This window comes from Hippoglossus stenolepis, chromosome 5 (genome assembly GCF_022539355.2).
Source record: "Hippoglossus stenolepis isolate QCI-W04-F060 chromosome 5, HSTE1.2, whole genome shotgun sequence".
NCBI lineage: Eukaryota > Metazoa > Chordata > Actinopteri > Pleuronectiformes > Pleuronectidae > Hippoglossus > Hippoglossus stenolepis.
The window spans coordinates 9362035-9467640 of NC_061487.1; the positions used below are offsets into that span (position 1 = coordinate 9362035).

The following is a 105606-nucleotide window of genomic DNA, read 5'->3' on the forward strand; positions in this document are numbered from 1 at the left end:
TTGTATTTCAACTTATTGTCTTGGATGGAGTCTGCTGCGCTTCTCTCTCTGGTTTTAATTTGTGGCTCCACATTACTCAAGCTATCAGTAGTGTTGGCATGGCTCAGGAGCCTGAGCTGTAAAAGGCTTATTAGAGGGGATGTGGAAAGTTCTTGAAGTCCTGCTCGGTGTAAAAGATGGCAACTGAATGAGTTCCGTTTATTTCCTTATTCTTGAACAGATACAGGACTCTTGAAAATAAAAAAAAGATTAAAAAACATAAAATCTAACTTCTCTCATTTATCAGTGACAATTCATGTTCTATTCTTCTTCAGGAAGTTGAGGTGAGGTCAGCATAAGATGCCATCAGTTAATAATAAAGTCTCTGAGCTTGAAAACCACATTTTCATGCTAAATGCTTTAATTCTTCCCATTTGTCTCTCATCTTGCAGGCTCTCATTCTTTGTTATTGCACGAGTGTGTCATTGGCTTAGTTGAAACCTGTCACAGGACCCTTAAAAGCTGCGAATTTACATCCCCGCTGCTCATAAGTCGTTCTACATCCACTGCCATCTTTACAGCCGCTGTCCTAAAGTACTGTTATATATTATCACCGATGCTGAAAAGAAAGAAGACCAAAAAAAAATAGATCCTTTGCCGCCAGTGGGTCAGGCAGAGAGTGGAATTGATCTAAGTGCTGAGAACCTCTCGCAGTGTTTTCTCACTAATTATCCAGGACCAAATCAACAGTGAAGGCATCAATCACTTTAACAGACATGGTCGCTCTTGAGGTGAAAAGCTATTACGCTTTGCACAATAAAAAACGAGCTCATCTCCGGCTGGATTGTTGTAGATCGTAATGCATCATCTTTATACACAAACACAAAACTAACTCCGCTGCCGGATGACAGCAATAACAAGATCTTGGGCCGTGACTGTGACCATGACTGTGATGAGAGAAGCTTTTTTTGTTATTTCTCTTTTTATGTTTAGCCAAATGTGGGTTTTCACGATAGGAATATAACAGACAGTCACACAAATTTATTTTGAAGGCTTCTCCCCCAAAAAGCTCATCCAAAATGTACGTGGACCTCGAGTTTTCATCAGTCTCCATCAGTTTGATTGGCGGCCGCTCTCCCCACCGAGGCTTCTGAGTGAAGTATCATGACGGGTGACAGAGCTCTGAGGCTTTGTTGTTTACACACAGGCAGGGATGAAAAGAGGTGATATGCTATTGACAGCTGCTGAATATTTAATGGTGCTGCCCTTTGTCTCCTGACATTTTAACCTCTTCATCTTTTGAATTATGTTCTACAAAAAGCATTTGAAGAGTAAATGATCTATATTTAAAAAAAAAAGTAACTGCTTTAATAACAGGCACATAATGGATAAGATAGAAGGTGATGAATTAAACATGCACTCTGTTGTAGGTTGTTTAAGTTTGCTTGGGTTTTAGTTAATCCTTTATTAACTGTAAAAATTGAAATATACATCTTGTTGTTAAACCTCACCAGTTAGGAAACAATCATTTTCATCAATAATTATGTGGTGATTTCTTTTGTGAATCATCTCATCTGTAAAATGTCAATATTTAATGTTTCAATCCCATTTCCCCTATTAAGTCTTATATGAAACTGACTTAATTATTAGTCACATTGTTAACCGACAAACTGTTAACTTGTTATGTATGAAAGAAAAGAAAAAGAGAAAGTATCCACTGCAGAGTAATTTCTCTAAATGTCTGATGATTGGCTTAGAAAAGAATCAATAATGAGTGATCAATATTAAATTAAAATACATTTATAGAAAATATTTAATTTCAAATACCATATTTAAATACCGTAACTCTTTTAAGCAGCAAATATTTTCATTAAAATAAGTATTGGGACAGCAACCAATTATTATTTTCATTAGTGATTAAACTATTAATTAGTTTGATGATTTGGAGTCAGAGGCCAATACAAGAAGGCATTCAATTTGCAATAGTAAAGCGCAGGCCCAATAGTCCCTTTAAAATCAATGTAGCTGCACCAGTTTACACACGTATTGCTATCTATTCCCTAAAGGTCTCATCAAGAGCCATGAATTATTCCCTTGGAAATCAGTGAAAAGGTTGAAAAACTCTATCTTGCAATGTTAAAGAAAGTGAATAAAAAAAATCCTGGATTGCCCTTTTGATCTGGATCCTCAACAAAATGAAACGAGTTCTTTTTCTCCCCACACCACAACCCTTCACTAAGTTTCTCAGAAATCTGTGAGGATCTTTTTGTGTAATCTTGCTTTCAAACAAACAAACATACAAACCAACCAACAAACAAACGGACAGGGGTGAAAACATAACGTCCTTGGTGGAGGTAATAATATGAAACAGTAAATATTTGCATTTGAAAAGTTGGTACCAGAGCATGTTTGCCACTTTCCCTTAAATAATCCTCAAATAATTTGTTGATTATAAACACATTAATATAATTTGGGTTCTTTTGATAGATTCATTGGTTAATCACATACAAGCCCCCATCCCAAACAGTATCCCCCGGTTTTAGTTTTCTCTAAAATGACGTGCAGTTGGAATAAACCTTTAGGCACAGATCTCAGCTGGAAGAAGAACAGCGGTGTGCTGCGTACTTTTGTGATTTCACACAACATATGTTAGGAATGAGAAGATGATGGCAGAATACAAAGGTAACACCACAGCTGACCCGAGTCTTGGCAACACATGGACATGCTACTAAAGTTCAGAGTTTGGAAAGAGTGATTCTGAGAGAGCTATTTCAGTGTGATGCCAGGACCCATGACAATGATTAAGACTTACAGCTGATTCACAGAAAACAAAATACAGTGGCGGTGTGTGACTCAAAACCTGTCAGCAACACTTTCCACTTCTCCTGTTGCGCTAGGGCGAAAAAACGAAGCACTGCTCCAGGAGTTTACTTGGAGGTTTTCACTCCTTAGTCCTAGAGAATCTCATAAAATCTGCCCACTGAACAATGATTTCATCTACAAATGCAATTTAAAGTTATATTCTGCAACAATGAAAGCTAATTTGTCCGTGGGTAAATACGCATGTAATCTCACTTTGTAATTCCCTCCAGCCGTTGGTTTTGGTTTGCAATCCAGCTGCTCAACTCAGAGCAGCAAGAATTCAGAGAGGCCTATTAAAAAAAAGCATGTTCACTGGGTTTGTTTGTTTTTCACCGGAGGAAAAAAAAATGATTCTCCTAATAATTTTCAGATGGCTGAGCAGTTTATGATTGAAGCTTGTAATTTCTGATGTTAAGTGACACCCCATTGCTTTCAAGATGGGGTTTACAGCTTTTTAACAAGCAACACTACCTTCGTGGCAATTAAGAGGACACAATCCCCTGAAGGAGGACAGTCAACCATGGGGGGATTGGTTAACCGAGAGCTGATGCTGTGTCGGATATGTTTTTGTGAAAGACTGTCGGCAGCAGCATGATATGATCAAAAGGGAAGGTGGAGGTGTGGCATCCTTTGTGGAGGACATTTTTTGACGCTTACGCTTCAAGAACAATAAACTGTGAGTCCCGGCTTGTTTCATTTAAAATCAATTTTTCCCCAATTTGACCTTTTTTAAATTCAGGCAAAAAACAAACAAAAGCAAACCTGCACCTACATGTCCAAAAGTGACATCTGATGAAAAGTAGAGTCATTAGAAAGCAGCAGGATACACATTTCTATTAGCAGCATCCATCGAGGACATGCAATTACTTGCAGGGATTTGCACACTTCCCCAATGCCTCCTCTGACCTCCACGCAGTGCGCTTAAGCAGGGCCCCTGAGAATAGCTTGACAACAACATTCACTCACTTTATCGCCGTGGGACTACACAGCATCAGCTGCAGGATACTAATTCATAGCATGGGCCATATCTTGCATAAGACCCTAAAATTCATTTTAAAACCACCACCACAAATTAACTCCAACAGAAAGTAACCAGCAAGCTCTAGGGGCTGTTAGAGGATTCATAAGGGAAAAAGATCCCAGGAGAGAGAGAGAGAGAGAGAGAAAAAATATAAAACGATGGACAAGCCTTTTCAAAAAGTCATTTCCTTGCACTTGGACTTTATAATACAAAGCTAAGCCAAAATCTCTCTTTTTTTTTTTTAAAGATTGAAAGTCACATCTGTATCAAATGCCCTGCAGGTTTAATGGTGGACTGTGTAAGCTGATCCTCTACATTTATGGAGCCTACCAAAAAAGGATTCAAAGCAATCTCCCGGAGCTTGGCAAAAAGGAGAAGTCGACAGGAAAAAAAACTGCTATCGTCTGAATCTCTCTGAGGAGGGAGGGAGGGGGCGGTGAACAGAAACAGAGAAGGGAACTGAGGTAGCTCATTTAACTTTTGTCTGTAAGAAGGTGCGGGTCTACAGGTGCGATGGAGGTGATGAATGTCTCCCTGCTCACAACCAGCTGTATTATTAAAGAGCCCAGCTGTGTGGAAGACAGTTCAAGCGTGGAGGTTGTCATGAACACAGCTCCTGTACCTCAGCATCGTCACCGACATGTTCTACTCTTCAGTCCATAGAGCGGCTTCACACCTGGAGGGGAAACTCCCACCTTTGTCCGGCTGCTACAAATTAAAAGAAGAAGAAAAGCACTGATCTACTTACAGTAGGAAAGACGACAGCACACTGACTGTCTGATTTACAGTAACCAGAGACACTATCTTGTGACTAAGTGCCGCCAGCAAACAATCCATGCTGCTTCCCTGCTTTGCATTCATTTTTCATGACCTAATTTCTGAGGACATTTCAAGGCACTCAATATTTCATAAGAATTATAAGGGAAATGTGTAATATTTACTATCTGGCACTGTGGGTGAGCACTCCATTGCTGCAAATCAGCAATTCCAGCAAGAGTTTCATCATAGCTCTTCTCTGTGACAAATAAAATCATATTTAATGGTTTTGTGATGGTTTCATGTTTATTTTTTAATTTACGAGTTTTTGGTTTGCATGAAAAGCAAATGCCAGATGATTTTAAAAACTGTTTCAGGCACTCAGTGTGCGTTTGTGTCTGTGTTATGTTGGTCACAAAGTGAGAACGGCACTGACGATGGCGTGTGGATGAATGTGTGGAAATCGGAGATGACAAGCAATGACTAGTTACAATAATTCCCCCCAGCGCTCACAACGTCCACATGCAAAGACACAAATACACACTCCAAGGACACATTATATTGCTCATGTGCATCCTTTCCCCCCCGGCTGAACATCATGCGGCCCGGTCCTCACACAACGTGCCCGAGGCCTCCGGGTCAGCCCACCTTCCTCTGACTGAAAATGGCCTTTATCAGAGCTCCCACCTCCTGCCGCATGTGACCATGTGTCGTGGAGCATCACCCGCCAAGCAAGACGGCGCGGCACCCGCAGCGCTCCGTGGGATCACCTCTTGTCCGCTTGGTCAGGGGGCGAACGTGCAGCGTCAAGATGACACTGCCATATGGTCAAACCCTCATTTTCTTCTGACATTCTCCATCACCTCGTCTGGTGCTGTCACTCTGCCTATCTGCTGCTGTCACTATGCGGGATTCATGACATTTTGACACTTTATCAGCATAATTGAGGAAGCTGTCAGGTTGGCCCCTGATTCACCTTTCAATGATACGTGTAACCTGATTGAACCACTGCTTCCACTGCTTCACCCGATACTTACCGTACTCAGGGGGGACACTTTCTAGCTGCCAAGTCACATCAGGAACCAGCCGAGCAAAGAAAAAAATATCACAGTTTATTCCCTACAGCACTCAGGCTGTGCTGACACTTTCAAGACCAAGTCGCTACTTAAAAAACATATTTTAAACATGTTTTTATCTCCACCAAGGAGGTAATGTTTTCATTGCTGTTTGTCTGTCTGTTAAAGGTTCAGTGTGAAGAATCTAGTGACCTCTAGTGGTGAAGTTGCATGTTGCAGCTGAATACCCCTCAGCTCACCCTCCCCTTCCAAACATGAAAGAGAACCTGTGGTAGTCTTCAGTTTGTCAAGTTTGGGCTACTGTAAAAAACATGGTCACCTCTGTAGAGAGGACCTGCTCCCGATGTAAATATAAAGTATTTCAATATACCCATTCTAGGGTAAAGAAAACAAGAATTTGAGAACATTAGATGAAACACACGAGTGAAAACATCACTAGGATTATTTTATATTCAATTTCCGCTAATAGATCCCTTTCACCTAATTCTTACACACTGAACCTTTAACAGGATTACACAAAAACTACGAAACCAATCTTATTGAAACTTTCTTCGATTAAAGGGGCAGATCCAGGAAATTGATTTCACTTTCTCTAACATTGAAACGTAGACTTTTGTTTGACGGTTTGGTGAATTTCTCAAGAAATAATGCAGAGATCATGATGAAAAACATCAGGCGTACGTAAAATCTATGAGTTTGTGGAATTTGGTGGGGCTTGATTGAATTTAAGTGGGCCTTGTTATTCCTATTATCAGTTAATCTGACTTTATTATTTTCTTCACTAATGGATTCAATCTTTTGGTTACAACATAACAGAGTGAAAAATGCCCATTAAGTGACATGGTTGTGTGTTTTATCTGACTAAACCCTGAGTTATTTATTTTACCATCATACACTTTTTATTAGAAACACCATACTAATAAGACCCTTTGTTCTTAAAGCATCCGCAGTTCAACAATCATGTCACTGACATCATATTTTCCCCCATTCCGATGTTTCACCAGAACATTAAGTGGCGCTCCTGACCGGTATCTGCGAGATCTGATGTGTTGCACTGCTGCCACGTGATTGGCTAATTGCATGAATTAGCAGGTGCATAACAGTTATTATTATCTATGTGCTCACTGAGTGTGTATGACAAAGGTAAACATCAACTCATGCACATAGAGTTAGCTTTGTCTCTGCAGTGAAACACAACAGTAAAACACCACATCATGCGAAACCACTTTCACGAGTATGACATGCTGCATATATGCACCATGATTAAGTCATTTTTAAATAGTTAATTTGTACAGTTGTGTTGTTAATGCATGCACAGTCTATCTGTCTCTACTGAATAGAGGGAGGACTGCTCGTGTTTTTGCTCATAATTCTGTACAGTTTATATCTGAAATGAAATTGCAGCCCACTCCTTGTGGAATAACCTCTGGACAGGAATAGTGAGATAATGTGTGTGTCTGTGTGCAAGAGAGAAAGAGAAGGATGATACAAAGCATGCAATGCCGGGTGATTTCACTTATAATGGAAGTTGAGTGGAGATAACAGGAAGTGAGGAAAGCGAGTGTTGTTACTGTAAAAGCAGCTGACCCCGTGGCTTCTGTCGGGAAGGAATGCATGCAGAGCAGACAGACAGAGAGATAAACAGGAGCTCATACAGTAGAGAGGATCACCCTCCAGAGCACACACACACACAAGCTGGCTCTCCCTCCCTCTCTCACTCACCCACTTACTCAGTATCGTTTCATCTCTCTCTCTCTCTCTCCCTCTCTCTCTCTCTCTCTCTCTCTCTCTCTCTCTCTCCCTCTCAGTTGCCGTGCTTAGACGGATGGGGATACACTGCCAAGGAGGACTCTGGTGCAAGAAGAGTGTGTTTCTTTCCCTCTCTTCCGCCTGGCTTCCCTCATGAGCCGCTCATTCCAGCCCCCGGTCCCGAGGATGAGGAGGATCTATTTGTGAGGAAGACGCAGCAAAGGAGGAGAGAACAAGGAGCAACAGGGTGGTGAATTTATCCGATCAGGAGTGAGCGAGAAGATTTTTTTCTTCTTCTCCAGGCTCGAGCAAGGTTTGTGAGGAAAAGCACTTATCTCTAAAACAAACACTGTTGTTATTGGTTCACCCTCTGATCTTTACTTTGTTATGTCTGACAATACATTTCCCATTCAAAGCCTTTCATATGCATGTGCTTTACATCCCTAAGTGTATATTAGGGCTTAAATGGAATGTCCTCGTGGAGCAGTCACGCAGTACGTTGGTCGGTGAAGTTTTACTCAACAGTACTGTGTGATTTCTCCAAGGTACAGTATGGTTCTCAGGTGGAGTCTCTTCCTTGGAGAGGTAGCAGAGAGGGAGCCGCAGGAAAAGGACAGCTCGCTCTCATCGCCGCTCCTCAGCCGTCACTTTACACAGGAGGCAATTAAGCAGGATTGGCAGCCGGCGCTGCCGGTAACTTGGAAACAGGCGTGTGGGAGACGCATGGTGGCACATGATGGGATTTAGGGAGAGAGGAGAAGAGGAGAAAGGAGATTCCCTTTGTTCATTCACACAAAAGCCTGCTCCTCTGTGAGCAATCCTCCTCTCACCGTCGGCTCTGTGTGAAAACGGGCCCTGGGGCAGCAGTTGTGATCTTTTTATGATTTTTGCACGACAGTGAACATTGTTCAAATGTGTGTGTGGAGGTGTGTGTGCAGGGAAAGTGTGTTTGCTGGCTGCATGTGTGTTCATGCGCGCACATGGACAGTACCCTCCAGAGTCTCTCTGGCGTAGTGGAGGTAGGGAGTCTCTGAGGTGAGCCCTCATATTTAATTACAACAAGAAGAAGAAATTATTCACACTCAAAGCCAGCCAGACAAAAACATCAGGAAAAATTAATAAAAACCTCATGGCCCGCTTTTCAAATACTGTGAATCCTGGATGAGCACTTGTGTAATTTATGTGATAAACACGCTCCCGGAGGACTCTGCCTTTGTTCAGGTTTTATTTATTTACAGAATGTGACTGAAAAATCCGCTTTGAAAGCAGTAAAGACCCATTCTGCTCATTGTGTGACACAAAGCCTCCTCGCAGTCATTTTTCATCACGGATAAGATATACGTGCCTAGAGACGCTGAGGTCGGCCTCTGGCTCCCGGCAACAGTGGCCTCTGGCCGCAATGTAAACACAGGTGGAGGCATGGAGGGGCAATTAATCTGAACAGGGTGTTGAGTGATGTGTCGTGAGCCTGAGCCTTAACGTCCATTCATTTCAGTGACGGCGAAGTGGGTTGTGTTTACACAGGAACTCCAAAAGTGAAGGTTTTGCTTTTAAAAAGAACCAGTTCACAGGCAGAGTTGTGCAGCAAGCATCCTCCCTTTGTGTTGAGTCTGGACTTGACATGTGTTTTTGTCACATAATGACAGTCACCTCCATCGGAGTGAACAAACATAAAGGTCAGGAGAGTTGGGTTGTGGCCATCAGTCATCAGCAGAGGGCTGTTTCCTGTGTCACCTTGTGTCAGGCACACACACACACACACACACACACACACACACACACACACACACACACACACACACACACACACACACACACACACACACACACACACACACACAGTGCCTCAGAGGGACAATAATGTTGAGTCTATCAATGCCTCACTGACTTTTCTGACTAGGAGGAGTCATTGACATTGAGAGGTTGTTAATGTCTGCTTGCTGCATACTTAACACACACATACAGTGTGCACACTCACCCCCCCAGGTATATGCAAAAATGCACACATGCATGCACAATAGCAGAATGACACACACAGCAAGTCTATGGCACACACTGACACCAGGGGAGGCGGAGCGGCGAGAGGCGTCGTGACCGGTGGCTTGGCAGAGGCCCTCAAGGTGAAAATTTAGAGCGAGCAGCATTTCACATTCAGAACAGATGATCAAACTGGTGCCGAAACTGCAGAGTAGCTGGCGGCACACGATGCAGACGATCCTTTGGCAGGGGACGAGTTTCGGTGCCTGAATCAGTCAGAGGAGCAGAGCTGAAATTAATACAACAGTGGTTATCAGCATCTCACGGATGTTGGCTCTTATCACGCTCCGCACAACGCCAACGAAATCAAAATAAATAGTAACCGCTACACTGAGTAGCATTTTCTGTTCAACTACCATCACAGCAAACCTAATCCAGCCACATATCTAGATGTGTCAGGGTGCCGAGAGAGGAGGTTATTTAGGAGTGAGACCAAACAGAAAGTGTTTTCAGAGACTATCTTTGGTCATGGTGAGACTGAAGTGTGTCTCTGGTTTATCACACCAACACAACAGAGTTTTCGACAGGAAGTTGAACATTTTGTCAGCCTTTATATTTATAAATTCCTTCAATATATAAATAAATAAACCAAAAAAAGAAAGTTAATTGGGTGCCGTTCTACTAAATCTGTATGAGACATATAATACAAAAAGGAAACAAAAAATGTAAGGGTCTTTATCATAATTAACATAATCTACTATTACTTTTAACTCAGTAATAACTCTTATGTAAACGTTTTCATTTGACTCTCACCCACTTAAATCAACAACATATTCAGAATTTGCATAGAAGAATCAAAAGTGCAAACAAGACATTCAAACACTAAGTGAACATTGCAAACACAAGAAAAGCACACAGGTCAGAGGAGAATAAAAGAATGAGAACAACCGTGGTTTAGTGAGTCACCTCTGCTGTAGAGTCAACTGAAGAAAAGTCATATTGTGATTCATTTGACGGATCTTGTGATATAATACAAGATGTTAGTGGGAGCATATGATTATTATCATTTTTTTTCTCCTGACAAACCAGGGATCAGAAATTAAGAAAAACTTGATATCTGGGGGCACCTGGAGTTTTGCAAAACAACTTCTTTACAGCTAGAAAAAGAAGAGGACTTGAAGAAAAGTCATCAACAGTCCGACCAGATTCTAAAATATGTATGTTGCTTGATTTAAATAATTGGTCGGACTTTATGAGAATTTTTTTTAGCACAGATTAATAAACAAAACACACAAAAAAAGGCAAATGACCTAATAATATACAGTGCAGGGGGAGGCAGAAAACCTAATGGGCTTATTTTAAAGTTTCTACCTAAATATTATTCAACTTTTACAAATAAGAAAATACAAAATTAACACGCAGAAAATAATGGGACTATCTATGAAAGTCAGTAATTGAACAGTAACCTCTATTGCGAGTGTGAATGTTACCTCAAACTTACCTCAGACAGCTTTAGAAAACATTCATAGAACAAAATATGTAATAAATAAAATGAATACAGAATAGACAGCGGGTGTGAAAGGCCCTGGTTGAGCGGCTGCGTGCTCTTTGGATTATTATTCTCTCATTGCATCTGAACACAGAGATTGGTTGCAATTCAAAAACCCACAAAAAAGCCTAAAGTGCAGCACAGAGATACTATACGTCAGTTTGCACATCCACAACAAAGGCTCATATTTTTCTTTCTAAACTCACTTATCCCCTCATCAACTGTAACCGCTTCTCTCCCTCCATTGTACATCAGTGCTGTAGCCGTTAGAGGCAGAGAACCAGCACTTTGTCCCATTACCCCGTCAATGCTAAATAGGAGTGGCACACTTTGTCGCGGTAACTCTATGCATCCTGATCCCTTTGGGCATAACAGTAACACTTCTGCTCTCAACTGCCTCACAAGTCAAAACAAAAACATGGCTGCACTTTTCACTCTCCGCCCGCTTGAAGCTGATAAAACCGCCCATTGACTGTTTTCATGATATCTAAATGTCAATGCTTCGAGGTGCATTTATTTTCACCCTCCTCCTCCTCAACACGTGTACTTTCGTGGCTTTGAGCATCGCTGCTGTGGTTTTGTGGGGTGTTTATAAGTGTCGGGGAAACATTTCCTCCTTTAGCACAGCTCCTGAAATGAGAGGAACACGCTGTTTAAATTCAGGCACAGGTTCACCCAGTGGCTGTTTTGAATATTAATGTATTGTTTGCTCTGTGTATGCGTGTGAATCTCTGGTCAACACTAAGGGAAGAAAAACTACATTGATTCATGCTCTTGCGAGGCTTTAGCTGAAAAAGCTAAATCATGCATGAACGATGTTCACATAGGGAAAAATGTGTTCTTTGGGGGAAATATTTACTGGAGTGGCACTCTCATGCAAATTAGTATCTATGTATTTTTTGTATTCCCACACAGAAATAATGAGCTCCATCTATACACTCCTCCTTCCAATGTATTGAATTTCTTGAACACTTCTTAAAAACCTTAACTGGGGGAGAAGGCCTAGAGTCATTTCTCAAGGGACAAAATGCTCAGAGAATCACTTTAATATTGACATTCACATCTGAATGTGTGACCTCACTCTGTGTCATTTCTCATTATTTGGTGTGCCAGCAATCTGACCTTTGACCTCAGCAGCTGAGTCACATTGCTCTTCTTTGACTTGTGTTTAACCTTCAGTGGACTAATTGCCCTGTATCGTCTCGTAGATCGGTGTTGACTGATCAACACAATAATTGGTTTAAAAGTAGAAATATATACAATATTTTCTCAAAGGGACATAAAACTACTATTATTAATGTTTTTTATGGAAACATCTAGATAAACACTAGAATTTGAAATATAGTTCTGACAGTTTGAACCATAGACTTTATATAACAATTCTTTGAAGACTTCTTTGACTTTTCAGTTTAGTCCATGTCCCATCTGTGGAGGAGGCAGGATTTATGACCTATACTGCAGCCATCCACCAGGTGGCGATCAAGACGATTTGGCTTTACTTTTGGGGAGCATTCATGTCGTCCATCTTTTCATACGGTTTAGGGTTGAATGAAATTTGGCTCCACGATATGACTTTATAATCTCTGATGCACATTTCAATGGGGGTCTAACAGGTTAAGATCACTGCCCACTGGACATGGCAGCTTTCAGCTTGAGGTAACTAAAGGATAAGACAGGGTCCGTGTCTTTATAGAGCAGCTGGTGCTGATTCGTCTTGTAAAAGAGCAACAGAACTGGAACAGGGTATAATCAAAGACACACAGCTCTTGATTTCATCTGTGGTATAAGAAACAAATCCTGCTTATTGAAGGTACCACGTTGGATTCCTGATGCCTCAACAGAGTTTCAAAAAAGCACACAGTACTTTAAGTTCTCTGCTGACCTACCATGACAAAGTTGTAAAAATGACTGTATAATGTATACTTTAAAATTGCTTCAGAGTTAAAAAAAAAAAAGACGGAAAGAGGCAGAATGAGAAAGAACAAGCCGTACACCTATCCAAAGACTGAGACTTTTGCAGACAGACTGTTTATAAAGATGGGCAACAGGACTGCTCCCCAAAAGTGAAGTCAAAGAGTCTTAATCGCCCCCTGTTGGCTGGCTGCATTATAGTTCATAAACCCCACCTCCTCCATGTTCGTGGATGGAACACAGTTTAAACAAAGTAGTCAATTTCTCTCAAAAATGGGTTTGTACTTTTAGGAAGTTCTCATCACACTGAAGTATGTTCAAGTGTTAATGTTTCCAGTAAGATTAGTTTCAATTTGTTATTTGATTCATTAAAAAACTGGGTGAAATGTCATGATTGACAGCCAAGACTGACTCACAATTGGTCGAGCATATGTATCTGTGGGATCTTGATACCGCAGCTTCATCCCTGATCGCTGCTACGTCTTTGGTGCAAGATGGCAACATTCGTATGTGGGTTATTTTGGCTCCATCTTTAAATACAGTCTGTAGTCACAGACTAGACTAACAACAATTTTAACAACAAACGTACTAGGTCACACATTTGTCTGACCTCCCTGACCTGAGATGCAGGGGGAGTGGACGAAGGGTTAAAGCACTGGGTGTTCATCTCTGAGCCTGAGACTTAGCAGAGCCTCTGTCACTTTAGCTAAGCCTTGCTATGTAGACAAAAAGCTTTTATCACCAGATAAAAGCAGCATGTTGAGGTATCTGCTTAAATGCATTGGCAATGTCAATGAGAATTGGCAAGTTAAAGGACCGAAGGAGCAGCTGAGAATGCAACATCTGGACGAGCATTTAAGATGCTCACTTTATTCTTTAAATTCATTTATTTAGGTTATAAGGAACATCTCTGTTCGGTCTGTGTTTAAGTTGTGTGTTGGGTAGTTTTGTCCTGGATGGATAATCAATGAAAAAATCTGTCTGAACAGTGGAGTTGATTCTTCATGTTCAGAAACAGTAAATAAAAAAAGAACCTACTCTCAAAGGTCCTCTTACAAGCTTTCTGAGTTTTCAGCCATACTTCATAGTTTTCATTTTATGAATATCAATGAAATATAAAATCCCACTCAAATTTTTAAGCATAGAATTTCATACGAGACTGTGAGATACAGGTACAAAAAAAAAAATAAGTAAGTGGACTGTGGAGTTAGAGGAGATGTTTTCCTCTGCGTTTGTTTGTTATTCAGTTGGATTACTCTACTGAGTGCTGTTCTAGTCAATCTATTTATCGATTAGAAATTCAGCAGATAAATCAAAATCCTGTGGTTTCAGCTTTTGAACTTTTCTGGACTTTCTCAGTTTCTTATGTGAGTAGATAGAATTTAATTGTGCACTGGACTGTTGATCGATAAAATAACTTAAGAGCACATCACCTTGGACTGGAGGAAATTGGGATGGATATTTGTCAGGTTTCTGATTATTTTTTGACCAAGAAGCATCGAAACAAAAACAAAAAGACCGATAAGGAGGACAATTGTTAGTGGCAGCCTTATTATCTTCTTTTCGTTCTTACCTAATTACAATAAATGGACTTGTTCATGGAGGCAGGAGAAGCATGAATGCAGGTGAAAGTTGTCTGCGTCAATAGGAGATCGAGTTCTTGTCTCCTTAAGTCAGCCACCACTGAGCCAGAGGCTTCACACATTCAGAAATTCACATTATAGGGGTTGTGAACTCATGCTCTGTATGTATGTATGAACATTAGTCTATATTGTAGAAACATATATGTGCTCACTGTGCTGAGAGATAATGTGCTATATAAAGCCTCACTATAATCCATGAGTCATTACGGCCTAAATGACTATAATTTTTTATTCACCATGTAATGTAATGGCTTACTGTAATCCCTCTCTCCAATAATAACTAACCATTTAAATAGACACATTAATCACCTCCACATATTATCAGTGAATAACAGCAGGTAACTCTGCCATTGTTAATTTTGATAATAAAAAAAATTCCACAGTCCAAGGATATCAGCTCAATGGGACCTTTTTTTAGTGGAGACTTCAGAGCATTTAGCACAAAGTTAGAATATTAGAGCTCAGGGTTGAACTTACTGGCATTCAGGGAGAATTTGAGTACATAATAGGAAGTTATTATTCACAGTGAATCTGCCAAAAAAAGCGCAAAACCATGGTGAGTTCACTCTCCGTGGGTCAAAACCAGAACAGCCTCATTAAAGAGGTGCAATCCCACTATGACAGCCAGTCAACCAACGCGTCTCGTAATGATCGCTGTAACGCATGCACAAACAGTTCCTTGCATTTTTTTAAGGGCTTTTCTAACAGGCCATATAAATCGGCTGCCATAACACCATTAGCTTTTGGACGTGGTGCAGTGTGAGATTATTTTCCGCCCCCCATCTGAGGTATTCTTGGCAGTGCGGTGTGAAGCAGTGACCTCTGCTCTCCCTGACCCTCTGAGACCTCTTGAAACCTCCTGAGACCTTTTAGGTGTGTGAGAGCTCTGCAGGTCTCCACGGTGTATCGGCCATGGCTATTTCCGGACTAAGCTGCTTGGGGTTTCGTCTGGAGTGTCAAACCTCTCAGGACAGGAGCGTTCAGGGAGGTTATCTGAAGGTTAACGCATCTCACACACTGATTAAAAGTCACTGTGAATGATGAGCTTCTATTGATATTTTTAGGCAGACATGGACAGCTACTTATCAGGATCAGGGTCATTCAGTATGATCCAGTATGTAATGAGTTATATCCTCAGGATGCATACTGTACGTTTGACTGAATATTGATCATAAGTGGGCAGCATTTTCTCCCGATATCTCCGGGTAAGATTTTCTCTGCGTAAGACATGCAGCTTAGGTTAACTGGAAACTTAATTATTCCCTGTAGGTGTGAATGGTTGTTTGCCCTCTGATATGCTGGCAAACTGTCCAGGATGCACTCTGCCTCTCATCAATATTGACTGGGATTGGCTCCAGCCCTGCTCGCAACCCTCAGTGGGATAAGCAGTATCGATAATCATATGAATTATCATAAGATAAAGTTAAGGTAAAGTTTATATTCTTCTTTTGTTTTAATTTTGATTTCAGATCCGTCATCCTTTGTTTAAGGGGTTTTCTGCAGCAGTTTCCTTTGCTTCCTTTTATAGCTGGCAAAAGTTTATTTAAAAGATAAATTATCCTGTGCATAAAGATTATGATCTAACAGAAGAGCTCAACTAATCGAAATTTGTCATTATTTCTTTAGCAATCTCTTGACAGTATGAAAGAATAGAGTGTACAGACAAACAATATAAAGTCCATCATTCCTTTTGTCCCTCATTATAAAAACCTGTTTTGGGGTCACAAGCAGTTTGAGTTCTTGTTACATGTTTCTTTGCAGTGCAGTTTATACAACAAACTTTAACATACATGCTGCACTTCAGATTGTTCAGATGTTTTATTTCTGTCTTGTTTGTTGTTGTTTTGTAAGCATTACATATCATGAGATCACTGGTGGAGAACACACAACATTATATTTTTGCAACATTATATTTTTGCACCGAGGCAACACTGCACCAAGTGTTGCCTCGGTTTCTGTGCAAACCTAGAATATGAATACAGGCCATGGGGGAGACAACAAAGATTACTAACCTGCTGTGATGTGCGATGTGCTGTGAGATGCAGTTTTGTCATGCATCGCTGTCCGATGTCGTGATTTTCTCTTTCTTTATATTTGAAATTCCCACCAGGCTATTTGTCTTCTGTTAGAAGCTATTTAAATCCAGGGTCAGGCCGATGATGACAGCCAACATTTCCAAGAGAAACCAACTAAGCCCAGAGAGGGGTGTTAAAGCATATCCAAACAAACACTTCCTACTTGTGTCTGGGAGACACTGTCATGTCTGTCTGCATCACAGACACCGTGCAGTCCACGGGATTCGCCTCCTAGACCCTGGAGCTAAAGAAGTCCAGCTATTCTGCATGAGTCCCTGTCCCGCTATACCAAAGTGCAGATGTGTTGACAGATGAGGACCTGTGCAGCCTGCAGGCAGCTCAGGCTTTTAGTGCTTTGGGAGCTGCTGTGGAACAATTCCTGGAAGGATTTCTGTGGCCTTGAAAGTGACTTAGCTTTGACAGCTCCTGTATCTCTTTGACATTAAGCAGTCAAATTCATCAAAAAAACACCCAACCCACTGATCCACTGAGTGGTAGAGACGCTGCTCAGGGACAGCAAGCTCCAAAGACAAGCAGGGCAGCCACTCATTCTTACTTTATATTGGTTATTAATCTGTCAACTATATGTTGGTCCATCAATCAATTATTTAATTTATAAAATGACATACAATTGTAACAATCGTCCATTGCAATTTCCCAAATCCTAAAGTATCATCTTCAATTTTCTTGTTTTCTCTGATCAGCAGTCTAATGTAAAGATAAAGATATTACACATCCAGAACAGATTACTAAGGAAACTTGTACTGAGATTTTTCAAACTTAAATTTCAGTCGCAACCTTCATTTAAAAATGAAGAAGAGGTTCTTAGAAAAATGCAAATTAGCACATCTAAACCTATATGGTTCCCAGATTCCTTTTTTTCATTTGACACCCTAATTTGAAGCAGCTATGAACTGTTTATTTGACTTTTATTTATTTATTTGACAAACTATTTTTTTTTATGTGGCTGCAGAAGCAAAACTACACAACACAAAATGTCAGAAACAATAATAGTCTTTGGCAGATTTTTCGTACACCTTGGAATTCATCTTGTCAGCTATGTGTGGTCCGGCACTCAGGTTGGGAACCAGTGATGTACAATCCAGTGACAACTGGACAAACTAAATGAAAAATACAATCAAACCTGATACAATCAAAAGCTCCATAGTTACTAAATGGACCTTGTGGTGATACTGTTTTATCAAATTGGTAAATCAAATTATAATTTAAAATAATACAGAAATACAGAAAAGGGCAGCAAATCTTTACATTTGCCTAAATCAGCTTGAAAACTTGAACTTGATTAATAGATGGTCAAAATAGTCAAATGGTCAACAATTTATTTAATCAACTGATACTTTAATTGCCGGTCACAATAGAGAAAATAAGCAGAAACAGCTGCTTTTATTACTATTTAACAAATGTTTTATCAATACATTCATATCCTCTAGTATGTTGGAACAGGATCATGTATCATTCGTGAGCTGGATTCATTTATACTGCATCACACGATCTTTGCTCCGTAGATCTGCATTATGTTAGAAATCTCATCTCCCAGCTGACTTGGAGGTCTTGACTGTATAATGAATTTGACTTATTAGACTCCAGTAGCTGTCTCATTAGCTGTCTCTCACTCACTGCATGCATATATTTATTGCCAAGAAGTAATTACTAATGAAAGAATTGCACCATTAAATGTCCATTAGGTCAAGAATAGACCTTCTACCAGCTACGATGCATGATACAAACATCTGGGGTGTGTTAGTGCATTATAATAACCTTTACAGTATATTACAGTATATCCTCAGTGTGATAATGGACAAAAGTTCCCTAAAAATAACCTACAAATGGTTTAAAAACATAGATGTGAAATATATTTAAGCCTGTCCATACATTAGGTAGAAGTATTAAGATAATTATATTTTCTTTGTGAGTAGATCATTTAAATCAAAAACTGAAAGGACTATTCAAAATGATTGCAGACCTCTGACGCTGTGTTAAATCCAAATGTTGGCCATGAGTTTGTTAGTCATTTTTTAATTAGTAAACCCATCCATCCATTTTTCTGCTTGCAAGTACAAGTTGTGTTTAATGATATTAGAAATCATTGTTATACATTGTTGTGAAATAACCAATGAACTAATGCACTTATTAAATAAACCTAAGTGAATCTTCCCTGATGGGTTTCACTGATGTCTCACATACTGGGGAAGTTATGATCATAAAACAGATAATACATTTTCTCCTGTGGAATTAAAAATGTCTTAAATTGAACTTGATGTATCCTGCAGAAACCCTGGTGGCACTGTGCTGTAGTACCAGAGCTACATCGACAGTGCATTAGCATAAATTGATAGTCTGGTTGAATCCATGGGGGGTTCCTCTGACACACACCTCTATAATTTTACAGCCTGCTTTTTGGGATAACAAAATTGATGATGAATTACCGGAGCGAGACAAAGCGAAGGAAGAGGCACAATGGTTTCCATCAACCTGACAGCTCTCAGCAGGTAGAAGCACAAGGAGCCTGCTTCCCATCCAGCTTGATTACAGCCCCTCTCTCATCTTCCGCTCGTGTTAAGTTAACAAACCACTACAGGTCCAAAGCAGAAACAGACCACCCATACAGCGAGGCGTCTGCGCCGCACAATAGCTCAGCTCGTCATGCTGCCATATTTGCCAAACTCTCGACAACAAGCTCTATGGCAACCCCGCTGTGTAATTCTCCCTTGTCTTTATTTAGAACCGTGCTCGCTGCATACACCTCAACACACCGTGAGTGCTAATTACTACACGTTACATCCGTCCCCATCTCTGCTGTGGTGTAAAAAATGTCAGGCGATATCAAGCCACTAGACCAAAACATGTTGCTGCTCCTGCCTCTGGGCTCTCTTCAGGTTATTTGATCTGGAGAATGTATTCAGGGGACTGATTATATAAATGAAGGAGGAAACCCCCGCTCAGTCAAATGTACGTTCGACAAATGAACAAATGCACAAATGAACAGGCAGTCATGTAGAAAGAAATAAAACATCAAAAACAGATATTTAGTTTTGATTTCATTGGCGGTTGTGCGATTGAATCATCTATTTGATTTTTTTTTTTTTTACAACGTTCTGATTTTTACCAATAAGATAATTGATCATTTAAGATTTACTCAAAGATATTTAAAATACCTGCAACTTGCCCATTTGTCTTGATAGACCAGACTCTGGTAAACAACTGTTTTTATAAAACCTTTCAGGGCAACAAATAAATATGTGTAATGATCATGGGATTACATTTCCTTCTTCCAGCCTGTCAGTACTAAACACAGCAAATCCAATTTAAATCAGCATCATGCAGCCCTGCATTAAAGAGAGAGCCCTGGGGTTATAGCTGGCACTGAGGGCCCATAATAACAGTGTACATAGAATAAATCTTTTTCACAAGTGTAAGCTGTGGTCAAACCAAAAGAAATAAATCTAGAGGCAAACAGAAAGCAGATTAGCACGCTCACTGCCAATACAATGTCAAATATCTTGATTTGCTGATTGTTTAGTCGGATCGTTTAGAGTTTAAGAATTTGAATCATATCGGGGGAGAAAATGGGTCTGTGTTTGTTTTGTGGCTCGTTCAACGGATTAATGTGCAGGACAATATGTGTGCCCGTGTTTATCAGTGAGATAAGAAGGAGACTAATGAGCGCTGTTGTTGTTGTTCAGAGTCCGTGGCTTTTGTTTTGCTTGGCAGGGCCGATCATTGCATCTGACTATGATGAAAAAAATACTGATTTATGCAAATATGGCAAATATGGGAAGTTATCTATCTACGTATACAGTGACCAAACAGTCGATTGGTAAAATAAGTTAACGCAACACCAGGGGGCGCCATCATGAAGTCAAAAAACATTAACTTAGTGATTTATTTTCTTAAAGGACAAATGACATGATTCACAAGTTATCAGTATATGTATGAACAAATCTCTGGAAGCCAACTTTCAAAGTGAAAGGACTTAATTGAGTCACAACCCTGGACTCTAAAGATGGATGATGTGTCTCCACTTCCTCCCACTATCCAGAAATAAACCCCAAATATCCTGGATAAGAACGAGATCGAGATGATTTGGAGTTATGAAGAGCCGTCATGTCGTCCATGGTGATATTCAGTCTATGGTCACCACTGTCATAGACTGAATATAGTCCGGCTCGGACTAACATCAGACTGAATTTACCACCTAACTGGGTTTGAATCAAGTTAGACATTGTGCCAAATGAACGGTGATGTTCTCACTTTCTGTTGTACGGATTGAAACTCATTTGAACAATGATGTAATCGTTTAAAGGGGAAAAAAGTGAAAATCATAGTCAGTGACAACCGAGTTGAGATTTGTACCTCTAATGCTGTTGCTGGCTGAAATTACATTGGACTTTAATGTAATCTTTGTCATGTGACATCCACAGCTCTACCTGTGACACATGCCGTAAAACACAATGTGACCAACCTCAGCCATCTCTTATTGCCTCGGGCTGCCACTCTGAACTCAGTGACTATTGTGTGGCACACATTTCAGTCCTCCGAGCCAATGAGGATCATTATATCACAGCTCTGAACCCTCCAACATGCGCGCATGTGCTAATGGAGCACAGTAGGGCTTTTGAGTGAAGCTCTAATGTCATCAAAAGTGAATGAAGCCCAATTTATTATGATGACAGTCAAAGGAAGCATCAGTTAGACTCAGGGCTCATTGCAGCAGAATACTGATCAGTATTTGGATGCAATCCCATCAGCAGGCCCAGATACGAGATGCAGTCATTTTGGTGGTGTGCAATCATGGGAGTCTCATCTCTAAACTTTGCTTCACTCCGCATGCTCACGGACTTATGTGTTTTAGTGTGATTGATATTGCACATTAACATGGATTAAGAGCCATTGAGCGTGGCAGTGAGAGTGTGGTTGTGTGCTGTGAGGAAAAGCCAAACCTAATAACGAGGCACAGAGGGTGCATAAACATCCATCAAGATCTGAATCCCCAAGGGGGGTCTGAGGCATAAAGAAAACACAACCATTAAGGGCTAACTGTACGTTACATGGGGACTTTGGCTGAGTTACAGCTCATATTGTTATCGTTTGAAAAATATAAAGATAGTAATGTTGAACTTTGTGATGGCTTTAAGACTGCTGTGATTAATGGTGCAATAGTTTAAACAAATGCGTAAAAAAATATTTTCTGACATACTTCATGATAACAAAAGTTTTTATTTTATATCACCACCTTTTTGCTGAGTCAGTTGTTTAGACTCCAGGCTGTGTTGGCTCCAGTCAATGCTAAAGTTTTAGAAAAGGGCATCGTGTCATTGGCAGAGCTTCGGTCAAAGAACACACAGCAAATGGCAATGAGTCATCGTGAGCTATTACGACTGACCAATACAAACAGTGGAAGGAAAAAAACGCTATGTGGCTAATTGGATAGCATTTAGTGTTTTCCTTCCTTACATTTAGATATGACACAAATTAAATAAAATGTTGAACAAAATTGGGAGTTTTCTTTGAACATTCGGTTGAACATTGTTGCAAACATTTTGGATAATGTAAGTGCACAAGTCAACAAACTATAAAACAGAAGTTGTTTTTCATTCAGTTAATTCAATTTAATTAAGAATTGTTACATATTATATCTTTTTTTTTAATTGTCAATTTGATCTTTTGGAGGAAGTTGAATCATTTAAATGAACCAACAAATTGGTAAGATTGATTATTCAACGGAATAATATTAATACCCTGATGGTAAGCATTTGCTAAATCAAAATCAATACATCAATATCAGGCTAATTAACAATCGCAACATTGACATATCATTATATACAAGTTGATTGAGGTTATCATAATGCCACTAGAGGAGACTCTTATCATGAAGGCAGTCAGAAAGAGACATTTTGTTGGCCGGTCAGATCTTCACCAATCACACGAATAATCTATTTCACCATCATAGGAGAAATAAAAGATAAAACTCAGACCAAAGGCCCCAAAATAGTTTGTCTAAAAACAAAGTTAAGCTGAAGAGAGTTGAAATGTCGAGTTTGTGCAGACCTGAAAGCCTCTCAGATAAAAGCTATATCAGGCCAAAATAAATGAATAATGATTTTTTTTGGAAAGCCCAATAACATGTCATTGACTTTTAAGTTAATAACTGAACAAAAAGCAGGACTTTGACGAGGATGTCCCAGCCCCTCACTGTGTGTGATCTCCTAAATCTTTCACTGCTCTTTCCATCATCAAAGCTCCGACACATTTGTGTCTCCAGCTGTGTCGTGGATAAAAGTGTGCTGTTCGATTCACAGCGGTTGCTTCAGTAATTGGTCACTTCATGTTTCCTTCCTCTCCTGGGCAACAACACTGAGTAACCTGTTAAACAGTCTCTGTGTTCTCTCACCCCGGGAGTGTGTCAATATTTTAGATATTTCCCCTCATAACCTTTACATTCACACCGAGAGAGTGGGAGCGCCGAGCTGTCATGGTCTTTATGTATATTTTAGTTTGATCTAAGATGTAAACAGAAAGGAAGTAGACCATCCATCTGTGTTGCATGCATGCAGCTGGGCAGTATGTTCTATTTTCAGAGCACACACTGTGTGCTGTACTCTGTGTGTGCACGTCTGAGTATTTACAGTACATGTTCTGCTTGGCAACCGTCAGCCTCATTACACAAACCCTTCACACTTACTTCTTCCCCGCAAACAAGTCAGACACAGTGTTGAAGTGAACCTTGCCCTTTTATAGCCTGCACAGCACAGCACCGGGACTAATGTGACAGTGATGCTACTTCGCGTAGAAATGCTGCGCGATGAAGAAATAATGTACATAAAACCCCTGCAAGAAAACAACAGCTGCAGAGGAAGAGGAGTAGGCTCGTGGGGAGATTTGAGAGTATGGGAATCCCTTGTCATTCTGCTCATGCTGTCATCTGACAGTACTACGCAGCTCTCACCAGAAGTAAAAAGAGTGGGAGAAATAAAAAATAAAATGCCACTCTAACAAGTCTCCTGGGACCTCAGCCGCCTGGCTTTCTAAAGAGGGAACAGCTTGTCTGATATAAAATGCTTTGAGAGACTCGCAACAGAAACAGCCCGCTGTGCACCTCGTACATTTTCTTTCCTTTCCCATAGTGACGGTTTTATCTATTGGATTGGTCATGTGCAAACATCAGCCTGCGCGGTTACATAAGAAACATGGCAACAAGTAGGAACTGGAACAAGCACAATAACACTAACTAACGTCGTCACTGACAAGACAACGGGATTCTCTGAGGTGTTTGCACTACTTCAGTTTCTTCCATTACATTTCTGTTTATCCACCAGACCATAATTAAACAGGCACATTCTTTTCAGTAAAGCTTGACTGCATATTTATAACTGTAGCTAGAAGCTGCAGCTCAAACAGGGTGAAGACTCAGGGGTGTTCGGTTAGTGTGAAGAGACAGTCGAGGTCTTCACAAGTCCTCTAGGCACTTCTAGGAAACAGAAGCTCTTTGTATCATTGTGGGTCTCAGGTCAGAATATGTGTAACACTCCAAAGATGACTTTGCTCAGATCACATGATGATTCTTGATTAACCACTAGACAGAAAATAGGGGTTTTATCTGAGGACCAATGTGTTTTGTGAACTGCTGTGTTTGGGTCTGATGGATCATTCTCTTCATTAAATTTCTCCACAGGTCCAGATCCAATCAAGCCCAAAATCTAAAGCTTGTGGAGAACCCTAATCCACAGACCTGCTTCACTAAAGTTTGTGCAACGTTATGAAATGACAGCTATACTTGGTTTCTGTGTGCATCAGCCAGGCATGCAGTATGTCTGTTTTTCTTGGGCGAGGTTAAGTTCTTATTCTTACTCATGGAATATGTCTCACATTGTTTTCTCGATTGTTGAGTCAATCAGAAAAAGTAAAAATGTCAACGACAAACAGCAGTCTGGACAGCAGTCCAACCCTTTTCAAAAACACTTTACCACTATTAAAAACCAAAACAATTTGAGAACCTACAACCATTACATATTTGTTATTATGAAATATAAAATAATTTGCGGTTTTCAACTTGACTTTGCAAGAGCCACCGCAATCTCGATTGAGTTCTAAATATCAGGCAGGAAAAACACTTCCCATAAGTCCGTCTCACAGATGGATTGTCGGAAACGTCTCTTAGTAATTTAATCAGAGGGAGATGATGCAACATTAAGCTGGACGTCATCCACCGCTCTTTTTCATTCACCCTCTCAACCCTTGTTGCTGCTTTATATATGGTTTCTGCTCTGCTGTGGGCTCCTTCATAATTCAGGACTTGAGTTCTGTAATACTTTGCATGCTGCTCCCACACAGAAGATGTTTACGTTTCTTTGCACATACAGCACACGCCTCTAAAGCCCACGATGGCCTAAGATCACAAGTTGAAAATGACTCATGTCATGCATATGAGTAGTGCAGGTTTAATGGTTTTGAGCAGTGAATGCATTATTCAAAGCTGAAATGTGAAGACAAGATCATTTCTACACTATTAACACTCCCTCCAGCTTTAGCAATGTTCCTCTTTGATACGTGGCTGACACTAATTCAATCCAATGCAAATGCTTCACTGACAAAGTTTGCAATACATTAGCATAAACATCCTCTTAAACTTATGCAGGGACAGCGAGCGTTTATGTATAATTTCCTCTGGTCCTATTTGTATAATAAAGCAGACGTGGACATGAACAGCAGTTCTCTGAGTTTCCCTGACAACCCTTACATCGTCTTAGGAGTACTGTAGTCTCTGCCATTACAGTACTGATAGAATAAATCTGCCAAACAACAGAAACAAGCATGGCAAAGCAAAATGTGCCACCGCGCCATTAATCTCACTTAGCATCAGTGGAGGGGCGGCCGCAGCAGAGGCTCAAACTGAAACCAAACAGTGATACTCAGGTGGAAGAGGGAGAATTCATCATGTCCTACAAGGCGTCGTTTACAAGCCAAGTGCTGCGTCTCAGCAGTTCTGCAATTAAAACTCTCCAAACTGTGCTGAAGGAGCAACCTCTGGGTAATTCATTAAATATCTGGTAAACAGCACTTCCTCAGGACCACCATGCATAGAGTGCACTTATTTAAGTTTTTGCTCCCAAGCATAGATACAAAACAAACATCTACTGGCTATTATGTGTTGTTTAAATCCCACAACAAGTGATTCATAAAATAAATAAGTTTGTCTGTTCTTTGCTTTGTCTGCATTGTGTGGAAGTTCTGAAATGATGCTTCAGTGAGCATGTTGTGTTCTTACAGAGAAATGTAGTCAAAAGGGAAAACTTTGCATTATCAGGGCTGCAACCAACCATAACACTTTACTTTATGGGTCTCTAATATTGTACAATGCTTTCTGGAAATACCTGTGTATTATATTATAATATAAATAATTAAAGGTACATTCAATATTTTTTTCCAAAAAGTATGAAACTATACTCCTGCAACAATTATTATTTTTATCAATTAATTTCTGACTCAATTACTGAACAACTGTTTGACTTATTAAATATATACAAATAGTGAAAAAAAACTTAAACAGGTCTCAAGTTTCCGAAGCCCCAGATAACCTTTTCAAACTGCATGTTTAGTTTTACTAAAAGAGAGAAAGATAGATAGATATTCTACTTATTATCACCAACAAAGAAGAAGCAAAGCAGCAAATTGTAATAATGGACAAACTGGAATCAGATGATTTATGGTATATTTGATTAAAACCAATCAACTGGTGATGAAGGAATTGTTTCATCTCATGGAATTATGATTCCTTATTATTGCCACTATCATTAATTATAACATGCACTTATACGATGTGGGCTGCGCTGATTAATACCTGCCGATCCTTATCGATATGTCCATAAAATGTGTGTATATATATATATATATAAATGATGACGTTCAGTTTGAAATTTACCTCTTCAAACCAACTGTTTGGATTTTTTCTTATCACAATAATCAATGTGTATATATACAGTAAGTGCAAACTTTTATCTTATCAAATACAGAGAAACTTTATTCACTACAAAAATTCGACTTTTAGCCCCAGTGTATTCAGACTGACAATTTTAATTAAAACTAATGCCCAAGCCTTTCTGTTATGTAAACCAAAGGGACATCTTTCAGATGCATCGGGGGGGCCCTCGCTGTCAGACAAGCTGCCCGCACAGTGGGGCGGATCTCCCAGAAACGTCCAGAAGTCCAAATTAGAAAACTTAATCTTCTCTCTATCTGCTTGTCTTGTTCCCATCAGGAGTCCTGACTCCCAGAAACAGCAGCCATGTGAGCGGAGCTGTCAGCGAGCAGAGGATGCCCACATCCAGCTAAAACCCAGCAGCTCCCCCCCGTCCCTCTTGCTCCTGCACCCTCCCTCCTTCCCACATGAGGACAAGAAGATGACTATCACCAGCCGGCAGTCCTTCAATGTCCTGACGGTCATTTTCCTCCTGCTGTCCACTGCAGGTCTGTACGGTTGCTTATCAGTGAATCTGCCTGTCTGGACCCTCAAATGTTGTTTTTCTTGGTTATAGGAGCCTCCGGAAGCTCAGACACGAGTCAGGGTGAGCTCATATTAGACATGCTAGGAGCAGTTTCTACATACTCTCAAAATGTGAGTGTCAGTCTTTTACTGAGTGAGTCACCGGTGAACTAATGAACTAAAAACAGGAAACGACCCCAAAAGACACCGTTTTATGGAAAGAAGGAGATCCATGTTGACATCTGATGGCCAGAAGTTAAGTCAGACACACTTAACATCAAGGGACTTCGAGACATTTACTGCCAGGAAGAAATAGTGAACTTGGCAGGAAAAGCTCTGAACCTGAGGGTGATCTCTAAATGAGGCTGTGCGGCGGAGAACTGTGAAGAGAGCACATCACAACCCGAAAGGTACAAACAGAAAGTCCCAGCTAACTCACACACTGTCTCTGAGATATGGTGTTTATATTATGCAGGAGGGTGAAGATGACAGCTCAAGTTTGAAAAGGACAAAATAAAGTACGAGGAGGAGGATGTAGTGTTGGAGGGAGAAAAGAGCAGTTCCAGCAGCGGATTAAACAGTACATTCATAATAACCAGCAGAGTGAAAGTGACGTTAAAGACAACCACATGAAAGAATAACTTAACACCCTGTCCAAGCTTGAAAGGTCCTCCTTCATTCAAGCCAAGCGAACATTGACCTCTTTTCAAATAACAACTCCTGATGAGAGTTATGTAACTGTGGTTCTGTGAATTCTGGGTGACGGCCAGAGAAGAGATGTAATACCTTGGATTTCTACCATCTTTGGTGGTCAGGAACTACAGGCAGAGAGGTCAGCCTGTGGGGGCACAGGGACATGGTGGCCTGGCACATTTCAATGCCACTCTTCAATCACATAGACAGGGGTGTTAATTATTGCAAGTTTACCTGCATGTATAGAATTATTGTAAAGGGGAATTGGGGTTCTGTGAACCATGGATAGAATATATAATGTGGAAATGTCTTATTAATTGTACAATACAAATGTGTATCAGTACAATTGTTCACAAAATAAGGTAATGGTCTGTTAATTAATATGCTATATTACAAAGAAATTAAATATTAAATATTTTAAGGGGCAATAGAAAGAGGAATTATAATTATTTATATATATATATGAAATATGAATTCATCAATAAATGGTTCAAATAACAAAAACAAAATATGATAGTCAATACTTAAAATAATTCAAAATAATGTAATCAAAAATTTAGTTGAAATCTCAGTTCAACAAGAGAAATAACTGGTTATGCCTACGCGCCGGCGAGAGCCAGTGGCCAGAGGCATTATGTTTTCTGGTTGCCCATCTCAAGAATGTTTTGAGGGAAGTTCCCTCAAATTTGGTAGAAATATTCACTTGGACTCAAGGATGAACTTATCAGATTTGTGTGGTCAAAGGTCAAGGTCATGGTGACCTCACAAAGCACATTTTTTACCTTGTGAAGGTGATATCTCTGGAACGCTGTGAAGGAATCCTCTTACATTTGGCACAAACATTCACTTGCAGTCAAGGATTGACTTGTTTGATTTTGGTAGCCAAAGATCAAAGACCAAGGTTACAGTGCATGTTACTGTGAATGTGACATATAAGAACTCTGTAGGAATAAGTCTGTCAGGAATTTCACTACATCTGGCAAAATTCATTTGGACTTATTGATAAATTGATTTCAGTGGTCAAAGGTAAAGGTGGCTTCAAAAAACATGTTTTGTACTCTTGAATGTGATGTCTCAAGACTGCTTGAAGGAATTTCTTCAACTTTTGATCAGTTTTCACTTGGACTCAAAAATAAAGTGATTATGTTTCAGTTGTCAAAGGTAAAGGTTACGGTGACCTTTATATGAATCTGGAAAAAAAGTATCTAGAAATATAGACACAGAAACTGCACTAGTTGGCAGAGGCATACAACCGCAGTGCGGTAATTCTAGTTTTACAAATTCATACAAGTATTCAGATTTTAATCAAGCAATTACATTGCATTACAATTTTGATACTTTTCATTTTATTGGTAGCTATTCTATTTGCATTAGTCATTTAGCGTAATTTTTTTTTATTTGATATTGAATTCAACTGTTTTTATTCATCTTCTTGAAATGCTAAAATTACAAATTTCCCACAGGCCAAAGCGACAGCCTCATTAAATTTAGATATGATATAAAAACAAAGAATAGCAGAAAATCCATAGATTTGAGAAGCTAGAATTGGAGAATCACTTAAGTCACTTAAATTATTGTTAATGTCTGGTTAAATTGATGGTTTTCCGCACTTTTATTTCTTGTTGCTTCATTTGCTCACTCAGTCTGTGTTGATGCCCATATTTAGACATTTTCATTAGAAAAATAAATTTTACAGCTCACCAAAAACCCAACTGAATAAGTTGCTTATGAATGTATATCACATTTTTTATCATCCCTGATAACTGAACACTGAATGAATAACAAATACATCATCACCACTTTTCCTCCATGTCACAGAGCAATGTCCACAAACTTTGATGAATGTATTAATATGATGTGTGCACTGACTGATGTTCTGATGCTATGTGTTGCTGGCTGCACTCTGAGCCGGAGCCATAGCTCTTTTCAGACCACAGGTTGTAAACAAGAGCAAAGCTGTTTACTATATCCTAAATTTCAAGAGGTGTTAATGAAATTAAGCAGGCGGGTGTGTTTATAGCTGTGTTGTTTACAGAAGCAGCTGTTGTTCATTTGCGAAACCGGAGAGTTTCCCGAAACTCTTTTCTTGAACCTTTGGCCTTTAATATGAGTCCATGTTCTTAAGTGTATACCTGCGTTAGGGCATTTTGAAATCCACTTTAGCTTAACAGTGGAAAAGAAAAGGGTTAAAAAATAATCATGGGTGTGTTTTTGGCCTAATATTATCAGAATACCACGTTCCATTCCCTTTAAAAGCCAGGTGTACATGCATTGTAATGGACGAGGGTGCTAAAATGGGGAAAAGTACATTTGCTATTTAAACAGCATGGGTGCTGCATTGGAAAATGTGTCAGTCAGAAACTAGCCAAGGCATTTTTGTTTATTGATGAAAAGGGGAGATAAATCTAGGCGATGCATAGCACTGCATGTAAGAGAGTGCCCGTCAAGTTGATGACTTAGCCAGTTCACTAAGAACAATGCTGACCTCTTCTTTAGCTGTGAGGATTTACAGTTTGAATTCAATAAACTGGTTGCAGAACCATGTGACTGATTCACCAACATGTACGGCAAATGCAAAGCTCAATCGAAGTCTTCTTTTACTAAATAAGCCGTCCTTTACTTCTAATAATACAGCTTCCTTCAGTACGCCTTCATTCTTCCCCTCCTCTGCTAAAGGGATGATGGGTAGCCACACCAAGCTCATTATAACCTGAGGGATCCCTTGCCTTTCAAATGCTGACCTGTCGGAAATTAACGAAACGACGTCTATCATCCACCAACGTGTCTAGATCCTTCCTCCTGACAATTACTGACTGGTTTTCTACATCTCAATCTTTGTCCTCCCCAACACTGCAGCTCTCTCAGCTCATTACCGGGTGTGTGAGCCCTACTCTGACCACAAGGGGCGCTACCACTTTGGCTTTCACTGCCCGCGCCTGTCAGACAATAAGACCTACATGTTCTGCTGCCACCACAACAACACAGCCTTCAAATACTGCTGCAACGAGAGCGAGTTCCAGATGGTCATGCAGATCAACCTCACCACCACCTCAGATGGATACGCACACAAGTAAGTAACACTCTGCTGCCAGTTTAACCCAGTCTGACCCATTTACACTTTCTGTCTGCCCTCTGGTAGGCCCTCTGGTAGTGTATACCTTTGCCAACACAATTTATCCAAATGTGTTGGTTTAATAAGAAGTTGCCGAGGCTCCAGTACATCTACATTAAAATGTATTAGGGCCACTGAAAGGAGAGATTTCGAGAATAAAGTCATAAGATTGCGAGAATAATGTTGTAATTTTAGATCAGCCTGTCATTAAATTATGTTTTTATTTTCCTAGTAATACGACTTTATTCTCAGAATTTTTTGTTAATTCACAACATATTGCAACATTATTTTTGAAATCTCTGATTCAATATGGTCCTAAATAGTCTGTCGTAGAAATTTGATGTATTGTGTAAGAAAAAGAGAACTCTAGCTGAATGGTTAGGAGGCAGACCACATGGGCTCAAATTCCCCGAGCTTGATTTCCCTCCGGATGGACAATCTGCTGCATGTCATTCCCCTGCTCTCATTTCCTGTCCGTCTCCACTGTAACCACAGAGGCATAAAACACTAAAACAATTTCAAAAGTAAAAGAAGGAAGAAAACATAGCGTTGTTGCAGATGATTAAGGGAAAAAAAGTAGCTTGTGCTGAATCGTGAGCAGAGTTTAATGTGATCTGCTATGATAGAACAGTTTCAGATCAGATGAAGTCTGCAGACTCACAAACAGTCCCCCCCCCCTCCACAGTATCACTCTCATTGACACCACTTGCTTCTTGCTCAGAGACTTTCGTTGACATTGATCTACACCTACGAAAGCATTAACAGGAGCAGATGCTGAGAGCAGTTGTTGTGTTGAGAGCAGGACGCCTCCACACGATGGCTCACAAAGGCAGGTGTTAAGTGTTGGCTACTATATGAAGTACCACCACGAGTGTGTCATAGAAATTCACGCAATGAATAAAAGTGCACTTTTACAGTATTATTAATAGTAAACTATAAGGTGGCAAGAAACGTCAATATTTTCATTATGTGCAGGTTTCTCTGAGTGAAGGACACAGAAAAACAAGCCTCTCGATCTGTGGGAGCTCTCAGTGGGAGGCTTGGGTGACAAAACCACAGCTCTTTGTACTAATGTCCTCCCAGCAGGCCTCTGTCTGGGACGGTTCACACTGCCCTGCAGCCGGTCATGATATTTCATTTTCGTGTCAGATGGCCTGTTGGGCCGCTCTTTGATCCGAGCTCAGCGGAAGATGGAGAGCAGGTTTGATGTTTAACACTGGCCAAGTGACTTAAACCGACCATTATTCTGCTCCGCACTCACACTGCACGGTGAAAATTGTTTTATAGTTTGAGATTTATTGCAGTATGTGAAGCAAAACCAAAGGCCTGTATGGGTTTTTTACAGGTCAATGCATTGCATTTATGGCCTTTTATATATTTACAGAGCAGCTAAAATGATGCAGGATCACAATAGATGCAGAATAAAAGTCATCTGAGACCATGTTTTTAAAAAGCAGCTAGATAAACCACAACCCTTTGACATGATAATCAATGGCATGTGCTTTCCTACATTGAGACGGCTGTTTAAATATTGAATAACACAACATCATTTTTAGTTGTGTGGTCAAGATTGTTCCCTCAGAACATCGTGCACATACAGTTTGCTTACCCTGGTTGACCCAACTCGGAAAACCCTGCTGGTTCCTCAATTCAACATAACAGACGAACAAACTAGATAAGTGTCGCCAACACAGACACGACGACAAAAATCTTTGGACATGAAACAAAAGCCACTCAAGTCATTTACTCACTTTATAAATTGCATTGTTGTGGACTCTGATAGACTAATGAACTAATTGTGTGAATCGACTGGTTGTTTTTGTCTTTTACTGATCATGAGGAAATTCTACTGTTTCCTTCCCCCCTTTTTATAGATGTAAATTTTTGGAGTTGTCAAAAAAGATTAGGTCTATGAAAAAAGGCGAATTCAGGTGAATTTGAGTGCAGATAAATATCCCTAGGAAGACATATTTTCAGACTGATGTGAATTCTCTTGATTTATTGAATAGAAGCACAAGAAGAGCATTTCAAAAATGTGCCAAGATCACATAAGAGACAGGATTCCCTCCAGAAGAGTTGATTTTGAAGTGACATCCTGTTTCATCTCTGTCTGTCAGAGTCAAAATATTTCTTGGGAAAATCATCCAGATAGGACTGAATCACCTTCAGTTTATGTGATGTTCCCCCAACTAAATGTTCTCAGCATCATAAACAAAGACTTTGCATTCAGAAATATTTAGTTGCTCTGTTTCTGTTAGAACTCCTGCTGAGTGACCTTGTTTTGTTATGGATGTGGGTTGAGTAAAAGAAAGTACAAATTAAGTCCAGATGGATCATGCAATACATGGAGACAATTTATGAGAGGTGAAAACAAGGAGAACAGATTTTTAGAGGCACAATAAGGAAGCTGAAGTATTTTGTGCTAATTAAAGTCTTTGTCCAACGTTTTTAAAAATAGCGAATGGAGCAGATGGAGGTTTCTCTGTGGTTCTTATCCAGGGAGGATTTTAGTGAACGTCTCGGCCTTGCCACATGAAGAGCAAACATTCACACCTGGCAGCTCTGTCATAGCCACAGCTTAAGGGTATCTGATGGTAGCTTAGAGCATGTGAGGAGTGTTTATCATCATTTTACCAGATTACACTGTGCTAACACCCTCTGTCTGTCTCCTGAAGTAATTATACTGCCCTGGTCGGCGTGTGGATTTACGGCTTCTTCGTCATGGTGCTGCTGGCGCTGGACTTCCTCTACTACTCAGCCATAAACTACGAGCTGTGCCGGGTCTACCTGGAGAAATGGGGTCTGGGCGGCCGCTGGCTGAAGAAAGCCCGGAGTCAGTGGCACAGGTCGATGCCGGAGGAGAGTGAAGCCCAGACTCAAGCCCAGCCCATGGTGCCCAGCCACTACCAGCCCCGACACAGCCTCCGAGAGGAGAGCCACAGCCCGACGCTCCTGCCCTACAACACATCCACCGCATGGTGAGTCACTGTCTGTCACGTGACCACTGACAACCCGCAGTTCAGTTCACATGTCTGCTGTGAAGCTGCATGAACCAGCAGACCAAGATTTGCATCGTAAAACATGTCTGGGTAAATAGTCTTCACAGAAAAGTCCCTATGGAGGAGTTGGTTGTGTATAACTGATCATTAATGAATAATAGACAGGATGCTGCATGAGGCTGTTGATGTTGGTTTGGCCGTGAAATATTTTTTCCTTCCTGAGGTAGTGGTAGGCAGAGTGTCCACAGGCCCGTTACTAAAAGCATACTTCATTGTCGGTCTCGAGCTCTCTGATCTCAACTGGCCCAGTCCCCATTGGTGGTTGCCACAGCAACCGAGGTCGTGGCATAGACCATTAGAGATAGAAGAGAGTCTCCAGTGAAAGATAAAGGTATAATAAGTATAAAGATTTCTTTTAAATTGATATTAATATTAGAACACAAAATGTCCTTCACAAACAAGTAGCTCAGCCAGGGTTTTGTCTACTATGTAAGATTTAGGAGCGTTTTTGCGCAGCCAAAACCGAATGAAAGGAAGAAAACATTACTTAGGGTTCTCTACATCTGCTGTTTGTTTATATGTATTTTTTATTATTTTGGTTTCAAGCCTGTTCAGCACTTTGGTCAATGGTGGTTGTTTTCAACGTGCTATATTAATAAACTTGACTTGACTGGAGAGAGAGGACACCATATATTGGCCCTGATATAAGACAATCCCTGAAAAAATAATATAAATCATATTATTGTCTTTTTTTATAATCAATTGCCGCTGGTACAGGTGAGGTTTTATACTTTAAATACTATCTTAAACTATTATAATCCAGCATAATCTGTGTGTTATAAACTGTATTATTAATCTTAATCTTCAAACTAACATTATCTGTTAAGTAGAATATTTGCTTCTGAGATGTACTGGAGTAGTGGTGGTGGAGTAGAAGAATTGAGTAGCTAAAAATGTAAATACTAAAAGGAAAGTAAAAGCACCTCAAAACTAATAAATTCAGCTGAACTTTTAATGAATTCATGTTTGCACAGGGGAGAGGGGCTGCTGACTGACAGGTCTGTTGTCTCATGTGACACAGATAAAGAACAAGTTAGAGCCTGCTCTGCATGCAGCTCTGCAATAAAAGATGGAAAATGGTCAGTGTTAATATTGTAGCACCACAAGTGAATAATTGTATGAGAATCACTGTCTGAAACAGTGCAGACTTGTTTCTCTTTGTGTCTAATGTTCTTCCTGTTGCTCTTGGTTCTCTGTGTGTTGTTATGGAGAGCTACATGGCAGAGACACAGTGTCTACTAGGATAAATTAGAGTGATTCTAGCACAATTTCCCAAAGCCAAAATGGAGGAAGCTCAGACTTCAGGCTCCCCATTTACTTGTTGCTTATTAAAAGTGCATTGCTCACATATAAGCACTCACACACACACATACACCCCCCCCACACACACATACACCTGACTACAATGATAATGATTAATCTGTTATCAACATAGACTGTTTATAAACATGGACGACATCATTCCTCCCAAAAGTTAATCCAAAGCGGCTCGATCGCCACCTGGGGGCTGGCTGCGGTACAGATCATGAATCCTGCCTCCTCCACATTAGTGGATCGAACATGGACAAAACTAAAAGGTCAGGGAAAACGTCAATAAGTTTGGTTTCAATTAGTTATTTGATGCTATAAAAACGAGATGAAACATCATGATTGCCAGCTGAGACTGACTCATGATTGGTCGAGGGCATGTACCAATGTCCCCCCCTTATGCACAAGATGGGGACGTTCATATCAAGGATATTTAAGCTTCGTAGTGGGAGGAAGTGGAGACACATTGTCCATCTTTATATACCGTCTATGGTTATCAATATCAAGAATTCAATCATTTCAATACATGTTTTTTTTCTCTGAATAAGTAATAAAGACTTTATCAATATTTTACGAACCCTTCCGCCCACTAATGGATATATTTCCTACAGAGCATCTGATATGTATTTGTCTTTCATCTCAAAATAGCTGCACTGTCTCCACATGAGACTCTTTTGTAAGAGAGAAGTCCTCTTGGTTTTAAGTCTGACTGTCTCATTAGGGAGCTGTCATCATTAATGATTACAAAAGAACAGAATAATGTGAAAGCTTCACTGTCCGCCAGGGGCCCCTAACCCATATTTAACCTGAATGATTCCACTCTGAGTCACATAAGAAACCCTTCACCGAGTTTTCTGTGGAAAAACACCATCTGCAGTCCTGTCACTTTATCTGTTTATTACCTTTGAGAGCCGTCACAGGCGTCTCAAGGTGTGTTAGACTTTTGATTTGCAACCCCAGGAGTGAACTATAACACACCACTGGGAACTTTTCTTAGCCGTTGTTCAGACTTTCATGACACAGCCAGACAATCATCACAGCACAGCCTGGACAAACCTACATTTTTGTGCAGTCAATTTTTCATTCGGGGTTCTCTGTCTCAGATGCTGTGCCCCGCTGATGTCTGCTTGGGACTTAGAGACTGGCTAGAGGTAGACATCTCTCTCAGGTCATGATAATTTAATGCGAACAGAGATTTGACAAATGGCTCTGAGAAGCAGTGTGGACAGAGGGAGCCGGAGATAGAGGAGCAGGGGTGCTGGAGAAGGATCCTGGGGCTGCTCTGCTGGTGGAAATGTGGTTAGCTGAGACTGGACACATCCACAGAGCCTCCTCATTAGACACAAAGTCAGTTCACTATGATAGGACTCATCAATCTACACCCTGGCAGAGTTGACCTGTAGCTGGCAGATCTCCAGCTTTAAGCTACAGGATGTCTAAAAAAAAAAGGGTTAGGGTTAGGGTTTAAAACTTCAGCAGGACGCTCAGTGACAAAGTGGGCCTGGAAAATGAGAGCACGCTTATAGCTCTCATGTTTCAGGATGGAGGGCAGTGTGGAGTAATCGCACATGCAACATCTTTTTTAACTTTTTAATAAACAGGACAGCATTTACAAAGAACTAAAAATATTCCTGTGTAATCGTTCACTTCTGGGGGAAAAAAAGTGACAGATGCTGGGAGCTAAAAACAGTCGCAAGCAGTTTCTGGGGCACGATTAGAACAGCCTGAGTGCAGTTTCACACGGGGAGGCACTTCTCACAGTTCGGTTAATGCTTACACCTTTTCTTGTTAAGTGTAAGTCGCCACGTCAGGTGATTGTGTATGTTTACCACAATCTATGTCGCCCACACTGTGCGTCATGAAATGGCCCATGGCTAGTTTGCGGGGGTGCAGTATCCCCAGAGAGGATGCTGGGTAATGGCTCAGAAAACTGCGTCCACTAAGTTGAACATCTGCTGGCCAAATGTAAACAGAGATGGGGTCAAGTTGCTCAGCGTCTAAAAACAAACCAGGACAGGAACACACAGGAACTCAGGAATCCCACATAAACGGCTACGAGTGCGGCAGAGCAATCCTGAAAAGCAAGTCAAAGTATCATCTCTCCACATGTCGAGATGTGTTTCTTCAGAGAGAGGGCAGCTCCGCATTCAGCATGTGGGAAACCTCTTTACCATATTGCTACTTGAGCAGGCTGGTATCTACTGCTGCTGATCTGCTGGGGGGGTTTCAGTGTGGGCAGCTTCGGAAGCAGTTATTACTTTATCTCTGTGAATAACCTTTATTAGTTTCTCCTATTCATGTATTCACCTCAGTTAAAACAAATAAAAGAAGCTCAACTGGTGTCATTTCTTGCCAAGGTCTGCTGAGCCTGATATTAATTGTTTATCTTAGGAAGAGCACTTTTTTATGAGCGGGGAATTGCCCGCAGATGGGAGTTTACTCACAGAGTAATGTGGCTGTCGAAGGCAGCAGCAGCACAGAACAGGCCTTTTTCACGGCTCAGTTTTTGACAGGTAACGGTAGGTAGGAGAGTAAAGGTGTAAATAATGAAATGAATCTCTGTGACGGGTGAGTGGAGCCGGGCCATATAAATAATATCAGGAACACCTGTGCATGTCAAAATGTCTGCAGTGAAAAAGACAGGATTGTTAGAAAGAGACCGTTTTTGAAAGCAGACTTTTACAGAAAGTCAAGAGGTCACAGTTTCTCTCTGTAATAGTACCTGACATGGGCAGTGGCCTTTGTATGCCCTACCTCTCCAGGCAGTGCCACACAGGGCCGCAAACCAGAGTAACTCTGAGCCAGTGAATCCAAATCAGTGGTATTTGTACCGGATGGGGAACTTGGGGCAGTTTAAAGATTGTAAAGTAGCTCAACTGAAGCCCCTTTGACAATGGATGGAGAAAAACACTCAACCACTAGCATCTGCCTTCTTTATTTTCAGTGTGAAAGGGCACAATTCCTGGTATAAACGACTCTGCAGGGGTCTTGGGTATTTATTGGCTTCAACTCCCATCGGCAGCATGATTCCCAGGTGGACACATTAATCTTTGCCCCTTAGCGAACAGAATTCTATGATGTGCCTCATGTAGCAAATTAAGGTGTCGCCTCGATCGGGGTATGCCTGCTGCCATCTTAGCCACGAATTCCATCCGTCTCTGTTCAAGCAGTGATCCAACATCATACTACTGCTGCTGAGTTTGGACAAACTGAAATAAAAGATACATGTATGAAAAAAGAAATACACAACACAAGCTGCGTGCCAATTCAGTGGCTGCATCCTTCGTAGGTTCCATTCGAAGACTGTTTAGGGTGATTAGGCTGTCCCACTGCAGCTAAGAGATAATCCTCTGTACACCAGAAAGTATCATTTCATCTCTGCCTTTTTAGAGTGCTCAGTCTACAGAGGCCAAAGTCATCATAGACCGAGTGGACCAAATCCTACGAAGGACACAGCCCATGAATTTGGACCTTCATGCACTAGTGTCCTCATTTTGGAACATTGAACATGGCACACTAGAGAAAGAAAACAGAAGGGAAAACAGGAATCACCATCTTTTGGTGTTTTGTCACCTTTGACAAAAACAAAACAAATCCATAAATTTTGGTGTATAACTGGAAAAATAGGTATGCAGGTTTGGTAAGTACATCTACATATTTGCATTTAGGAGGAAAACATACAAAACTAGGATTATAAACTGGTGTAAATATCCAATTTAATACCAGCTGCATGAGAGTGCACGAGACACACCTGATCACCACATACTGCAGGAGAGAGCATCAATAACAGTTTGCCAGTGTGCAGATGGAAGGCAGAACCCAGCTAGCTGTTGGCCCTTGTTTTCACTCTTATCTCTAAGCTGACCTAACAGCTGCAGGCTCCAGTTAAATATTTACCATGCAGACATGAGAGTGGTATTGATCTATTCATCTAATTCTCTGCATGAATAAGCAGTGTTAAACTATTCCTTTTTAATCCACCTTAGAATCCATTTAAATTAACACGTACGGAACATGATGGGTTGTGTTAATGAAGGGGCAGCGGAGCTGAACTGACAGGGCTGTGATGGTACACATCTATTGCACCCAGCGCATCTCATCGCCATAGAAAGGAATATAAACAGACATTTTGGCATCACAGATCTTTAAAGGGTCCTTTGTAAAACCCTTTAAATGGCAATAAATGTCCCTGTTCCTCGAAAGTCCTGCTCTGTCTCCACAAAGCACTCAGCAGCATTTACGCCCCAAAGGTCGTCCACTTTTGCTATTAGGACATTAAAAGTTTGGCCGGGATCCCAGTTTGTGCCAGCCCTCTTGGCCCACTTATCCACCTTTTGCAATTAGTAACACTGGGGAGCAGCAGAATCTTCTGAATATCACTTTAAAAAGAGCTGGCAGGGAGGATCCACTACATTATCACTTATTTGTACAATTCCCTGTGTAGCCTGCCCACTCTGACACTCTTAGAACTGCGAGAGAGTTTTGATCTGCTGCCGTCAGTGCAGTCTGGCTTCACTGCACATTTTGAATGAATTAGGTTTGGCTTTAGTGATGAAGACTTTCTGTGTAAAAAAACCTGTATAATCAAGATTTAATAATATCCTGCTCCTTTGCTCACATATTTAGTGGCTAAATTAAAAATGCATTGTCTCGAAGTTGGTTTGAAGCTTTATAGGCAAGTGTTTTAGTTTAAAACATGCTAACCATCTAGGTCCCAGCCCATCCCATCTTGTAATACAATGTACTACCTCAAGAGGTGATAATGAGTCAGTGTATGAGCCATGGTCCCTCTGACCAATCATGACTCAGTCTAATCTGTCAATAATGATGTTACATCCCATTTTTATAGCATCTAATTAAATAATGAAAACTGCACTTGGACATACATCAGTGTGATACGAACTACCTAAAAATGTTATTTGATGTGTACTTTGACTTTACTTTGGTCCAAGTCCCATCCACTAACATAGAGAAGCCAGGGTTTATTACCTATATTGCATCCAGCCACCAGGGGGATGATTGGGCCTTACTTTTGGAGGGCTGTCATGTCATCAGACTGTGCATACACTTTACGGTCAATAGCAATAGCAAATACTTGTATGTAAGACCTCATATGTATGCTGATCATCATCCAGAAGATAATGGTGGGAGAAATAAGATGTTGGACAACATTCAGTGACACTGCTCATAAACCAAAACAGGTCAAATAGTCCCAGTAGTGGTTCACAAATCACTTGGCACCAAATGGCAGCAGCAGCACATCCTGCCGTCCTCCATCCACTCACACAAGGACGGTAAATTACTGGGACAGCTGAGCTTAGCCAGGAATGGAGCGTTCTATGTGAGGTGGCACGAGCCATCGCATTCAAATATGTTGCATTGTGGTTCCACTACATCGCGTCATTCCTGCTGCATAACACAGAAGCTGATCTGAGCTTAACTTTTAATGTGGCAACAGAGGCACAAGCAAATCAAGTCGTGTTCAAACAAACACTCAAGTTCAGACGCAAACCAAGCGAGCGTGAAACGAAGCTTATTGATGTTATGATGATCGCGCCAGCACCACGCCTCGGTCATGTGGTAACCAATCAATCAATCCAAACTTTATTTATATAGCACCTTTCAAGCGAAACAATTGTATTTCAAAGTGCTTTACACGCAATTGACATTGACAAAATGTTTAAAATAAATATAACCAATGCACTTATATATTGTAAAATATTACAAAGTAAATGATAGCAAAACAATAAAATGTTAATAAAACAAGAAAGAAAGATTAAAGAAAAAGAAAGATTTTATAAGATAGAATGCAACGCACATGTTTTCATCCAGTACAACACTGTCTCTAACTCAGGCATTAGTGAATCAGTGTGATAGTGAAAACAGTCTCGTATCACTTGGTAACAGATAAGAGCACTTAAACAGCCCCTGGTCTGTCTGCAGAGGAAATGACTTTACTCTACACAGGAAACTGAAACAGCAATTTAACTTTTTTACTGGGTTACTTTTCTGTCAGAGTTTGATCAAAGCAAAGCTCCGTCGCCTGCATATGCACACCCATCCTTGGCTTTCTGCGGTAATAATAGAATTGTACATTATGATATTATTCCTGGCCTGTCTGTCCACAGAGCACCATGCCAAGAGCTTGTCCAATTAAAGCAACACTCTCCATGTGGTATGAGTTAATTAACATCATAGACTCTACAAAGGCAGCCATGCACAGAGTCCTGCTGCAGGCTAAAGGGGAAGAGCTGGGGAGCAGTTTTGCTCTCTGCGAGTTGTAGAATGACTTGTGGCGTAGCCGCGAACCAAAGAGCTTGCTGCAGTTTTTCATGTTTATTTTCGGGCAGGGGTTGTGATCTTTAATTAGATCTGTTTTCACATGTTAACTCTGCATTTTAGTCCTTTTTCTGGAGTGCAATGAAATACTTTCTAATCTTAAGAGAACAATCATGAATGTCCTGCTGATAAACATTCCTCTGTTCATCCAAGAATGCCAAAAAATAAGCAATAAAGTGAGGAAGTGGAAACTTTTATTTTCCAATTAGCAATGGGGATCTATTATTTTGGGCAACAGAAGTGAGTGCTGCAGATTTGCTTCATAGAGGTGGGGCGAGTTTACATTTTTTACAAGAATCAAACACTATAAATCAGATAGCTGTTTGAAAAGCAAAGCTGTCCCTTTTTATTTGTGTTTTCAGGGCCTGGTTTAAAAGCCAATATATTTTTCTATAAAGAACAATAAAGCTCATGAAGCACAGAGATTATGATCTGAGGCCGTTTCAGCCGTGCAGCTAAAAGCCTCGTGTTGATCCACCAGATTTCTTTCCAAACATGTTCTTTGGCAATTTGGTGGATTTTGATGACGATACTTTCATTCAGGATGCTTGTATGAGATCTTAATATCCATAGATGGGACCAATATTATTTTCTTCTTCATTTGCTCAGTTCTCCTAAGCTTTCAACCACACTGTGTGGATGGAGTATGGTAGTTTTTATGGATGTGGTTTAGTTGTAATCAGAGCCGCAACTAACAATTATTTTCATTATCTACTAATCTGCAGTTCACTATTATGCAATACTGATAAAAGCTTAACAATTTACCAGAATCCGTTTGAATAGTTGGAGTACATTTTTGCTAATTGATGGATCTCTACATCTTTGCAGCTCTTTCATTTGATCTAACTATGGAGTTGAAGTTTTATTATTCCAGTTCTCGATTTATGCAGTTTATTCTCAGCACAATTTCTCGCGGTTGCACCAATGTAGAAAGATCCAGAAACCAGACTAAAACCAGTCTCAGAATCTGCTGCAGAACATTTATGATGTCTTATCCATAAATGACCAGTGACACCTCCCTGGCTTTTCCCTTTTTTAAACTGAGCCTGCGGGACATTGTTACATCTCTCTCTCCTCTTAGTTACCTGTCATGTCCTCCACTACTGCTATGAAATAAAGATGTAGTTTAAAGTTTCTGGATACAAGTAGACACTGTCATAAAAGCATTCTTGTACAACTTTCCCCGGTCACAAATGTTTCTGCTCAATTTCTTTCTCTGTCTGTGTTTTGTTTCTGGCAGAGTGATGCTGCGAGTGGATGAACTGAAGAGTAGCACTATCTTGTTCCCTTACATGGCACAGAGGAGCTGCCCCCCCAGACGTCACCCTCTGGATCACAGACACAAAGACCACTGGTGGGCTAGCCATACTGTAGTAGTTAGAAGTGACTACTGCACCTTTCTAATGAGCACAAATCACCCAAGGACTGACAGAAGCAGGTTGATATGGCATTTAAGAACCAAATTTGTAAGGAAACGCAGAGGACCGTGCTGCTTGGGCCCCAGCAGAGCAGTGACACACACACACTGTGTTCAGTGATCCCCTGAAACGTGCGCCAAGGCCTGGAGTACCCGCAGATAAGTCCAAGCTCAACTGGATAAACTGTTCTGTACTGGCAAGCGAGGAGGCTTGCCTGTTTTTCGACAAAAGAAAAAGAAGCTCATCTTTCTTGATATAAAATGTTTATTACACTGCTGTGTCAGTTTGTGTTCAGTAGCAGTTAGACACAGTCATGGTTTATCTATTTGGTGATTTGTTTGTGTGAAGTAGTGAGAGAAATATATGACTGGTTAACATTCAGAACATGTAACAGCTTAGGTCGATGCTGAGCATCTCGCTTAGAGTAGAACGTTTTTTTGATACTCGCTGAAACCAGACACAAAACGTCTCTGCAGCCGTGTTGAAAACATATAATGTTTTGAAATACATTAGGTCTCCTTCCTGCAAAACAAGTGGGTTCCCTCTATTGGAACATGTCTGACAAAGACATGATGCCACACAGTTATGTAAGGTTTTACATTAGGTTCATCAAGGTCTCTCTGTGGTTTACAGTGAGGAAAAGGAATCCAGGGTCTGAATAAGTCATTTCAACTAAAACATTAATAAGGATCAGGGAAGCCTTCAGAAAAGCAAAGAGTGTTATGCTAAGTTAAACATAACCTCAACCCTTGGCTATGAGTCTAAAAGCCCATTTGAGATGATAAAATATAAAGTTAGTCTGTGACAGTTGACTCTGTAAATTCATCCAAAGACTTGTTTGCCCCTCGTCATCACAGGGGCTGCCTGAAAAACAGCCCCATTAGCAATATGATGCAAATGATTACACATTATGCTCTCTTTCATAAGCTGCACTCGATATCCCACATTGGTAACAGACAATTACAAGTGATTAGCCATAATAGAAAATGTAAAGAACACCTAGAAAATCTCCTTCACTGTCAGCAATAATGTACAGTAGCTTAAGCAGGAAGATGAAATGAGCTGCCAGCCAAACGAGCCCTGGGTGTTCAGTGAGGTGTAACGCAGAGGCTTCTGCTGGTTTACGTTCAAGATGAAGGTTAAGTCGGTGAAACAGACGAACAGTGTTCCTGGATAATGAACTCGTATTGAAAAAGCTCTCCTGCCGTCTCTGTGTCAGACTCATGAGAAGAAAAGTGAAAAACAATGTTCACATCCTTTAAAGAAAAGCTTCTACTTAAGGCTGCCGTGGTTTCTTAATATAAGCCAATTATTTTCTCAGTTAACCAATAAATAATTTGCTTTATAAAATGTCAGAAATAGTAAAAGCTTCCCGTTATGATTTGTGATCAATACAAAACCGAAATATTTAAAAATCCTCCTAATTTGGAGCCAGCAAATGAAAAATTATTAAAAAGAATTTATTCATTATCTTAACATTTGAAAATCTTTGATAAATTATTGATTAATCTGCCAATTATTTTCTCAGTTAATCATTTAATCTATAAAATGTGAGAAAATAATGAAACATCCTATTATTATTCCTGACATGCGAGTTCAGGTATTCATGAAAAGATTAGAATCCTGTTGGAACAGACAAACGAAACATTACTAAAACAATTAATGGATCGTTAAAATAAAATCGTTTAGAGTTGCAACTAAAGACTAATTCAATTATTGGTTAATTAGTCAATTATTTTCTCAATCATCTATTGTGCAAGGAAGTGTCAATATATAGTGAGAAATGCCTGTAACAATTTTACCTCCTCAAATTATTCCTTTGTAAAGTCCAATATCAAAAGATATTTAATTATCATGTAAGACAAAGAAAAGGAGCAACTTGGACTTGAGGATTGTTTGGCGTGTTGGGTGCTTATGAAACGCTGTCCATTCGGTCTAAGCAGAGCAAACAAAGCAGCTGTTGATGCCAGACTGCATATGAGCGGCCGTGTGGAGAGCAGGTGGACAGAAGGTGAGCACAGTACAAGAGAGGGGCCCAATCGCACATCTGTAATCCAGCTGCTGCCAAGCCTGTACGTGCACTGAATTCCCTGGTCCGTGCACATAGTGCAAACGTCCTTGTCTAAAGCTAAGGGGAGAAAGCGTTAATCCTGGCACTGCAGTGGTGGTGGTGGTGGTGGTGGTGGGGGCTTCCTCTGAGCTGCCTCAATGGGTCTTGCCTCCATATTTATCTCTCTCTGTTTCATGAAGTGTAAGTGGACCCTAACAGGACTCCAGTTAAGTGGCGGGGGGGCCTGCTGGCCGTCATCCTCAGTTATCAGCAATAATATTTACATTTGCTGAGCATTTAAGAGCGAGTTAATTCCCATTTCAGTGGCATCACGCCACATCACTTTCAGGGGGCACAAAACCAGAATGTGTCCGAGGGAAATAATTGGCCTGGAGATCAGCAGCGGCTCTAAATATCACTGCTTTGCGGTAGCTGCCTTCGTATTCCCCGAGTGTGAACAGCCGCGCAAACAGGGAAGAGAAGTTTGAACAGGTGCAGACGCACTAAGGGGTTTTAATTAGTCCCCGATGCTGCATTGAATGGGAAAAAATCTAATATGTGAGAGATCGTGTCTGGTTTTCAGGGCGCTTTGCTATGTCTTCTGAAGTGTAGTAAGGCAACGTAGGTCTGTTATTATCACCAATAAAGTAATAATAAACACATAGGAGAAAATAACGCTTCATTTTCTTTCTGACGAGCAGTAGCAGGGTCGAAAATGATTCCCTCCAGGAACAAAGGAGGAATCTTTCGCTATAGTTTCTTACAATGTTACAACTGGGTTTTGTGATGTTTTCTGTTTTGTTGAAAACAGTCTTGACTCTGGCCTGATGTGATGTAGTACTGTAAATTGTATCAGCTCAACCCTCTTCACCCCAAAAAAATCATAAAAAATATATATATAAATAATTAAAATGATGGGGAAAAGCGAGCACACATCTGTTTCAGTCTCTCTCTCTCTCTCCAGGTTGTCATGGTAACAGTTGCCTTACAGTTGAATACCCACCCGTACACACAGAAGCTTTGTAGTGGTTGATACCTCACTTTTTGGGTGTGGTGGTGGTGACGTGCACCACGTTCTGTCTATGTATTCACTACTAGATAGAATGTACCGTTTTCAGTTGGATTGTTATTGCACTTGTTGACTTTGTATTGTCACGACAGGGAAGAATAAAGTTTTATCTTTTCCAGTGTGTTTAAATCTCTCTGTGTCAAGTGCTCTTTGGAAAAATCCACACCTTTATTTCATTAAGCCTTTGCAGACCTGGATTTTATTAAAATGTTATCAAAAAAGTTGAAAATATAACTCAGTATGTCCTTAAATAAAAAAAGTGTACATAGCCATTTAATATGTTTTGCTTTACCTACAATGATTTGAAATGAAATCAAACTTTATTTAGTTTTCTTTTTAGCCTTCACTTGCTAATTTTCAGCCCCTCAGTTCCCCCATAATTTTGGTGGTAACTTATAATTTCTCCATTTCCTATTTTCCACCACATTCACAGTTTTTTTTCTGTTTTTTATGATAGTGAGAGACGCCTGTGACAATTATTAATAACATATTCTATTCTTGATAACATATTTTCAATATCATTACTTGAATGAAAACAATCGGTTTAATTTTCAAAGTGGAAATTGATCCTAAATATATATAATGGCTACGCACATGTGCTACAGTGGTATGTTGTCCCTGGCAAACAAGTCAGCGTCTTCACCAGTGAATCTGTGCAGAAGACAAACAATCAGTATATATTTTTACACTTTTGATAATAGAACTTAATGTATTTGGATGTTTAGAGAGCGGTCGTCCTCCAACCATAAGTTTCTAATGGGGGTTGTAAATTAGTAATTCAGAAATGCTCAAATTTGGAGCGTATATTAGAGCAGATAAACAAACTGTTCAATCAATTTGTGACATTTTTACGCCTCTGAGCCGGCAGCAGCCAGTGACTGGCGCCTCTATGTGTTCAGGTTGTCCGTCGGTCTGTCAGTCTGTACGTATGTCCTGTTGGTCAAAGGTCAATGTGTATGTAGAAATATGCACACAGAAACTGCATTGGTTGGCGGAGGCCTACAACCACAGTGCGGTAATTCAAGTCTACACCTTTTATTGTTTTGACTCAAGAAGAACTGTCAATCAATAATCGGTATTCTGTCAATCAGCTTCACAAACATTTACACTTTAGCCTTATTAGACCATTTAAAAATATGAACTCTTCACTGTCGATAAACATCAGTGTGAACCACTGGAATTCATTTGGCATCATCACTACTTTGGGTTTGTGTTCAGGTGTTTCATTCTGAGTTCTGTGTTTCCTGTTTTGTTTTGAAGTTTTTGCTCCTCGTGTGTCTCTGCCTTGACTTCCTGTCTTCCTGTGATTGTCTGCTCCTATTCCTCATGTGTTTCACCTGTGTTCAATCAACCCTGCCTCCCCTGTGTATATAAGTCTCTGTGCTTCCCTTTCTCAGTTCCTTGTGTTATGTTGCCACTCTGTCGTCTTTCATCCTCATTTATTCCTCACGCCTGAGTTTTTCCTGTTCCTTGTGTTTTGTTTTTCACCCCAGTTCTTTTCTGTGCATGGTTTTTGGATTTTTTAAATTTTTTTTAAAAACTTTACCTTTGATAAAGGACACCTTTTGTTAGTTTACTCTGCTCCTGCCTTGCTTCTGCATTTTTTGATCCACCTGCTCCTTAAACGCTGACAAACTGTCTGATAAAGTAATGAATAAAAAGCCCTTTTAAGTTCCCAGAGGCCAGGACAACAGCTTCAAATGTCTTGTTTTGTCTGAACTACACTTTACTGTCATGTACGACAAAGAAAAGCATCAAATCCAAACATTTCACAAGCTGTAACCAGCCAATTTTTTTTTATTTCTGCTTGTAACATATAAAATTGTTACAGATTTCCTTTTGATCATCTCATAAATGAATCCTTACAGGTCCATCATTTGAATTAGCATGTTTGAAAAACAGCTTTGTTATCTCTGTATTTTATTACATTTTTTATTTTACTTAAAAAATATATATAATTTTGCCTATTCTTTTTGAATGCTTTATTTTCCTTTGAATCTGATTATTATACCTTCTTAATCTTTAATGTCAATTTTAATGCATTCCTGTGCCTTTGTAAAGCAAACCATCTCAAAACTGCCTTTAGGGAATTTCTTAAACCATTGATCAGTTGTCACTTGGACTCAAAGTTCAACTGATTAGATTCAGTTTTTAAAGGATCACGATGACCTCATATGAATAAGACAAAAACAGCACTGGTTGTTGGAGGCTGACAACCACAGTGTGTTCTAGTTCTTTCATGTTTTGGGTTTCGTGAAGACGCCACCATCCAAACTATACAGGGTAGCACATGCATAACATTTTAGCATCTACAGAAATCAAGACTTAGTATTTCCTGCCATGCCTGGTTATGGCTGTAATTTCTCTTCACAAGAGCAGTTTGGAAAATTGTCAAATGAAGAGTATTATACATTTAGTTTATAATTATTTACCTATCAAATGTTGTTGGGTAAAGGAGAAAAAAGTATCTTCTTTGCCAACTGATTAGAAGATACAGAAAGAAAAACATGTTTTACGTGTGAGGGGCTTCAAAGGTTTATTTTTTATAGCTAGTCAAACACCATGACATCACTAGTCTAGTCTCATAAAGCTGCGCTACCTCAAACTGACAGAACCATTTTTGCAATAGTGAAATATCACAAAGACATGATGAAAAGAAACTAGGTTGAAAGACAGAACAACAACAGGACGAGTGAGATCTCAACACCTGGTTTCAAACCAGACACCTGCTGCTTCTCACAAGTGTCAAAGTTCCCCAGCAACCCACATGTTTGTTACCACATTGTCAAAGTACCTTTTGAGTTTTCCTAATAAACTCTGACATCATATTTCCACCAACCCTCGTCCACCTGTCGATCACCCTGCCAAGGTTCAGCTCGTCACACAGCTCCTTCATGCTGTCATCTTTCTTCCCCGTTCACTCCATCTGCGTCCTCCTCCTTCCTGTATGCCAGTAACCAACGCTCTTCCCATCTGTGCATATGAAACCAATTACTGCTATCCATCACCATTTAAAAACCATTGTCCGGGTTTCCACATCCTGCTGTTATTGAGGAGCCTGAGATACATCCTGCCAACATCTATTAAAACCCCATTAGGGTTCATGTCCGTGATGTCCTGGCTGCTTGGGCCGGATCTTCTGTGGCCCTGACGCTGCGTTAAGATCCGTCTGAAGAAACCCAAAGTGTTTCCGCCAGGATTTGACAGGGGATGGCAGTATAATGGGATTATGGGTTTTCCGACAGTCCACTAGCGCACCAATATTCCAGTTAGGGTGCTCTGATCCATTGGCCACTGATCATTTATCAGCGGATATTTGTTCTGATTAGTTGGATTAGTGATCTCTATGCAGGCCGATCATAGGAGCTAATCTCATGACATATAAGATATTCAACAAAAATGGTTTCACTGACAGGCAGAGATGGAGCGAGACCATTGAGCAACTCAATGCCCGCTCTCAGCTGTAACAGAGACGAGGCAACGACAAGAACCCCACAGCAAGGACAACATGAAACTGCAGTATATTAAAGGAATTCATGTGTTTTGCTCACCAGACACTGTCTATTGAGGAAGATGAAGGCTTTAGACGACTTGTTTCCCGATGAAGATCCCACTACACTCCGTCACAATGTACATGTTTCACTGATATATGTCTGCAGCAGGTATAACAAACAGTGTCATGAGGAAGGACAACATCTGAGCTTTAACTTGTCTTCTCCTTGAGAAAATAGTTGAGTTGCATGTTGTAAAAACACCGAAAGCTACCCTGTCAGAACAGATTTCCTGACATTGAAACTGAGAACCACTGTTACTGCTGTCCTCGATGCGATGTGAGAAAACTTTAATTTACCAAATAAAAAAAATGTTGGGCCAGTCTGTTGTGTGACATTTCCTTTAATTTTGGATTAAATTGCCCTTAAAAAGTTAATAAATTAATAAATAGAAATGCAAATTTGGAGTATGTTAGGTATTTTTATTTTGGTGTACATGAAATTAGAGCTTAGTCACGTTGGAACTTGCATGGAATTTTTTTATCTTATATGTTGAAATCAGCTTCACGTCCTGATAGCATAAATAAATGAAATCGTGTGGGGGAAAAAAAGAAAAAAAGTCGGAGTCTTTGCAAGGCTGAGAGACAGACACCACTGATGCAGAGACAATAGTCAAGGTCTTGGGGCCGTAACCTTGACAAGAGGGACGATGGGCTGATCTTGCTAACCCTTCCAACCCGAGCTTTAAATATACCTTCAAATAAAGTTAGCGGGACAAATCTAAACAACAACCCACGTGATGTACAGCAGCAGGCGGAGACACCTCATCTGAATTATTCATAACTCACAAATACACAATATTTAGAGCAGATAACATTGTCTGAAATGTTGCACTGATAAGCAGCAACTTACCGTCGTATGAGTTGTGGTGTGGCTGAACGTAGAAACAGGAGCTCAGCAGGTAGGATGTAAGCAATATGCGGATATGAAGAATAGTAAAGCGAGCTGTCACATAAACCCACTGCCCTGAGTGGAAAGTGTTCTGTAATGCTCAGCTGAATATGAAGTGTGCTGAGGAAATGTGACAAAAGCCATTGAGCTCGACTGGAAGCCAATATTACAGAGATAGACTTTTGTGAATGATCTGTGTGCAGGCAGGTTTATAGCACTAAAGCCAATATACCACACGATGTTATTTTCATCAACACCTGCTGTGTGTGTAGAGCCCTAAAATATTAGAAACAAGCAAGAGGGAATTAATATTTAAGATATAAATAAAACCAATTTAGTTGCTGAGTTTTCATATTTCGCCACAATGTAAAACAACAGCATGGCAGCATCGTAATGTAATGGGAAACTTCAACAGAGAGAAAAATGTCATTAGTTTTCAGTTAATATCAGTGCACAGATAAACAGCACTGGGAATAAAAAAGAAAACATAAGTTAAGTCGATATCAAGCTGATCTGATCTGAGAAATAAAGACAGCCAACCTTATACGTTACTGATAATTACAAATAAACACTGACACAACAGGACCAACAGGTGGCGTCACAGAGTACAGAAAGCTCGCAACAAAATGGCAGTTAATCAATGATTTGTGACATGTGACTAATGGCCAACTAACACGTAAATGCTGGTGCGTAGTAGAAGTTGAGAATCCAAACACATTTTTTGGTCCACAACTCCGTCCTAAGATGACAGAACATATTCTGCAGCATGCATTTGAAATGCTATATTACCTATAAAGGTGTTACAATGAAAAGTTAGCTAAATGAGCAAAAAACTGTGCAGGAGTACAGAGCTTTACGTAGTATAATATTTTAAAAGATGAATAAATCTAAATTATTATTATTGATGATAACAATAATCATATTTTTGAAGTCAAACTAAACTGTGAATTGCAGCCCTGTTGAAGACCAGATGATGATGATGGTGATAGTGATGATTGCTGCAGCAGCCCCTGTGTTGCATCACTCCATTGATTGGGTCACTGTGTGTTTTTCCACTTTCCAGTTTGATCAGGAGCTCGATACAGCAGCTCGCAGATGGTTGAGCCACAATCTCTCTCAGACTGGTGCCATTACCTCCTGACTCCAGTGCACCACAGGAACATTGTGATAAGGGCAAACTTGTACAATGGGAGTTCTGTATGGACCTTGTATGATCTGCTCTGTGTTTATGAGTTTGTGTGTTTGTGACCTCCTGCTTGAGAAGATGACCATGTTTGGTTTCAGCTGCCAAAGCCGCGGCTCACTATAAATACTGAAGATGGCTCAAATTCAGAGGACGTGTTTCCTCCCTGGAGGACCAGTACTATAGCAAAAAAAAATGATGATAAACAGAGCTTACTTTAAATCACTGTTCATTATATCCTACTAGGTCACATCCCCAAAGAGAGAGTGTGGATATTCGATGTAATTTATTTTCATCTCTCTGGCTGAAAATACTCTGGGGAGAGGGAGCTAGTTATTTGTGTTCTTATTTTCTAATGGCACGAACCGGTGGTGCGTTTTTCTTATTTAGAGATCAAGGATAAAATGGCAGCAGGCTCAGAGGTGCCTTTACATTCACTAACTGCTCTTAACTTTGAAAGACTCAGATTAGATGCAAATTAATTCAAGCATTTGATATGTTTTACAAGATTGAAAAATAAAAATACACAGAACCGGATCAGAAATGACCACTTTTAGCAGCTCGTTCATAATAACATGCAGAGCCACAGGGGATGTTGTGTTGAAATGAAAGAGATGAGGGATTTCCCCCTCTGCCTCCAGCTCTACAATAAGTGCATTTGAAACATAATCATAACTTCCATAATATTAAGAGTGTAGCAGCACACATGAAACACTTTCTGTGTTTCTTTAACACTGATGCAAGACTCATTAGGGACAGAGAAACAGTGAAACAGTCTGATGTGATACCAGATCAAATGCTGTCACTGGGCTGACACGTCATAAGATGGAACATGTGGAAAACAAAAGCCTCTTTCACTGGTTCATTCAAAACAACAGAGGGGGTGACCTTTGACCCCTTAGTCTCTGACCTTTGATCACTTGCCATTACTCTGCAACGTAGACTGTATATAAATTTGGATGACATGACTGTTTCACGGGGTCTTGATCGCCCCCTAGTGGCTGGCCGCATGGTAGGCCATAAACCCCTTCCTCCCCTTTATTGTGGATGGTCAAATATGTTTTTCTCAAAGAACGTTTCTGTCATTTTAGGTCGTTCTTATCACACTGATATTTGTTCAAGAGGTTGTTTTCCCGTTACGTTGAGTTTTAATTTGTTATTTGATGCTATGAAAGAATCAAGACTGATGAGACTGACTCCCGATTGGTGGAGCTCGTGTATCATTGGAACGTTGATACAACAGCTCCGTCCCCCGATGGCTACTGCACAGACGATGGTTCCAAATGCACAAGAAGGCAGCGTTCATATCCAAGGATATTGTGTCTTCAGTTTTATTTAGAGTCTATGGTGTGAAAACAACCAGTTGATCATTAAGGTTTCTTTTGTCTTGTTTGGATCAAAGACAGTTTGATCACCTGAGCTCTCTGGTGTGAATGAGAGACAATTAGTCCTGTAATTGTCTTCTTTGCACTTTTATTTCCTACTCTCTTAATCCCAGTGCTGTTACACCAAACCAGATTATTTTACTTAAACAAAAGTGTAAAACTAGTATCTGCAGATCAAAAGTAATTATTCTGTAGTAAAGAGTAGAGATATTATAAACTGTATCCAACATTTTGTTGTTAAAGCACCAAGCTTTTGAAGGATTTCACTGTTGCAGCAGCTCGAGGTAAAACAATTTTTTTGGGGGGGACTTGGAGGTCACAAAACAGTTTATCTTATAATTTGAATATGAAAAACTACTGCAGCCATCACATCCCTTTCTCCTAAAAGTTACACTCACAACTAAACTGCATTCTCAAGTACATTTCGTTAAGTAATGTATTTCTCAGGGATTACTTTCTGCAAATTACCTCACTTCTCAGATAAAACATATTTACCGAAAAATAATAAACCCGAGAGCTGGATTAATAAATGTTTGAGGGGATTGCAAGAAAGTAGGCAAGGGAATAAATGGCAAAGATGGGTTGATTATAAAAGACAAACCTACAACCTGGGGAAAAAACACATTCCCTACAGAAACATAATGCAGTTTAGTTGTGTGGGAACAGGGTTAAACATACGTGTAATGGGAAAAAAATACAATATTTCTCTCTGATATGTTAGTAAAATAAAATGTAAATTCTCAGGTTGAGTACAAGAACCTCAGAACTGTATTTGTAATGCACAATGTTGTGTATGTAATAATTGTGTGGATATCATTTGCCTGATTCTCATTTAAAGGTAAGTCAGAAGTAGATCTAAAAAGTCAGCCAGTATTCCAAATCTGTGTTTTTATCAGGAACAGATGATAAATAGCTTTCTTGCAATCCTTCAGACATTTTGACTGCCTCAAGCACAAGTTAGTCACGATTTTGGCTGAAGTACGAGAATTAGGATCAAGTCTGTTGAAATTTGAGTCTAACTCTCTTATCACACTGATAACTAAGATAAACACAAACACAAAGCAGCAGCAGCAGAGTAGCCTCCAGTTTTGACTCTGCTCTGTTGGCTCTGCTCCTCTTCACGAACAGGGATGCATCTGTTCCGTGTGACAAGGGAGGCAGAGATTACTCATGTTTCCTGTCAACACGGCGGATGGACTCTATTTGTCCAATGGGTCTCTGTGCACAGAGAGACCATTTGTTTTCATCAGAAATCCTCACTCCAGACACTCGAATATTCTCACAGTAGCCTCAAAACATTGTGTTAAATTATTCCTCAAATATTCTCAGCACTTGCTGAATAATAGGTATGAGTTTTTCTTATTCATACATTGCAGAGTGGCTGTTACGATGTTGAGGAGTTAGTGCTGGTGCTGTGTCGCCCTAATGGGAGAAGAAGATGGTGTCGTCATCGGAGCAGAACAGGTTTAATCCCCTGAAGATTTATCCTGGATTTTATCCTTGTGTGTTCTAATGGATTAGAAAGTGGTGACAGTCGGAGCCCTGACCTTATTAATATGTACGGTGGCTAAAAGACATTCATCTTATATGATTTACATTCACTGTCACACTGTCCATCAGTGAAGGTGCCTGTCAAAGACGCACAGATGCTTGCACATAGCCATAGATGGTTTTATGATTAATCCAGCTTGTTTCAATATTGTTGACAAGTTTTCATAAATGTTATTGTTGTGATCGTATCACGGTCACAGGCTTAAAAGTACAAGTATTCACAGTATTAACTCTAATAAGACAGATAAAGGATGATGCTGTCAGTTATGTCTGAAATATACTTAATAACAAACGATTACTGATTCAGTTAAAAGGCTCAGTTGTCTCACTATCTATCAGTCTGTCTGTCTGTCTGTCTGTCTGTCTGTCTGTCTGTCTGTCTGTCTGTCTGTCTCTCTATCTGCACAAACAAATGAGAGAGCTATATTGTGATCCATGGATAGAAACTTTTTGAAATGTCAGGGGTAATGAAATATGAATTAATGTGAGAATGTCACGTCCGTAAGAAACCTGGAGGGAATAAGAAGCGTTGAAGTGTTTGCTGCTGCTCTTTATTGCTGTTGCCCAAATTTCATACATTAACCTTCAGACAAAAACAAAGAATGAACTCTACAGTTTGCTAACACACACACACACACACACACACACACACACACACACACACACACACACACAAAATGTCCAGAGAAGCACTTGTATTTTTGTATCATTATTTAACACAATGGAAGTAACTTTCTTTTTAACTACACTTCCTTACCAAACAAGGTAATTACGTTATCTGGTCCATTTTTTTTTAATTCAACACATAATTTGTATAATACGGTTTGATGGAACCACAGCAATTTTGTCTGTCTTTCATTCTGAGTACCTCCCTCCGTGTGCTGCACTCTTCGTACACGTTTTATTATAACTGACAATAGCATTCAGACTAGAGGAGGTCACAGACTGTGGGCAGCAGCAACACACGAAAGAAGCAGAGAAAGAACATCGCTCATTGAGAAGTCTCCAGCAAAAAGACCCCAGCAAATAACCAGGAAATAACCACAACACATGTGGTCCTTCAGAAAGTGAAGAAAAATATGTTTTTAAAAAATAAAATTGGGTTTGCGTGAACACTTTATTGTCCTTAAGCTGTCAACAACATTGAAGAAACCCACGAGGTCATACATTTCTTGTGGCGGCACAGCGAAAAGACATCAATTAATGAATACACCATGTATGTAAAATGAGCCAAAATAAAATCGTACATTTTGGAAACAGGGACCCTGAACCAGCTGGTTCCAAACAACAGGGCCACAACAACTGCCAATAATGCAGAGCCCTCCTGAGCCGGATTTTCGGCTAAAATGGTGCAAATTCCAGCACAATTTTGCAGTTAATCAAATCATATAAAAACCCTAATGCCGCTCAACCAAGCTTTGGCTTTTCACCTGGAGAGTTTATGATGTGAGCCGACGATGGTGTCTGCGTGTTGTCACATGACCACTGCAGCGGACTTAACAAGAAGCTTTGGCTTCTCTTTTGGGAGCTATATTTTTTTTCATCTTTATATACAGTCTATGTAAATGTGACCTGTTATTTGTACCTTTGGCTTTCTCTGTGTTGAACTCTTAGATTTTTTTGTTAAATATTCACGTCATTTCAAAGTCCCTCAGAGTGACTGTGAGTAAAAAATGTGTCTATTAACTTAGATTTTTTATCAACTTTGCTCCAGTATGTTGTGACCATAAATGATGGCCCTCTACTTGGATTACCATCACAAACTTGGGTGAGACGATAAACAAAATTTAATGTCGCCCTTTGAATAAGAACATTCACAGTATTTGCGACAGATGAAACCACAAGCTGGTCAAACACTCCACCTGTCTTCAGCTCTTTGCACTTCCAGCTCCTGAGCTCCCCTCCGAGCGTCTCTCATTTCTCTTTGTACTTCTTGAACAGGGCGTACAGGACCTTCAAGGTGGCTGTGACATCCTGAGAGACAATATCTGCCACACACAAGAAAAACATTCAGTGCATATTCATAAAGCAGCATCAGCTTCCACAAGGCCACTGAGGCAGAGAGAATACGAGGATGCATTAAGCACCATTGGCTTATAACATTAGCTGGAAAAACTATTTTCACAATCCGTCCTCGCAGGTCATAGATCAGGGGGACAGAAAACAACATTAGATGGAAATTTAATCAATATGTCCTTGGTGAGATGAGACCCCAACAAAATTACTCTCCGTTGTGAGATGCACAGAGTGAATGAGTGTGACATGAAGATTGACTCCATGACGCTTTAACCTAATTATTGCACGCAGCACGCTCCAGTTTTAGACCCTGCGTGCTGGGATTCCTTATTCCATCACACCAATTATGTTGGTAATTAAAAAGACACTAAAAAGCAATTAAATTCGTCATTTGCTCCTGGCTGACATTAATTGTGCCCGTCCTTACGTTAACAGTTATCATGTCCGGGATTTATATTACAATTACAGGCTACAGTGTACGGCCGGTAGCTGACGTTGTGGGGACGTCTCGGTGATCGTGAAAGGGAGACAGACGCTGAGGGAGAATACACAGCATTGACATTTTGTCAATAATGGATCTGCAGGGAAGTGAAGGCGATCCATTTACTATTGATTGATTCACACACTTAGACAAGTGGGTAACTCACTGAGATAGTCCCTCTCTTTTACTCTTCTCTTCCTGAACTGATAGTCTCTATCGACACCAAACATTGCACCAATATGTGGCTTTGTACAGCTCATTTTAAACCATGAAGCACTGTTATTCATCTATTGTAAAAAATAAAATAAAAAAGTAAAAAAGATTCTGAAATGTCTCGTAGCAGAGGTTGCCAAATACTTATCGTCAAATTACAGTAAAATACAAATACATTCATTCAGCAATGGGGTGTGTATTAATTTTTTTACATAGAAATCAATGTAATTTACCATTCAAGACCATAGAACAATTGAATAAGGCTGTAATCCTGTTGTATTAATTTATGGATTAAATATGGTCTTATTATGAAAGCAACTTACTTTATATTTATGGCATTTACACTTTTTACAGTGTATGCTGTTCAAGCAGCCTTCTGCAGCCTCTGCTCTTCATGGCTTTTTAAAACTGACTGCTGGGACATGCTCACATTCAGCCACTGGAGCATCAGTGCTGTTGGTGTTGGCTGTTTGTGTTCATTCATGGTGTTGAGTTCAGTTGATGTGCTCAGGTGTATTGTTTCTATACTGGATTGAAACCAGTTCACATGATGTCTCCAAGCTCGAGGTTCTGAGAAGTTACTCCTCACTAAGGGCCTGATCTACTAAGATCCCAAATGAAGAGTGCTAAATTGTGTGTGCATTATAACAGATTGCCCGTTTGGTTGGTGGGCGTTTTGCGGGTGATCTAGTAAACATATTTTGTGTAAATGATAACAGGTGCAAACATGGTAGAGGCAGTAGTATTTAAATGAGTGTTTTGCTTGCGTTACTGGTTTCCGCCATGAAGCGAAATTGAATGCCATGGAATTGTAGGTGTTAGTGGAAGAGGCAAACAAACATGTTGTTGATCTGCAGCAAAGAAATATTAATAAAACTAGTACAATTTTACAATTCACCCATTCACACACATTCATACAGTGCATCTATGTGCATCACTTTCTCCATCACACATCACTCACACACTGCCGGTACAGCCGTCAGGGGCAATTTGGAGTTAAGTGTCTTGCTCAAGGACACTTCGGCACGCGGCATGGAGGACACCGGGATCGCACTGCCAACCCTCTGGTTAGTGCACAACCCTCTCTACCTCCTGAGCCACAGAATGTGAAGTATCTTGAGATGATGTTGGATGTGATTTGCTGCTACACAAATATAAGGGAATTAAATATAATTTTATAAATTACAGATAAAGAACAGGAACAGGGCTTTACCCAAACTGTTTGAGGGACACTATTACTAATAATGAAAATATCATTTTCAGATTGTGGTGTGAAGATTTCCCTTAACTGAAAATAAGGAGTCTAAACCAAACCATGAAAAACACACAGACAAGGAAACAGAGCTTTCCACATACTTTTGTGTTTTTACCCACAACAAAATGGAAAGTTCTTGTTGCAGATCAACCATGCAAAGACGTATCCTATATGCTGAGTTGTAAACTGAATGTTGAATAAAAATCAATACTGAATGTCTAGGAGAGGGGGGAAATATATAAAACATATTATGTTGACAGATGCATCTGCACGGCTCTTCCCTTCTCTTGTCTCATCGTCCTCCACTGTCTGATAAAGGCCAAGTTAAGTTAAAGAAGGTTAGTTGATCACGTTTTATAAAAATTCACAAGATCGGAAATGATAAGTCGATTGACAAAAACCAACTAATTAATAATTGAATAATAATATAAAGAAGTTTGTTTATGTATGCTGAAAGAAGCAGAGCAAAATAACAGAGAACACAAAGTTCTTTACAAAGGACAAAATAAATATATATTTTTATTCAAAAGGCTGTTGTTAAAAATGTGTTTTTAGATTTTGCAGGTCTGAGTTTGTCGGGCAGGTTGTTCAGGTGTGTGAGCAGCTGAGGCGTTCTTCATTCTTCAAGCAGAATTGCAAAACACTCTTATTCTCAAATGTGAACATTTCACTGCACAGATACAATCAGTCTATTTCTGGGATCTGCCTGATAACTCAAGTGCTCATGAATACAGAAAACATATCTTCCTGCGGACACACACACACACACACACACACACACACACACACACACACACACACACACACACACACACACACACACACACACACACACACACAGATACACACACAGTAGATAGTGTATGTTGAGATTAAATCCGTGTGTATCGGCAGGCACCACAGAAACATCGTCCCCTTGGGACCATCTCTCTCACTGCTCTTCTAAATGAAAGATGATGACCTCGGACTCAGCCAATCATCCGCAGTGATACTCATGGAGACACCCAACGCACTCATTTATATTCCGCAAGCAATTTCACCTTTCCCTCGGAAACACTGTCAGACCCACACTCCGCCGAGCAGCTGAGATTGAGTCAAACTACCAGAGCGATCCCCCTCCTCACCTGCCACACAAACAGACTCTGGCATTTCCCCATCACTCTGACAGATGCTCCTGATAGAGGATCTCATCTGAATTAGTTTGACGCTGTCGTCTCGAGGCGCCGCTGTTTTTTCTGTTACAATCATTTTACTCACAGGCCGTCTGTTTTTGGTTTCTCATCCTCTGTGCCTGGCATTTTAATTCAAGTTAGATCTGAGAGTGTCTGTGTGTGTGTTGTGTGAACAATGAGCAAACAGTGATCTTTCTCACCTTGTGGTTTAACACTAGTCAGTGTCAGGCCTGTATCATTCAGGAGGTCCAGGGCCAAGGTCACATTGTGCAGCTGAAGAGCAGAGACAAACAGGTCCAACAGAAAATCACATTTTGATTAAATCATTTAACAAATATGAGGATCACCCAACTAACTCAGATACAATATGTCACTTGTATATATCAATAACAGATATAATAATATCTGAATTATCTTTCAGCCACACATGCAAACAAACAAACTCCCCACAGAAAGACAGCCATCAAACCAGGACTCGAACCAATAACTTTGAGGCAACAGTCCTAACCATTTTACTTGTATTGTAAAAATAAAATGAATAATGAAGCCAATCTTAATGTATTACACTATATGATGTCTTTTTACAAAGTTATGATGATGTCATTCGTACCGTGTGATCATAAATTATTTAGTGATTATATAAGCTTTAGGTCTATAGTCCTATAGGAGGGAGAGGTACCTCGGATTTTTACATATTTCCTGAGTTCTTTGTGACTGCATTTTAATTCAAAGATAAACCAGATGAGTTATTATTTTTGGGTTGTGTTGTGTTAGAACTGCCAGATTTAATGTATTTGTAGAATCCAATATTAATGCTGATTAGGCTTATATATAATGTGTCTATAGCCAGAGGCTTTTTAGTTTTTAAGGAATTTAAAAGTCTAATAAGAAATGTCACAGTGTCTCTGTACAATAAGTCACGAGCTCATCACATGAGTCATAACTTTTTCATTGACTCCTCCTACTGTTTCCTACAGTAAAGATAGAATTTAAGTGAGCCATGACTCAGTAGTAATTATGCATCTACTTTTATTACGGGGATAGTAAAATATTAATTGTATCATATCATTTAATGTAATGGGCATGATTTTGGTTTCAGTTCTGTAGCTCATTATCCACAGAGCTCGCAGGGAAATTCAATTAGCTGAAAGTATAAATGAGAAAAATGTGTTATGATCTTTTCTTTGAATTTGATTAATGGAGTATGTGTATGTCTACACTTTCATAAAATATCAGCATAAGTGAATTCTGACTGAAATTTGTAATTTTTCTTTTACGTGATTGGTTTTTGATATATAAATAAATCAAATATAAAACAAGTGTCATCGGTGAGCAGAATGATGATGATGATGATGGTGTGTGTGTGTCTGTGTGTGTGTGTGTGTGTGTGTACGCGAGTGTGGCTGTCCAGTAGAACTACACCACGTCTCTGCTGTGATGTGTCCGTACCATCTCAGATTGATTGACGGGGGTCAGGTTGAAGTCACAGAGTGGGATGAAGAAGCCTTCTAACTGTCCAATCAGCAGCAGCAGGATGACGCCATCGGCAAACTATGCACAGACAAACACAGGCGGTGAAATCACCTCCGGGGGAGTGGTTTATTATTCTTTGTTTTCAGCTGCTGCTTCTCTTATCACCTGTTTGTCCAGTTCAGCGACCTGCACACCCATCGTCGACATGGTCTGGTTGACAAAGTGTAAAATGGCCTGAAAATAGAATAAATGAATGAATACAACTTGACCTTATTTTGATGACATTTTGAGCATCTGGCGACTTTAGTGCAAGCAATTAGTCAGTTAATAAATGAGCCAAAAAACTGTAAATGGACCCTCAAGTATTTTAATAACTGACCGAGTTACTTATCAAACAACAAGAGCCTACGGTGATGCTAATATCTGGGATGTTTATACTGACACCAATTGACTTCTGCTGCCACCTTGAGTTATTTTTGCTAACAGCGGCTTAAAATGGCATGTTGGTCAATTTGAAATACGTTTTCTGGAAGGAGACATATTGCGGACATATTCTTGATTTGAATTTGGGTTTGGGTTTACATGTGGCAGTTTTCAGAGAACACATCTCAGCCCCTGAATTAAGACCCAGCTAAGGTCGGCCTTGCTTTACCTGGCTTCGTTATGGGGCGTGCCAGACTAGCTGCTCGGTGTGCATTATGCAAATGGAGGGCACTATGTCATGTGAGATTCAGGAACAGAGGAGCTGCCTTAACCACGGGACCGGTGGCTTTTCAACCTTGCAGAACTTTCACATTCAAAGAAAACTCAAAATAACAAACTAAAGGAAAGAGAAAAACTTGAAAAATCTATTTTGGGGTTTAGGACTGTGACTATAATTAAGCCCTGGACCCTAAGAAAGGTTAAGAAAACCATCTGGTCCATTTACAACCTGTTCTGGGAATGTTTCTGAATATAAACATTTGAAGTTCTGAGTGGACTAAACCACAAATTTGAAGATGTCATTCTGGGCTGTGAAGATTGTACTGGACAGTCTTATCTATTTTGACATTTTAAAGATGTGTAAATGGATTAATTCAAAAAACTTAACAAATTCATAAAAACAGTAAAAACTAATCATGAGCAGCAACCCCATGGGTTCGAACAAATGATCCATTCTGGTTCCCTACATATTTGGTCCATATTTCTAACCCACATTCACAGGCTTTGTATTGCAGATCGAAGTTAAGCTCACAGATATGATGCCGATTTGTTTCCTGTCTTAACCACCACTACATCTGCTCTTTGTGTCAGCTGGGATGAGAGTTAAAACACCTAAACTACTTCAGCACTTCTCCTCTCAGTTTTATACCTTCTTCACCGTGTTGACCTTGTGAGCCTCCAGCCCCAGCAGTTGTTCAATGGGATCTTCCCCTGGGAGAGCAGACAGCAGGCAGAGACGTGTGTTAGGTCATTGTCGGCTGTAATGTTGTTTGGATGACATTCAAGATGTTAGCATCGACTCAGCCTCTGACCACTCTTACTCACTTCCAGTATTGCTGAGGGAGTCTGAGCCTGTGTTGCTGTTGAAGAAGCCAAAAATATATGAGCTGAACTGTGAGTTTTTCTCCTCATCCACAGAACCACACAGCACAGAAATGGACTTACTTGGGCCGATCACCTGTCAGGACTTCTGTCTGTACGTCGGATTTGATTCCACCGCTGTTGACCTGCAAGGAAATTCAAGTTTACCATAATTTAACTAAAAAAGAGACAAGGTGCATAAAAGACTTGATTCACGATACGGTGCAGGAAAGACAAGAGTGCTACAGCTCGTGTTGAAACTCACTTCCAGCGACACGACTTCAACCTTCACATTTGGTGGCAAATCCAGTTCAGGCTGGAAACATCTCACCATGGCAACCAGCAAATGAATCGTAGCCAGAAGGTCTTTGTTGTGGATGACTGACAGACAAACAACAGAAGCCAAACCACACACACACACACACACACACACACACACACACACACACACACACACACACACACACACACACACACACACAAACAAGTACTGATATATCATTATATATTTTCATGAAATCCCCAAAATCAAACCTTGTTTTTTATATTTATGGTAGAAACTGCCTGTAGCACTTTTCTATTTTATCGACCACTCCTAGTGCTTTACAGTAGACGTCACATTCACCCATTCACACACGCATTCATACAGCGTGACGATATGCTGCCCTTTTTCTCTATCACACACTGCTGGCACAGCGGTCAGAGGCAATTTAGGGTTCAGTATGTTGCCCAAGGACCCTTCGGCAAGCAGACTAGAGAGGTTCAAACCATCGCCCTTCTGGTTAGTGGACGACACGCTCCAACTCCTGAGCCACAGCAATTTACAGCTTTAGCATTTAATGTTTATATTTTATGATTACAGTACCTCTATATACCAATTGTTATTATTAGTGGTGGAGTTTGGAGCGGTCACAGCTCCAGAGATACATAGAACAGCTTTTTATTCGTGACACATTTCACTTGGTGTAGAACTCAACTCACACTATGTAGTATTTTTGTCAGCATGATTATTGCTGACTGTGATTATTCATCAATGATGCTTTTACAAAACAACATGTTTATTTTTGCCCCTCTTTGGATGGCAGAGAAGTTTATTAAAGCAACTTGAGTTGATCGAGTAACTGTAAATGAATACATCAGCTACTGCTCTGTTGTTGCTGCTGCTCGGAGTTTTCACCGTGGTTTACAAGGCACTTGTTGATACCAGTAGAACATGGGTGCTACCGGATCAAAATGAGGAAATTTAAATACCACAGAATTTGAAGAGGGAAGCTTTTTTTGCCATCTCACAAAATCTGCCTGAAATCATGTGGTTTGAATCTCCCTGTTTTCTGTCCATTTAGAGCGACGCGATTTCCCAACTAAAGAAGCAAATTGTAAAAATGAATAGTGTGTTGAAGCTGCTCGGATTCAGCTGGTCTGTTTTTGTATCTCAAAATAAAATCGAAGCACCAAGTTGTTGGAATTGGATTGTTGAAATTCAGATAGCATGATTTAAAATCAATCAATTATCTGGGTATCTTTATTGTCCTATCAGGTGATGGTGTTTAGTCACATGATCCAGAATCAAATGAGCAACCAGAGACCCTGGACTGGATTGAAATTCTCAGTCACAATTGTTAGGGTTATGCATGGTTTCTTTGCTCCCATAACCCAGCACTAGTAAATAATCCACTGAGAGACAATTAAAACAGAACAGCCAAACGTTTGCACATTTTATCCTCACCATAAACCCCCTCAGATGGTCCAAACTAACACAGGACTCTCGAGCTTTAGCACCAAGTCCTGTTGTAATGAGAGAGCGTTGCCAGGACTGAACATTTGCTCACTTGTTGCTTTGCTGGCGGAGGCTAGTGAATTTGTATGACTCACGTTGGATGTTCCATTTGATCTGGCGGCCGTCCTGCGGGCCCAGTCTCCTGTCCAACTCCTCCAGGATCAGTTCCAGCTTGCGTATCTGAGCGGCACCGGTCAACGCTAACTCCTCCACAGGCAGATGCACGTCGGCCAACGTGGCTGGAGAAACCAGGAAATGATTATTTGTAAGGTCAGACGTGCTGTGGATATTTGAGCTCTCAGCGTTTAGGAGAAACACTTGTTTGTTTTTAATGGTCTAATTAATAAGTGAACGTGTGTTAGTGTTAAATGTGATATCATACAAATGTGCATTAACTCAGCAGATGATGAAGCACCAGTCCATCGTACAGATCCTCCTGCAGACTCTGAACCACGATGTGCTCCGGTTTCAAAGTCCCATTGATCCAATCAACTAATGCCTAACAAGACACAATTCATCACACAGCCAGATACATCAAACACCCTCATCCCCTCTCATACATGTTCTGTTCCCAATGCAGCAGATGAAAACCAGCATGAACCCCTCATTTAAAAAAAATCCTTTCTAATCTATTTTCAGAGATGATATGAGGCTGAAGTAGATGGAAAATGACGCCACCCACTCTGTGCTCCCCCCCCCCCAAAAAATTACAAATAATGATATTTTATGAGTTTTTTCCTCCCAAATCTACATATTACACCTGCCAGGCTTATATTGGGTTATTTACTCATGCATTGCCACTCACACAAACACTTGAGCTGCTATCCTTTCCAATCAAAATGTGTTTTAAAGTCTGATCCAGGCGACTCTGTCTGCTGCTCGCTGCTGTTCTCATCTGTCTCCCATCACCTCTGATAATTGTGCTCATTAAAGTTTCATTGATCCTTCCACCTTTTTTTTCCCGCCCTGCATCAGATATTATTCATGCTCCTCACTGCACACACACACACACACATGCAGGCTCTGTAATGTATTTTCCCTGTAGGATTTTCTAGCTCAGTAAAGACGTACAGGAAGTGTCGGATGTGTGTCACAGTAAATGTTGAATGGAGGACAGAGAGACGGAGGTCTGTCTGTAGATAACAGGAAGTCCTCTCTTACCTGCTTCAGCTTCTCAAGTTTGGGGTCTTTTAGAGAATTTGGCTGAATCAGCTTCCTCTTCTCTCCTGTGTGAAGATAAACAACCTGCACTGTTATTTATACCTTATCAGGGTCGTGACTGTAAGATGAAGCTCCTTTGTTCCTGTACAGGTATAGTTTACATTTACACTGACCATGTTTCAATCGCATTTGTCCAGTCAGACATTGATTCACTTTCATTTCTATACTATATGTAAACCAAATAGCAGATTTATGATATGTGCAGGACTTGACCAATTCATTACACTTATCATCAAAGATTTTAGATGTTTTAGTGTCAAAACCAGTTAAACAAGTATAAAAACGTTTGCAGGGCCGTTTGATGGGAAAGAAACCCTGAGATTTTGAGAATAAAGTTGTAATTTTATTAGAAAGAAGTTGTAATGGGTCATTTCAGAGCGGTGAATATCAAAAAGTCTGTCGCCTTCATTAAAATGAGATATGTGGAGCTGTACTTAAGTTTCACAAATAATGAAATACGTAATGTTTTGGCTCATCGGTACAATGTCGTAAGTTTTAGGACTTTGAAAAGATTATGTAAGAAATTGTCTCTATTCTAAAGAAAGTAACAAATGGACTTGGAGGAAGTTGCCTCTTTTATTGAGGAGGAAGTGAGTGGTAGTGGCCGACTGTAAGACTATCATTGGTTATATCATTGTGTTATTTAATGGGTTTCACAGTTTGTCAAGAAACAATGAGATTGGTTCCAGATTTTGATTCCAGAAGGAGTGACACTCTGCTGAGCATGATTGTATTTTCATAACTTTATTCTCAAAATCTCACATTTAAAGTTTGTATTAATTAATTTGATTTAATAATTATCAAATTAAATAATAATTTAAATATATTTATATATTAGGCCTTATCATTTTTACAATGTAAAAATAATAAATACAAGGGCTTTTAACCTCTTTCCGCTCTTTGTTTTGATTTCACAGCGAACAACTTTACTTTTTAACATGACTTTCAACACTCAGCAATCTTGTTTCCAGATGCAGTCAGCTGTTTTCTCACAAAAAGCTCAGATAAACCCAGCGAGTGTCTCACACACACAGCGAGCGGCCTGCTGCTGCTGCTGAACACGGTGGAGAACTGAGCATTTGAAGAAGCAGATATTTCCCTCAGGAAGTGGTTAGAAACAAAAGCTATTTCAATTCATGAGGTGCACAGAAGCACAAATGAATGCTGATGTTGTTCACTGGCTGCAGGAAGTGTAATTACACAACTGTTTGCCTAAGTCAAGCACAACAACTCACAACATAGAGAATGTCAGTGTCGTGTTTAGAGCAGATGTGCACTAACAGATGTTGAAGAGAAACTATTGGACACCAGTGACTGCGGGTTAGAAAAACACACTCAGTGGCCGGTTTATTAGGCACACCAAATTAAAAGTAATAACAGATTTACATTTATTTCTCCCGTAATGGAGGTTAAAATGTTCTGTAATGCAGTTAGTTGTCACTGCATGCTGTTTTACTGTTGAATGAACAGAGGCGTTATCTCAGAGGTGGGTCTAATATTTAGTCTATTCCAGATTCACACTGAGGCTAGACTAAATATTTGACACCTTCTCCTGGTTCTGATATATAAATATTGAAATGTCCACGTCATAATAGTACGGTTTGCTGTGGTGTAAACACAGATTGATTTAACGGCTGAACAAGTGAAGCCTGTGACAGGCTACTTAGCAGCTCACTAAATGCATACACACCCTGGAAATACTCAGCGTCCACAGCGTGCTCCTCTCTGCGATAGTCGAAGATGTCCGCCTCCATCAGGCCTCCTCAAGACGAGTTGTACCTGTCCGAAAACAAACCTGCAGAAGAGTCAGCTGTGCATCAACACACCGAGAGAAGAGGAAGTGCTTCAAATTAAACACAGCAGGATGAAGATCCAGAAAGTCTCTCTCTCTCTGTCTCTCTCTCTCTCTCTCTCTCTCTCTCTCTCTGTCTCTCTCTGGCTCAGCAGGGCCTCTGTAAGTTTTCTTTCTACCTTCATCTGCTGCAGAGGAGTCACACACTGACCAGAGGCGGAAGCACTGATTGCACTGACTGACAAAGTCTTGTTCGTCCAATTTCAGACACTAAGATACGAGTCTTGAGCCTGGTCCAGCTGTAATACAGTTTCTACAGTGTGGTTTGAAAGGATTTTTTTTATTGTGACTTGAGGACGTTTTAAGTTTCTGAAAAAACACGGAGAAGCAGAGAAGCCAACTGAAACGCAGTCAAATTCAATGACAAGGATGTTTAGTTTCTTCACTTCCTTTTCTCTTTGTTTTCACTCAGCACCAATAACGGATCAAGCAGAGCACTGTCGATCCCTGAAGATTTGCAGGGGCTGCACCTCCTGTCCCCTCTGAACATTTTGAATCATATGGTCTGGATGGAGCTCCGCAAAACACAAAGTAACGCAGGCTGACAGAGCAGCCGTGACCTGGAGCGTGTCAAACTGTTGTTTCCTGCATCTGGAGAAGACAAACGCTTTTTTTTCTCTCCTCTCTCTCGCTCTCTGTCTGTTTTATGTGAGCGTGGCTTCCTTTTCCTGGTGTCGACAGTAACTTTCAAACACGGTCATAGACAAGAAGTCTGAATGAGCTTGAATGAGCTTACCTTCAGCTCTCCGACTTCACAGAATCAGGTGGCTTCAGCTGCACCGAGATCCTTTACTGATGTCAAATCCACAAACTGTCAAAACGCTGATATGAAAAGCTGTGCTCAATCTGAATGGAAGCTGCTGTGAGTTTCAGAAATGAGAAATGTCTGACTGCACTCCATTTCAAACCGTGCACGGCTTTGATAGCAAATCACATGGGTCCAAAAGAAGGAAGCTCAAAAAAGAGGATGTTGCAGACAAGGAGGTAGCACTTCCTCGGTGTGATACAGGCTTTGCAGCGGGGCGTTCTCTGATAAGGGCGTTTATGTTCTGTGAAGCGTTCTGCATTCGAGACTTTGATAATAAGCATTTGTCAAAGGGATCAGAAGAAGGAGGACTCTCTGGGTACAAATGTATTGTTAGAAAAAACCCACACTACAGGAGGTGCCGAGAGAAACGTGACATTTGGAGGTCTCAGCAACTCAGGCTCGACTCACACGTCTCCATCTGTGACCGGGCCGGATCCGTTTGCTGTCATCTGGTCTCTCCGTTCTCCGATTAACACACACACACACACACACAGACACACACAACGGCAACAGAGGGAAGAAATGGATAAAGAGACCGAGACAACAAAACAACAAGCTTTCTGTGTTTGTGCGCGCTGGCCTTGTTGAAGAAAAGAAAAAGGACCACCCATCTGCCATACAAAAGGGGCAATTTGGTGGATGTGGAGGGTTACCATAGCAACAAAGGGAAGAGACAAGAAAATAAAGGCCTAAAATAAGCCCATAATTACTTTAGCTAAACCCAAATTGCAGGAATTGCCAGTTCCAAAGCCAATCTCGCTCGAAAGCCAAAGCAAATCAAACCTATCACACAAGTACGGGATGAGATGAAATTCTCCTTCTGTTTGATTCCAGGCATTTATATCTTGATCAAACAAACAGGGGTGAGACATCCAGTGCTGGCCCAGTCTAGATTGACTTATCCACTCTTAATAATCCAGTCTGGCTCTAAAATGCGTCCCAGCAAGTCTCCAGGTGGCACCGTGGGTCCAGGCTTCCCCCGGGGACATACTCTGAAAGGCCGGTCGATATGAAAGTACTCTGACCTTTCTCCTGGGACGACGAGAACACGCTGCACTAAAGGCAGAAGGCAGCAGGAGCGGCTTGTAAATATGGCCTGGGATGTGGCGTGCACAGTTCAGAGTAAAGAGGAACAGTTTGCAGTTCCCTCGGTTACTCAAAAATGGTTTCAGTATAAATAGCCAACTTTATACACTACATCACTAGTGGATGTACTGACTGACTCAGGTTTTGTGCACTGCTGCAATCTTTTTGTAATTGCGTTTTGTGTCTTATTGTTCCTATATAGTTCTATTTTATTCTACCCTTCTTTTATTCTATTCATTTTACCTGTAATTATTCTGTACTTGGGCTATTATCTTATCTTATCTCAAATATGTAGTATATGTATAGTTATAGTAGATAGTTCACCCAAAAATGTAATTCGGCTCAGTTCTGGCCATATGAGCCAAACCCAACCGACTAACAACACACAGGTTTCAGGGTGTTTTGGATTGTTCTGTGTGCATGGGCCAGATATGACTGATAAGAGTAAATTATTATTTATAATTTAACAAAGCATCTGACATAAATCTCAATAACCTGGCTTATCTATAAAAACAGGATGCCAAGCTGCATTGGTTTAAAGCCAGGTAAATAGTTATACTATGCAAGTTAATATTCATCAGAAGTTGTTCTATTTGTTTGTCTTTTTTAATTCACAATATTAAATTATAATTTGAAGTTAGAATTTATTCTATAAATTGAACTCCACTCACCCCAATTCCTACATTGTGGATCTCTTGGGACAGGGAGAGGTGGAAGTGGGAAGCAGTAAATGGTAACAGGAAAATTGCAGAATACTTCAGTGACTCTGAAATATAAAACTTGTGTGTGTGTGATAATAGAAAAGGAGGATAAAGTCTGGGGATTAGCGAACGTTTGTACTGACTGACTGCCGTGGAAATCATGGAGACACGGTAAGAAATATTTCCTTGGTTTGCATCAGCTGTGACTTTGTCTGGCTGAGGAATTACACATCTGGTGTGAAAGGTCAAGAGTTGAATACTTTCAGGTGTTTATCATGCTGATGGTTCATTTTTTATTTCTTGCAGCCATTCTGGCTCTTATATGTTGTACAGCCAAGCTCCCAGCAGATAACTCCTATATTGTGGACCATGGGAGGGACACAACAAGAGTTGGGCCCCCTGCTGTTTGGAGTGAAACAGGTGTTTGATGAGAGAGGGATGGTGTCTGTCTTTCATTCTCGGTCTGTCTATCCATTGTATGTGTTGAAGTCAACTCTGTGATTTCCCATTTCGCAGCTCTGCAAGACGGCAAAGACAATGCTTCAAAGATAAAACATGGCTTTCTTTTTCATCTGGGTTTGTTTGTTTCTCTGTCTGTTTGTCAGCAGGATTACGCAAAAACTACTCTATAGATTACCACAAAACTTGGTAGAATGGGATGTGGATTTCAGAGAAGAATTTTGGTGTGGATCCGGATCTGGATCAGGATCAGGAGGCAGATCCAGGAATTTTCTTTTCTTTCTGTAACATTGTGAGATGATGGACATGATGAGGGCGTTTTTAGACATTCCCCACAGATCTAGTGCAGCTTGGTTGAATTCAAGGGGACTGCTGGACATCGGTGGAGTTAAATGCTCTAGTTTCTTTTATGTATTCACATTGTCATGTTTGTGTATAACTGTTGCTTAGCCCACACTTTGGCCTGTCCCACTGTTCAAAGAGACTAGAAAAGGTGCTGTAAATAAGCATATTTCGCAAAAAGGCAACCATTCTTTTAATATTCATACAAAGCTTTATTAGACACTATATAATATATAATAATAACAAAATTTGTATCTTCCTTAAATAATCTGAAGGATATGCAACTGAGTTCTGACAGTTTCTAGATGCTGCCCAAATGCAGGGATAAAGGTTGCACAGTTTCCTGTGTTGCACTTAAGGACAGACGAAAAAACACTGACATTTAGGGAAGATATAAAACATTCAGAGCCCTTCTCAGGCGGCTCCCCCTGTGTCTTTTTAAGTCACACATAACGACCTTCATTCCCAGTCGGCCTCCAGTGTCCAGACTGTAATATATAATATCAGCACAGTGTTCAGAGTCGTATCAGCAGGCAGCAGCGGACGAGTTCACTCAGAGTTCTTGTAGTTGGTGAACAGGTTGTAGAGAACCCTGAGGGTGGACTTGAGGTTCAGGTTGACAACATCTGTAAAACAGAAATTGAGACAAAGCAGAGATCATTGGAGTGTGCCAAACCTGAACTGCTTGGAGGAGTTTCAGAATATTTAGACCTTTTGACATGAAAAAAAATTGGATCCGTGGAGGAAAGAAAAACTGAGACTCAGGAGAAAAACATTATTTTAAATACAAAGCAGCCTCCGCTATGATTTCTGTCGGACGACTTTCCATCAAAGTGCAATTTGTAATTTTGAAAATGAAATGGGATTTCAAAATAGCCCCAAAGAAATGATGTATTACTTCTCACCAGTAGAGACTCAAAGGCATGAAAACACTTTGTTCCCTCTCAGTACCATGGTGTTCTACATAAGTTGCTTATTGCTCATTGTAATCTCTCATTCCGACCAGGTCTATTTAAAGGGATTCCAGCCAGACACCATTTGTTACAGCGGTGCCACTGCATCAACATCTAAACTAACGTGCCCTATGCTCCTTATCTTGTGCATTCCCCTGTTAGCCCGGCTGACACTGTTGATATCATTAATGGCGCTCCGCTTTCATTTATAATGAGGGTGCACAGGCACACAAACCCACGGCTGATCACAAACACATATACTTTACTGGAAGAGCAGCTATGAAGCGAACAGCTGTAATGTTTTCACTTACTGCAAAAACCCTGAATACTTAAGTCCGAGATCTGCACGCTTTTGAAATAACATTGAAGCGGGGAGCGAGTCATTTTAATCTCTTAAGATGGTATAGTGTAAGTATAATGAAATGGAGAAATATATAAATAAATAAAGAATAAAAAGAATAGGAATTTTTAAATACATAAAGGCAAACGTTCATATCAGTTAATACAGAACATGGGATAGTGAATATGTCACATGACAATGCAGAACAAAAGGTAAATGTGGATGTTTTAAAAGACAAATACACGTTAAGATTTAAGTAGTGAATAAAATGTGAAGTATCTGTGATAATTATATAAGTACATACAGTTTAAGAGGGTAATATACTGTTCAATATACTGGGTAATATATAGAATTCAATATATAGGCTTAACTGTAGTGTAGACGTTAGTGGGATTAACGTCTCTAAACTGAGGGGCAGTACTTATACTGAATTTTTGAATTTCTCTTTAAACTACCCAACAAATAAATCTGATTTTTTAATCTAAAATGTCACTATCAAATTCTGTGGATTAAAGTGAGAGGCCAAATTGGAGCATTTCCGTGAAGTGACATACTGATTATAGCTTGACAGGTTAATTTGTTGAAGGGTGTGAAATCACACATCCTGAAGGTATGAGTACTTTTCAGTGAGTGTGAAAACACTTCGTACTCTTCAAGGACCATGCAGATGATGTCTCTGGAAGACAGGGGAAAACACTAACTTGTCTTTTTGTCAAAGTATTACAACATGAAGCCACGTATTTCAATTCCTCTCTCTTCAGCAGGGATCAGCCTGGACAACAAAGTGGAGCTGAAGGCTATCTAACCTCAGCACCATCCCTCCAGTGCTACAGTTTAAAGATAAAGCAAGGTTTCCATCTACTGGACAAACTTCATAAAGACGGCTATATCAACCATTCATTGCCTTTCTCTCAGTACAAGTCAGACACGTACTCTCACTCAGTCTCCACGAAATCTTCTCTGGAAAATTCTCTTTTAATGTATTTTATCTGATCTTGTAATAATGGGATATATCTCTGTTAGTAAATTACCTTCTGGTCTGGCTTTGGGTTTCTTCAGGCCTCCGTCCTGCATCAGCTCAAAGGCAAACGCCACATTGTGAACCTGAGGGGAAACAAAGCTAATTAATATACTCTCCTTTTATTAGACTATCATATTGATACAAATCTTACAATTTATCAAGGTCGTTTCCCTTGTTGAGGCTGAACTCACCTTCTGTTCAAAGCTCTCAGGGGTGAGGAAGAAGTTGTACAGAGGGACAAAGTAGTCTTCCAGCAACCCCATCAGCAGTATGAGGTACACTCCATCAGCAAACTGGACACACACACACACACACACACACACACACACACACACACACACACACACACACACACACACACACACACACACACACACACACACACACACACACACACACAAACATAAAGCATATACATACACTGATGAAACTGTATACCTAGATCAGATTTGGATAAAATTAATCTTGAATATTAAAATCTGAAAATGCAAATGAAGGGAAGGAGAGAAGATAAGAACCTGTTACATAACAGGTGTGTGATATTAATGATCATTTCAATATCTCACTGGATCGCCTGGCTAAAATACTTCAGATAAACCATTGGATCTCCTACCTGAGATTCCAGCTCAGTCACTTCCAGGTTCAGCTTGTTCAGGTGCTTGTTCACAAAGGTGATGAGCGACTGTTAAAAAGACGACGAGAATATTACACCCTCTGTTTCTTTAAGGATAATTATAAAATCTCACATTTCAAGTGGTTATAGCCTAAAATCCTTTATCATGCAAAGAAAGGAAGTATATTTTATTTACCGATTTTACAACGTTGAGCTTGTCAGGTGCATGATCCAACAAGGTGTCAAACGCATCCCTCTCTGTTGTGGAGAAGCGAGGATTCAAAGATATTAGATACGTAAATGAATATTTATAATAATATCAGTTTTTTGTAAAAATAAGTCTACATGCAGCAGGCAGCTAATTCAGTTTAGCAGCTTAGATACGGCGAAAACAACACCAAAGCATAAAACAACAAAGTTTGGTTTCAATCAGGGGCGTTCAGATGTACTGAAATGACTTGGTCTAAAAAAGAAAGCAGAAGTTTTTATTTCCCATAATGTTGAACTATTCCTTTGAGCAGGGAAATGCTAAAACTAAAAAGGACACTTCTATAAAACTATCTCATGAAACAGATCATGTTTGAGGCTGGCACTCACCAAATCTTCCCATCATCATTCTGAAACAAAAAGAGACAGATTTTAAAATCATTACATTTTCCAGTCTGTGTGCACCATTCACCAGCCATTCATATTTACACATTAATAACAGTGACCACAGGGTCACGTGTACAGGAAACTGCATCAGCTCTTACTCTGTGGTGCTCGTCAGCTCTTTGGTCACTAGAGCAGTTTGCAGGATGCCCTCTCGTTTCTGCTCAAATCAAAGGGGACAGGAGAGATCAACTCAAGCTGTTGATGCAGATTCTGGTAATCTCATATACAGATAAGACAAAGAGGAAAAACAAAAAAGATCTAAGAAATATTTGATTTATTATGTGATTTAATGATGTCAAAAATGGTATTTGCAATTCTGTAAATGCATCTATGTTTAATTCAGATTTTGGGCCATATTTCCTGTTATCGGTCTCATGTTATTCAAGCTGCTTATCTTCACAGCGCATAGCCTGTACCCTCTTCATATTGTTCATATTTTAATGAGTGAGGCTTTCCTGGTGAAATCTAGGTTGAATAAAATGAATAAAAACATCTGTCCGAGGCTGACAGGCCACTTTACCTTGACCACCACCACCTGGACAGAGACGTGCTCGGGCAGCCTGATGGGGGCCTGGAAGTGCATCGCGAGGGCCACCAGCAGATAGACGATAGCCACCAGGTTCTTCGAGTGGATCGCTGGAACAGTAAAATCACGTCAGCTCTGTCGCACAAAAAGCTGACATCATGTGGAGAGGAGTTTTTTTTTTAAATGTGAAAGGTAACAGCTGGTGTTTTTTAAGACAGAAAAGAATTAAAAAAGCTGCAAAAAAGTAACTGATGAAGAACAGATTCACACAAGTCTGGCATCAGCTCCTGTAGGAACATTCTGATGTTTGTAGAGTTACTCATAACTCATGCTATATAGCTCATGATTATAAATCACCATCTGGAATGCAAATAAAGAGTCAGTAATGTGATAAAGGGATATTCCAACATTTTAAAGTTCAGGATACTATGGAATTGGGATGAGTCTTATATTTTTTAAGCCTGGTCCATACTAAAATATTAAAGTCAAGACATTTCGTCCTCTGATGCCTTAATTCAGATTATTCTTTCATTAATCTGTCTCTTGTAATTTCACCAATGTCACTGAAGTGTCATTCTAAATTTCACCTAAACAGCACACGACTGAGGTTAGAGTTAAACTCACAGTCCACACTCCACTCGCTGGTCCAGCCATGAGGCCTCAGCAGTTCGTTCACGGCCTCTAGAACCGTCTGCAGCTTCTGCTTCTGGCCGATCTCCGACTGGGTCACCTCGGCCACGTTCAGCTTCCTGCCCGACAACTTCTCTGTCGACAAGGGGAGAGGTCGAGATGCAATAGTGTCAGGTCAAACCCGGAGGCAAACACAAATCATGAATAACTGCAGATATTATCATGCAGCAGTACTTTCTTGAACGCCACTAAATGTGAGAAATGCTTGTGATTTTAAGAAAATAGTCTGAATCAGGAAGCTGCAAATGCTCAGAAGATATTTCAAGGGGAGTCATAAAAGACCAAAGTCACATCAAAAGTACTTCAAACCCCAAAAAGTTGCAGAACAAAACAGGTCCTTTTTCCTGCCTGTATCATAAACAGATCTTCAAGACAACAGCTCTTGCTCTAAGGAGAAATAAGAGGCTTATCTCCACTGCGTGGGTTCAAGTATTGTTTTAGTTTTTTTAAAGGCAGTAGCAGCCGCACTGATTAAAAACAGAAATCCAGATTGGGCACTGATGCCACACAGTGAGATTACATAAGGTGCAAAAGTGCTAAAGCAGTGTGAAAACAAAAAAAGGGGGCTTTAAGGGAAGTGCAAGAAATCGCACAGCACTTTATAAAATGTGTCCTGCTGTGTGTTTTAATTGTTGTTGTTGACACTTCTGAAACAAATGCAATGATACATCAGTCCTATTTCATATGTGTTATGTGTTGTGGCCTGGACGCACAATGCACCAAAGCAGTCAGTAGCAGTGAGGATCATTTAATGTGGAATAAACAGGTTTACAGAGGAATCAGGCAGAAAGATGCAAACAGAAACAACAGCTCTAAAGATACTGAGGAAGATGAGGGGACAGAAGCATGAGGAAACACTGAGGAGCCGAACAGACGAAGAGGACTGGGAACACGGAGACTAAATATACAAGATGATTGGACACAGGCAAAAAGCATGAAGGAGGCACACAGGAAGTAATTTAAAGAAGTTAAATAATAACAGACACACAAAGCACGTGAAATTAAAACAAGAGATAATATGTGAGAGAACAAATAATAAGAAGAAGAAATCATCTGTATTGTGGAGATAAAAATAATATGAAGGGAAAGTGAAGAGAGAGTTTGAGCGTGTGAGTTTTCTCTTTGATGACACAAAAATAATAATTCATGGTGGAGAAAGAATAGAATCTGATGTTTAACGTATGAAATGCAAAATGAAGCAATAAGAAACAAACCACAGAACACAGAGTTCTGCTACTTGTGTTACATATACATATTAAAATGTCAATCTAATCAATAATTGCAACTATTGCATAAATGTATATATATATTTTTTTTTACTATTTCAATGATATGAACTCTATATTAATTTGGTAGATATATTTTGTCGAGCCTACAGAAAAACATGAGATACTGTAGGTGCCACCAACAAATTAATCTAAACATGCTATGACACGTAACCAACAGAAGGGGGAGCCTGTCACAAACCACTGATGGTGAAGCAGCAGCACACTGGTGAATACACATGTATCACAGTGGACACTGGATGAAAGAATATTGAAATGTAATAGAACATTTATGTTGTGTTCATGGACCGTTTATTGTGTTTTCCTTCAAATGTTTCAGAAGGAAAAAAAAAGTATTTTAAGTGAATATGATAGAATGAAGGAAGCAACGTTTCTTTACTGTGAACCATGTTGATCTGTCGTATCAAGCAGGAGTTTGATATTAGGAAAAACTTTAAATTGAAGATCGTGACAAGAAGAACAGAAAAATATAAACCACAGCAAGTTTAATTATAATTCAAGACAACACTGTATACTTGGTGAATTACTGGTGCACTTCTACTAATAAACAAAATACAGTGGTGTCTTCTATCTTGTTAAAAGGATAAATAAATTGTAATTGCTGTTTAATGTCAACACTATGTTTATGGAAAATAAAATGTTTTCATCATGGACCTTTGTGAGGCAACAAACTCACAGTATGAAAGGACATATTATTAATCAATTAAACAATCAATTATTGATTGTGTAACTGTCTCTGATATTTGTGATTTGACTCCTTATGGGATGGTGCAGCTTGTTGTTCTGCTGAAAATACGTCTGTCTGCAGGTTTCTATTTCCCCTTATCTAAATATTTTACATTCTGGTACATGGCACATTGATGGCCAATAGAAGCTGTATGAATAAAGATGTCCTCACCAAATAACTTCTGCAGCACTTGTCCATCATAGCAGTCCTCCTCCAGGTCTTTGACTATGATCCTGTCTTCCTCCAACTCACTGTTGATCCAGTCGATCAGAACCTGGAAACATGTCGAAATGCAATGAAACCTCTTCCTCAAGTTACACCTTCAATTTTTACTGCTCTGATTATGCAGAAGAGAAATCATGATGTCTGTGCGACCACCTTCAATAGATCTTTAAATTTAAGATTGTCCCTCGATGTTGGGTCCAACATGATCCTCTCAGCGTTTTCCTCTGATGGAGACAATGTGAGACAAAATGAGTCAGTGTGAAACTCAGATTTCCTGTTAAATTCCAAACACATTTAGATAGTGGGACATCATGTTGTCCATCACAAATGCAAATCTACAGTCAACAGTGGTTCACATGGTGACAGACGACAGAGGCGTCTCCAGCCCCACCCACTTTCATTTCCTGCTCCTGTATAGTCACTGTCTCCATTAGTCAACATGTTGCAATCATATTTCCCTGTAACCTCACTCACCTCTGACAGTCAGCTCACAAACACATGTTTTGAGAAGTTGAAAATGTCAGAGACAGCAGTTCAAGAGCATTGCAATGTCCAGTCATGATTTAAAAAAATGTATTTTACACAATCAGGTAATAATAATGTCAAACACATGTGTTTTAATGTGTGTATGTACCCAGCAGTGTGTCCTCTGGATGGATGTCGGTCCCTGTGGGAAGCATTGGAGCGTTGATGGCATTCTTGCCCTCCTCGTGGAGGTCGCTCACTGGACAGACAAAAACACAAAAACCATGAACCTTTCAGAAAACAGTTCAACGTGCAACAAATTCAATAAAAAACAAATCAGCAGGAAAACATTAGATGTTTGGATTTTTCTTTTTAATTCTGCCTCTAGTGTTTCCTCATTGGTATATTTGGGAGATGGGCAGGTGTGCATGGGCACCTGGGCTGGCTTGTGTTTGCTGGGGATGTTTCGCCTCTTGTCCCGGATTTCAGTAGGTAGTTACATATAAAACCCACAGATGTTAATGCCCCTGCTGGTTGGTTAAAGCTGGGGAGACCCCTTGGATGGGAGGTGGGGCGTCTTTGAGGGGCGGGGCATGGTCCAGTTGCCTATGGACACTTGTAAAAGTCCTGAAGACATTTTCTCAGTTCGTGTTTTTATTTGCTCTATTAAGCCTTTGCTGTGTGTGTGTGTGTGTGTGTGTGTGTGTGTGTGTGTGTGTGTGTGTGTGTGTGTGTGTGTGTGTGTGTGTGTGTGTGTGTGTGTGTGTGTGTGTGTGTGTGTGTGTGTGTGTGTGTGTGTGTGAACTTGATGGAGGTTGTTTTTATGTGAAGCACTTTGTGTTAAATTTCGTTTGTATGAAAAGTACGACATAAATAAAGTCTTATTAGTTATTAAATCAATTATTTCTCTTGCAGATCAATTAAATGAAAAAAGAAAAAATAAGTGTCACAAGTGCACAAAAAAGAGTGCGGGGGGGTTTCAGTTTTTATCCACTCTTCCATTATAGACGCAATCATGAGCCAAATTTTAGCAAATGAGGTTGAGATTAGATTAACAATAGTTAATCGAACTTTTTACTTTTTTCCTTTCTAAATGTTCTACTAGTTTATGCTTCTGCTCAATTTAGTTGCAGAGGTAAACAAAATTATGTTTTATTACAGTACTATCGCGATAGTTAACTTTGCAAATTGAGATGTTTTAGATGAAATATTATGTTATTTTTAAAACATCTAGAACTGTAGTTAGAATTAGCCACAATCCCCACCAGATATTGTATGTGGTTAAAGCTCTTGCATAAGTCATAACTATTATATACTGTATGACACTGATAGGGGTCATTCTGCCTTTTCACTTATAGACTTAAAAGCATTTTGCTGATAATTACCTCGATCGAGGAGGTCATGTTTTTAATGCCGTCTGTCGGCCTGTCTCTGCCAGCAGGATTACCTAAAGACTCCTGAAGAGACTTCCATGCACTTTATGGAGGGGTGGGGTAGGACCCAAGGAAGACCTCATCAAATTTTGGGCAAATCCAGGAATTCTTTTCCTCGTCTTTAACATGTCGAGTTAGGGCGTTAGCCTGGGTGGGGAATGTGCTCTTCAAGTTGTGCTACTATAGTAACACATTCATTGAGCCTTTACTTTAAGTTAAATTTTTATCTTATTTTTGTATTTGTATCCTTTTTTAAGTGGAAAACATTTATTGAACAACAATCTTTTGTTCACGGCATCTCCACTGAAACAAAAGACAACATATAGGTCATTTCAATAGACTCTTTAAAATTTAATTTAAACTTTTCTATCTCATACTTAATTCCAAAGAATATGAGCTGAGATATATTGTCGACAGTTTATTGACCAAGGTGGAATAAGTTAATTATATATTTAAGAATTTAAGAGTTTCGTCCATCTACTTGCGCTGCAGCATTTTAGAATAATAGGAAACTCTAGGACGACTGCAGTGGTGGATAAGCTTATCAAGCTGTGTGTTGATTCTGAGCTGCTGCCAGAGCCGTCACACGTCTGTCACTTCCTCACTTCTCCAGCCTGTGAACCTCTTTCCTCTCTGCAGACTGGATCATGGCACATAGTGTCCACACATCTGAGCATGTATCTTGGAATTTAACAGTAATATGTGTCATTTTTCAGTACCAGCCTACAATATGCTGACTTATCACTACCCACACACTGAAATATCCTTGGAATCAGGACTTAGTCTGAAACTGGGCCATTAACTCTGATTAAAAACGAGACGAGACACAGAAAGTCCATTTCTGCTGAGGTGCTTTCACTTCTGACTGCAGAGACACTCCTGGGATTTAAAGGCTTTCTTCCCCTTAATGGCCACGTTGCTTTTATCATCCACCATTTCAATTTGTAAGACCTCCAACAGGCTGCACCACAATCAATACTCTCAAATCGGCCATTGACCCGGCTATTTATAAGGTGGAGATGCAAGGGCTGAAAAAAGCTGCACTTTTTTCAAATTAAAACACGTAAAATCATTGTTTCTCTAATTGAGAATAAAATGAAAGAGGGTCTAGAACAGTGTGTTTATGTACAATCCAGACTTCAAAGCCTGTACAGAGAGACGTCCCCACAGAGTTAGTATCTGATTCAGGCTTCTCGTACGAGATGGGAGCAGACCCGAGCCCTGGACCTCACATCAGATCAGCAGTTTGCTTTGTAATTACAGAGCCATTTCATCATAATTGTGCTGCTTCCTCCCTCTGAGTACATCTGACTGGATTACTGCTGCTTTGCACTGAGCTGGACAGAGCTTCAGTCACATAGTCAAGGAAAATCTGTTAAAATGGCTAATATATTTAAATCACCACTACAGATGTATGCAGAATGATGTGGAAATTATAATTCTTTCAATCACCAGCACAGACATTTAACAGCTTCCCTCGTAAAACAACCAAAGTCAATTCTAAAAAGTACTAATTTTTACGGTGACAGTGGACACAACTTGTTGACCTCTCACAACAAGTATAACATCACATTTTGAAGGTAACAGATCCTACTTCCTAATTTCCACGTCCAAGTTCCTCAAAGCCAAGCATTCTGAAAAACCACATTACCTTGTTTCTTTCTCTTGGTCCCACACAGCAGCCCCGCCATGTCTCTACCATAAACCTGCGGGTTCCCCCCCGATGGCCACGAGCAAAGGTAGAAAGTAAGGTGTATGTACGTTCAGGGTGTGCGCGAGTGTGTGAACCTCAGTAGGTTGGGGCTGGACAGTGGCAGGGGCGTCATCACGTGTTTATTTCTGTCACAGCCCTCCACCCCACCTCTGCGGTCCAGTTACCAGAGATGCAGGGAGGTTTGTGTTGGTCGTACGTGTGTGTGTGTGTGTGTGTGTGTGTGTGTGTGTGTGTGTGTGTGTGTGTGTGTGTGTGTGTGTGTGTGTGTGTGTGTGTGTGTGTGTGTGTGTGTGTGTGTGTGTGTGTGATAGGAAGGAGATGTCACACAGAACACAAGGCACTGAACTCCACTGCGACGCAGCAGGAACCTCTGAGCAGTGGACACAGGACAGATGTCACAGGTAGTATCGACTAGATATCCACTATGTGTGTTATGAGTGCATTATAGCGTTTTAACCCTCATAAATAGTATTTCCTCACAAAAACAATGACCTCCTTTATAACTTACTGTTCAAATCTACTAATTTCACACAAACCTGAGCGAGCCGACTTATTTCATTGACAAACTCTTTCAACGAGCCTTTAACGTGTTCTGCTGCAGCCGATGACCAATCACGCTGCTGCTGTACTCCTGTTAACAAACGTGCACTAAAGCCTGCAGCCGAGAACATTTATCTTACGTCAGCTTCACTGCATTAATTCAAGCAAAAAGCTCCTCAGCGGTTTTACTAAGCTTTATGTAAAAGTACACAGTGATTAATGTAGAAAATAAAGATGATTATTTTTTTTTGCTTTAGAGGAAATTGGCTCTAAACTTAATCAGCCAGCATCATAAACAACAGAGTAAATCGACCCTGTCTCCTTTGGTTCCACTGCTCCCTGGGGGGGGGCACAGGGGGGGAGATATAAATAATGCTGCAGTATGGAGGAGACAGACTGGACCTTAAATATAGCTGCGGTTATTTACACCAACAGAGGCACCAGTGAGTAACAGCCGCCAGGAGATGACAGTGTCTCTGAGTCTTTTCCACATGGGGCCTTCAGCAGATATTAAACATCAGAGAACATGATCTGACCTATGACACCTAATATTCATTAATCGTTATATTTAGTTAATGCTGTGCTACTGCTATTTCTGTTTAAGCCCAAAAAATATGGATTTTTGTGGGTTAAGAATTTCTGATTCCTAAGATGTCATTATCAACCTCTTATGACAAAGAAATAATACAGTTTAATCATAAACTTTATTGTAGATAGCTATAAATAAAAAGAAAACACAATTTGAACACAATCGAATTAAGAACATAAACTAGCTTTTAATGTAAAATGTAAATCAACACATTTTCTGCATTGATTATTCTATAAAATAAAAGTTTTCATATCTGTGCATATCTATGATTTGTATCCAACAACCGATAAATCACAGGATCTACTGTCTAATCTGGACATACTCCTCCTATTGCCCCGGAGGAGGGATTCATCACCTCTGTTGCTCTTCCTAATTTCTTCCCTTAATTCAAAACTATAGAAAACCAAGTGCACACCATCATGGCAAAGAATTTTGTTCAGCCCTAGGTCTTCCTCACAGTATTCATATACTATATCCAACAGCAAATCCCCCTTAGGACTATCACTGCAATGACCGGGTCCAACACAAGTGTACAACACACCACACCCAGAGAGAAGTAAACACTCCAATATTCCTCCCCAACAGCAAGTGAAGGGAAGCAGAGATCCAGAGAAGACATGAGACATGGAATATGAGAACACAGCTGCTGTATCACATGAATATTTAAACAGTACAAGACCGTTTCAAAAGTAAAACTATCACTAATTCTCGTGGGGACCATATTTACCTTCCTGTCAGTCTAAAACATCTTCCTGTGGAAAGCATTTTGAAATGATTCCTTAAAAAAATCTGGATTGAAGTTTTTTTGATGTGCTGATTCAAATCAAGAGTTAAAGGATAGAGGAAGTTGAACCTTGTTCAGGCTAAAATAAATTTGTTGCAATAATATTGCTTGAGAGTCATTTCAAAACATGTAAACTATCTGCTGATAATAATTTTTTTTGTTTTACTTAAAAACATAACACGAACAAACATTTTTGATAATAGTCTTTTAAATTTTGCAACATTTGTCTTGAATTGTGACAATGGACAGAACTGAGTGAAAGGAACATTCCACATCTGTGGTTATTCTGAATCACGATCTCTTGTAATATCAACATATTTTGAAACTCATATTAATAAGCTATCAGCTCAGCTAGTTTATTGGTGACACTCTAATAAAATCTAACTGACACGACCCTATTTGCATATTTGCTTGAAACAGCAACTCTGCTTATTATGTATATTTTTTGGTTTCTCTTACACCCTCTCAATATCAGTACATTTACTAGATAATGACTGTTAATAACATAACTGTCAAGTCAATATAATTTTGCCAGCAATCTGGAAATGTTATTGTATGTATTAGTTTGAAGAGGTTTTCACAGCAAGTTCAATTCATTAATCACCAGTATCAATTAAGAGCTGAAGAAGCAAAGCAACAAGATAAAATATACAAATTATACTATCTTGGTCAAGTTCAACATATGAACAATACCTTCATTAATGTATATTGTACTCAATTTTTTAAAAGACAAAGTCGGTTAAATTTGTAAAAAAAAAAACAAGAATAAACAGGATAGAAAAAGCATAAGAGATGACTTACTCTTATCAGAATCCATCATGGAACTTGTGTTTTAGATGTATGTTGTAAATACTCTCCACACTATGATAGTATTGCGAGGCTGTGACCTGACACTTGTCCTCACAGTCCTTAATAAGCAAGACCCTGCTTCTTGCCTTCACTTCACTGTTATTGTTATTTTTACAGCCCTGCACTGCACAGAGACTTGTCAGAGAGACGCACACTTCCTTTAGTTTATCACAATCTACAGAGCCAGACACATAAACCAGGCCTCCAACTTCAGGAATTGTCTTTTATATCTCACAGAAGAAACATGTTCTATGCAAAACCAGGGTCAGAGGAGGGTTTGACATTGCACTTCAACAGATGTATGGCTGCTTGAACTGTTAATGATTATTCAGCTAAAGTGAAGCAGCTTTTCTGGTGGCCAGTCTTCTCTGCTGGGTGTGTTCCCTAAAGAATATGATGTACCACACCCAAAACTAACAGAAACCGCAACAGCAGCAGTGAGGCAACAAGCTATGCCGCCTCAGCAGCATTCACCCCCACGTACTTTCACTTCTTACTGTTTCTAAATTCATTAGATTGTCTCTGACCTTTCACCTGAGCTATAAAATCCACTTTGGCCACGGGGGTTCCCCTTCTGTGAACACTGAGCAATCCTCACCTACAGCACTGACTTTGAGCCATAAGCAGGCAAAACAAAGGTCTTTCATTAAAGTTTATTGCGACAACAAAATGCTCAATGTGAGGGGGGATTACTAGGATGGACATTTTAATGTAGCAATTGATCATTTTAAAAAACGGATAAAATGTGCAGTGTTTTCCCTTAAATGTCTTTAATATTGGAAACAAATATTACCATTCCTCATATTATTCCACCCTGTCTGGAAAGTATTATGTTAATCAGTGCTACAGCGAATTCTTGTTATTGTTATTGTCATATCGCTAATTTTTTGTCCTGTTAATCAATGAGTTTATATAAAATAATAAAAAATGCCCATATTGCCAAGGGACAATCTGCCTTTGTGACCAACCAGCAGTCTACAATACAAATATATATTTAAAGGTTCGGTGTGTAGAATTTAGTGACATCTACTGGTGAAGTTGCATGTTGCAGTCATTAGTCATGAATGATTACTATTCTATAATCTATACCATATTGTTGCAGTACTTCACTGAGGCTTTATGATGAGGTCTTGTGCATCATTTAACACATTTCTTCCCAAAATTGGGAAGGTTCTGTGAAACAAACTCCTGAGTGGGAGCACAGTCCATCAGAGGAAACATGTTGTGCATGTTTTGTACATCATATTCTAGACAATTCCCCCAAAACAGACATATTGGATCTGATATTCAATCATGTTGTGGACTTTAAGGAGGCTCTTAAACAATTAGAAAAAACTCCTGCTGTTGGTCCTGCTTTAATGGTGATGACAAACACATGGCTGTGAAAACACACACACACACACACACACACACACACACACACACACACACACACACACACACACACACACTGACTTGTTAAACCCTGCAGCTGTCCAGACAGTGAGAGGCATGTGTGAGGGGCAGAAAATAGTAGTTTGGTCAACAACTGGTGAGACGAGAGGACTCGGTGAGTTTGTGTGTAGACCACAGAATAAAGTCAGAGGTGTAATCCTCTTACACGTCTATCTGCTTCATAACCTTACATTCCTGTCACCGCTCACTGACCCTGGCCTCTATTTCTGTTTGTTACCTCATGGTGAATGACCGTGGAGCTGCTGGCAGCCTTTGTCCCGCCTCTCACACAAACACTGGGACATCAAGATCACAGTGCACATCATGCTTCATGATTTACTGACAGTAGCGAGCCAGGTTATGTTGAATAGAGGAGCTCTGTGAATTGAAGTGATGTGAAAACGCTGAATATCTCAGTGAATCATGCCTGAGCTGCAGGGACGTCCCACAGCAGGAGAACACTCCACTTCATCATGTTGCTGCTGCAGCACCATGGACAGAAACACACACACACACACACACACACACTCTCTCTCTCTCTCTCTCTCACACACACACACACACACACACACACACACAGAGGGCTTTCATAACATCCCAGTATCAATAATAAACAAAGAGCATCTTCTGTGTGCCACTCACCCTCTTTAGATTTCTTCTTACGCCCCAGGGTTCCTCCTAATTTACCGAGGAAAGAAGATTCCTCCTTCTTCAGTTTGGCGGACTGTGGGTTCGCAGCTGTGGTCGGAGTCCCAGACATCTTCTTCTTCTTCCAGGGGGGACTCTGTCAGTGTGTGTGTGTGTGTGTGTGTCACTCCTCTTCTCTGTGATGCATTCAGGATCCAATCAGAGCGAAGACACAGACAGACACGGGCTGAGGAGAGCAGCGCTGCTCAATGACTCACATGTTCACTTCATCTGCTTCTTTCATCGACGGATCGCACCACAGCGCCACCTCGCGGCAGGGTGAGGGACATCATTGACAGGGTTTTCCATATAAAACTGGAGGGGCACTCAGCAGGGTCCATACCAAGTCAACAGGCTGCTTGTGAAACTGGTTTTTATCTGGATCTGCTCCAAATTGCACACACTCAAATATCAGCCTCCTAAACATTAAGATCCATCAATCATCATCTCAGAAATCAGTCACTTGTCAAAAACAAAAATGATCATCTGCGCAAAAATGAACAGGGCTCTTCCTCGGGTCATGCCCCACCCCTCTACAGAATTTCATGAAAATCAGTTGAGTACTTTTAACATAATCCTGCCAACTATCAAACAAATACAGATCAAAACTTAACTTGTTGGCCTGTAGGTAATAAAAGCTGTACTTTTATTTAGTTTTAAAGCCAGTGGTAGACAGAAAACAAGTATATCTACTCAGTTACTACAAGGTAGGCCTGGTATTTCCATTTTATGATACTTTACCCTTCTGCTACACTACATTTCATATGGAAATACTGTAGTTTTCTTAAAGTTATAGTTAATAGTTTCTTTTCAGATCTAGACTTATGCACAAAGTAAATGATCAGTTTACAGAGCTTCTTTGAGTGATGTAAAGTCTTTAAAATGGTAATTTCACCTTTAAGGAAAAAAAGTATTGAAATTAATTTTCAAAGCTCTTCATATATTTATTTTTCCTGTGTGCAGTAATGTTACTTATCAGCTTTTTCTGCATGTGGTTTTAACAAAGCCCATCTGTAAAATCCCCCTCTGTTGTTTGGTCATTGTGCAGCATGTGTAAAATCCACATGGAATTATATTTACATCAACTCATATTTTTATCCAAAGCAGCTTATCAGCTGAGGGACAAAACGACATCTTATAACAGGAGGCCTTGAAGCAAAAATGACAATGTAATGACAATATTAGAGATTATTATTCTATACTTCGGAGAAGTGCTGACAAAAATGTGAAATGTCCATGGATTAATGAAGCTGGTAAATAATTCGAAACCTTTTCGTTGGATGTAACCTAGTGCTATCTATGTATTATTTCTAGGCTCTAAAATATTTAAATTGCACTTTTCATTCCATCAGAATTCATAAAACAGTGTTTGTTCCAATTTTCCCAAAGTTTACGAATGTAAAAAAACCAAACATTTGACAGCTTTAAAACTTGGTTGTTATGTTTTTAATTCGTGTATCAAAAGCCGTCTCGATGCATTAATTACATAAATCATGGGATTCACAATGTTTTCATTAATTAAAAAGAAAAAGAAGAGCAGGATCAGCTTCGGCCCTCAGCATCTCTTCCTGTGTCTTGTGCTGTTTTTAGGAAACGGAAACTCAAGTTAATATACAACAGGTAACTTTAAAAGCTCTGCATGTTTCATTTTATATGATGCTGCTGCTGTGGACTCACCTGTGTTCTGCAGGAGTTTCCACTCTGCCTTCAGTCTGTCTCTCAGTTTCTCCACAGACTCCACATCCTCTGATAGAGGGGCCAGGAGTGGCCCCAAAGAGGGAGCAGGGTCCCCGAGGAGGGAGGAGGCAGTGGGTCCCACACATTCCTTCTCATTGTCCTAGAAGAAAAGCAAAATACTAGCGAGATAAAAACAAGCACTTCAACACCAGTGAAGAATGAGATGGCATTTACAAGACTTCTATGTACCCCTGTGTTCTTACCTGCATGAGCACCAGTGTGTGTCCTTGTGCGAGGCCCTGCAGCAGACCTGTTAGTTGTTGCCACACGCTGTCACACAGTCCGCTGTCAGACATCCGAACCAACACAACCAGACTGGGGTCGTACTGGTAACCCAAAGGCAGGAGGAGACCCATCACTGCCTGCATGAACCCAGATACGTCACTGAAGCCCTGGAGGACGACAAGTACATGTGGGATGCGTTTCCATTGGCAATTTGAAAACAAAAGTGTGTTGATACCGGAGTCTACCTCTCCAGACCCGACAGGCCGGGCGGGTTCAGTCAAAAGTTTTACATGATTTTGATTTTTTGATTTTTTTTACACATAGTACACAAGTACACTCTTGTGTCATAATACACAGTAATACACAGTTCAATACCTTCTTCAGATGCACAGGAATGTAATATCTGCTTGCACGTTCCTCTGACTCCTTGTTGCTGAACTGCAACACAAGTGTTTTCCTACAGACAGAAACATTTTTGTTTAAATGTTGTTTGTGCCTTTGCAGACAAAAGAGGCACAAGTTTGATAAAAAAATAATAATCACCCGTCGTCAGTGAACTTCGGAACGTTCCAGTCTCCGACACACACAACCAAAACCCTGCAGCAAGAGAAAGCAGAATCCAATCTGAATACTTTTTGGCAATAAAATATAATTTAATAAAAAAACTAAAAACAATAAAAATGCATCTTCTTATCTGTCTCTCAGCAAAAAAGCACATGAGCATATTTCCCCAAATCCTGAGCTACTGTTTTAAGTGTGACACATTTCCTGAAGTGTTATTTCTAAAAGAGAATCTATTTTAAAAAACACAGTCATAGTATGTACAGTTAAGATCCACATGTTAATACCGGTTCCTGAGTGAAGATGCAGCATGCTGGACAACACACATCGTCGCCATGGAGATTGCAGGGACCAGCGCCAGGCCGCTGCAGATCTGAGAGGCAATAATTAAATAGAAATGAGGCCTGCAGCTCATGTACGCCGGTCAGCACAGTGAACAATGTATTTGCAAACAGGTCACATCACATCATTCAAAAAGACAAGACAAACCATTATCATGACTTTACCTCATTCTTCTCCATTTTATCTACCAGGGCGATGAGTCTGGAGAGGGTCGAGAGAGCTTCTCTGTCATCTGCTTCTTCCAGGAAATTCTCCCTTATTGAGGCAAAACAACCATGTGAATAACAAGAAATACATTTGCCAACTACAAGTCATGTTAACTACAGAGGATCAAGAACAACCGCAGCTCCATACTTGAGTTTGTTGACTATTAATGGGTCGAGATCCTCTGATAGAGTGAAGGGATGACATCCGTCTGGGCAGGCGACACCATCAGGGAGAACTACAGCAGCACCAACAGCAGGGGCGAAGCGTTTATCAGGCTCCGGCCACACAGTCTCTTTATCGCTATCCTCTTTTTTTTCTTTTTCCTCTGCCAGTTTAAAGCGTTTGGTGCTGATATCAGAGGTGGGCAGATCCGCTGGAGGGAAGAGGGATTTAACATTTTAAAAAGCAGATAACATTAGGAGTATTTCATGATTGTTTTGTTATTGTTTTCACCTCCTGTCACTCCGACCATCTCTCTGGTTGGGACAATTTCAAAACCTTTCAACCTTGACTCAACAGCAATATCCCTCCTTAAGCAAAACAGGGAAAATACTCCACATCCTCAACAATCAATAAATCCATCCTCAATTTATACAGAGCGAGATTAACCATGGAACACACATCACACTCAGGGGAAAAAAAGAGACAGACTTCTCAGATTCAACTGACCCACCTACCCCTTTAAAACCTTAGATGCTAATTTACTTTTGTAAACAATCCCTCATACTGGACTGTCTCATCACTTTGTAATTTAGACGTCATCAGTCACGTCAGACCTCTTTATAGAAAACAATGGAAAAACTAACTGCATCTTTTAACCATATAAAATACATCAGTATGAAAAACATGGGAGCAATCCTTCACAACAATGACATACAACACAACTCTCCTCTTACACCCTCTACCTTTTTTCTTTTATTTTCTTATACTGTTTTTCGTTATTACATCAAGACTACACAGAAACTGGACAGATTTCCACAAAACATGGTGCATGGATGTGATAGTGGTCAGGAGAGTACCCATGAAAATGTTGTTTGGAGCAATTATTTTCCATTTTGGTTGACATCGTAAGATAGGACATATTTCCATATTTACTCTTATTTCTCAGAGAAATAATTCATGGTTCTTGATGAAAAAAAAAAAAATCAAGCATTTTTAATGGGACTTTTATTTTGTGGCTGTCCACAAAAAGTTGTATAAAGCCTGACAAAGCCTCAAACATCACTTGAGTCTGCATCTTCAAGGGCTGGAGACTAAAAGCAAAACAAAATTAAAAGAAGCAATGAATTGAAAGGAGTTCACGAGATGTCCTTAGCTGCTCCTCATATCTACTTGAGGCTACAGCTCGAGGATGTAAACAAACTCCTACTCATATTATTAGAATTGCATTGTTGGTAACGTAGGTACCAGCTTTAAGAGCAGTAATTGTAATTGTTTTGATCCCTTGAAAAAACATTACAGTCTGACTCTGATGCATATAAAATAGCGACGTGAAGATGGTGAAGCGCTCCAGCTCTTAAATAATGATGTGGATGTCATACCTGCATGTTTGAGGCAGGACCAGTACTGCCTGTGAGCTGATCGGGCGCAGTGAAGGGACTCGAGTGCACTGAAAAGAGAAAAATAACTTCACTACTGTTGTAAAACACACACAAGATAATGTCTGACATCTAAATTCAACTGACAGACAGAACATACCTTCTACAGGGACCTTGGAGGTTGGCAGGTCGAGGTGCAGGGTCTCCGAGCAGCGTTTGAACTGTCTGACACACAGACTGGGCGAGGGAGGTCAAGTTGTAGCCTCCCTGGAAAACACAGAGAAACCTCTTACATCCTTTTGTTAAACACACTGGTTACTACATGTAGTAGTACGAAACATCATGTGAATATGGCCATATACTATATGTACCCACAGATTAGATGCACTGTAATGTAATGCTATTTGGATACAGTGCACTTGTGTTCATCTTAGGAGTGTTTTGTGTAGCCTGACATAAACAAACTGACCTCCAGCACAGCACACACTTTGCCTCCAGCGAGGTTCATGAGAAGGTGAGTGAGGTGGGCAAAGATGTCCGGAGTGGCACACATTTCACCCTGAAAATAAAGAGACATCACAGTGGTAGACAACACTAGACACATAGTTTCACACTACACTACATCAGCACAGGATACCTCATAAATTCATCCAATCCATCATCTATATCCTATCTATATCCTGTAAGGGTCATGAGCGGGGATGCTGGATTGGGTACAGCCACGGCAGGTGGCATATCACAAGGCAAACATGCAGACAAACTTTCACTTTCACATTCACACCTACAGTTAATTTAGAATCTCCAACTTAATGTAACCCCAATCTGTGGGACTGGAGTACCTGTGGAAAACCAATTGGGAGAACATGCAAACTCTGCACAGAGAGGCTGTGGTCTAACTGGGATTTTAACAAAGTACATTCTTGGGTTACTGGATAAATTCCACATACACAAAGAACAAGTAATTTATATGCAGTACCTCTGGGTCACCAATGGCTGAGTCGAAGCCGGCACACACCAACACCAAGTCTGGGCAAAACTGTGACAAAGGAAAAAACACTCAGATGACAAACACTTCTAACACATTAGACTGTTCATCTGTCAGCAAAGTGCGAATCCTTCGACTCACCTCGTATGCAACCGGCAAGACGAGATGGCAGAAGACTGAAAGATAGTCACTATTCTGCATTTTCACCTGAAAATAACATTATGAGACCTATTAGATAAATATGTACACGCAACCATCAGTGCTAAAAGGACAGTTAATTTGAGAATGGATAACCTGCATGTTGTACCTGGGGGTCATATCAAATCATTGCATTAAATGATAAAAAAAAAAAAAAGGTAAAAATGTAAATGTATTTATTTATTAATTAAATAAAATCATTTTTTGTAGCATGTCTAGAAAAATACTAATACTATTACGGTACATTTTTTCTTAAAGGGCACAAATTCCATTAAATGTAAAAAAAATTCAATCATAGTCTTCATGATCAACACAATCATAATCAACACAAAAGTAGAGTCTAACATAAAGGAAGAAACTTTTGTGCAAAGAAGAAAATAAAAAAAACTTATTTTTGTGGTTGCTCACCTTGTTCCATGGTACATTAATATTGAATCCAGCTCCTTTGTCTTTGCCGACACTGTCAAAGTCTGATTCTCTGAGTTTAGGCCAGAAGTTCTGATGCTCGTAGCGGTGCCATGAGAAGTAGAGCACGCTGAGACAAAATGCAGCATGTGTCAGAAGACAAGACAACATCCACATAAACATTTCAGCTTTCGTCAGTTAGCAAAGACTCACCTGGGATCATCTTCAAAACAGTACTGGACCCCTTGACCATGATGTATATCCCAGTCAACTATCAACACCCTGAAAATACAAGAAGAGGAAAATAAATAGACAGACAGAACCAATATGGTCTAACCAGAATAAAAAAAAAGTAATGTTACCTTTTAACTCCATATTTTTGCTTTGCATATTGAGCTGCTATGGCCACGTTGTTGAACACACAGAAACCATTGGCAGCACTGCGCATACTGTGGTGTCCTGGTGGTCTGGGACAGAGAAATCATACACTTCATGATTCACGTCATGTTTTTCCCCCTAAATTAAGAATTGTAAGACGTCATTACTGAAAACTGAAAAAAAGATTGTATGGATATAAAAAAAATAGAAAAAGAAGCTGAATTCAGAATTTGTGAAGCAGTAGACACAGATTTGTCATATGTATGGTTTGCTATTTTAGTTCCACATATCTAAGATTTATCTCCTTAAGTTAATCGATGACAATCACACAAGCCCTAAAATGTGGACATGACGAATGAACTTTAGCCGGTTATATTAATCATTTACTGGTTGGTTTTGTTTTTATAATTATTCCCTTAATAATTGACTCAAGTTTTTTTGTATTTGTCTCAATAGATCTTTGAATTACAGAATTATTTCCAGATTTCTATTGTATTCTATGGACATAGCTCGTCTCTTCTAAAGTATTTATTAATTCTTGAAGGAGTAACTCTCATAGATGTTCTCCCAGGATTTTTCTGGGTAACTGGCTAACAATATTTCAATGTGAACCGCCTCCTTTGTATTTGTTTAATATATACTGCTGTGTCTAACTGGTTAAACAGCCTCACCTGACCAGAGCCATGCCATTCCTCACCTTCCCTGTCATCACACTGTCCACCAGTTGCAGAGCAGCTCCGGCAGCCAGCGTGGCACAGTGATAGATGTTCTACGACGGTTTGTAAGAAAGGAAGGAAATTAGTTCGGAAGGAAAATGACATACTTTTTTCCCACCACAACCTGAAAATAATTCCTCTAACCACGAATGAATTAACAACATATGAGGAATATGAAGTGTGGGACTAACTGGGTGGAAGTAGACGTCTCCATATTGGAGGGTGAACTCCTTCAGGTCCTCCAGAGTCATGTAAGGGGTCTTCTTTACTGCCTCCAAATACTCCTCACTGTTGGCATCAGAAAAGTACATAAGGCCGAATGATGTCAGGTATTTATCTCACCTTCATGAACCAGGTGTGAGGTCTTTCTCGACATCGTATCTGACCTGTGAACCCGCAGAATGTCTGAATCCGTTGCCTTGCGGACAGGTACGGAGACACAGCGATCAGCCAGACCGCTCTGAACCAAAGCTTCATGACTCACAGTTAAACGCTCGGGTACTTCAATCTTACACGTTGGACTGTAGAAAGAAAAATATTTCAATCACTTGTTTAATTCACAGGTTGACTTTTGTGTTCTCTACAAACTGTAAATACACAAGCATTTAACATACATTGAGGTCTAACGTCTGACACACTAACCATGTTCAGTTTAGGGATTATCTTAAAAAATATATCATCAAGGTTCTTAAGACATAATTAAGTTAGTGTACTGACAATTTGATTCCAAATTTAATTCAGTTGAAAATTTGTTTTACAATCGATGTTCAGTGCAAACCACAAACTCTTTTGTGATCTCACATCTTGAAAAGTAGTTGTTACACTGGAAAAAGATTCTGGACATCAGCTTTATTTAGTTCTGCTTGTTTGCTTTATGTTGTGCACACAAACCATATGACACAAACACAGGCAGAGCAACGTCATTTAAGATAAGATAAGATGTATTGATTCCACATCATAAAAATGTATTTGTTAGAGAACATGTGAAAGTATAGAATTACAAAAACAAAACTTCAGATGGCTAATTATTTGTAGAAGAAAGTACTTGAGTAACTTGCAGTGGCACAGTATGATGCACGAGGATATATGCTGTGTTATGTATGAGGAAATTTGAACTTATCTTATCTTACATAGGCATATATAGACTGTTAAGTACATAGGCAGGCATGGTATGTACAATATGAATGAGTATAAATATAATTGGGATGTTATAAATGGGTAAAATTCCATAGTAATATACTTTATATTGTATAAGGATGTACTTATAAAAACATGTATAAGTTAACAATAGAACATAAAATGCTACATGAATATAAAATACATCAAATATAAATCTATTCATTCATTTAATTTATAAACGGTGTAAAAACACTGATGTGTAGCCAGATTCAAATATTTGGAGTTGAACATTTGTTTGTTTACATGTGTTCGACTAAGCAGCCACAGCCAAGAGGAAGAGAACTAAATCAAAGTGCACATGAATAATGAATCCGCAAGAGAAACTAAAGACAGGAGAAGTGATTTTAACTTCATAAATCCAGGGCGCACAAACCAGACTGTATTTAATAATATAAACGTAAAAATATAAAAACGACTGCTACAATACCGGAAGTAACGGCGCAGCGACCCTAACCCAAGTGACCGGACTAGCAACCGTACACTGCAACTATAGCCCACAGACTGTATATAAAGAGGTCAGCCCCCGTCACGCATCATACACTAGTGTTGGTGAGTACTCACTCAACCCAGAGCAGCTTGTATTTGGTCATCTCCTCATCGTAAATCAACGCTGTTCCCATCTTCGCCGCTCCTCAAAGCTGCGTCGCATGGAGAAATGTGCAAGAACAAACATACATGTGCATGAGAACTACATGTGTGCAGTAACCAAGAGAAGAGAGTGCGGATCCTGCCACTTACCGACCAGCTCGCACTGTAAACAGAGAGGCTCACACGCACCGGCACAGTGCGACACTCTCCTGTCTGCAGGAGAAGCTGATGGAGTCAGAGCCACAACCACAGACACACATGTATTCACTTTATATGTTAAACTACTAGAGCTGCTCATTCATGTCAACTTTGCAGCGGGGGGGGGGGCGTGAGGCTCATGCAGCGTTATTGGCCAATGTACCCGCCAATCAAAAGCTTCCCGGAAACGAAACGCACAATCGTCTTTCTTCTTGCATTACCGCCACCAGCTGGACTGGAGTGTGGAACAAGAGCTCATGCAGAAAATAAATCAATAAATACAATCTATATCCTTTCAGCCAAATCTGTGTCTCTTATGAACTTAATAATGTCACAGTAAATCTTGCCCGCTGTTTTTCCTGATCCTATCATATTATCTGCAATGAAGTAGTGCATGTTCTACATATGTACACTTGAGGGTTAATGGCAGAGGATGTCACACCTTGTTAAGCCCTATGCGACAAATTATGATTTGTGAATATGGGCTTTACAAATAAAATTTGATTTATTGATGCTCAACTGTTTCTGGCTGACTACAGTGTGGGCATTTTCCAGTTGGGTGCTTGCCTATATATGCAATGTATGGTTCTCAAACAAGTGATGATGCTTTCCTCACTTTGCTTCCAGCCCACCTTCCTCCTCACACATGTATTTGTATTTTATATAGATGTCATCTTGTTTGATTAATGTCCCAGTACTCCTGCCACGTTGATTGTGCATATGCCCTAATGAATGTCTGTGCATCAGTTTTGCTTAATTGAATTTGTAGTTCTACTTGTTTTATTCTCAGTGATTGTTTGGCTATAATATCCACCTGCTCAAATACCTCCACACCAACATGAGCAGGAAAGGAATCGTGTATACCCCTAAATCTCCATTCTGATTAGTGTAAACAGGCAGGTCAACAGACATGATGAGGGTTGTTGGAAATATATAGAGTTTAAAAAACCTGATGGCCTGGAGGGAGAAAATGTTCTTAAGTATCTTCACTAACTAAATGTTAAAAAAAATTGTTAAAAATCCCTTTCCGTTCATAATTTTTTATCATTGTGATTTTACCATCATGTGCAGAGATGAAACGATTAACGACAAATCATTTCTAAAATAATTTTATTTCCGTTTTTATTCAATACGCCTCCTTTTCATATAGTACAGAAAAGTAAAACGACTAATGTGAGTTTATACGACTTATTTTAATGGGAAAACCACAATAAAAAACAGTTCAGCACAATTCAATAAACAAATAAAGGTATAAAATATAAAAACAGATTATATGAACAATAATATTTGCTCTAGTCAGGGACCACCTCTGGGGAAGTGATGGCATCTTTCCTGTGGGAAAGAACTGGAGGAGGAATTAGGTTTATGAACTCGTGTCCATGTGAAGAATATGTTTATTTATTTGAACATTTTATCTTTTGAGAATATTGACATAGTTTCTCCCACAGTCTGAGTCTGACCCACATTGGAATTCAGTCCATTGTGGATGTCGAGTGTCTTCAACATTAAGAGATGAGTGAAATGTTTCACATACAGTACAATGTTACTTAGCAGCAACATGCCTGGATGTCCTCACACTTCAAGGTGAAACTAGATTTAAGAGGATTGACTTTTTCATTTATAAGCTGTTATCTTTTCGGATGTTCTGCCATTGTTCCTGTGACCTCTCACCCTTCGGCCACCATGACGCCCACCTCCCCCACCACCTCCTCCTCTGTCCTCTCTGCCGTTTCCTCCTGTGTTCTTGTAGGAAAAGCTGAGCTCCTCTCCTCTTTCTCCTCCTCTCCTTCATCCCTCTTTCTCTCCCCTCCCTCTGCTCCTCTTCTCTTCATCCTGCACAACATGAGGATGACTCCTCTGCATCTCTTCCTGAATGATGGGTCGCAGGCAGCATAGAGGAGAGGGTTCAGGCAGGAGTTGAGGTAAGCTAAACAGGTGACATAGGGGTGAGCAGCCAGCAGAATCTGATCTAAAGAGCAGGAGTAGGGGACAAAACCAAACTCCAGAAGCATGGATACTGTTTTATTAACATGCAGAGGCAGCCAGCACAGGAAGAAAGCCAGCACTAACGTCACAATGACCCTGAGAAGTCTGCGTTGGCGTCTACGGTCAGGACGAGGGCCCCGTCCAAAATGTCTGCTGAGGAGCTGGGCCAGTGAGCAGTAGCAGACCAGTAGGATGACAAGAGGGAGCAGGAAGCCAATAAGAGTTGATTTAAGACTCAAGGCAGCAGTCCACCACATCTCTGCCCTCTCTTTTTCATCCTCCTCCAGCTCTGCTCCAATCAGCATGGAGTAATCCATCTGGCAGGAGAGGAACATGGGTACAGAGTCAGCCGGCTCTAGCTGCCAATCATCCTCAAATTCGTTTTCAAGTTCCTCCTCCCTGACGGAGCGCAGCAGCAAACCCGGAAGTGCCAACACCCCTGCCAGCACCCACACCCCACCGAGGACCCACAATGCCCTGCTGGAGCAGCTCTGTGGGGCATGGTGGCTGGAGTGCCTGCGTCCAGTTAGGACCCAGTACCGCTCCACGCTGAGCATGCTCAGGCTGAACACGCTGGCATACATGTTGAGAGCTGTGAGGAAGCTGCTGATTTGGCAGAGGGGTTGCCCAAAGGGCCAGTGGTAGCCCATAGCTGTGTAGACGGCCCACAGAGGGAGAGTCACAAGGAAGCAAAGGTCAGCTAGAGCTAAGCTGGCAATCAGAGAGTCTGTCAGCGAGCGAGACGGACGAGGGAAGGAGGGAGGAGAGGAGGAGGAGTTGGAGGAGTCGGACGAGGGTCTGTAGTTTCGTCCTGAGGATAATCCACCACTTTCTTTGTTTTTCTGAAGAACACACTCATGCTGAACTCTGCCTGCTGTGTTGGTGCTCTGTTGACGGCTTCTGAAAAAGATGCTGCAGCAGAACTTTCCAACCCCAGTTTGGTGTTTATCTCCGGTCCTCGTTCTCCTCCCCTCAGCTCGGTCCAGGTAGACCCAGAGCACCAGGCTGTTGCCGAGGCAACCAACCAGGAAGGCGAGCAGGTAGACGGACGGGATGATGTAGAGGGAGGGAGACCAGTCTGTGTAGTCGCAGTAGAGGAGGGGAGGGGGCGATGCAGAGGGGAAGTCGGCATCTGACATCTGTGTATCCATCTCCTGTGTTTCTATATGAGATGAATTTCCTTTAACATCACTGGAGGTTCCAGTACTTTACTGGTGAGCTGAATTTTAGAAGCAAAGATCTCCGGTGATGGTTGAACTGTTTCAGATGGCCTCGGTTCTAGTTGGGGATTTGGTCGCTCCACTCCTCTCTTTCACTTCCTTCTGTATCTTGACTCAAATGTCCTGAAAATACAGTGAAGCACTGTTAGATGAATACACCTTTGCAGCAGGAACAGATACTGTTGAGTCAAAGTCACACTTTAGCTTCTTAAATACAAATAAATACATCTCCTGCAAACAACATAGTAACAAACATTGAACTGTATTCCCCCTTGTGTGGTGGGATATTTATTTTCATTTATCTTATTAATTTACTTATTTATTCGATTGTTCGTTTTAGCTTAGTCTGGCTTTTCCCCCTGCTCAGAGCTTATCATTACAATTTACTCATTGTGCTGATGCCCATACTTGTTTTTATATTTTCAATAAAGTAATTAAATCAAACCTGCAAGATATCATCTAACGTGATTTCAGCTGATTTGAAACCAGTAAACATTTAAACACTTCCTGTGACTATGTTGTGTCTCGCTGTCACCTTTAAATGAATTGATGAAGAAAATCTAATGCACAGATGTTGGCTGAAGGATGGCTGTATTTCTGGTTGGTGTTCACACTGGTGGATAGAATGATTTACTCCATGAGCCTCAGTTGTCTGTGTGAGTTTATTACAACACAGGTCTGATAACAGAGAAGATTGGGAGTAAACAAATTATAAGTCTGGGTCACTCGTAGCCATGTTAGGATTGTTACTATCATTTAAAAAAAACTTCAGCTTTTATGCTCACAAGAATAAAGGGCACAATTTCAAGAAAATGTTATCAAATCTCATGCAAAGGCAGAAACGGGCAAAGTTCTGAGCAGAGCTATGAAGTTACATGACTCAAGTTATCCTCAATGAGAGTCCTGAGAGCATTTATAATGAGGCTCAGTACAAACACTTACCTCAGGCTGCTTCATCTGCTTTGATGAGATCCTCTCTGAGATTCTTGTGACTGTGAGATGATCATTGGGGAGTGAGAGTCCACCTCCGTCCTCTCATGCTGTCTCCTCTCGTGTCCCTTTCTCTCTGCGTCTTCTCCTTTTCTTCTCTCAATCTCTGCATCTGCACTGTGTCAGCTCCAGAAGGTGTGTCTTCTCCTTAAGTCTGCACACACATGCACACACACAAACGCACACACACTAAAACACACACACATACACACACACACACACAGAGAGAGAATCCTCCTTTCTCAAACCAGACCACCCCAGCAGAGTTACGAGACCTGCAAACACCCCCCGCCCCACTCAACATAAACACACCTCTGGAGAGACACAATAACCCTGCCCCCCACAAACGCACACAACCTCGAGACATGCAAACAGACACACAAACGGCCCCCCCACCACCACCATCCAATTCTCGGGGCCGCTCACTTTCTCTATGCACAGACACAAACACATCCAAATGCACATTCAGGACACGAATGAGTGCAAACGTAAACAAACTCTTTGTGTTTGCTGTTTCACATGTTTAAACACATGTTGAAATGTCACAGCCCACATGGAGCACAAACAACAACTAACAGCCCTCACATTGGCCTGAGCACAATATCAACATAGAAGAGGAGTGGTTGTGTAAGACATTCAAATCATTGATCTTTGCACATCCAGTGTAAAAAGAAAAGTTTCAGATGAAAGTAGATCCAAACTCACAGCTGTGTTAACTGTCTATATAAGGACGCTGCAACTTCACAGAGATAGACATCAGTTCCATGACCAATGACTGTCAGGTTCGACATCAATCAGCTTTATTCGGGCTAACAACAGGCGTTTATTGAAAATGAAGATCAATAGAATCCAAGAGGAAAGAACATTTTGGATGCAAAACTTTTTATTAGTTATTTTGGCTTTTAAGAAAAAACATTTACTGTACAATTATGTCTTGGTAATACAAAAGATTTTGGAACTTTTAACTGAAATCTGTCTTTACGTTTAAGTAAAGAGGTACTTATACTTTCAACTAAATACCTAAACTCCACCTCATTTCAGAGGGAAATATACTTTCCCTTTCTCTATGCATTGATCTGACAGCTGTAGCAACTAGATACTTTTATAAATAAAGACAATAAAGAACTATAAGCATATAAAAATACCATGCCTTGTATTTATAAGGTTATATATGTGACCTCAATACCAGATGTGACATTACAATGCTGCTTACATCTTGCACAATGATTTATTTTACTTAAATACGTACAGTTTGGTGAGAATACTTAATACTTGTAATTATGTAAAATTTGGAAATCAGGACTTTTACTTGTAAACTTTTACAGCAGTACAATGTCATTTCCTCGACCACTTTTGGGTACATGCTCTAAGTGATAGTTATCACCCTGTTGAACGATACCTTATCATTTTAGACACTTTTATGTGAGAGGATGCTTTGTTTTCACAGGCTCATTGTCTCATTTGCCCTACACAGACATTGTTAGCTTACTTGATACTGCATTTAGTGAATACAGGCAATTATAGTCATAGAGTGAGGGCTGCCATTACAGTCATCAGAGCAAGCCTAATTATTTTTATACGTAGATTATATAATGTCCAGGTCATGTTGTTGTAATGATCGACCAAAACAAAGATTTAAATAACTGGTAAAAACATGTAGTAGATGGTGTATTAACACAAGGGGAATTAAAAACAACAAAATAAACCACATATACAGTTTAATCATAATGAGTCGCCAAATCTTGTGTTTAAATTGTTATAACTTATATAACATAACTCACAAACAACAAATCTGCTTCAGTTACGGTTTAAGCCTTTGCTTCCTTCTTGTTTACACTCTCATACAATCTCAGTTTTGCCCTTAGCAGCAGCAGCAGCAGCAGCAGCAGCAGCAGCAGCAGCAGCAGCTCCTTACTCACCTCCACTGTGACTGCTTTTCTATTTTAAAAGATTTTAAATAATGCACTACTATACAAAACATTATCTCAGTTTTAAAATAATGCAAAACTTGTGCAAGGTGGATGTCTACATCCCCTCAAACTCACCTTTAAAGATGATAGTAAAGAAACATATAAACATTAAAGTTCTGTCTTCTCTTGACCACAGTGTTGTCTTTACATCTAAGATGAATGGACAGATACTGTAGGTCAACATGTGGTTACGGTGTAAACAGTGAGACGGTCCAGTTAGTATACAGGAAGTGTTTGTTTCCACAGGGGTAGAGGTCACGCTGTTGTTATGGAAACAGATGTTTCTAAAGACAATCGTCTTTTCTGTCGCTGAAACACACTGAGAAGGAAAGAAAGACAGAATAAATACTGGAGAGAAGAGCAGGCTGAGCATCACAGTGGGAAAACAACAGGGGGACAAATGCACTGCAGTGCAACACAACAGGGTCGGAGCAGAGGAGCTGCACATAGTGATGTAGGACAGGACAGACTTTGAAAGACCATATACAGAGTGATAATCTTCACATTGGACAGAGTGGTGTCCACGTTCATTTTTACAGACTTTATATGCAATCATTTATTTTGTTAAGCAGCTTTTAAACTGTACTCATTCAACATGCATGTTATTCTTTTATCAGCAAAAGTGAATTGCTGATAAGTTATCTTGCGTATCATTGTCCATGTACAAAAAAGACTTTGCTGTTTAAACATCACATTTGCAATGAAAATATATATTTGTAACATTTATTATTTTCTCCCTGTAATGTTTTGTATTTAACTTTTTTGTTGTATTTGGGTGTGGTTTTCATATGTATTTTGTATTTATGTGAACTAAACTAAACTAGACCTAATAAAACTAAACCAAACCAAACTACAATTTTATCAATTTGACAAAGTTTATTATGTCAGCAATTAAAATACAAGACACTTGTGTCCATTGAAGTTTACGAAACCTCAGAGGAAATCACTCAAAAAGTTATTATAGAGTAGTTACAAATATTCGGTCAATATTTATACCTAAATTGATCAAATTATTGATTTTATAAAAACTTGTTTTGGAGCCTTTACACTGAATGGCTGCGTCTACATTGGAAGCAAGGCATATAAAAAAAATAAATCACATTCACATCAGCAAGTTCACTGATTCCATCATCTTGTCCGTACATACGTAAATATAATGGGTGGAATGGGTGATGCAAGGTGGGGAGGTGAAGGATGTAAGTTGGGGAGCTGTGTGACACATCTTCAGACTTGGGGATGACGGTTGCTTGTGTTACTCTGTTAACGTTGATATTGTTCCACCTTCTGGTCTCCTTGATCAAAACTCTTCTGCCTGAGTTCTCCTTTCACCAGCTTCCAGAAAACGTCCATCACGTGTGGCATTATATCATCCCCCCCTAACATGACAGAGCTGTTGGATGGGCTCAGCTGCTCAAACGCTTCACAATGTGGGATAAACTCCTCTTGGAAATTCCTGCTTATACGAGCAGCCTGCAGTGTTATGTGCTTCCACCAGGAATAAGTTGAACTGGTGCTCTTTTGGGAAACAAAGGAGCACACATGCTTGCAGATGTAAAAGTTCTGGTAAATTTTCCACATTGATTTTGCGACGTTGTTTCGAGGTTACACCTTTCAACTCTGACGAATTTAGGTCTTGTGTCAACATTGAAATAACATTGAATCATGCTTTGATTTTAAAAGATGCATCAACATTGAAATTGTGACCTTGTTTCAACACCTTATCATTCAACACTGATTTTATTTGCTTATAGAGTAAAAAGTAACAGAGGCAGTACACAGACATTTCTGTAAATCTGCCAGTTTAGCCATCCAGGCAATATAGTCACTGGGCAGGTGTAATGACATAAAGACACATAAAATACATTACAAAAGATCCCTTTCACTCCATTGTAAAAAACTTTCAAATATATTAAAACGTGGTTTGCAAACAGTTGGACTTAACATTAACATTAATAGAGAACCACAGCTTTTAACCGAAAATGAGTAGCATCTCTACAGTACACATCAGACAAATCCTTAAATGCATTTACGTTATGTTATTAACATTTATGTCAGAAATGTACAATCAGCTGCCAGTTTATATGGGATATCTAGTTAAAAACTACCCTGTAGTACTAAGGGGGGTGGGGTAACAGCAGTGTTGTGGTGTACGTAAATGCACATTATATAATATATATATATATATATATTTAAATGTAAGTAAATAGTATAAATTTAAATTCACTCTGAGATGAAAGTTTATTATGAGGAACCTAAAAAGCAGTAACAGATGCAAAACTTCTGATCTCCCTTGGGAATTCATTCCAGAGTTTCCAGGCCTGTACAACAAAAGCACGGTGGCCTTTCGTCAACAATCACGCTTTCCGAACCAAAATTTGAAAACCCTTTGCTGTCACTCTTCCATCTCTGGATGTAAAACTGGAGTCGTGCTCAAGTTCAATGCTGTAATGTCAATGCTGAGAGAGATACATGGTTTTCAGTGACAGAATTCAGGTTGGGGTGTCAGAGGATTAGGTCATATTTCCTGGTAAAGGTGATCTAGATTATTTTTAAAGCAAGCAATCTTGGTATTACTTGGACATTTTTTCAAACATGTAAGGTGCTGGGGATTGTAACTGCTAAAATGAAAAATGTGTCCCTTGGCAATCTGGCAATGATATGTTGTATAATTTTAGACTTTGCAAGGTGCTTTATGGAGTCTTATAGATGTTATTATCATTAAACACATTTTTCAAGCAAGTCAGAATCTCTCGTCCTTAGAGGAACAGTGTAATTGCCGCTGCAGCTGGAGCAACGTGCCTGGACTCATTATTTCACATGATTTTTTTTACCCTAGATGCTGTTTCCCACTGCACCCAAGATTAAGAATTAAGAGTTTCTGAGGAACACGAATGATGAAGATGAGACCAGATATAATTCAAAATCTAAAACAAAAGTCCAATAAATCTCGAGGAAATGGCATAAAGCAGAGGGTGGGCTGTAGATAGAAATACAAATAAACTAATAATATATAGTAAGCAGCACCCCAAGCTGGCTACCAAGCTGATGCCGTATACCAAGTACTGATACAGTATATAGATGTTTTGTAAAAGGGTAACATAACTGAGGAGAATGATATTAGACTCACTGTTAAACCCAAATGTTACCAAAGTTATTTATACACACGCACACATACACGTATGTATATGTTTAAATGTACATAAATATGAATAATATATTAGTTTAAGTCATACATAATGTATATGTATATGTTATGTATATATGCGTGTGTGGTTTGCATTTTCTGCTGTTTAACTTTACATGTGGAATTGTGTATTTAAAGGTTCAGTGTGTAGAGTTTAGTGACCTCTAGTGGTAAAGTTGCATGTTGCAGCTGAATACCCCTCAACTCACCCACCCCTTCCAGACATGGAGAACCCTCAGTTGTCATAAAAACTCAAAATGTGTTTAGCTTGTCTAATCTAGGCTACTTTTAAAAACATGGCGGCCTCCGTAGAGAGGACCCGCTCCCGATGTAAATATAAAG

The 105606-nt window shown here is 40.0% G+C and overlaps 5 protein-coding genes across 9 annotated transcripts; 1 reads left to right on the forward strand and 4 right to left on the reverse strand.

The window, feature by feature from the left end:
• The first annotated feature begins 7486 nt into the window (after positions 1–7486).
• shisal1b (shisa like 1b) lies at positions 7487–46270 on the forward strand. 2 transcript variants are annotated; one of them, XM_035156511.2, is made up of 5 exons: positions 7488–7756; positions 26875–27083; positions 30649–30862; positions 33580–33882; positions 42851–46270. In XM_035156511.2, coding segments are annotated over exons 2-5 (585 nt in total). In that variant the 5' UTR covers positions 7488–7756; positions 26875–27016; the 3' UTR covers positions 42852–46270. The 2 variants fall into 2 exon arrangements, with proteins under 2 accessions (XP_035012401.1, XP_035012402.1); XM_035156510.2 differs by lacking the exon at positions 42851–46270 and having other exon boundaries at positions 7487–7756; positions 33580–33886.
• A 9536-nt stretch (positions 46271–55806) lies between these two features.
• Positions 55807–68718, reverse strand: parvg (parvin, gamma). 2 transcript variants are annotated; one of them, XM_035156505.2, is made up of 13 exons: positions 68468–68718; positions 67570–67658; positions 65820–65884; positions 65055–65157; positions 64754–64897; positions 63147–63262; positions 62966–63027; positions 62846–62880; positions 62670–62731; positions 61484–61552; positions 61295–61396; positions 60046–60118; positions 55807–56696 (listed from the first exon to the last, which is right to left on the reverse strand). In XM_035156505.2, exons 2-13 carry the CDS (start codon positions 67631–67633, stop codon positions 56623–56625), a joined length of 969 nt encoding a protein of 322 aa, XP_035012396.1. In that variant the 5' UTR covers positions 67634–67658; positions 68468–68718; the 3' UTR covers positions 55807–56622. The 2 variants fall into 2 exon arrangements, with proteins under 2 accessions (XP_035012396.1, XP_035012395.1); XM_035156504.2 differs by having other exon boundaries at positions 67570–67674; positions 68468–68716.
• A 2600-nt stretch (positions 68719–71318) lies between these two features.
• Positions 71319–86799, reverse strand: parvb (parvin, beta). Of its 3 annotated transcripts, none has more exons than XM_035156496.2 (13): positions 86613–86799; positions 78797–78886; positions 78316–78386; positions 78109–78211; positions 75859–75999; positions 75229–75344; positions 74807–74865; positions 74652–74671; positions 74251–74312; positions 74055–74123; positions 73633–73734; positions 73452–73524; positions 71319–71753 (listed from the first exon to the last, which is right to left on the reverse strand). In XM_035156496.2, exons 1-13 carry the CDS (start codon positions 86728–86730, stop codon positions 71677–71679), a joined length of 1101 nt encoding a protein of 366 aa, XP_035012387.1. In that variant the 5' UTR covers positions 86731–86799; the 3' UTR covers positions 71319–71676. The 3 variants fall into 3 exon arrangements, with proteins under 3 accessions (XP_035012387.1, XP_035012389.1, XP_035012388.1); XM_035156498.2 differs by lacking the exon at positions 86613–86799 and adding an exon at positions 84489–84639; XM_035156497.2 differs by lacking the exon at positions 86613–86799 and adding an exon at positions 81712–81872.
• A 1281-nt stretch (positions 86800–88080) lies between these two features.
• On the reverse strand, positions 88081–96048 carry hdac10 (histone deacetylase 10). Its single transcript, XM_035156464.2, has 21 exons — positions 95867–96048; positions 95690–95766; positions 94336–94470; positions 94141–94237; positions 93905–94002; positions 93218–93322; positions 93069–93137; positions 92859–92985; positions 92394–92459; positions 92244–92303; positions 91737–91826; positions 91428–91534; positions 91271–91338; positions 89877–90102; positions 89687–89777; positions 89468–89553; positions 89163–89216; positions 88995–89076; positions 88598–88786; positions 88335–88494; positions 88081–88237 (listed from the first exon to the last, which is right to left on the reverse strand). The coding sequence occupies exons 2-21, from the start codon at positions 95746–95748 to the stop codon at positions 88200–88202; spliced, it is 2007 nt and encodes a 668-aa protein (XP_035012355.2). The 5' UTR covers positions 95749–95766; positions 95867–96048; the 3' UTR covers positions 88081–88199.
• Positions 96049–97581: 1533 nt separating this feature from the next.
• Positions 97582–99130, reverse strand: aplnr2 (apelin receptor 2). The gene has a single exon (XM_035156523.2). It carries the CDS (start codon positions 99049–99051, stop codon positions 97582–97584), a length of 1470 nt encoding a protein of 489 aa, XP_035012414.2. The 5' UTR covers positions 99052–99130.
• Positions 99131–105606: the final 6476 nt, after the last annotated feature.

Excerpts from the sequence above, each read along its gene's own strand:
- shisal1b (XM_035156510.2), top strand. The coding sequence starts at position 27,017 with ATGACTATCACCAGCCGGCAGTCCTTCAATGTCCTGACGGTCATTTTC. Across the intron at positions 27,084-30,648 it reads CCTCCTGCTGTCCACTGCAG|CTCTCTCAGCTCATTACCGG; the intron begins GTCTGTACGGTT and ends CCAACACTGCAG. Across the intron at positions 30,863-33,579 it reads TCAGATGGATACGCACACAA|TAATTATACTGCCCTGGTCG; the intron begins GTAAGTAACACT and ends TGTCTCCTGAAG.
- parvg (XM_035156505.2), bottom strand. The coding sequence starts at position 67,633 with ATGGAGGCGGACATCTTCGACTATCGCAGAGAGGAGCACGCTGTGGAC. Across the intron at positions 63,028-63,146 it reads TTGAAGTCGTGTCGCTGGAA|GTCAACAGCGGTGGAATCAA; the intron begins GTGAGTTTCAAC and ends ATTTCCTTGCAG. Across the intron at positions 62,732-62,845 it reads CTCCCTCAGCAATACTGGAA|GGGAAGATCCCATTGAACAA; the intron begins GTGAGTAAGAGT and ends CTGCTCTCCCAG.
- parvb (XM_035156496.2), bottom strand. The coding sequence starts at position 86,730 with ATGTCTGGGACTCCGACCACAGCTGCGAACCCACAGTCCGCCAAACTG. Across the intron at positions 76,000-78,108 it reads AGTGCTGCAGAAGTTATTTG|AGAAGTTGTCGGGCAGGAAG; the intron begins GTGAGGACATCT and ends CCTTGTCGACAG. Across the intron at positions 74,124-74,250 it reads AGCTCAACGTTGTAAAATCG|TCGCTCATCACCTTTGTGAA; the intron begins GTAAATAAAATA and ends TCTTTTTAACAG.
- hdac10 (XM_035156464.2), bottom strand. The coding sequence starts at position 95,748 with ATGGGAACAGCGTTGATTTACGATGAGGAGATGACCAAATACAAGCTG. Across the intron at positions 93,138-93,217 it reads CAAAAATATGGAGTTAAAAG|GGTGTTGATAGTTGACTGGG; the intron begins GTAACATTACTT and ends TTGTATTTTCAG. Across the intron at positions 92,460-92,858 it reads TTAATGTACCATGGAACAAG|GTGAAAATGCAGAATAGTGA; the intron begins GTGAGCAACCAC and ends TGTTATTTTCAG.
- aplnr2 (XM_035156523.2), bottom strand. The coding sequence starts at position 99,051 with ATGGATACACAGATGTCAGATGCCGACTTCCCCTCTGCATCGCCCCCT.